The sequence below is a fragment of the Notechis scutatus genome, chromosome 3 (assembly GCF_049901735.1).
Source record: "Notechis scutatus isolate UNSWTSFEM ecotype Mainland chromosome 3, rNotScu1.2, whole genome shotgun sequence".
Lineage (NCBI taxonomy): Eukaryota > Metazoa > Chordata > Lepidosauria > Squamata > Elapidae > Notechis > Notechis scutatus.
The window spans coordinates 22,808,038-22,927,078 of NC_142011.1; the positions used below are offsets into that span (position 1 = coordinate 22,808,038).

Consider the following 119,041-nt stretch of genomic DNA (forward strand, 5'->3'; position numbering starts at 1 on the left):
AGGCCAGACCACAAAAGTTGGGGGCAATACTAATTAAAGGTGTTTGTTCAGTGGAAGAAGGGCTGTTTTTCAGACCTACAACATCATTTCAATGTCTCACTTCCCCAGGAAGTACGTGGCAAAACTCTTCTCTGAAATTTGGAAAGTGTCAGGGTTCCAGCAAGTCTGCCACCAATAATGTCACTGAGGACATACAGGAATAAATGAACTAACAGGCTGGTGCATTGTGGGACAGGTTCCTGTGTCCCAAACTATACTAAATTAGTGATCCTTGTATTAAAAGGACAGGTTTTGATTAGTTATAAATAAGCCAATTCTGGAATTTCAAACATTTTAACTTGCTTCTCTCATTCCAACAAATGCAAGCTAAGTAGAAAGTGGCAATAACAATAAAGTCCAGATGTATAAGTGATAATAAAGACCCCTAGAAATTGCAGTTCTCTGCAATCAGATGGCAATTGTGGAGCGAGCATGTTGGCTCTCATTCACAGAAGTGAAAGCCTCATTTGCAAGTAAACATCCAGTGATTATAGATGCAAATGGAGCAATTTAAAACCTTGCTGGTGCAAACAGATCTATATGGCATCAAACAGCCTATATCAGCTTAGCCCGCCATCCCTGCATTTTTGCTTCTATTAACTTGAGTTTAAACTGAAATGTAGTTTTTCACCCATATGTGTTGTTTGGATTAAGAGCTTGAATAATTTGCTGAGTGCACAACAGGCAAGGATGGAATTTTAAACTCTGCTTCAGAGTCGAAATGTTTGGATTCCGACAGTGTTAATAATTTAAACTGAAGGTTGGGAGAAAACAATCAGCAAGATGCTATCTCCTTGCTGTTGCTGATGGATGCAATTCCAATCTTTAATAGGACAGGCCTGCAGGAAAAATAAGTCTGAGTGAGAGTGGCCTGATATGAAGAAAGACAGCTAGGCTCCCTTCTGAAGTTGAGGGAATTATGATCAGTGCAGTTGGTCATACACAGGTGAAACAGGTTTCCCCACCTGAAGATTTCTTTGCATAATGATTAGTTGGACAGGAGTCCACTTATGCATTGCTAAAAGAAGAAGGCAATGACAAAGTGGGGCATAGATTTGTGAATGATTTTTTTTATATATAAATAGGCAGAGAAGTAAAAAATAGAATTGAAATAGAAATACAGTATATCTCATCACAGAGGAAAAATTAGATCATCAATGTCTGTCTGATATGTAGCTGTATGATTTTTATAGGTATCAAAATGACTTGATGGCACATAATCAATAAGAGCAATTTGATGGGCTTCTCCTTTATCATCTTTTATTTTAGTAAGGTTATGGCCCTTTCTCCCTAGAACATCTTAGGTAAGATAAAGGAGGCATATTCAGGAAAAAAAACATGGGTTAAAAAGCACACAGTTGCCTAGTCTTATTCAAAATCATACGCACTTTTGTGTGAGTCTCCCTGAAGAAGGAAAAGAGAATTTCTGCCACTACTGAAGCCTTGCCTGCTTACTGTCGAAGTGCATAAAATCCAGGGCAAATGCCTATTCCATGCTATTTACAGTTGACATCAGAGGTGGTATTCAGCAGGTTCTGACCAGTTCTGCAGAACCAGTAGCAGAAATTTTGAATAGTTCAGAGAACTGGCAAATACCACCTCTGACTAGCCCTGCCCCCATCTATTCTCTGCCTCTTAAGTACGAGCTGATCGTCTGGGTCTTCTTTTGTTTCCCTGCACAGGAGAATGGAGCTGGAAAGCAGGTTAGTGGGGTGGGAAGAGAATGGAGATTTTGCAGTATCCTTCCCCTGGAATGGGGTGGAAATGGAGATTTTCCAGTATCCTTCCCCTGCCACACCCACCAAGCCACACCCACCAAGCCACATCACGCCCACCAAGCCATATCATGCCCACCAAGTCATGCCCACAGAACTGGTAGTAAAAATTTTTGAATCCCACCACTGGTTGACATGTGTGTGAGAGAGGGGGGAGGGAGGGAGGGAGAGGGAGAGAGAATCAGTCTATTGAGATTCTCAATCATCCAGGTCATAGTGCATTTCCAAAAGGCAACCAGACTGTCTTGGTTTTGGGTTTTTTTCTTGAAAACACTTCGCTGCTCATCCAAGGCTCTTCTTGAATTCTTCAGTTCAGATGGGATGAGCAGCTAAACGTTTTCAAGGGGGAAAAAAAACCAGGAAAAGCACCTTTGGGATGAGAAAGCGAGAGAGAAGGGGGGAGGGAGGGAGATTAGCTGTGTTTTGGTGATGAAATTTCCATGAGTCTTCTCTGAAAGTATCTATGGTACTTGAGTTTATGGCCCACACAGGTTCCTTACCCAGAAATGCCATCCTCTGCATGGTATCGTGGTACTGAATTAGGAGAGACCGCTTTTATCTTCAGCTGATCTTCTCACAAACTTTCACTCTTTTATCCTGAAGTAAAACACAGCAGAACACTGTGAAAACCTGGTGTTCTGAAGCTGACTCCTGAAGTGTTCTTTTACCCTCCTGGAATACACTGATTCTGCTATTAGTAAATCTTCCCAAAGAGAGAACATCATCCAGATGTACTCAGACAACCCCAAACCTTGTTGCAGTCCCTATTCATCTGGAAAAAAAGAACAAATTGAGAAGACTGTTCTACAAGCTTTAGTCAGTAGCTACTGGGTTTGCATCCTGGTTAAAAATAGACAATGGCAAGCAATTTCCTTCAATAATAGTCCTGAACATCAAGAGTTTTAGACCTGTGGTTACCTGCTAAATTGAGCAACTGATGCTTGACCATTATCTATCAAAACATCTCAGTTCCAGAGAAATTCACAGAATCTATTTGCACAAAAATGGCACATGCAGAATGTGTATGAGTCTGCTTTACAACCCAGTTAGCATGATGTGCAAGCATTTGGGCATGAAGGCAGGACAATCTCTCAGATCATTTAATAAGAGTCAAACACAATCAAGGCATTATTGCTGAGAGCATGACAGGGAATGTGGAAATGGGGATCCATTTTCAGAGACCAGTTGCCAGGAACAAGCTTCTGAAAACAGATAAAATTAGCCAAAAAGAATAATGTTTTCAGATGTTGCTGGATTCTGCATCCATACCAAACAACTAGGCCAGTCTCACACCACTAGAATTTGCCTATGGAGGTGCATCTGTTGGCTTAAGGAAGACAAATTGTGATCACCCTTATCAACCCCCCAAGATTATGACTGCTGAAAATGGATTATTCTTCTATAATTTGGAAGTAGAAAGAAGATGAAATTGTAGAATAAGCCTTAGTATAGATTTAAATTCGATTTAACAATAATACACTTTGAAACTTCTCCCAAAGCCAGGGTAAGCAAGAACAAAACACTCTGTTTTGCTTCTTTGTAGGTTCACTTTGGGTACTTCTGCAATCTCAGCCTCTAAAAGGTTGTCCATCCCCAGAGTCTCAAGTCACACCAAAGATATTTTACCATCTTTAAAACATTCCCCCCTCCAAGAAATCCCTCCTGGCTTCTCTACTCCATAGCTTGAGGGCACGTGAGATAGACGATTGAAACAGTGATCATTCAAGGCTAACATATGATTAGAGATGTTTTGCAGAGTAAGATAGGTGGCATGACATTTTAATAAATAAATATATCTGTTTATGTGTTTAAGGTAAACATCTTTTGGGGGGCGGAATTGCAGTTGATCTGAAGTTGATCTGCAGATCTCTGAGTCTCCTTCTGAATGGTTTTTCAGATGGCTTGCTTCAAGTGTTCTTTGCAGATTTCTCAAAGTACATGTTTCCCTTGTCCCATTTATCTGCTGAAAGGGGGAAGGAGGAAGAGGAGGAGAGAACAGGCTAGGACAGAGAGAAAAAAAAGGATAAATGTGCCCATTTTAAAGTCTCACCCTGCTTAGGTCCAGCATGGTCTTCTCCTAAACTTAACATCCTGAGAGATACAACCCTTTGCTAAAACAATATTCCCCATGTCTGGACAATATTTTGCAGAGAGACCTCATGGCACTAAAATGCCTGCAACACTGGATGCTGTCATCATATGGAACATTCAGTGTCTATTCAAAGAAGTATAATATACCCAACAATTATGGCTAGGTGTATAATCGGGTTATCTCTCTGCTAGTCCAGGTAAGTAAATTTAAGGACAACCCAAATTCAAATATGAAGTTTGCCTTTTTCATAACTGGATGAGCAATTGTTTGGGCAAAAGCACAGTGATAAACAGGGTAATGTAAGCCATTTTACATTACTAGCAATAAACTGTCACAATAGCACTTAGACTTATATACCACTTCATAGTACTTTACAGCCTTCTCTAAGCAGTTTACAAATGTCAGCATGTTGTCCCCAATAATCTGGGTCCTCATTTTACCAACCTCGGAACGGAAGGATGGAAGGCTGAGTCAGCCTTGAGCCGGACAGAATCAAACTCCTGGCAGTTGGCAGAATTAGCTTGCAATGCTACATTCTAACCACTGCGCCATGACAGCTCAATGCCCATAGATTATTACTATTATGAATTTCAGCAATTAAATGGATAAAACAATCTGTATCATTTTACTTTGTGGCTGCAGGGGAGAAGGGGCAGGTAGAGAGAGAACATTTACTTTTTACAGATTTTGTCTGCAGGCATGTCTTATATGTTAGAACACTAAAAGGCAAAGTGAACTATCTCACTTCAATATTCTCTTGTGCAAAGGCTAAGGTGGATAGTGATTGTATGTTAAAATCCAACCTAATCAAATCTTGAAAGAGAGGAGGCCATTGAATGAAGAAAAGTGATTGTGGGGGGGAGAAGGCAGGGGCTGAGGGGACCCCTAGTGGCATTTGAGGTTTAGTTAACAGTTGATCAAGAAAAGGCGGAATAACAACAGAAGGGAATGAGGGAGAAATCCTGCCACCCCTGCTTTGAAGCTTGGAATGGTGTGATCTTTACATATGCAGTGCTTAATGCAACTGGAAATAGATTCTCTGCTTATTCTCCGTCAATCCTGCAGTGACCTCAAGTGCATTTGTTTCTGAAGTAGAGCAAGTTTCATTTTGAGGACTATTTAAAAACTTAGACAGCACCTACTGGGTTATAGGTTTTTTATTGTGAAAGGAACGGTATAGATTATTAATACTTAATTTTATAACATGATACAAACGTATGTCTAGCACTGGCTATTGCTTGGAATACACTCTGCATCTTCTGAATATGCTCTGTATCTCCCCCCCACTTATTGGTGTGTTTTCTTTTACATGTTTAAAAAGAAAAAGAAAAACTTCCCAGGAATCACATTCCCAACCATCTAATTTAATCGGCCATCACTGTTTTCTTACACAACTTGTCACATCCACTGACTTATTACTATATTGGGCTCATTTTTTAAAATCACTGTGAAATTTCCTCTTGCTGTTTGACTGCAGCTGTGGGTATTTTAAGACCTGCTATTGTTGTGCCTGGGTCAATTCTTGGTTTTCTCTTTAAATAAAAATTGGGGAAGGGAAGTCTTAAGAAGAAGTCTTAAGGTTTGTTCTTCTTTTGAAAAGTTGCCAGAAAGCATCATTCTTCATAGGCTCCCTGCTCTTCAGCGTATTATCAAGGGCAACTTCACCTCCAAAGAAGATGAATGGCTACACATATAGCAGCAAGTTTTCAGAAGAGCCTTAAGCCTAAAATGACCAATGGGAGCTGCTCTGGTTTTGTTAACTAATCGACTGGAACCTCTTGAGCAATGGTAGTCATTAGGAAAAAAAAGTGCCACAGCACAGCCCGAATAGCAAGGCTGCTCTTTGAAAGGAAATGACAAGTGCTATATCCTAGTGCTACCTGAAAGGCTTTGTCGCAGTGGAACGCCCTGCCATATGGTTTTTCTGCCCGTCTCTGGCCAGTAGGCACCACTTGTAAGGAATGATCAGCATCTGGGAAAGGAAATCAGAAACCTGCATAATGACCACCAAATGGAGTTCTGGTTCTAAAGACAAGACGAGAAGTGAGAGTAGAGCAGCTTTAATTGCCCTTTTCATATGCCTTTTTCTCACTGTCCCCTCCGTGGTTTTTCCCTTCCTCCCCTTTCACTGGAAAACTTACTCTAAGTATAAACTCTAAATATCAGCATTCAGCATCTGTAAACAGTTTCCAGCTCTTCAACTAACTATGAAGCCCCTCTGTTATCCATATCCCTTCTTTAAATTATTATTTCTTGACCTAGAAAAGCAAAAGCAGTCCAAAAGCAAAAAGTAGGTGGCTAGCTCTATGAGCAATTCATTTCCTGAGTATTCTGGAATATATATAAACTTGAAGTGTTTGCTTTTGAGTCATGTCACAAGCTGCATCTGGACATCTTTTCAAGATGGCTGCGCACATGGATGCTGTGGCTAACCACTCCTCCTCTCAGTGTATGTATACCAGGAAAGGATCTTTTCTCAAAGCTTCTTAAGCATCAAAGTAGTCCTCTCACCTGTATCCTTCACCACAGCTACAGCACTCACATCCCAGGCAACCTTTACATCTCCAAAGGAGAAAACAAATAATGGAAAGGCACCTAAAGTTCTTCATCATATCTCTTTGCTTCTTGACCATGATGGTGGGGGACAGCTCTAGCTAACACATTTTGAGGTCAAGAGATTGGGAAATACCACAGTGGGATAAGGGATATTGGATTCAGGAATCTTTGTGAGCCACAGAGTGACAATGAGCCAGTAGTGCGGTGTGGCTGCTCAAAAAGCAAATGCATTCACAAAATCATAATGACCAGATCATGGCATGCTGTAGTTGGAATTCAGTATCCATTTCTGATCACCACATGTTGAGCAAGAAACTGGATTCACAAAAGTTTAATGATGAAAACAAATCAAGAGCCCAAGGAGTCCTCGTTTGCCATCTGAAGAAATCAATCTTAAACCAAGAAAAGTTACATCCATGATACATTTGTTAGTCCTTAAGATGCGACAAAAGTATACATGGTTTTAAACTGTAATGGTGTTTTTTTGAGTTGGAAGGGACCTTGGAGACCTTGGTCTTATAGTCCAACCCTCTGCTCAAGTAGGAGACCCTATACCATTTTAGACAAATGACTGTCCAGTCTCTTCTTAGAGCATCCACAACTTGAAGCCAAGACATTCCACTGATTAATTGCTCTGTCAGAAAAATTTTCCTTAAGTTCTAGATTGCTTTGCATTGTCAGCATGCTTTTTGAGACATACTGCTTCAGGCTAAGAATGAGGACTTTTCAAGGTAAGAACTTGATGTCCCTTTAATGTTTTGGTTACTTAATTATGGTTGATGCAACATCTTTTTAAAAACCTGGCTGAACTCTTTCCCCACAAAATCACCACTAGGGGGCGGGAAATGACTAATCTCCATGTGATTTCTTGAATTAAGAGTGTGTGTATGTACACAAGTATGTGTGTGTGTATGTGTACAAGTATGTACACAAGTATGCATTGTTCATTAATGCAAAAAACTGAAAAGCATATAAATGAATCATACTTCTGCTTATGTGTAACAGTATTACAAATATGTGAAGGACAAATTCACAGTGAATTTCCACTTATACTTCAGCTTAAAAAAGGAAAGTTCCGTAAAAAATAATTCCTAAAGTTAATATTGCTATGTATAATGCCAAAATGCATGTGTGTTTTCTTATGATTCAAAGAAATGAGAATGACATTTTTTGATATTAACTTATGCTTCCATGAGAATGTTTGTACTAGCCAAATCAAATGATACTTGGGGGTTAATTTTTATACATGACACCTTTAGAAAAAAGAATAATAGGAGATGGAAATTTTTATAAATAGTAATCTTAATGACTTAACATATAATGTTATTATTCCCAAACATTAGACTTTAAATCCAAGATTTAAAAATGCATGTCAAAACCTTTCAAAGACATCTGATGTGTGCTTTCTTATAGTATGTCTCTTTCTAGAAATAGGAGTAAGTTATAATAGGGTTTTATTGTAACTTACAGCCTTGTGTAAATCCTACTAATTATGGCTTGTAAAGTATGGTTTAAGGTTTAGTATAATGCATGAACATATCCCATTCTTGTTTAATCAACTAACCATGGTCTTCTCCGAGCCTGGGAAGGAGGAAACTTTGTCAAAAAAACAAATTACATCATCGGTATGTCTGTAGATGGTTGGCTACAGGTTCTGCTCAACCAGGAATAGTTACCATAAGAACAATAAAGGCTCTGCCCTAAGGATAAATGGGACCCTAAAAGAGAATTTATTTCATTGCTGATATTTGTGTGACATGATCCACCTTTTTTTCCCTTTCAATAAAATGGCTGAATAAGCCATTGTGAGAATCTTGTGATGGAATATAATCAACTGTCAAAAGTTTGATTGCATTCTTTAATTTGATTTATATAGATGTCTATCCTGCAACTGAGTTACTGGCAGTAAATGCAAGATTAACCAACAACAAAGAACAAAAACAAATCATAAATAATAAACAATAGAAGTAACAATAATAAGCATAATGACACCCAAAGCCAACTTTTTTCACACTTGACTACTTTTAGAATGTAGATTTCAATTCTCAGAATTCCCCAGCCACCATTTCATAACCACCATGCTAGCTGAGGAATTCTGGGAGTTGAAGTCCAGACATCTTAAGGTTGCCAAGTTTGAAAAACAATGCTCTAAATCAAACTTGGCAACTTTAAGACTTTAAGCATAGCTAGCTGGAGAATTCTGGAAGTTGAAGTCCACAAGTCTTAAAGTTGCCAAGTTTGGGGACCCCTGCTCTAAATCAAACCACACAACCACAAATAAATTGGTGGGCTTATCCAACCTGTCACATGACATGTGAACCCTTTTTGCTGTTATTAGCCTGGTTTCTCCAGGCTATTTAAGCAACCATTCTTGTTGTGGAAGCGACTGTTTCAAAGTGAGGCACAAGGTTGTTTGTCTTTCTGCTATTCTCACCAAATCTAATACAAACTCACATTTCAGTATGTGACATACAGCTTATTCCCAAAGGTGAGGAGTTTAGAGACAGCATCATGAATTTTGGTGAGCCACCATATTTTTCAAAGCACTCTCTTCTACCAAAACCTTACCTGGAATATCTTGGAAAAACATCCTGGAAAAAAACAAAGTTCCAATAGTTAAAAGTAACAAACCTGGAAGAATCTGTTGCTGTTCCTCCCAAAATCCCCACCCCTCCTGCTAAAGGTGCTTTTTCAGAAATGTTTATTTCATGCCTATTTTAACAGGGAATCTTTCTCTTTCTGATGGAGAAGGATTTTTCACCAGCAATTAAAGGCAAGGCATCCAGATCAGTGATGGGATTCAAAAACATTTTTATTACCGGTTCTGTGGGCGTGGCTTGGTGGGCGTGACAGGGGAAGAATACTGCAAAATCTCCATTCCCTCCCCACACCTGGGGGAAGGTTACTGCAAAATCCTATTCCCTCCCCACCCCACTAACCTGCTTTCCAGCTCCATTCTCCTGTGCAGGGCAACCAAAGAAGACCCAGCCAATCAGCTGGGACTCGGGAGGCAGAGAATAGATAGGGGCGGGGCCAGTCAGAGGTGGCATTTGCCGGTTCTCCGAACTACTCAAAATTTCCGCTACCAGTTCTCCAGAACTGGTCAGAACCTGTTGAATACCACCTCTGATCCAGATTATTGTCAATTAAATAATAACAAGCAGTTATTCTGCCTCCCATCTACATTTTAGGATAGCTATTTTGTAGGTATCCCAACCTCAGGTATACATTAGATATATAACAGGAGAGATATTTGTCTTTTTTCATATGGAGCTGCAGAATTTTGCATTCAATCCACGTTTGCCACACTGAACTCATTGAAACAGAACGCAAATTAGACTGCACAATCAAAAGAGAAAATTTTTGAAGCATTCTATCAAAAAGTGCTCCTGTAGATTTTATATCAACTAGCAAAAATAGAGGGGGAGAATGCTGGAAGAATCTGCATCTGTGTTGTTTGTGGCTGCAGTTTTATTCCCTTTTATACAGGAGAGGGGCTTCACTGAATCTAGTCAGATTCACTTCAAAGTAGGCAGATAAAGAGATTACCTAATTTTTTAAAAAAGGACAGGGATTTGATCATACAGACAATCATACAGACATGGTTGCAATCTTTTTTTTTAATCTTTCCCTTATAAACACACCTGCAAAGAAGCAGCTTTGTTGACTGACGCCTTTATTTGTCTATCAGTAGGCAAGTACTCTTGTTTATGATGGAAACATCTTTCTTAGGTTTGGCCCACTTCATCTTTGGTCCCACTTAATATTGGAATCTGGCCCTTGAATCTTTTCCCTAGTTTTCAAACATTCTTATTCACTGCTGTAAACATAACAAAAGAAGTTGAAAGAAATTACTGGCTTGTTGGGTTGGGCATATACAAACCCTATTCTGTAGGCCTTGGGAGACAGAATATTTTCCCAGCCAGGGGGAGGGGGGAGAGAAGGCAAACATTTTGTGCTTTGCAAGGTACATTGAAGACCATACCTCTATTTCTGACGATGAAATACTGACTTGCATGCACAGACATCATAATCTGCCAAAATGTTTCATGTAGGGACATAATCTGAAGCTGAAATCTTATTCATTCTATTGTCTTGATAGCCTCCATATGATAAAACTTCAGAAATGTTCTTATATTCCTAACCAAAAATACTGCTTTCTAAGCCGGTTTGATATAAAATGATAAGGTATAGGAAAAAAAAAACTGATGCTATTCCTGATAAATAACTTATAGAAACAATAGCCATTGTAGAGATTGCAGTTAATTGTACAAGTACTAACATTTGTTTAAAATTCTTTCTGGCACACAGTAATAATGTCAAGTTCAAAGAAAATCTCAACTTGTTGCTTACTCTATGACTGAGGTGCCACAGACTACACTCCATAAAGTAGGCAAGGCAAGGGTAAAATGACTTTAATTGAGTTTACATCTGAATAGAAATAAATACAGTTGATATGGATTTTTCACCAAACAAATTAAAAATAATAATTTGATGGTCCTTGATGATAATTCCCATTATCTTGAAGTTACTGATTCATCTAGAAGACACTACAAAATATTGTCGCCTAAAAAACTTTGGCTATTTGCAAGGCTGTCTTTCTATAATTGTTTCTGTCTGTCTCATATAGCCCAATAAAGTTGACACGCATTGGGTCCCATCTAATCAACAGCATTATCTGGCCTGCCCTCTCGAACAGCATGAGCCTACCCACTCCATATGGTCCCACCCAACCCTGCTGTGCCTTAAGGAAGCAGCCCCCAACCGGTTCCCTGGGGACAGGTTTTTTTGCGGACTAGAAGGGGCATGGTTTTGTGTGCTACCTGCATTCCATGGATGGGGCTTCACTTGTTTGCATGGACCTGTTTCTGGCATGCCGTGGCCCAGCCCAAGGACTGGCGGTTGGGAACCCCTGCTTTAAGGGAGTCTTAAAGACTTGACACTTCCCACAGATGTAGTCCAGGAAGTTGCGAGATTCTATCACTTGAGATTGTATAGTTTAATTGTTATGGTTTTTTTCCATGCCCCCCCCCCCCTTCATTGCCCATCAGCATGGCCGTTTTAAAAATTATTCTTTTATTAATAATATTATTCACTTCAACCCTTTGTAAACTGCCCAGAATCATAGGCAGTTTGGCAACCTTAGAGACTGGATGAATAAAATTTTGGGCTATTAAAGTCTTCCAAAAGCCTTTTGCAGCTTTACCACTTTGATTTTGTAAAGAAATGGTGCAGGGAGCTATTTTACAATGTATTTTTTTAAAATAAAGATGATAAAGCCAGGTAAGCAGAGAGCTTGGAGGGCACCAGGGAGATGTCTCCAGGGACACTGGTGCCAATAAACATTGAGGGGGGGGGGGTCTGTCTGACATATGCTACCATAAAAATATTGATGTGATAACCTCTTGCTTTAATAAACCTTATAGTTTTAACACTGTAAATCATAACACTGAAATGTGTACCTCTGCAGAATAATATACTTGCACAGGAAAAATGCTTAATGGAAAGAGTGTATTGTTACTCTTTGCAGTAATTTCAATCCATTATGTGCACTGGTAATAAAATTATGTATGCCTACAGATGCGCTATCTTGATGTTACAGACCATATCTCTCTCTACAATAGGATAGAATCACAATTGAAATAAATGTACAAATGATAATGTACAAATTAAATGAACAACTATTAGCTGAACTTAATGAAAGACTAAAATAGTATCTTCCATAGACACTGCACTATAGAGATCAGCAACTAAAAATCCCAAGGCTGAAAATAGTCTTAGTTGATCCTGCAAACTGGCAATTGAAATGTAACAGATATGAGAAGAGAAAGTGTAGTCAGGATACGTCACCTGCCAGCACTCCTTCTGCGATGGACCTAGGAGCTCTCCTCACCTCAAACCTACCATCTCCAGACACCTGGATGGTGTCTGTTTTCATTTTTCCAACTGAGTAGGTTGGATAGATTCAGGAGTATAATGATTACCCTAAACCTTGAAGAAACTTTCAGCATGATTTTATTCCTTAAAATACTTGAGTTATCAAAGAACAGACTTTGGCATTATCCAGTAATTGAATGCTTCATATGGGCCCCAAGGTTTTATAAGATGTACTTTTCTCCATTAGATACAGAACAATTTATTTTATAATCAATAGTTAGAATTGCCTTCACCAAACTGAAGTACCCCAGATACATTGGAATGACAACTTCCCAAAGTCCCAGAATCAACACTTCTGGGAAACTTTGAAAGTTGTAGCCATACACATATGAAAACATGCTTAGGGAAAGCTTGGCCAGGATATTACACCATCTTCATCTTCATCATGAAGCTAACACACAAACCTATTTTATAACCGTGATTTGTCCTAAAACATGAGTTGAGTAGTTTGGGAATACCTGATATTGTAATCAATATAAATTTCCTCGAGTCCATTCCTAGAATATTATGCCCAGTTCCAGCTCAGCAGTTCAAAATGAACATTAATGAACTTGAATGTGCCACAGGAAAATAACCAAGGGGATAAGAGGAAGAGGAAGGGGAAGGAAAAAATTCTGAGAAATTATTGGAATTGTTGAGTATATTGTGGAAAAACATGACAGATGTCTTCAGTATCTGATGGTCTGTCGTGTACATTATGATCAGTACTGTTCAAGAATACAGAACAAGAAATCATGGATTGGAAATCAGAATGTTTTTCTAATATTAACTGTTCAATAAAAGAACCACTTGCCTCAGAAGACAATGGACTGTCCTTCAGTGGAAGTGTTTCAATAGAAGGTAGATGGCCATCTGCTGAGAGTGCTTATTGGTGTTCAGGTGGTTGGACCAAATGATGTTCAAGTCCCTTCCAACCCTTATATTCTACAACTGTATTGGTTATGCTGATTGGGGATTATGAGAGCTTTAATCCAATATTTTTTGCTAGAGGACTGGCTAGGAGTTCTAAATAAGCTTCTTTAATAGAATGCAGATTCTTCTGTTACTACTACCAGAGAAGTCTACATGTGCCTAAATAGTTGGGTAAGCTAAACTGCATTTCTACTATATTTATATTCCAGTATTTTTTTAAGAAATTCAGAAGTCTATTTACATGAAATCGAGTATTTAGTGTATTTTGACCTTGTCATTTAAGATAGTTGTCCGAAATACAGCATAAACCTCAAAAGAGATGGGTGAACTATGCTTGCACGCTGGTAATTGAGCAAGCATTCTGCCACAGTTGGATGATAAAGCACCATCTGCAATCTTCAGGGCTAATTTCACTCTAAATTTGTGAAAGTGTAATCAAGCTTGGGGATCTAGATGCAAAGCCAAGCCCATGCAGTGGTTGTATTCATTACTGATAGTAGTTTTGCTTTTGTTTTGTTTTTTTAACCTCAGCTACTGCTTTTATTTATGCAAGTTTTTTTATACTGCTTTATGTTTTTCTATAGCTTTTAATTCCCACATGCTCAGAGTCATGAATTTATATGGGGAATCATATAAACTGAAATAATGCATTTAACTTAATGCCAAACTTGCCTAATGTTATTTAATACATTTATTTAATGCCAAACTTGCCTACTGTTATTGAATACATTTATTTAATGCCAAACTTAGCTAATGTTTCACAATGTGAAGTAATAATATATCCCTACTCTGCAGGGAAAAAAATAAGAGACATCCTCATTCACTTGGCTTCAGAACAGTCCTGGCATGTATCCCCAGCAGAATCTGGCATCAAGAATAGTGTCCCTTTGGCTCCTATAGAATGACTCAGTTTTATTTCCTTTCCTCACACCTTTTGAATTAATTGATCTGAAGTGCACCTACTGCAGCATTCCTGCTCTCAATATTGCACAATGTTACTGAGAACATGTTCGTAAAAGAACATTTGTGCAAGCTTTATCAGTCTGCCATGACAGCATGGCAAAAGAAACAAGGTTAGGATTAGTTACATGAGGAATATTTAGTTATGTTTGTTTTATAGGGGTGATGGGCCACGCCTATTACAAGCAACTGAGGATAAGGGACTGTCTAGGGACTCCGTACTCCTTTCTATATGCAGTGAATCTTGAGACAGTTTTGTGTATGAGGAAAAATCATGTGGAATAAGCTTTCTAAGGCTGTACCAGTTTGGAATACAAATGGGAATTTATGTGGTTTGCAAAAATATCTCCATTTTCCTCAGGTGGAAAAGAAATGCATCGTTTTCCCCTCACTTTTAGTGTAATAATAATCCATCGACCAATGTTTTTTACTCATAGCAAAGTTCCAGTAATATTCCCCACCCAGCTTTTTAAAAAGGTACAGTCATTGTATGATTTTTTTGTTTTGCATGAGTACACATGGTTCTGCAAGCAAAAAAATTAGACAGTATGTAAAGGCCAATCTGTGACTAATAAAAAAGCAGCTGAATTGTTTCCAGTCTTAGGGTTTTCCCAGAAAAAGGAACTCCTTCTTTATTTGCTTCTTCTATGCTCTGGCTTCAAACCACCCATCCAAACTTGTGCTATGGAGCTGTTCTCAAAGGAAGGGAATGAGAAGGGTGGAAATTAAGCTTGATAGATTTCAAATAAAGCTTTATTCTGGAACCAAATGATCTGAAGTTATAGTATGGAATTATGTGTCAAGTTGTTTCAAACTCAGAAATAACAAATTGGAACAAACATTTCTAGAAATCCCAAAGGCCAAGGGGCTTTCATTAGCTGTTTCTGTCTTTTGTCATTCTGTACCCTGAGTTCCTTAAATATTTAAAGAGCAATGTAGAGATAGGCCTTAAATATTCACTTACTTGCTCATTGTCAATACAAATTCACAGCATTGTCCTTCCAGTTCAGGGCTAGTATATTGGCAAAAGTACAGTAAAGTGCACTAAACTTTTTTTAAAGCTCTTCTACAGAATTTTCTTTAACGTACATTTACAGCAGAAACTCACAGACAGTGCCACCCATGTTTCCAATTACCCTATTATCCATTAACTATCCTAATGTGTTTGGGATAATTGCTGCCTGAACAGGTGCCATAATTTCAAAAGAGTAAAAAAAAATTGGCATTAGAGATGATCTTGCATTCAGCACATGACACAACTTTATACTAGACAAAGAGTCACTTGAAAACAACCATACCAAGTTGTGCATGGTATGTGTGTATAAGAGTGTCGGCCTTAAAATTAAAGTTGGAGATGTCAGCAGAAGCGTGCACACCAACAGCCTGTTACAGCAACTCCTGCTCATCATCTTCTGATCCAGAAGGTCCTTGTCGTACCTCCTCATACCATTTGTTCGTGAGGCTTTTCATCTGTATGCGTCCGTGATGTAGGTCCTGTGGCAAAGGGAAGGGGCAGCCCCTTTAGAAAATTACAATTGCACTTCTCCATCTGCCTGTGCATAAGGCAGTACAACTTCAATTCTGCAGTACGTACGAAATTCAATCGACCTGATATGCTAGGTTTAAAGGAAGAAGGAAAAATGCTACAAGACAGTACTACGATCACATTAACATGGATAGAGGATGAAGAGTTCCACTGAAAAATCTCAGGTCCTTCTCTCTCCATGTATATTTTGAAAGCGGGAAGCCACCGAGACAAAAAAAAAAAAAAACCATTTGAAAATGGCAGATGATAAGACAAGTCCTTTAATAAAGATGTGACTCTTCACATGGCTTACCTGGTTCCCTAGAATGCATGAATAACGTTTTGTCCTTTTGTTACAGCAATGTTACTTGCATACACTTCCTGCAAGGTAGCTTAATGGGATAGGAACAAAGCCCATGGTATCCTTCATGCATATATACACATTGTGGCTCAGAAGTTTGGTCTGAGTGTTTGTTCCAAGTGGATCAGGATCAGGGGTGGTATGCTACTGGTTCAGACCGCTTCAACTGAACTGGTAGTGAAAAATAAGCCTCCTACAGTCAGCCGAGAGGAGAAAGAAGAACAAAGCCCAGGATCGGCCCTCCCACTCACCCCTGCGCTTTCCTGTATCCTCTCAGCTGACTGGCACTGCAGGTCTCAGCTGGTGTGGGGAAAGCTGCGTGCAGGCATTAGGCAAAGCATGCCCACCAAGCCACGCCCACCAAACTGGTAATAAAACAATTTGAATCCCACCATTGGTCAGGATACAACTGAAGAAAAAACATTTAGACCAGGGGTGTCCAACCTTGGCAACTTTAAGACTTGTGGACTTCAACTCCCAGAATTCCTCAGCCAGCTTTGCTGGCTGAGGAATTCTGGGAGTTAAAGTCCACAAGTCTTAAAGTTGCCAAGGTTGGACACCCCTGATTTAGACTATTCCAGATTTCAGCTAAAAAGAATCCAGAGAAGTCACAATGACAAGCAAGACAAGGCTGATTCACCTCTCTCCCCTCCTTCCTATGCCCTGGCCATCAATCTTCCCAGCCTTGACCCCAGCCCTCTGAGCCACCACCACACTTGAATTCAAGTGTATGAGGACCACGACAGCAATTCAAGATCAGTTCAACCTGGACAATCTAATTTTCCCCTCATCTTCCTTGTTTACTACTGCTCTCTATCACCATGAAATTGCTAACTGCTGACACATCCACCTAGTACACCTGACTCACTCACCCTACCTCTCCTGTCAATGCTTGCCTTTCTTCCCTGCTGCCACTCTACACCCACCTGCCAAACATCCATGTAACCAAATGCTTTTTTTTAATCTGTTGTCTCCTATTCCAATCTATTTCTGTTGAAGTTGTGTGCTCTAGGTCTGTGCACGGATGAAACATGCAGTCAAGTACCAATTTTGATTGTAAAGGGAAACTTTCATACATTTCAATGGCTTTAAGATACCTAACTCAGACTCAGAGTGAAATGTCTCCTTTAATAAGGCATTGTATGGCCACACATAGTGTTTCAATCATTTCTGTGCACATGCCAGAAAAAAGCATGAATAGAATCTACAAGGAACCACAGTGGCCTTTGTAACAGAAAACTATGGTCAAACGTTTCAACCCAATCCTAGATATTAAATGGCTATCTATTCTGGTGGGTTTGGAAATAATTCACTATAATTCTTGAGTTTCATGAACAAGAAACTTATAGTTGCATGGATTTGCATTGTGCTAAACTGCAATGAGGTTGTTCTTGGTTTAATGTGAATGGGGTGAGGTCCGTGGATTATTTCAGCCTATTTTTAGTTTAGCTGATTTTAGTCTATTTTTGGTTTAGATTGCAACTGTTGTTTAAGATGACATGTAAACAGATATGCATTCTGTTATTCCTGTTGGGTTTTTGTTGTTCTTGTTTTGTTTTTTGCTCCCTTATTGAGTCTTCCAATCAATTAAAAGGCATAAAGCAAGAAGAACTCAAGGGAAGGAATATAAGCCAGAAATCTGTCAACAGGCTATGATTACTCGAAGCTATGCTTAGAACAACTCACGGCAGAGGTTGCCTGAACTCTAGCCAAATGAGGTTTCTATAAAGAGGAAGTCAAAATATTAGTGTAGGAAGCTTGGGTTATTTTAATATTTTAATAGCAGTCATTGTATTTTTGGATATCAAACTAGACTGAAGGTCAATCTACTACAGGATTTGTTTAGGCTGAACCTACCTCTTGGGTGAGCCGTCTGGTAAAGAAAGGATTCAAATATTTGACATCAAGCCACATAAAGCCTTTGAGATCCTGCCGCTTTATATAATGAGCTTCATATTCTTCCTCTGTCAGTTCAGATAAGTGTTCAGATTCAATGGTGTTTCCCTAAGAGGAGATGATTATAAGAATTTAAAAAAAAAACAGTTTTCTTTGATGTTCCTTAACCCTACCATTTTATTCACTGTGTTTACATGCAATTCAATAAAAGTGTCAATAACTTGATAGTTATAATGGAAAAATTAAGAAATTTCACTACAGACAAGTAATATTTAAAAATTAAGGATCATAAAAGAAGAAAGAAACCTTGACTTGCATTCAACCATTTCAAGAGCCAAATTCTGACTGCCACAGACTTTAAATTTGTGCTGGTTGATGACTTTGGCAGTTCGCATTGCACCAAATGTAATAAAAGAGGAAGCAGCAAAGAACCTGCTAGGAACCAGTATTTCATTAGTCAGGTCATTATCACAAAAATGGCTTGTCTGTTTTGTGACTTTACCTTCCAGCTGCCTTTTGCCTGATCTGAATTTATACCAGCCACCTCAAAACAAAGGGTGGTTGAGGAAAACGCTAGCAGAAAATGTCCACATTGCAAAATGACCAACGCTGTACATTCTACAACTGCATTGCAGCACAAAATAAAAAAGCAGAAATGAGCACAGAGCCTAGCAAATACATTTGTTCCAAAATGATCCTAACCTTCTTCTGACAAACACATGTGAGATCCTAAGTGATGGGGATTTAAATATTTAAAGGGCCTGGGTGGAATTACATCTGAGGATTTCGGCACAAATACACATTTAATATGTAGAAACACTTTCAGTGAGCCTTATACAGACTGACATGCTTTCATGTTACAGTTTCAGAGCAATCCATGATTAATTTAACTGGGATTTATTGAAAGACAATACCTCACTAAGTGTGACAAACTCTACTTTTGGTATGGCCTGACAGAGCTCCATTTGATCCCCTACTAAGAGGACTGAAGAGATAGAACTCGGCTCTTTATTTTTCCAGTCTCTACTATGCTAGCTATTCCATATATAAAACTAATTCCATCTAGAACAGGGATGTCAAATTCAAGGCCCAATGGGCTGGATCCGGCCCATAGGCGCTTAGATCTGGCCCACTGGGCTGCCCTGGAAATAGTAAAGGAGCGGCCCACACTGCCTCTGCCAGAGAAAATGGAGCATGCCCCCCAGAACCTGTTTTCAGCCACAATGGCCTCCTGCAGACCTTTGCCAGTGAAAATGCCCCCCCCCACCCACCACAAGCCAGGCTGTATTTTTGATGGTAGAGGGCTGCAAGAGGCCATTGGAGCAAAAAAATGGGTCTGCAGGCTGATTCTACTCCTTACTTCATTCAGTATAACTGCAGAATTAGAAGCTCTTGTTCTGGTTTTCAATTAACTGTCATTATGCATTTGGCCCATCACAAAATAATGATTACAGATAGTCCTCAACTTACAACTGTTCATTTATCAATGGTTTGAACTTACGGCAGCCTTGGAAAAAAGGACTTACAAGTCATCCTTGAAGTTACAATCAGCATGCAACCTCCACAATCACAAGATCACAATTCAGGTGCTTGGCGACCATTTGTATTTTCACTGGCTGCAGAGTCACTGGATCACAATTTGCAATATTCCCAGCTGGCTTCCAATATATAAAGTCAATTGTGGAAATCAATTTGACGATCAATTTGACTAACTCGAGTCAAATCAATGACTGCTTGACTCATTTAAATACATGATTTGCTTAACAACCACAGTAAACGGTTGCAAAATTGGATCCGGTCACACAAAGACTTGCTTAATGACTGCATTATTTAGCAATCAAAATCCCAATCCTAATTGCACTCATAAATCAAGGACTACTTGTAGCATTAGTTATGGATTAGTAATTTAAGTATGCTAATTAACCAAAGCTCAAAGATCTGGGTTAACTTTAACCATGATTTATCTAGGTTCAAACATCATGAAGAATGTTGATACGTATAATATTTCTATTATAACATGCATCTTTGGAGTACAGGCAGAGAATCGATTTATGAACAGCAAGCATTTGGGCTGCATAAAACATGGATTTAGTGTAAATGCATTTTCAATTCAAAGTCATTTTCCCAGAATGCTAGCTGACTCTGAAAATCTTGAGCACTTGGTAAAAAGCAAGACAGTGTCATAGGTAAGGCTGATGGTTTCACAGAGTTTCTGCTATGCCAAGATAAATATGCATATTTTTTTCTTCTTTTTGACCTGCTTGGCAGTAATTTACATCTGTAGCTTATCAGTGAAGTACACCCTGTCGTCCTTTTGAAAGATGTGTGACTCACCACCTGTATGTTTTCATCATCCACTTAGATGTGGCTCAGTCCAAATGGTAGCTTTGTGTCTGAATTTCAACGGGAAGGTTATTTTACTTAAAGGTAGCAGACTGATCATTACACTGGGCTACGTTCATGACCTGCCTACTGAACTGGTGCTGTGTGTTAAAAAAACAAGGGAAGCTTCCTGTGCAATAATATTCCAAAGACTCTCGCAGTTCTGTCTCCCTTGCCTCTCTTCTGCCTCAATCTACGGAAAGCAGACTTACCCAAATTGCAGTGCTTCAGAGGTACTATGGCTACAATCAGAATCCTCAGCCAATAAGAAGAGTTCTGGTAGCTACAGGTAGTCCTCGGCATACGACCGTAATGGAGCCTGCCCATTACAGTTGCAAGTTGTGACACTTGTAAAATGGGTCGGTCACAGACCCGATTTTACAACCTTTTTTTGCAATGGTCATGAAATAAATGCAGCAGTCATAAAGCAGCTAATATGATTGGTAAGCAAACGCTGTGTTAGTTAAACAAACCCATGGTTCACTATTGGCACAGTTTTGCCGAAAACTAGATGTGCCAGTTTTTGGCAAAATCATTGTAAAACATTCTCATGTGACCATGGATGCTGCAAACAGCCATAAATGAGGCTATGTTGCCAAGTTCCCAAAGTTTGGTCATGTGACCATAGAAGGGGCCCATTGGCATTTCAGAACCAGGTCATAGGTAGCCCCATGGCAAGTCCATCTTAACTTCAAATAGTCACTAAGTTGATAGGTTGTAAGTCAAGGATTATCTATATAGATCCTAACAAATTTTGAGAATGCCAAATCAAGGAAAGCCAATATACGGGCATGAAGAAAGGCAAAGAGGTTTATGCAAGACTCACATATAAAAGCATCTATCTCATTTAAATATGGAACATGTGAAGCTCACCATTTTCTCTGTTTTGCTGAGATTGATATCCTTCTTGTTCTTCCGCCGGGCTTTAGAGTCTTCAATGTCAATCAGCCTGATTAAAGGCATTGTTCCTCCACCGAGCAATAAGATTGTGAACAGCACAATGATGATTGTAGTAGTGCCAATCAACTGCCGCTTCTCAATTGGTTCCAGGCCCAAGTGGAGGCTCAAGGCATACGGAATTGCCCCACGTAATCCTAGTTAATGGGGAGGAACACAGGGAAGCATATAAGCATTCCTCAGTCCCACTAGAAATAATATTCTTCAAAGCTATCAATGGTTTCTTTGTTTGCTGTTTCAAGATTAAGGGACAAGCATCCTGGTTTAGGAAAGCCTACAAGGAATTGCCTGCAATGAAGTATTTATTGGCACAAAACTATGTCACTTCTGCTGTACCTTTGTAACCATTCCTCCACTCTGTCTCATCGTCACTGAAATCTGAAGTTGCCTTATTCTGCTTTAGACTTTTGTTCCTTCTATACCCAAGATCTATCTTCTCCAGAGATGGGCAGTCTTTTTGCCCTAATGGCTCTATGTGGCATTCAGCAATGGACTGGAAATAAACTTATAGGCAAATATACTAATACAGAGCTATCTGCCTCCCAGGCAGCACTTTCTCCATTTAAACTGAGTTACTAACTGCTGGCCAAGATGTGTATAAGGTGTCTGTGTGCTGGGGAAAGCCTGCAAGGAAATGTATCCTTACACATGCTATCAATGCTTAAGGAGGTACAGGAGAAGAACGATGGTGGGCTTGAGAAAAAGACTTTAAAGACAACATGTGGCTTTAAAGATAATATCTCATTAGCTTTTTCCCTCCTTGAAACTCCATATTCTTGGGCTCGAAATTCTGAATTCCTAGCCATTTTTGCAAAGTTGCTAGGACAATATAGAAATTGTTTTCACAATGCATCTAGATAAGACCATGTGGGGGAAAGCTGAACTACTTCCTATTTTATGCAAAGAATTTATGTATTTATTCAATACAGAATTAGAAATGTGCAGTGAAAGATTTATCTCTATCCCAAATATTTTTTTTCTCCTGAGCAGTTGGAGACAATTCCTTTGTATAGTGGGAAATAGCAAGCAATCAGTCAGTCAAAAATAGAGAAAATGAAAGTTTCTATGCAGAAACTCAGCACATAGTTTTAACATGATCCAGTTACAATTATGATGCTATATAGAACAATACCCAAGAATGAAAATGGCAATAACTTACCACTAAACCACATGATGAACATCATTTTGGGAGTGATCTTGTGATCACGGAAGAAATTGAGCAAATAAGAGAGGGGGAAAATATTGACCGCTCTACCAAAAAGGACAAGCACCTGTCAAAAAAAGAAGCAAAATTTAGCTTTTAATAAGAGACGTAACAATGGGAAAATTAGAATTGGGATTCATAACCTCTTTATGGGTCACCTCTATATCTAGGTAATATAGAAAAGGAGTTCAGGTAGCCCTTAGGTCAAATTCAACAGGATTTTGTGGGTTGAGTTTAGTAACAAACCCATTTTTCTTTTCTCAGATATGTTGCATCGTTTATATACCTATGCTTATCTTTATTTTATTCTTATTTGAAAAGGGAGGGTCAAACCCTTAATTTGCTATCCCAAAAGTACTTTTTCAAGAGGCAACTGGACTTTCTGGTTTTTCTTTGAAGGCGTTTTGCTTCTCATCCAAGAAGCTTCTTCTGCTCTGAAGAAGCAGAAAAACCGGAAAGTCCAGTTGCCTCTTGAAAAAGCATCTTTGGGACAACCGTGTCCTGGTTGACTGAGAATCTTCATAGACCACAATGTGCTACTTAGGAGCCCTAAGCTAAGGCTCTAGTCTACTGTATATTCGCTTAACAGCAAATGAAAACAGAAGGTCTTAACCCTCAAACAAACAAGTATGAGAGCATACTATATAAGAGAGGGAAGAAAAGGAGCGAATGAATAGGAATCTGGTTGTATTCAACTCAAAGAGTACAAGCAATATTTCTTTAATTCTGGGTGTTTTATACAGATAGTCATCTTATGACCAAACGGAGCGCAATTTCTGTATGTTGCTAAGCAAGATAGTTAAGTAAGTTTTGCCCCATTTTATGACCTTTCTTGCCACAGTTGTTCAAGTGAATCACTGCAGTTGTTAGGAGTAACAGGGTTGTTAAGTGAACCTGGCTTCCCACAAAGTTAAGTGAACTTTGCTTGTCAGAAGGTCACATGACCACATGACCCTGGACACTGCAACCATCATAAATATAAGTCTGTTGCCAAACATCTGAAGTTTTACTGCTCCCCCATTACCATGGGGATGCTGCAACAATCTTAAGTATGAAAAATGTCATGTTATTTTTTTTTCAGTCCTTGTAACTTCGAAAGATCACTAAACAAAATGTTGTAAGTCAAGATCCTGTATTGTGTTTTAAATGCTGCGAGTTGCTTAGCATGATGCCTTTGAGATGGATTACTATAAAAATTGAAATAGATAAAATAGATAAATAGAATATGTAGGGTAAATAAATGCAACATCACTTTTACACATTACTAACTGGGAAGTCCTAGAAGTAAAATGCTAATATTAGCCTGATTCTATGAGGTAGTGTATGCACTGCCCTAGCAATTTAGCCTCCTCTTAACCAAGGGTTTTCTTTCTAGTCTTGGCTGCCTCAGAATGAATAAATTAACTGGAAATACAAAGCTGTCTTTAGCATGAGTTCGCTGCATACTAACATGTCAGGAGAAGAGCTATGCTAGTCTACATTAACCAAAAGTTTAAAAAGAATTTAACTTTTAAAATTATCAAATGTTGTTGTAACGATGTATGCAGTTCAGTGACAGAGTTACAAGGATAACCCCTCCTCTTAGGTTTTAAGACTGCTATGACAATCAATGAACATTCTGGGTAATCTCAAAACCAACCACAGTTCACCCTGAAGACAGTGACCAATGGCAAAACAATGTCCTATGCACCTATTGGCTCTTCCAGAAGAACCTAATTCAACTTTTAAGAGTCATTTTCATAGATCCTTTAGAAAGCTATTGTCTACAGTGAAGGAAGAGATAGTTTAATTTGTGTTATTATACATTCACGTTGCATTGTTTTTAATATTGTAATCCAGCTAGACTCCAATAAGCAGGCAACATGCAAATTGTTGCAATAAATAATAAATTGGAGTTCTCTATGACACATTATATAGCCCTTCTTGCCAGACTGGGGTCAGGCGAAACAAACGCTACTATAATTTGATACCTACTATGCACCAGATGACAAAGGACATTTCAAACTTGTGAGGAAAGCTAAAAATTGACAGGCCCAGAAATGCAAAAACACATGTTTCTGAAAGAGAAAAATCAGAAATAAGTATTCACAAAATACCACACTGATCATTCAAGTCCCTATGTTTAATTTTTTAAAACTTCAGGTTTTCAAAAGAAATGTTTGAAGCAGATATAGTCTCTTCCATTCCTAGATGACATAACAAAGAAAAATAAGAAAGAGAACTGTTCAAAATGTCCAGATACATAACCCGCTTCTTCCAAAAGGAAAAGGACAGATTAGGAGATTCATCTCTCACTGAGTTATTGTTTTCAGAGGGTCTGGGCCGAGTCCAACAGAAACTTAGCTTCTTCAACAGGGTTCTATTAAAACCTAGCATTTGCTGCATACAGTTTAGCAATGGAGCACAGACTGAAAAGATACACAATATGTAGGTTTACAGTAACTGGGTAACAGTGATGACTGGGGCCTGCAGTATGATTTGTCTTGCCAGCAAAGTATTTTTTTTTTCACAATCTCCTGTTTCCCCCAGCTATTTCCTCTTTTCCTCTCCTAACAGATGTTCAACCTTCTGTGCCCCTGCATCAGAAAGCAACATTCAGATCTGATATTAATTTAGCTTTAACAGCTCAGTGAAATGCCCATGTTCAAAGAGCACACTTAATGATGGAACAAACCACAAGTCTGTTTCCCACATGTTCTGGTCATGTGGTAGTATCTAGCTGGCTATTGTGAAAGAACACATGCAAAGGAGCAGTGAAAATGTGATTTAGTCTAGCAATGCAGGTTTTGTGTGTGTGTGTGTGTGTGTGTGTGTGTGTGTGTGTGTGTGTGTGTAGCGCTGCCTCAGATTCCTGCATCCATGAAATTGTAAGGTTTTTTTTCCACCTCTGGCCCATTAATACTGTGTTTAGTTTAATATCTTCTAAATAATAAATACATTTAAAAACAAATGTCAGCTAAGAAAGGACAAAGTACAGAGAACTACAGCAATGTATTTCCTATATTTTCCCCTTTTCAAATAGTTTCCTGGTACTGTATCCATAATCTTTTAATGGAAATGAATGCATGTTGCCTCTCTATCATCTAAAAGTACCCTGGAGGCGAGAAAAAAAGTCAAAGAAATCCATTTTGTTATTAATCTTGTGGCAAGACTTAGCCAGAGCTTGGAGGAGAAGAGAGGAAAAGATTTACAGCACATTTTATCCTCCTTGTCAGTAAAGGTGACTTTTCTGCTTGGCAGACTCCATATTAGTAGGTCTGTTTTGAGAATTGTGGTGAAGAAATGCTCCTACAGTTAAAGAAACAGCTCTGCTTCCTCTTACCCATAATTCACATTCTTTGAAATCACACACACACACACACACACACACACACACACACACACACACACGATCAACCAATGACTACAAATTTTACAATTTAAGGCTGCAATGGTATGCATGCTTAGTTGGGAGTCCTATTGGGTCAAACGAGGCCTACCGAATGTCTGAGGAGTTATACAAAAGTCGTAATGTAAAAATCTCCTTCTGAACCAATGCAAGGACAGCAAGGTGCTGCCATCTGCTGAGATATAGAGAAGCCATATGCTGCAACCTTCAAAACTATTTTTAAAATACATTTATCTGGCCAGGAGCATCTTCTGAGAGATTAGACTAGATGAGGGAGGAGGAACTCGAGAATGAATCAGTCTGACAGGAAAAAGACACCAGGAACGGATAGGCATCTTCCAGACTGATACTCCCCAGTCCGCAGGTGTTGTGGACACATTTCCAAATTATTTCAGTATTGATTGGGGTGAGTGCAGGTTTACCATACTTCAGCCACACCTGCAGAATTGCAAGTTTCCCTCAACCATGGACCAGGAAGAAAAATATTTTGATTTTATCCATCAGCTCATGTTAACCTATTGCCATTCCTGTGCCTTAACATTGTAATAAAAAGAAAACATATTATATTATATGCAATTTATTACCATGTACATTGTTTGATGACAATGGGCCAGCTTTTCCTATCAAGTATAGGTGGAATGGAATCCAATCAACATGATCAATAACAATTTACTGATTGCAATAAAAGGAGGCTTCGGCTTATAATCACAATAGGGGCCGAAATTTCTATTGCTAAGCAAGGCAGTTGTTAAGTGAGTTGTGTTTGATTTCACAACTTTTGCCACAGTTATTAAGTGAATCACTCCGGTTGTTAAATAAATCACGGATTGTTAAGCAAACCCAGTTTCTCCCATTGATGTTGCTTGCAGGAACCAGCTGGGAAAGTCACAAATGGCAATCAATGACCCCAAGACGTTGTAGTATGTATGCCATACATACATGTATGCCATTTGCCAGGGGGGGTCAATTTATTTTCTCAAGCACCTGAAAGCAGGACACAAAACAATGGATGGAAACTAATCAAGGAGAGAAGCAACTTGGAATTAAGGAGAAACTTCCTAACAGTGAGGACAATTAACCAGCTCGCCTTCAGAAGCTGTGGGTGCTTCATTACTGGAGGTTTTTAAGAAGAGACTCGATGGCCACTTGTCTGAAATGGTATAGAGTCTCCTGCTTGAGCAGGGGGGGGGGGCAGACTAGAAGTCCTCCAAGGTCCCTTGCAGCTCTCTTCTGATTGAAGTGCCCAAATTTTGATTACAGGATTGTGGGGATGCTGCAACGGTACAAAGACCAGTCATAAGTCCATTTTCTCAGAGCTGTTGAAACTCTGAATGGTCACTAAATGAATGGTAGTTAAGGAACACCTGTAGAGAGAACTCTCAACTCCATTGACCATAGCTCCTGGACAACTGGCAGGACAAAAATGTGTAATCATAACTGAAACATATTTGATGTTTAAATTAAAGTAGATTGCCATTGCAAAAACTGGTAGGATAATCAGGAAGCATTTAGAAAAGTCTGCTTTGATAGTAAGAGTCCAAGCAACAGACAGCACCTACCACACATGAATGCAACAGTTCTCAGAGTCTGCTGCATTAGGATCTGTGTAACCGGAGAAAGATTATGATGGGTATAGTGAGACATTACGATGCCGGAAAACAAGATAGCCATGATACCTGGAAGAAAAATTTCACCATTAGATATACCTATGTATAAAGTCATATTTTTCTTTAAACTGTTATTAATTGCAAGCCAATAAATAATCAAAACTGTTGTGCAGCACAAGAATGGGAAAGGTAGTGATTCAAGTTGGAAGCTCAGGTCTAGCAGTTGCACAATTCAACAACATGAGCAGTGATTCAAGTTGGAAGCTCAGGTCTAGTAGTTGCACAATTCAACAACATGAGTTGGGTCAGCTGCCCGGAGTGACGCAACACTTTGGCTCAACTGCTGAAGGAACAAAAGCACCTAAATATGCATATGCACTTGTACTTCAAAATTGGGGGCAGCTAAGACCTTGGAAGGACTTGGGCTGCTTACACAGGAGTTTTCTATTTGCACTGGGAGTAAGTACTTTCACTTAAGACTGATGAATATCGCTACTCTACATGAAATATCAAATCCATATTTTCTACTGTAAATAAAGACCCAACCCTAGAAATTACAAAAAAATTGCCCTCCTAATTATGTAATTCCAATTATCAGAAAAGCAACATAGCACATATAAAGGACTCAAAATATCACCACACTGAGAGTTGTTTCCACTAGGCCAACAACAGGCAAACAAGTACTAGTTAATAGACTCAAGGAGAATAGCCAAACTAAGATTTAACCATAGATTATAGATATCGGTTTCATCATAAACAATATTCTCACTCTTTCACTATGAAGAATGTGGTAAAGTTTGCAGGAAAATAATGCTAGGATTGAAAAGGCCTCTTTGCGACCAACCTTCCCCTCAAATCTATTGAATTTCAGCTCCCGAAGACTATATTCTCCTGTTCCAAATTATACCCACACTCCCATATGACTGAGGGCTACAATTACATACTATAACTCTAATATACTGAATAATTGGATCTTTCTGATACAGCAGAGCTTAATAGTTCATGAAACCTTAAGAATTTTCAATATTTCTGCATAAATATGCAGGAGACCTGATGATGCACTGGTTAGAATGCAGTATTGCAGGCTAATTCTGCCCACAATCTGGAATTCAATCCTGATGGGCTCCGGGTTGTCTTAGCCCTCCTTCTTTCTGAGGTTGGCAAAATTAAGACCCAGATTGTTGCGGGGAATATGCTGACACTGTAATCTGCCCAGAGTGTGGTAAAGCACTATGGGCGGTATATACAAGTCTAAGTGCTATTACTATAAAAATGTAACCTGAAAGATTATCTGTTCTCCACACAAGTCCTAAAACTAGATACAGAGCCCAATTAAACAAATAATTCAAAAACGTTCTATTTGATTTATTGAGGGAAATGATTCAGTTCACATGCTTTTCCTTTACATTCTGTTCACAGGCTAGAAGAAAGTGTTCAAGCTACTCCAAAGCTGTAGAGACTGAATGGAGTTTCCATGGAACCAGTATCATATGGATCATACTACCAGATCCCAACTGGATGTTATCTGACACTGCTGTTTGTTTATTCCCAGAGTACAAAAACAAGTTTTGTGCATAGAAAATGAAGAAGTCGTATTTGATATTATACCAAAAAAGAGAGAGATGGCAAAGCCGCTGCAAAATGAGAATACAACAGTGATCTGATAACAGCTGACAGATTCAGTGAACTTCAAACCCATCATAATCCTTTTAGTTGCTGCATTACATAACTCATTTTATCCAATGTAAATTTAATATTCTACTAAATGATTATGATCCTATTAGTGAAAGTGCTCCAGAATTTTAATTACTAGTTCCATTACAATTCCCAAGATGTTATTTGGAATGAAATGGCTATAAAAAAACAACAACCAAGTGTTGGCTCTCCAGAGGTTACTTCAGGACTAGAGAACAGCTGTAAAATCCACTCTGAATTGCATACACAAAGTTGGAAGTGCTATCCTAAATGGACAGAAGTTGTTATAGCTATCAAAACAGATGCTTTCTGGTAAAATCAGCATGCATACAAATATGCTTAGACTTCACAGTTGTTATTAAATGCCCATGGTGTTTCTTAACCAACGATACAGAAAAAAACCTAGAAAAGTAGGGGATAAACAGTTACTTGCAAGACCACATATATTTCACTCTGTGAGATGTTTGAGATTAATGAGAGGCAGAGTGCACTTAGGGAAAGGCATATTTGGGGCCAGGTTCTCCCACACCTGCAGATACATAATAATGCTTCAAATCATAAACATGAATACTTAATGGTAAAATCTTGCTCTCTACAAGATATCATAATAAATCTCTTTTGAGTGAGGCCAAAATCACAACATCCCTAAACCTTTGTAGATATATGGACTATTATCCCAGACTCTAAAACAATTTACAGTGTGTGTTACTAAAATAACCATACTAGATACTAAATTTAGCATTCTATGCAAAAGAGGTTGTTCAAAATTGTCGTGGTCTTCTTCCTTTTCTCCTCTTCCAGTCCAAGAAATTTGATATACTTTCCAGATCACTTTTCTTCTTTTCTAGTTCAAGCAATTTGATACACTGCTAGTGTATCCAATTAAAATTACTGCACATTTTTCTATCTGAGTACATTACTGAAGTAAACATTCCAACTGCAAAAATACAAAATACAAAAATCCCAACCAAATACAGTGCAGTGCAGAAGATATATGCACCTGGATTCTCACTAACCTCCAGGCTTCTTCTTCCTTTAATCTACGACTGAATGGTATCTTTAAATCCAAGCTTAGTACAATTTTATTTTAGCTCAGTTTCCAAGCTTTTATGCTGCTACAATTGAAAACTGGCTCTGAGCAGTTTACAAGCCTGAGTTCAATAGTATAATTAAAAACAACTTTTCTCTGCAGGAAGGACAAATTCAACACGTTAGATCCCAAGGCTGAAAAAGCCAAGTCTTAATTCTTTAGAGGGATGCAGTGGCTCAGTGGCTAAAACGCTGAGCTTGTTGATCAGAAAGGTCAGCAGTTCGGCAGTTCGAATCCCTAGCACGGCATAATGGAGTGAGCTCCTGTTACTTGTCCTAGCTTCTGCCAACCTAGCAGTTCAAAAACATGTAAAAATGCAAGTAGAAAAATAGGGACCACTTTGATGGGAAGGTAACAGCGTTCTGTGCTCCTTCGGCGTTTAGTCATGCCGGCCACATGACGACAGAGACGTCTTCGGAAAGCGCTGGCCCTTCGGCTTTGTAATGGAGATTAGCACCACCCCCAGAGCCAGAAACGACTAGCACGTATGTGCGAGGGGAACCTTTATCTTTACCTTGATTGTTTTACAGAAAGTGAAAAGATCAGTGTCAATTTAATCTCTAGGGGAACACTATTCCAGAGAAGACGACTAACGACCCAGGTGATCACAACACAAAATATCCTGTATGGGAGACCTGGAAAGAGCCTTCTTTGACAGTTCTTAAATAAATAAAACCCAATGTTGTCTGGAATTGGATGTAGTTTTCTGACCAATATACTACCTGGATTCAGGCTTCAAACTATTACTTAAAAAGCTGCTTGAAGTGGTTCTGCATTAACCCAAAGAAAAGTATGGATAAAGTCTCACCAGGATTATGTCTTCGGCCCAATGCCGGTTAACATCTTTATAACTGATGAAGGAAACAGAAGAACTGCTTCTCAAATTTTTAGATAATACCAAGCTAGGATAATTGGTTAGTATCGTATAAGTCAAAACTACAATTCAAATGACCTCTTTGAAAATAAAAACTGGATCATAATCAATGCAAAGATGCTCATCTGTGAGAAAAGCAAGATCCTCCATATGCATACAAAAAGTCAAACATCTATTGATTTGGTGGCAATGTGTGTCAGAAGGATCTAGGAATACTTTTAGACCATCAACTGAACATAGCACCTGCAAGGTGATCAAACCGGTCATTCCTAAAGGAGATCAATCCTGACTGCTCGCTCCTTAGAAGGCCAGATCCTGAAGATGAAACTCAAATACTTTGGCCACCTAATGAGAAGGAAGGACTCACTGGAGAAGAGCCTAATGCTGGGGAAGATTGAGGGCAATAGAAGAAGGGGATGACAGAGAATGAAGTGGCTGGATGGAGTCACTGAAGCAGTACATGTGAGCTTAAATGGACTCCAGAGGATGGTAGAGGACAGGAAGGTTCCTGGAGGAACGTTGTCCATGGGGTCGCAATGGGTTGGACACAACTTCACAACTAACAACCACAACAATTCTGAGCATCAGGTAGAACTAAGTCACTTAAGAGTATATTTTCCATGGTTCTATGAAAAACCATAATTATTTTTAAGCCGAAACCAATCTCATTATGATTTAGCACAGCCAATGAACTTCGCCAGGGAACATTACATCTTGATTTGAAAGAGTGATTTGCCAAACTCCAAATTGGTGAAATCTTTTTTTGAGTGTACAGTAAGGAGTTAATCTAAATGTGAGAAAATATAACAACTGGGAGGATAAATTATCTACTTCTCTGTCGTAATAGCCTTCATTGATTGTAGGGAGGAAATATACTCTGAGAGCTCTAGAGAAGTAAAAGCTTTTTCAATATTGTCAATAATTTCAAGGGAATTTGTTTTGCAACTTACCTGAGAGAGAAATTCCTTCTGCAAGTCCATAAGGAAGATATGCAAAGATAATCATCATTCCAAACTCCAGGGAAGGAGTTTTTCGTAAATCAATATGTTTTAGTACGTTAATTACAGTTAAGAAAAATAAGAAAGATGAAATAGGAAAGTCAGATAATTAGGAAGTTCTTATTTGTCATTAGAGCTCAACATTTCATGTTGAATCATACAGAGCAATTATTTTTCTTCATACTGTTTAGCTGATGGACTTTTTCAAGTGGAATAACAGAAATTACCAGGTGATGGTGCTCTGTGCAACAAGGAATTATTTTTAGAGGATTTTTAAAGGTTCTAACAAAGTGCACAGAAAAATGATTTTATTATAAGAGGACTTTTAACTTTATAATATTCTTAGCTTTACACCTAATCATTATATTTAAGAATTTACTTGAAAATAATGTTGTAGTTGTTAAGCTTCTTAAATTTTGCAGACTTCAACAAGGTTTAACTATTCTTACATACAACGGTAACTTTCAGTATATGAGATGCTGAACATATAATTATCAGTGATCATCTTCTAACAGACTAGCTCGATATCTGTGCTTTGCTATGAAACTATGTGGTTGGGCTTAGTTTTTGGGGAGGAAAATAAGGGGAGGGGGGAATTCTGCCTCTGCCTACCAGCATCCATCAGTATTCATCTGGCTAGAATTCTGTCAGTGTGAGAGAGTTGAGGGCTGTTTGGAAAGTGAAACAGTATTTGCTGTGTGAGCAAGGAGACAGCAAGGAGCCTGGGCGTGGCGTAGCTCAACTGTTCTGTACTTGGTGCTGTTTTGTGCTGTGAAATTGAAATGGACATGGATACTCCTCTCCTCTGCTTGTGTTTTTGCATTTGGAACAGATTACTTTTCAGGTGGGAGGGGGAGTAGAAGCATCAGAGTGTGTTAATAATAATATACAAAATACTAATGCTTTGATGGTCATTTTGAAAAATCCTTTCTTTGTGAGCACCTAGAAGCCAAGAGGAACATACATGCCAAATTTCAAGTTTGTGGGCTTTACAGTTCTGGAGATTTTGTGATGATGCATGAGTAGTATTTCGCTTTTATATATATAGATTAAGGTTCTGAGGGCAGATAGGTAAATATGTCTGTACTACATATAGAAACAATTCCACAGTGAGTTTCTTTGTATTCTAAATATGTGGTTTTAACTTATTTTAAAGCATTATCTGAACACTTCAATGGAATGAAAGCCAACTTACTTTCTCTGTGATAAACATAGATTTTTGTCTATAAAGAAGCCACTTAATAATTTTAGTGGTCAAAATATCTGCAAAAAGAATAAAGATAAAGAGATTGGGCACATTTATGCTTGTTGGCTTGGATAGTCAATCTGACTTTTCAATTATGATCCATTCTTATACTTCATATTCAAGGCTAAGAATGGATACGACAAACACACTACCTCTAGTAAACTGCTATCAAAACTCTTTTAAAGACTCCTTTAAATTTTTCAGATCTTTTGACTGAAAAAGTACCTCTGAAAAAATACCTACCTTTAAACAGCCATTTTGCCTAATGTGCTATTTCAGTCTGTTCAAATATCTGCTTTCAAGAATACTTGAATAAATACAGTTTCATAAAGTTGGAGAATCATCATATAGGAATCACTTGTTCCAATCCTGCTTCTAAAACGGTTAACCCTGCTTTGATGCTGTTGTAAATCTTCTTTGCAACTCTGAGCATTGCATGGTCTAATTTTCCAAGTTTCTCTATAAGCTAATTAATATTCAGTTTTAATAGTGGCTAACCCAATGTTGTTGAGCTCCCACTCCCTATAGCTCCAAGCGGTAGGACTCATCATCATCAGGGATGATGGGAAGCTAAATCTAATGATATTTCAAAAGCTACAGGCCCTTCATCCTAGGCTTGAAAAAAATCAAAAAGAATTATTTCAATCAATACATATAAAGAAAGAATTTTAAACATTTTATGAGCCTTTTATAAGCACATTTCAAATACTCCAGATTGCGATAGTATCCCTATCTAAATCAAGATGAATGTGATACCTTCAATTTTTCTTTTTAATAATGTGATTCAAACATTCCAAACAGCGTGTGCAATGATCTGGTATTGTGTAACTATGTGGTCTAAATATTAATTTAAACATCTAAAGACCACAGGCTGTCTGATCCTGATCTAAAATCTTGATAATGCACAAGTGTAATTTCTCGCACAAATTTCTAGTTACCCATTAAAGATAACACACAAAACCTTTTGTGTTTCAACAGAAAGTTAAAGTTATAATCTGAGGTAAAACACAAAACATGAATAGCTAGAACAAGCTATAATCTCAGAACACATAAAAATGCTGACAACCACCATCAAGATTACATCCTTAACAGAAGCTAGAAAAAGGAAAACAAAATTCCAAACCAAAATGCTCAAGCTGAACCCCAGAAGCAAAGACATACCTGAACAGGTTGTCAAAATGTCCGGTTGCTCACTATCTACCACAACAGACAAGACCCCACAGAAAGCCTCAACATTAACAAATATTATGCTTGTTGGTTAGAATCTGCAACATTAGAAGCACCATTTAAAACCACAGGCCTTGCCACAAATACCTGACAAAACATAAGGTAGACAATCAGACCACCATCAAACAAAGAATCAGAACCCATTCAAAGTAGAGGACAGAGCAGCCCTAAAAAAAAATCCAAAGGACCAAACCATCATCCCCTGAGCAATGAAAGTTGTTATGGTCAAATCACAATGCGTGCAAAAAGCCAAAGAATTACTGGACATCAGTAACCTACATACAAATAAACACCAATCCAGTACAGGCAGTAGACAACCTAATCAAGAGAACTCTAAACAATCCAACCAAGGTCAATCAGAAAAAAAGAACAGTGAATGTAAGGCTCTCATATTCCTACACTACTATGGACACCCCAAAATATCAAGCCTAAATACTTCTTTGTCCAATTGTATCATTTACCAGGGACTCCAAAATACAATATAGCTAAAGAGCTTACAAAAAACCTTGGAAAAAGCGAAGCGCACACTCACCGAATCCATTGTGAAACCAGTAGAAGCCCACCACTGCTCCTTATCACATAGCTAACCATATGACATCAACTAAAACCTTCCAAAACATTTTAAGTAACCCAAGAGTCAGTAACCCAAGAAGTAAAAACAGGAGCAACTACAGTGTAAGGACTGTAACAACCTATGTATGAAACAAGTAGAAAACTAGCAAAGCACATCCATGAACATTAACTAGCAGTCAGAAGACATGATGAAAACTCCATAATTTCACAACACGTAGGCAGACCTAATCATAGTTTCAACTCAAAAACTGTGAGCATCTTAGATCAACCTAAATCCAAAATAGCTAGGTCATTCCTAGAAAGAAGCTTGGCAGTCAGACAAATCAACCATGAACAGGTTCATAAAGATAAACAAAGTTTGCATGCTATTAAGAAGAAACAATAAAAAAGCTAAACAACAATCAAAAGAACCAAACATCTCACCAGTAATCACTACCCAGATAAGACAGGATTAATAGGATTAACACTAGACAAACAATGAATCAATAATCAATACCCTAAATCAAGGAACTATAACTCAGACAAACAATCAAGCAGTAAACAAATCAAGTTACCACCAAGGAAAAAAACAACATCCCCACAAACTCTGGAAGGGAAAGCTATTGTATATAGCAATAGCACTTTGACTTATATACCTCTTCACAGTGCTTTACATCCTCTATAAGCAGTTTACAGAGTCATCATATTGCCCCCAACAATCTGGGTTTTACCGACCTCGGAAGGATGAAAGGCTGAGTTAACTTTGAGCCTGTTGAGATTTGAACTGCCAAATTGCAGTTAGTCAGGAGTCAGCAGAAGTAGCCTGCAGTACTGCATTTTAACCACTGTGCCACCCAAACTCATATAAACAGAGCAAACCCCATTTCTTTCTAGCACTAAAAATGGCACCTAACTCGGTAATGAAATGTCTGCAACAAAACAACCAAGTTCAGAGAACACCAAAGATTCCACAGTTCAACCCTGAGCATTAACATTCCTTAGATAACAAGGTAATGTGATCTATTGAATCCACAGAAATAAAAATGTTTTTTTTACCATCTTATCATGAAAAAAAAAAAAACCTCACTCAATTGTCCTTTGCCTTCCAATGTGACATGCTCTGCTCTAAATGTTCCAGATGTCAACTATTATAATATTTGGCTCAGGGCAATAGTGATTAAAAGGGGAGCTGGACTGTAGTCAAACCATTTGGAACTGTCCAACTAATGTTTTCCTTTGTTAGACATAATGCAGACATAAAGCACTAAAAATGTCAAAGAATAAACATAGATTTCTAATAGGCACAGTCCAGCCATAACAAATAACTTTAGCTCTACCAATTGCTGGTCAGATGTGTAGAATTTGGACTTACAGAAGGCTTTCTTTAAACAATGTAAAAACAACAAAGATAATTGAGAGTGTAATTAAATGGGAGGTGATGAAGCTGAAGTCTGCTTCAATCTTTGGCATTTACAAGAGAAATCCTGAGAAGTGGCATAAAAGTCATCTGTCTTCATGGCCTCAAGCATATCATAGCCTAATAGTTTTCAATTGCCAGTCAGAAAAAACAGAAAAGAATTCATTGCTTAAAAGGCTAAGAAGTAATAGGTTGAATCATCATGAGAAGATGTCCAATATCTTTAATATACTATGTAGCCAGATTGCGGCTCAACAGAGAAATATTAACATTAATCATTCACCAAATAATAAAAGACTGATACAAAGGCATGTTCGGTGACAAAAAAAATCTGACCAATGAGAACAGTTCAAGATGAAACCAATTGCCTAGAGCAGTAGAGGGTTCTTCACCACAAACCCTCTTTAAATACCTTTTGTGGCCACAGACCATGGCCACGGACACACACACACCTGCCAACATGAAAATAAAAAATTCAATCAATCAGATATCTAATGCATTTGAAAACTAAAACATGCACTAACATGTTATTAAAAATACAATGAATATACTAAAACTACAGCTGGAAAATTATATATTAATCTCACCCATAAGCATGGTGTTTCTCAACCTTGGCAACTAGAAGATGTGTGGACTTCAACTCCCAGAATTCCCCAGCCAGCAACACTGCATCAGCATGTATGATGAGTTATTATAGAGCAACTTGGGCCTTAATGAAAGTCTTGTACAAATAATATGAGTTTCATGCAAATCTGAAATTGTTACTCGCTAACTCTTGCTATTCAAAATGTTATGTTTTAAAAGAATAATCATCTTAGAAATGGGTTGTTATTAAAGAGCAAGTATTTGTTTTATCTAAAAGCAAAGGATATTAATGCAGAAATAAGACCAGTCAGAGTCCCCAGTGCTGCAGAACCAAAGAACATCTTCAAAAAGTAAGCCAGTGCTTGTAAAAAGGTTTGCCATCCACTTACATCAGATGTATGTTCTCTCGTCAAACCTTCTGCTGTACTGAGAATGATAATAATAAAAAAAATACAAGGACAACCAAGGGGATTACACATTAGAATCTTAAGTCTGGGATACAGAATGCAGTATCCATAAATGCTTTGTTGTTTTTGTTGTTATTGTTGAAAGTGCTCTTAAAATGCTTTCGCTGTAATATGTCTAGGGGAATGACAAAAGACATTCAATCAAGACAAGATGCACTATTTTTCAAAGGGAAACACAGCTGTTCTAAAGATCTGGAAGCCTACACTTGCTCTTTCTATATGTTATTAACAGTGGTACAAAATAAGCCAGGAGGGTACCTACTTACAACAAAAGAAATGAAATCCTTCTAACAGCTCTTTCACAGAGGAAGAAAAAAGGCAGAAGTTACAAATGTTACAGAATCAAAAATAAGATGCTTGCTCTTCTGATCCTCAAGCAAATGGGAAAATGGGAGGGAAAAAAGCTTATATTGGAAGGAAGGAAGGAAGGAAGGAAGGAAGGAAGGAAGGAAGGAAGGAAGGAAGGAAGGAAGGAAGGAAGGAAGGAAGGAAGGAAGGAAGGAAGGAAGGAAGTGAATATATTTCATGAAATGAATATATTTCATGAAAATATTTCCAGATCCTAATGTGACTAAGGTGGGAAGAATTAGATCCATGATAAATCAGATAATATTAATATGCATGTGTGGAAGCCATCCATAGAAAGCTTTTAAAAATAAAATATAATGATATCCTTAGGCATAGCATCCAATTAATCAAGAAAATTTACTTTCACCTGCATAATTTTCAAACCAAGCAATCAGAAAGTACTTATTTTGCCCAACATATCCTACTGATTTATTAAAAACTGAGCCTCGTAAACTTCTATAAAATAACTCTGTTTCTGGTCTCAAACTAGAAACTAATACAGCAACAAATATAAGTCATGAAAGCAGAATGAATTTACACACCAGCTTCTCATAGAATTTTAAAAACAAATTCATAAAGACTATAGTGCTGAAGAATGTTCCCAACACAAATTCCTGCCCTTATATGTAATTAAATATAGGTTGTACTTCGGTGGTTCCTAAGAGAAATAATAATTGGGGCTGTTTTATATGAGAGTGGGTGGCAAGCATCAATGTGACAATTAAGGAGGAGTGATAGTTAAAAAGCATGCTAACCAAAAGAGCATAAGTGCATATTATGCATATTTATTGCATTAAAATAAGTAGTGTTTAAAGGGGACTTCCGGTTTGTCGGCTTCGCTAGCGGCAGGGATTCGCGATTCTGTGCAGGGATTCGCGATAGCCGTTTTGGTGCCTCCGATCCAGACGGGTTTGGAGGCTAAGGCTGCCCTGCAGGGGCGGCTGAAGACAGGGGGGATCCGGAGAGGGGTTTGGGGGTGCTGCAGACCCCCTCCCCGGCCGGCAAAACCCCCTTTTCTCAAGACGGTGCAGCGGCGGTCCGTAATGGCCGCCACAAAGAAGCCGGCAGCTGGGTAAAAATGTGCAGGAGGAAGAGGAGAAAGTTTTTTTAAAGTGAAAGTTTTTCTTGGCTGACCCAGGACTTTAAGACATATTTAACATCCTGAAAATTATGGCTTTCTGAATGATACTTTCCAGAAGAGAACTATAAGCGGCAATTTTGAGGTGCTGAAAGGAAAGTTTACTCTCCTTCCCTATGGAATCAACAAATGGATATTGAGAAACTTGTCTTTTTATAGAAAGTTAAAACTTGCTTTCTGTGATAAGTGGGAAGGGAGAGGACAATATATATATATATATATATATATATATATATATATATATATATATATATATATATATATATATATATATATATATATATATATGGTGTTCGGCTTGGTTCGGGTATTTTCCCACGTCATTGTAGTTGTTCTTTTAAAGTTGTAGCAACGTTTCAGCAGAATCTCATCTGCCATCATCAGGCTTCTGTATTGTGTCCGTCTGTGAGTCAGACTTTTACAGTAGTTTCAGATTTGAATTTGGGGCAGCCTATTGCTGTGCCAGAATGGTTTTTTCTTCATCCTGATTGGTTGGGAGTCTTGGTCTGTGTTTATTGGTCTCGGAGTTTGCTGTGTTCTGCTTGATTGGTGTCTCTAATATCTTCTGTCTGTTTTTGGCTCTTTTTGTATCTTGATTGGCTGGCAGCATTGTGTTGCTTTAATGGAGGCCTTTAGTGCAGCTTGGCTTCGGGTAAATGGATGGCTATCATTAGTTAGGAAGCTGGGTTTCATCTGGGTGCCTGGTTGGGATGTGTTTGAGCTGGAGGTATCAGGGGGGATCTGTTTGTGCCCAGGTGTTTGCCTGGCTTGTGGTGTGGAGATTTTTTTGTTTGTGAGTGCAGGCTTCCAAATGATTGACAGCCTGGTGGAATCATCTCTTCTATTCATGCTTTCTGGTCTTTTTTCAATCTCTATGGCTTCTCTGATGATTCTGTGATTAGGGTTTTCTATAGTGGCCAGGGTTTTGGTGCCATTGAAGTTGATGCTATGACCTGTGGCTTCCATGTGTTGGACTAGTGAGGAAGTGTGTTCCAGCTTTTTGACTGCATTTTTGTGTTCATCCAGGCGGGTGCTTATTCTTCTATTGGTCTGTCCAATGTATGTGGCCGGGCATGATGCACAGGGGACTTCGTATATGCCTTGGTTTTCCAGGTCAATTTTATCTTTGGGGTTGCTAAGGATGGCTGCTATTTTTCTGTCTGTTTTGAAGGCAGTCCTGATGTGATGTCTGTGTAGTACCTTACTAATTTTGTCTGTAGTACCTCTTATGTAGGGCAGGACAGCTGTTCCATAGGTCTGTTCATCTTCTGGGTCTCTATTATGTTTCAGTGTGTTTTTGTGGATCAAGCTGGTGATTTTGCTTTTGTGGAAGCCGTTGGCTGTCAGTACTTTAGTCAGGGTGCATAGTTCATGAAACCCAGCTTCCTAACTAATGATAGCCATCCATTTACCCGAAGCCAAGCTGCACTAAAGGCCTCCATTAAAGCAACACAATGCTGCCAGCCAATCAAGATACAAAAAGAGCCAAAAAACAGACAGAAGATATTAGAGACACCAATCAAGCAGAACACAGCAAACTCCGAGACCAATAAACACAGACCAAGACTCCCAACCAATCAGGATGAAGAAAAAACCATTCTGGCACAGCAATAGGCTGCCCCAAATTCAAATCTGAAACTACTGTAAAAGTCTGACTCACAGACGGACACAATACAGAAGCCTGATGATGGCAGATGAGATTCTGCTGAAACGTTGCTACAACTTTAAAAGAACAACTACAATGACGTGGGAAAATACCCGAACCAAGCCGAACACCATACATGTAAGTACCCGCGAAAACTTAAGAAAACAAATATCAAACCTCTACGGGGAGGAAATAAACAGCCAGATCAAAACCTACGAGAAACTGGAAATTAAAAGAGCAGGAATACTATGTGACCTCCAATTCCTACGCAGCTGCAGAGACAACAATACTACACCAACCTGCTTCAAATTAACATTTCATCAAAGCACAGCAGCCACTAAACGTATCCTGAAAAGAACTGAAATGGCTTTACTAAGGAACGAGCTCCACAATAAGAGATTCCGATTAGATCAGTTAAACAAAGATTTGCTAGCACTACACCTGGAACTGAGCAGCAAAATCCACCCTCTACTTTGGGACAAGATAAAACAACTTACAACTTGGAGAGCTGATTCTGAAGGCATTTACAAACAAGAAAAATTATTGAAAAAACTAAAGAAATTAGAACATGACAAGAAAACCCCAACAACTCACAACAACACCTGAAACAATTAGTGCACAACGTTTCCAACAGAGAACTCACCAAAACAGAAACAGATGTCCTAACCAAAGGATTCAATTATGCTATAGCACCCCAAAAATCCCCACAGAATCCATCATATGTGCAGTAGAATCCAGCCTAACTAAATTAAATACAGATGAAGCTGATAAAATAAGACACCAAGTTACCAACATCTTATGCACAAGCAAACCACCAAAAAGCAACTTACAGAAAAATGAAATCAAAGCACTACAAACCCTGAAAAGAGATAGCAGCATAATCATCCTCCCAGCAGACAAAGGGAATGCCACTGTAGTAATGGACAGAAAAGACTACGAAACAAAATTGACAGACCTACTCCAAGACTCCACATACAAACCCATAAACACAGACCCAACCACATATCTGGAAAAATTAACCAAGAAGAAAATTATAACCAGCCACATAAGCAAAGAGATCCAACACGCGATCATACCCAGAGAGAAATCTTCCAGATGCCCCAAACTATACGGCCTCCCAAAAATACACAAAGAAGGCATACCTCTCAGACCCATAGTCAGCTCCAGAGGAGCACCACTACAAAACCTAGCTAAACACCTAGCAAAAGAGCTACAGCCCCATGCTGAAACAGCAGCTTCTCATGTAAAAACTCATACCACTTCTTGGAAATGATCAAAGATCTACACGTGGAGCAAGAAGATCTGCTTGTAAGTTTTGACGTGGTTTCACTATTCACTCAAGTCCCGATAAAAGAGACCCTTGAAATCATCAAAAATAAATACCAACCAGCTAAACACCTCATGGAACTAACAGAACACTGCTTAACCAACACATATTTCATATACAAAGGACAAAGATACAAACAAATAGAAGGAGCTCCCATGGGATCACCACTGTCACCTGTCATTGCAAACCTGTTCATGGAAGAATTCGAATCCAGAGCCCTGGCCAATGCCATCCTCAAACCCAAACTATGGTTAAGATACATCGATGACACATTCGTGATTTGGCCCCATGGACAAGAAAACCTAAACAATTTCCTAACACACCTAAACAGCGCACACCCCAAAATCAAGTTCACCATGGAAACAGAAACAAACAAACAACTACCATTCCTAGATGTACTAATCTACAAAAAAACAGATGGCACACTAGGACACACCATATACCAGAAGAAAACCCACACCAACCGCTACCTCAACGCCCAATCCCACCACCACCCAGCACAGATAAACTCCGTGGCTAAAACACTAATTACCAGAACCAAACGCCTGGCAGACAAGACACACATTAAGACTGAACTATGCACCCTGACTAAAGTACTGACAGCCAACGGCTTCCACAAAAGCAAAATCACCAGCTTGATCCACAAAAACACACTGAAACATAATAGAGACCCAGAAGATGAACAGACCTATGGAACAGCTGTCCTGCCCTACATAAGAGGTACTACAGACAAAATTAGTAAGGTACTACACAGACATCACATCAGGACTGCCTTCAAAACAGACAGAAAAATAGCAGCCATCCTTAGCAACCCCAAAGATAAAATTGACCTGGAAAACCAAGGCATATACGAAGTCCCCTGTGCATCATGCCCGGCCACATACATTGGACAGACCAATAGAAGAATAAGCACCCGCCTGGATGAACACAAAAATGCAGTCAAAAAGCTGGAACACACTTCCTCACTAGTCCAACACATGGAAGCCACAGGTCATAGCATCAACTTCAATGGCACCAAAACCCTGGCCACTATAGAAAACCCTAATCACAGAATCATCAGAGAAGCCATAGAGATTGAAAAAGACCAGAAAGCATGAATAGAAGAGATGATTCCACCAGGCTGTCAATCATTTGGAAGCCTGCACTCACAAACAAAAAATCTCCACACCACAAGCCAGGCAAACACCTGGGCACAAACAGATCCCCCTGATACCTCCAGCTCAAACACATCCCAACCAGGCACCCAGATGAAACCCAGCTTCCTAACTAATGATAGCCATCCATTTACCCAAGCCAAGCTGCACTAAAGGCCTCCATTAAAGCAACACAATGCTGCCAGCCAATCAAGATACAAAAAGAGCCAAAAACAGACAGAAGATATTAGAGACACCAATCAAGCAGAACACAGCAAACTCCGAGACCAATAAACACAGACCAAGACTCCCAACCAATCAGGATGAAGAAAAACCATTCTGGCACAGCAATAGGCTGCCCCAAATTCAAATCTGAAACTACTGTAAAAGTCTGACTCACAGACGGACACAATACAGAAGCCTGATGATGGCAGATGAGATTCTGCTGAAACGTTGCTACAACTTTAAAAGAACAACTACAATGACGTGGGAAAATACCCGAACCAAGCCGAACACCATACATGTAAGTACCCAAAACTTAAGAAAACATATATATATATATATATATATATATATATATATATATATATATATATATATATATATATATATATATATATATATATATATATATATATATATATATATATATATATATATATAAAGATCTTGTTGGAGGAGATGCCTTAAGGATTTGAAGACTGAAATTTATTGTAATAAGGCTTTAAAATACAGATTTGGTCGTTTTTTTTGATTGATATTACCCCAGGAAGAGAAAGTGAGAACTTTGTTTTGGCTTGGACTGAGTGGTGACTTTGGGATTTTGGGACTGTTCTAACTTTTGAAACATCTTGGTTGTTGTAAGAAGAAAGAGGAAAAAAAGAAAAGATTTATAATGGCTTTCTCCGTTGAGGAACTGAGAAAAGAATATGAACAAACAAAAAGAGAGGGCAAGGACGCTGTAAAGGAAGCTTTTCTCTTTTTAGAAATGGCGCTTGCTATTTATCAACAAACACAACAACAGATGGAGGAGGAGGAGGAGGAGGAGGAGGAGGAGGAGGAGGAGGAGGAAGAAGAAGAAGAAGAAGAAGAAGAAGAAGAAGAAGAAGAAGAAGAAGAAGAAGAAGAAGAAGAAGAAGAAGAAGAAGAAGAAGAAGAAGAAGAAGAAGAAGAAGAAGAAGAAGAAGAAGAAGAAGAAGAAGAAGAAGACATCTTTGATGAATCTCAAAATTTAATTAAGAAAGAGAGGAGAAAAAGAGGAAGGAAAATGAAGGACTTAAGATTTAAAAAAACACCCAAGAAAGAGAAAAATAAGATGCAAAATCAATATAATGCTAGAAAACAAAAGAAAAAAGGAACACAACAGAGAAGGGAAGCTAACAAGGCAGAGGCTAGGAGAAGGGGGGGTAGAAAGGCCTGGTGGGAGAAGAAAGAAAGGGAAAAGGTGGAGAAAAGCCACAAAGCTTTGAAACCAGATGGGAAAAGAGGAATTTTTTTTAGGGACAAAGGGTAATGTATAATTTGTTTAAAAAAAAGATTCTGCAAGGTACATAAGATGGTACTGTAGCATGTGTATTAGAAATAGAAAATTAGAATGGTTTAAGAGTTAATAAGAGATTAAAATATTGAAATGTTTAGTAATGTATTTAATCATTTTGGATTTATTATTTTTCTTTTTTAAAAATTAGTAGATAGAATGTACCAAGCAGAATCAGATTGGGTATTAGGTGTTATTTTAAATGTTAATTTAGGGGGATGATAGAAAGGCATCATACTCTGATTAGTGATTTCAGGAGAAACTCTTTTTTCTTTTTACTATAGGGAATGAGACAAATGGATAATAAAGAATGGACAAAAGATACAAATATAATGACTTAAATTAAAATGAATTAAATAAGACAGAATTAAGAAGAGTGAAATGTGTGGAGAAGCTAATTTAGAAGATATAGAATGGTAAATAAAATAGGTAATGGCATGTAAGATGAGCATGAATATAATTGAAGTCCATGTAGAGAGAGGTTTCTGGGGCCAAGTTACTTTCCTAAAATATCTTTTATATTTTTGTGTTTTGTGTGTTTATGTATGTGGGAGAATTAATAAAACCTTGCAGAAATATAGAATGAGAATAATGGTAACCAAGTCAGAGAGAAATAGATGATAATTATAAATTGGATAAATATAGAGAAAAATAATAATAGTGAAATTGGATAAGAGTAAAGAGTAATAAAGAGAAATTGGATAAGAGATATTTGTATGCTCATATGGAAATGGTCTAAAATAGAATTATATTGTATAAAATAATGTTTTATTTGACTTGTAAAATTTATAATGGAAAGAGTTTCATGTATTAATGGTTAATGATGGTTTGTTTGTCTTTAAAATTAATAAAATTTGTTTTAAAAAAAAGAAGAAGAAGCACATTGCTCTTTGTCTAAATGAGCATTAATTTTAAAATATATTTTTTTCTTCCATGTACATAAATGTACTTACTTTGTCAGGACAATTGAAACTGCATCATTGAGCATGCTTTCTCCAAAGACCAGCATGTTAAGCACAGGGTCCACATTAAGAGCATTAAAGATAGCAATAGTAGCTACTGGATCAACAGCAGAGATCAAGGAACCAAAGGCAAAACTGTTAGGAAATACAATTAATATATAAACATAATGTCTGAATTATTAAATGCGATTGAGGTTTGAGGCTTACTCAAGCCTGAAATGCATCAGTGGATTTAAATCATCATTAGCCTGGAATGCATGAATGTTTCTTCTCATTCTAAAAGAAGATGAATCTGAGCCCATGTAGACTAACAATTATCAACAAAAATATAAAAATAGCATATTTTTTCAAATATTTAAAAGCAACCTGCTCAACGGCAGATATTCATTATATCATAATTAATCTAAATTTTTAATTTCATATTTATTATTAACTGGTTGAACTTAATTTCTTTTCTGGTTTAACAGGACAGCCCCAACACCTTTCGAGAACTTTTATCATCACATGTATTCCTTCGATTTAAAGATAGCATTTTAACAAACAATACACAACATAATATATAATTACAATGGTATCTGTCTAATCATTGCTGTTAGTTCATCAAATCCTTAAGATATAGGTAACCTAAGATATAGGTAACTGTTCTCTTCCAGTAATCTTTCAGCCATTTTCTAGGATTTTTCAAAACTAATAAAGATTTAGCCAAACCATGTGATGCAAGTCATCTGGTGCTGTATATTAAAATCAAGAAGCAATGACCTCTTCTTTACAGTTAAAGGGCTATACCATGTTAATATCCTCTTTTATTCACATTTCCACTTACCTACCTAAACCCTATTTAAGCATTATATCATCACTGAACTCAACATTGGCTACTTACTCTTACAAACACACAAAGATTTCTCTCAAAACTTACCTGTCAGTCATATTCAGTTTGTAAATTACATCAGCCTAGAAAAATTGAGAAAAACAGAAATATCTTATAAAAGTTAACTCTCCTCTTTTCTCCTCTTAAGGAACTAGCATATTTGCTCAAGAATCACAAAGTGAGTTTGCTTGTTTGAGCTTACAGATGGATTCTCTGTTTTCAAAAATGAGGAAACTGCCAGATTTACTTTCCATGAAGATTTCTTCAAACAATAAATCTTCCATTCTCACCAAGGTATTGCCTTGATGTGGATTTTTGTATGTTTCAAGAAAAGCTGCCTTTTGGTCTCCCTCAAGAGCCTGGCATTCAATAAAGCTGTGATGAACATTCCTATGACCTAACTAATATGTTGCAATCAAGAAGGGTTGAATTTCTCCTAAAATACTGAAGACACTCGTGCATTCAGAATGAAATGCAAAAAAAAAAAATCCTAAAGTTATTAATTTATAGTTCAATGAAGCATAGAACTGCTCACTGCAGCAATTTCATTTTTATAAGATCATGGAATTAAAGATTACTAATCAATGTCATTTATGCCCAGACTAACAAACAGTGCTTTCAGCACATCATATCAATCATTCAATCAGAACTGAAGAAGCTTCTTGAATGAGAAGTGATACATCTTCAAGAAAAAACGAAGTCCACTTGCCTTTTGAAAAAGCACCTTTGAGTCAAGGTCTGCATATCGGAATTGAAAGATTATGGAATTAACCAGTTATGGTGGTCCCAGTAGTTATTGACACACTGGGTGCCATTCCCAAAAAACTTAAGACTATAGTTAGAATTTCCATCAGTCAATTACAAAAGGCCACACTGCTTGTATCTGCAAATATATTACATCAATACATTACAATAGCTTAGGTCAAGAGTGTGTCAAACTCAATTTTATTGAGGGCCAGATCAGCAGTTATGACTGTCCCCCACGAGCCCGAGGGATGTAGTCAGGGAAAGGGGTGTGGCCAGAGTGGTCATGACCGACTGGATGTGGTCAGGGTCATGGCCCGCTTGATGTAGCTTGCATGGGTGGTGCCTGTGGGTTTGGGCAGGATTGGGGAGGGAATCCAGGGGTCTCCGATGGGTGAGGTGGTGGGTGGGAGGCTCGTCCCACAGGATGAGGTGAGACAAGGCAGGGGGAGGGGCAGTTTGCCATCCTTTGTGTGTGGGGGGGGAGGAATGGTTTCCAGCTGTAGACACAGCCTGCCAGCCCCCCAGCTGGCATACACTGTTGCTCCAGAACCCGCTGCCAGCACCGGGCTGGCCACCCAAGCAGCAGGCGGATGCCGTGGGAAGGAACGTGATGTGGACCACTGGACACGCTTACTCTGTCCCATTGCCCTTTTGGCTTGTGGTTGGAGAGCAGGTTGTCACTGGTCATCTTTTCCTCAGCCTCCTCTTGCCCTTGGCCTGTGAGTGGAGCATGTTCCCTTCGCGCACCCGACTGCAGCAGTGGCTCCCCCAGCAGTCCCTGAAGGAAGCAAGGGAAGGCACGGCATTTCCCTGTCTAACAGACCCAACATGCGGCGTCCGGCTGGGCTTCACTGAAGTGAGGTGCAGGGCAGGATAGGAAGCGGCGGCCATCCCAAGGCTGGACTTGTGCCCCATGCACTGGTTCAGGCAGTGCCCTGCCAACTCGCCTGCTTGCTATCTCCAAAGCCATGCCTTTCGGGAATGACGGCCCAGCAGGGAATTTGGCTGCAATCCTCAGCTCGGAACAGAGATGTAGCTGGGGGGCGTGCAAGACAGAAGGCTGCCTTCAGTTCAGGGAAGGGACTGTAGCCTTGGGGGCTCTGTCTGAAGGTGCTTTGTCAGTCGGGTAGCACCCTGAAAGTGCTCTGGAGCTGCTGCTTGCATGGCAGAGTGGGGCTCGGCTCTCCTTGACGAGCAGCCCCAGTGAAGGAGATGCATCACCGGGGGTCTCTACTCCTGGCAGCTCCTGGGTGGCAACTCCACCACCGTTCAGCAGATCCACCCAGCCTGAAGGAGGCAAAATGGTCAGTTAAAAACCAAGTAGAAATGGTAAAAGCAGGCAAAAGGTGGCCACTGTGAGCAAGGAAAGCCCGATCCGAATCAGCGCTATGGCCGCCCAAGCCCAGCTAGGATCGCATGCCTTTCCCCCATCTCTGCTTGGTCTGGGTAACCAGGACTCCAATGAGAATCTGGCTTTCCCCACTCGTGGTGGCCTTTTTTTTTTTTGACTGCTGGGCCTGGGCCGCAGCTACTGGCGGCCAAGGTGCCGAGGTGGATCGGGTGTATGAGGGAAACACATTGTTCTAGCTGGCCGCTTTGCCTCCTTTGGGCTGGGTGGGTTTGCTGAGCAGCGACAACAGCCTAATGGACCTGTGCAAGCTGCTGGCGGCCTCGGTGGTGCCAAAGTGCATTGGATGCGGGAGGGGAACATGCTCCACCCAGCGGGTCAAGGGCAAGACCTGCAAGGGGGCCAAGGAGATGACCAGTAGCGACCTGCTCTCCAACCACACGCCAAAGGGATGGGACAGAGTAGGCAGCAGCCGCCCCACACTCTCCTAACCTTGTCTTCGCCCGCAGTGGCAGCAGTAGCTGAAGTCAGAGGCACAAGGGAGAGAAAAGCGGCCTGGCCTGTTGGATCCGCATTTAATTAATTTCCCCAAATATGCAGTAAAAAATAAATTTAGCTTTTGTTCTAATCTTGTCCCCTTTCTTGTCCTGGCTCTTTTCACTTTTTAAGAATGTAGCACTTGCCTCTGAAAAGCTTTACCCCTCTGGACTAGATTATTTTGCAGGTCCCTTCCAACTTTACCTTTCCAAAATATTACATGGACTCTCAGCACAGACAGTCCTATCCAGTGGTGGGATTCAAATTTTTTTACTACCGGTTCTGTGGGCATGGCTTGTTTGGTGGGCGTGGCTTGGCGGTCATGTGACTGGATGGGCATGTCCAACTCAGCAAGGTGGTGCGGCACCTTGTTGCGAGTGACATCGAGTTGGCCGCACCCACTCAGTCACATGACTGATGCTGCAGAGACAGGGTGATTTCCTACCTTCCCACCCTCCTCCATCCTTGGGCTGACAAAAAAGAAGCCAAACTAAAGATCACAACTGCCTGCCCAGTCTGCCTGCCAAATGGGTTTTGTTTTGGGGTGGTTTTTGTTTTGTTTTTTGCCAAAAGCCTGTCGGAGATAAATTTGCACCACCAAATCTTACTGTACCTCGTTGTTGCAGTGCTGCCTGTTGCTGCTGTGGGTGCTGCTGCGGGCATCTAGCTGCCCAAGTAAAGAACTGCACCGGCTCAGGGTGACTGTGAGGAGCAAGAGGGGAAGCCAAGGCACTCGCTTCATAGCAGTCAACTTCATTCTCTCGTGCTCCGGTTAGGCGTTCCCGGCGTGTACAAGGAGCGTGAAGGGAGGCAGACACCGCGTTTTAAAAGTCAGAGAACTTTGCCCAAGACTTCTCATGTATTCAGGGGCTACATCTCTCCCAACGATGAGTTGGCGGCGATCTAACGAAACGTCTTCCAGCTCTTAAAGATCGACTTTAAGAGCACCCCAATGGAAGAAGCCGAGAACGAGAGCAAAAGTAGCGGGGGCGAGAGGAGCGTGTGATGGGTCCCTCCACAGTCCCCTCCCGGGTGACAGCCAGGGCTTTGGCACCTCCTCTTTTCTTCAGAGGCACGGTATCTGTCTCCCTTCACACTCCTTGTGGAGAGACACATGCCCGTCACCCCCGCCGCCACTACTCCTGCTCTCAGTTCTCAACTTCTTCCATGGGGGAGCTCTTAAAGTGGACCTTTAAGTGGTCTCAGGACATCCACCCACCTGCCCGGCGCCCACCCTCCCGGAGCACGCTTTCTTCCTTCTCCTGATGGATGCACCTCTTCTAGCCCGGCCAGCCAGCAGGTGGCCACATGTTCAGAGGCTTCTCGCCCCCCTTGTCGCGAGATGCCTGCAGCTTCTGTGTGCTTTTTTCGGTGCGGCTTCTGGACTGCATCCACACAGAAAAAAGCACGCCCCATCCTATGTGCTGGGCCCAGCAAGTCCGAGCAGCTGGTGCATAGAACAAGGCGGCGCCAGACCGTTGGAGAAGTGGAGCGAAGCCTGAGATCAGTAGCTGCCTCTTTCAGTGCAAGAAGCCTCCCCCAACCGGCCAGCTGCTCTCCTCTTTCTCTGCCTGTTTGTTCTGTATGGCCGAGAAGGAGATGACCAGCCGGCCAAAGGGGTGGTTGCTGGAGGTGACACTTTTTCGGTCTCCAGATGCCTCTTTCGGCGCAGAAAGCCTCCCCCAACCAGCCATCTGGTCTCCTCCTCCTCAGCCATACAGAACAACCAGGCAGAGAAGGAGGAGAGTAGTTGGCCGGTTGGGGAAGGCTTCTTGCACTGCGAAAGAGGCGGCTAATGATTGCTGGCTTCACTCTGCTTCTCCAATGGTCCGACACCATCCTGTTCTATGCGCCAGCTGCTCAGACTTGCCAGGCCTGGCACACAGAACAGAGCATGCTTTTTTTGGTGCAGCTGCTGGACTGCAGCCACACCGAAAAAAGCACTCAGCAGCTGCAGGCATCTCATGACAAGGGGGGTGAGAAGTCCCGGGACATCCACCCACTCACCTGCTGGCTGGCCGGGCCGGGCTGGAAGTGGGGCATCCCTGGGAGAAGGAAAAAAGCATGCTCCAGGAGGGCAGGCAGGCGGACGGATGTCCCGGGGCTGCTGCACAAGCGCACTGCATGTGTAGCAGCTGCACACACAGTGCGCATGTGCAGCAGCCCTGGGACATCCGCCCAAGCTGCACCACAGCTGCCATGTAGTAGGGAAAGCTAGGAGAGCAACTGGGTGGGTGACCGGGTTGAGGGCATGGCCAGCCAGGGGTTGCCATCGGTTCAGCGACTCACGCCAAATCACCGCTACCGGTTTGCCCGAACTAGTGCGAACCAGTTGAATACCACCTCTGGTCCTATCTTAAATTTAAGCACCTTCTGATTTACTGCAAGTATTAAAGTATTGGCCTTTGCGCAACTGCGGGTTGTGCAGCAGTTATGCCCTTTCCTGGATCAGCGGTCCCTACTCACAGTCACTCATGCCCTGGTCACTTCCCGTCTTGATTATTGCAACGCGCTCTACATGGGGCTGCCTTTGAAGAGCATCCGGAAGCTCCAGTTGGTGCAAAATGCAGTGGCCCGCATGGTTTTATGCAAACCCCGGTGTGCACATATGTCACCTCTCCTGCAGGAGCCACATTGGTTGCCGATTTGTTTCCGGGTGCAATTCAAGGTGCTGGTTATCACCTTTAAAGCCCTTCATGGCTTGGGTCCGGGTTATCTAAGGAAACATCTCTTGTCAATAACATCCACTTGACTTATTAGAGCAAGGAAGCAGAGAATGTTGCGAGTCCCACCTCTGAGGGAGATACACCTGGTGGGATCCAGAAGAAGGGCCTTCTCTGTGGTGGCTCCATCTCTCTAGAACATCATTCCCCCAGATATTAGAATGGCCCCCACTCTATCTCTCTTCCAAAAGGCACTGAAGACCTGGTTTTGCCAGCAGGCCTGGGGAACCCAGAGAGGGATGGAGCCCATCAGGTAGCTAATGTGATCTGCTATCATCAGGGAGGGAAATGGGAGTTGGTTTTTGATTTTCTGTTTTTGTTTTTTTGTTTTTTCCCCAAATTTTGTTCTATTGTACTTTACTAATTTATTTGATTCTTTTTGTTAGGTTTTTATTGTTTTTATATTTATTTTTTGTTTTAAATATGGTTTTACATTGTGTAAGCCGCCTCGAGTCGCCATGGGCGAATAGGTGGCAATATAAACTAGACAGACAGACAGACAGACAGACAGACAGACAAGACAGACAGACAGACAGACAGACAGACAGACAGACAGACAGACAGATAGATGCTGGTGCTATCACCTTGCTTTGCATTATGTTTAATAAAGATACAGTCTCTGCTGTGGCAATAATTAATTACCTGGGAATTCCCCAGTGGAGATACTCTGCCTTTCCTCTGCTGCTCTGGGATTTAATTAAAATCATCTGAAAGTCAGACTACAGTTCCTGTTTTAGCTAGGGAAACAATTACTATTGTTTCCTTATGTAAAATGCCAGCAACTTGAAAAGTAAAATGATGTCTATGACGAAGAAGATCCAAGGGACAGGATAGTAAATAACTCTGGGAAATCAATTTCAGATTTTGAATAGCCAAAGGATAATATGTCATTGAAAGATTCTGAAATGCAGTAATTCCAGGAAACTGTAAAAAGCAAATATCATTTTGTCTTGTAAAGCACTACTTCATTGATTGATTGATTGATTGAGCCTCCTGATCTAGATTATGAAGTTTTCTTGGCAAGATTTTGGAAGTTGTTTGCCATGGCCTTCTTCCTAGGATGTAGAGAAAAAGGCTGGCCCCAAGGTCAACCAGCTGGCTTCATCCATAAAGCATGAGTAGAACTCCCAATATTTTGTTTCCTCTCCTGGTGCCTTAACTACTACACCGAACTGGCTCTCAAACATTGGTTTAATTTATTATTAGCTTTTGCATATGTTTAAGCCCTTATGAAGCGATTCTCCAATAAAAATACCATTACAAAAGTGTATATTAGAAGAAAGTATGCAAAAAATTGAGATTGTCATAAGGGTAATATTAAAAATGTATTAGGTATAGTTGCTTGCAAAGAATATGTGTGCTAGAAAATCTGTATACAAAATCCGTACAGGAAATTTTCAGTTCCAACACTATGAATAAACTTCCTATCCATACAAAAGTGTTTCACTTTCTTCTCCTGATTCCATGTTGCCTAATCTGCTCTAGTTAGAGAAGGAAGGCAGTAGGCTAAGAGGAATTCCTTTTGCAAATGAGGAGTTCACTCCTCTGTTAGGAGAAATGCATGGAAAAATGCATTCAATTATTATTATTATTAAAATAATGCAACTATGAAAAAATTGGAAAGGGGAAAAGTATTGAGAGAAATCAAAATGGATATATTCATTCACCTTTACCAATTATTCCAGCTATTCTCTATCATTTCTGTCATTGGTTAAACTCCATTCTACATCCTTAATTTCTGGAGAGCGTTCCACACCACAACAAAGTCCATGCATGCAAAGTTCTCCATGCACAGTCTCACCTGACCAAGAAAATAAATTCCTCCGCCAACTATGAAAGCTGAAATAGCTGTCCCAATCACAGAAAACAAGGTGATGGAGCCTATGTTCTGGAAGAAGTTCCCCTAAAATAAGAAAGTACAAGAGAAATATAACAAAAGAGAGTTTTGAAAATGCTATAAACCAAAATTCACCTGCAATAAGTATCAGGATCAGAATCCAAACAAATGTAAACATTAATGATATATACCACATAATTAGGCTAAAAAATAAATTCAATAAATAAATACACGGGTTGGAGAAGCACAGGATTCTTTTCCTCATCTATCTGTAAATATTGGTAAATCATATATATCCAGCATGAACAAACTGGACTTTCAGGTTACTATTTGTGCAGGTTGAGGCTCATCTTTGCTTTCTTCTTTCTTGTTTGTTTAATAAAGTTGCCCTACTCAATGACAAAACTGGGCAGAATAAACCAATAATAAAAACCATATAATTAAGCAGAAAAGAAGGGACTGGTCCTCTGCCTCTCCAGAGAAGAAAACCATCCAGAAAAAAAACAACTGTAAGAGTTTCACCACCCATTCAAACCCAAGACCTGGGGGGGAAAACCATATATTGAATGGCCTTTAAAACTAAGGCACTGGAAAAATGAGGAAACACCTACAGAAGAAGATGTAATTTTAAAAAATAGTTTGTACAGAAATTGACAGATTGACACTAAAAATAAAAGAAAAAGAAGACATATTTTCGAACATGGGACTTGTTTTACAAATGGTTGGATAGTAGAGATCGAAATTAGAAGTGGGAAAAGTATTAGAAGAAGACAGTTCAGCATGCCAATTGGGCCTTTCCATAACTGGCTATCTCTGATAATTTCTTTCCGTTACTGAATGGACCCAGCCATGGCACCCTATGTGTGACCTTCAGCAGCTAGGGAAAATGAGGATGTAATAAAAAGTTGCCTGGTTTGTAATTTCAATATTCCTTTCCACTTCTTCAGGAATGACACATTCAAACTCATTCTGGCTAACCACAGAGAGCAAATATAAAGGGCAGGCCTGGCATTTATTGGTCCCTCAATGATGTGGGCGATGTCAATGAGTTCCATAAATTCCTGAGCTTTTAGAGGGTTTTAAATGTTTGTAATCTTAATAAAATGTAATATTGCTTGTGGTTGGTGGATTTTGCAATATTACTTTGTGCTTGTTCTACTATTATAAATGACCTTGAGTAGGCTGTATACAAACAATTGTAACAAACAACCAAAAAAAACTCACTTTGTGCAATGAATACCCAGATTCAAATATAATTGGCGGAAGTAAAAGAAGAAAAAACATATTAGGACGAAACATTTCTTCTTCCTGCAAAATACCACAAACAAAAAGATTAAGGAATTATGAGAAAGGGAATAATACCATATTGGAACAAAGATAAATCCAGCATCTCTAATACTTTTATTACAGTATGTACCACCAAGTGAGTGTTGATTCCTAGTCATCATACAGATAGATTTTCTCCAGGATGATCTGTTCTTAACCTAGTCATTTAAGTCTTCCATTGCCATTTTAATTCAGCCCATCCATCTTGTTGTTGGTCGTTTTCTTCTTCACTAGTCCCACCTTAGACATGATAGTCAGCTGAGTGAACAACCCACCTCACAGGGTTGCACTTGAGGAGAAAATAGGAGGAGGAAGAACTGAGAAACCTCAAAGAATGTACTACCCTAATATCTGAATTGTCAAAATAGGTAACGTGATAACAAGGATAATATAGTGAAGTAATGTGTTGTTATTAAGTATCACCCATTGGCATGAAGAATCTAAAATTCTATATTTAAAATTAGGGATACTTGAATTTAAATATATAACAGAGCATGTCTTTTGATTGTTCAGAATGCAGTTTTTAATTGAATGTGACTAAGGTGAATTTTGGGTTTTTTTTAACCTGTTGCTGGGCTTTAAAGGACTAAATTTACTTACTTTCCCCCTTAACCTACCACAAGTAAAACAAACCTTAATCCTTCACTTCTTAATTCCCCTAAATTAGACTGAAAATGCTGTCCTTGTTCATTCCATGAGATTGCAAAAGGAGTATAGTTGACTGCAGGTCAACTATAGTGGGCTGCTGCCGGTTCGGATCGGATCGCCTGTACTGGTAATTCCGCCCACCGGTTGGGCCCGCCCACCTGCCCCAGTGTTATCTCTTCCTATATATCTGGCTCGCTCGCCCCACCCACACAGTCCAGCTGCTTTCCGCACCTTGCCCACCCTACTCATCGCAGCTGCCACGGGCAGGAAATCCCTGTCTTTTTGCAGCCGCACATGAAGGGGGTGTGCGTGCATGCGCTCACATTTTCGGTTCTGCATTGGGCGAACTGGTTGTTACAGATGTGCAGCCCACCTCTGAGGTAGCCCATTGGTCGCTTAGGAAATCTCAGTTTTATAAAAGTACAAAAACATTTTAAGATTAACAAAAAGTGCAAAGGAAAAGAGGTTCCCTGTTTCCCTCCAAAATGCTCAATAAAAACTGAGTGGTGAGTGGGAAAGGAGTTTATGGAATACAAAATAGGCAGAAGACATTTTGCAATGTTTATTATGCATCCTGTTTTCATGGCACAATAATGAGCTCAATTGCTGTGTGATTATTATGCCAGTTATCTCTGATGTGACCTATGTGTTGGATTATAACTCCTAGAATTACCAGCTAGCTGTTTGTACACCTTATTGAACTGAGATGACCAATAAAAAATTATTCCTCTTTTAGCAATGAAGAAAAGAATATTAATTGGGAGTTGGGCAATTCAAGCTGAATTATTGAAAATAAGTATGACATCAATTATATGATAAATGTATGGTAAAAATTGCTGATATACCTTCCAGTTGGCCAGCTTTTGAGATTCTATAATTTTTATAACAGCACCCATCAAGATACCTAAAAAGAAAGAGAAGACGAAGAACAATTCATCTGTTCATGTGATCATTGAAAGTTGTAAGCCATTGCATATGAGTCATCTAAAGGTAAGTATCGTCTCAAACAGTGGTCCTGTATTTCTTCCTCCTCATCTTCATTATGCCTTGAAATTTTCTCATAAAGCTCTGACTTCTGGGCTTATCCTGTCTTGAAGTTATTAATAACAGAACCAATCTGCTGAGATACCAGAACAGGAAACTGAAAACAGCTTTACAGCTGCTATTATCTGCTCTGATATCAAAGAACAATTTCACAATTCCTCGAGTTAGACAACTAAAGAACTTAGCATGTATTTATTTATTTGTTGCATATACACAACAGTTGTCATGTAACTTTAGGCAATTGACAGCAAAACAATTCAGTAATATGAAAAGTAAATAGGGAAATAAGTAAATAAAGGAGGGAGGGAGGAAATCACATACAAATACCTATAGTTGCTAGGTCAAAATTCACCTCAACCCATATAAACACATATTGATGACTCATGCCTTAGCGACTGAGGGAACACTCTTATTTTCAGGGCATTTCCTAAGGCCAGCAAGCTCTAGTTATCTGGACTTCTGTCCAGCAACAGAGAAAGCATTTCTCTGTTGCTCATATCTGTTCTCATATTTGTTATCTAATACATGCTCGACAAATAAATAAAAATTTCAGAATTTTAATTTTGAGTTTTTGTTGTTGATTACAAAAACTAAGTGAAGCAGCTACCTTCAGTTATGCCATTTCCAATTAAAAGGAAAACTGTTATGACACAATCATGACCATGTTCATGTAAGTGATTCCCTTTCTTCTTATTAAATCTGTCCTCAAAACAATTACAATTTTTATAGCAAGTCTTGAGAGAACTGGATTTATGTAAAGAGGAAGAAAAGGCACATATATCAATGACACAATAATGATGTTGATGGTAACCACTATTTCTATGTATTCAACAAACTATGGGACAAGCAGGTGATGCATCGTGATCATGTGGAACTGCTTATTTTGCTCTTCCCTGAAACAAAACTGCTAATATTATCTTTTAACTCATTTGCATTCCCACCTTTTGACAATGCTCTATAGAATGTTCTTTGAAGGGCTCTGGAGTAGCACAAGAGTACCACTACAACATTTCAAGGAGGTGGTAAAGTATTCAGACTGTAGATTACAAAATGTAAATGTGAATTACATTTAAACCAGCTTTTATGGTTTGTAATACTGGCCCATTTCTCTCTGTCAGAAGACAGCAATGGCAAATAATTTCTATACTGCTGCCAAGAAAAAAAAGTATCCATGGAGTCCCCATGAGACAAGATTGATTCATAGTCATCTTTAGTTCCAGCAAGCAGTAACACCTAGCTATTCTGTCCATGCTTATAAACTAAGAGTTTAAATGTACTTGGATGGGAAACTGAAATTCCAGACTATAAACTAGCCTGGAAAGTCCCAAAAATATCCAGCCAGACATTAGGAGTTGTGCTCAACTTAAACGAATGAATATATTTACCTAATCACAAATGAGGGAGAGAAAGGATCATAAGTTTATCTCATCATAAATTCTTTAGTTCTGTTCATAAGAACTCTGTCTGCCTCCCTCTAAATGAGAGCACTCCAGAGGTGGTATTCAAACGGTTTGCACCGGTTCTGGCAACCCGGTAGCAACAATTTGGTGTGGGTGACAGAACCGGTAGCAACTTCTGGCTGGCCATGCCCCAAACTGGTACGGTCGCCCAACGGTCTCTCGCCCCTTCCGGCTGCTCGACACTCGAGTCGCTCATCTTTTCCGGCTGCTCGAAGCTCTCCCCGCCCACCCCCGCCCTATATATGTTGCTTTCGCCATGTGGCCCAGCTAATCACCTCCCAGTTGCCTTGTTGATACCCAGTCAGCTCACCAAAGGTAAGCAATGCATGCCGCCCACTGACCCTTCGCCTTGGCTCAGGGGCCGGGGCCCCAGAGACCCGCACTATTCCGAGTCCCTGGAACCACCAGCTGCCTCAGCTGGGTCAGGGAACTCGTGATTCCCCAGCTCCAGCCTTGCCCCAGAGCCACTGCCCACTCACTACCTGCTCTCCCTTAAACGCGATGCATCACCCATTTTACCCTCCTTCAGAGGCCCAGGGCTGGTCCAGGGCTGAGAGCCGCTGGGCTCCCCGCCAGCCCACATCTCGCCCCCCTCGCCATGGCAGAAAGTTCACCCGATAAGTTCTTCCCAGACCAGGTGTGTGTGTGTGTGTTTGTGTGTCATGAGAGAGAATTTGGTGTGTGTGTGTAAGATAGAGACAAGGGAGGGAGGGAGGGGGGGGCAAGAAAAAGGAGAGAAAGAAGTAAAGAGGAAAAGAGAAAAAAAAGAAAAGTAGGAAGGAAGGAAGAGCAAGAAAGAAAGGAAAGGGGGAGAGAGAGAAAGAAAGAGAGAAAGAGAAAGAAAAAATGAAAAAATGAAAGAAAGAAAGAAAGAAAGAAAGAAAGAAAGAAAGAAAGAAAGAAAGAAAGAAAGAAAGAAAGAAAGAAAGAAAGAAAGAAAGAAAGAGGGAGGGAGGGAGGGAGGGAGGGAGGGAGGGAGGGAGGGAGGGAAGGAAGGAAGGAAGGAAGGAAGGAAGGAAGGAAGGAAGGAAGAAAGAAAGAAAGAAAGAAAGAAAGAAAGAAAGAAAGAAAGAAAGAAAGAAAGAAAGAAAGAAAGAAAGAAAGAAAGAAAGAGGAAGGAAGGGGGGAGAGAGACAGAGAAAACTCTGTGCTATTATTTTTAATTGTTCCATTATTTATCATATATTAATATTTTACACTGTCCCTACACCTAGAGTGATTTTACTGCCTTTCTTTTGCCCAGGTACTTTTCAGGGTTTACATATCAATAGTCTAGACTCTAGGTCTCATTCATGCAGAGGTCTCATTCTTGCGGCCCGCGGGCCAATTGCGGCCCACAGGACGATATCCTGTGGCCCCCACCATGATATGAAAGTATAATATCCCTTATGTGGCCCAGCCTCACCCAGACTCTCATAATATCCCTTATGCGGCCCAGCCTCACCCAGCCTCTGCCTCCAGCGGCCCCCAGGTAAATTGAGATTGAGACCCCTGGTCTAGAGCATAAATACATGTGTGTTTAACAGAGTTGAAAGGGACTATGGAAGTCTTCTAGTCCAATCCCCTGCTCAGGCATGAAAAACTGAGGTCCTGGGAACAGTGTAAGAATAACACTTAGAAGGGACCTTGGGGGGAACCCTAAGCCATTTCAGAGAAATGGCCGTCCAGTCTTTTCTTAAAAACCTCCAGCGTTGAAGCACCCAGAACTTCTGGAGACAAGAAGGTCCATTGGTTAATTGTTTTCACTGTCTGGAAGTTTCTCCCTATTCTTAGTTTGCTTCTCTCTCTGTTCAGTTTCCATCCATTGCTTCTTGTTTGCCTTCTGGTGCTTTAGAAAATACATTGCCCCCCACCCTCTTTCTGGCAGCCTCTTAAAAGCCTATTGCCTATCACACTCTTGGGCAAAGCATGTGAGTCATTTCCTCCTTTCAGTGGTCCATGAAAGTACACCTATAGTACAGAGATAATAAAGTCAAAAAAATGGTGAACAACATTTTTACGGAACTATAGATATGTTGAGGCTGGGTGTGACAAGGAATGGCTGGGAGGGGAGGGGCCAAGTGAGGCACCCCTTGATGTGAGTGACATTGAGTTTGCCACACCCACCCAGTCGCATGCCCACCCAGTCACATGACCACCAAACGCCCGCCTGGTCACATGTCCACCAAGCCACACCCACCAAATAAGCCACACCCACAGAACTGGTAGTAAAAAATTTGAATCCCACCACTGGAGCACACATACTGTTTATGATGCAAGTTATCAGATTTTATACTTTTTCCTGCTGATGCCCTAGAAATGTAGCACAGCTGTTAATATATTTATAGGAACAATCTGCACAATGGCTGAAACAACAACCATAATCCAGAAAGAGTTTGCTACTAATGTTAGGGTTCTCAAAATCCAGCTAAGACCAATCCAATTACCTTCATATCTGTTGGTCAATACCATCCATCATGTGCAATTAGTTTAGCTAATCATCACATTGGTAGATGACAATGAGAATTACAATCCAGAATATCTGGATTTCAAAAAAAAGTAAAGCATACAGGATGAGGAGAAATAACACTCAGACTCAGCTGGGGAAGTGCTCTTCTATCCCAACTCTATTCTAAAATTGCAAAACCAAATGCTCCCACGATAATTTTCAGAGTATCAATCACTTATTAGACAAGGTAAAAATGAGTCCCAGAATGCTCAAGATTATATCTTTCACAGCTCTGATCGATCTCAAGCAGAGAAGATGTTGAAACTGCCAACAGCAGTGCCAGATCTACAGAGAGGGTTTTGGATATTGCCATTCCTCCTTGCACAATAATAACCTGCATCCTTCACTCTCTTAAAACAAATATGTATAATCATCATGATTAAAGAACCTTCAAATCTGAGGGCTGTAGGTCAATACCCTTGTTCAGGCATGATAATCAGTGACTGCCCTTCTCACAGTCTCCCATGTCCTGGCCATATAAATCTGTCTAATAAATTGTTTAATAAATTGACTTGGAATCAATCATATTATTTCTCCCCTTCACACTAGTGAACTTCACAGGATTTTTCTGTGGAAGGGGGGGAGCAGAGAAAACTACTTACGCTGTGTTGAATCTTACGAAGAAAATGTTATACAGGCAAATGACAAAAAAAGCAAACATTGAATTAAATTACAATCTGGACTTTGAAAATATTAGTGACCGTCATTTATTCAAACGGAACAGAATAAATTTTCCTTCTACTATCAGTACTCACCTAGAGAAACAACAGCAACACTCTCTGGCAAGAAATGCAGTCTGTATCTTATCAATAAATGCACCAATATGATGCAAATAGCTGAAGAGAAAGCAGACAATATTTAGAGTTATTTAACAACAAAATTCTTGATCAAACAAATTCTGCCATTATCCTTTGAATTTAAAATATGAAGCCTGAAAAAAGTTGAACATTCCTAAAAGAGAGCCAGTTAGTTAAATGCTATATAATAACTTTTTAATATTTTATATGGGCTTACGGGCACATATTTTTGTGAGTTCTGATCAAAAGCAATGTAACATAGTCATTATCATGTCATTATCATAGTCATGTCAGTTTTGGATAGAAGAAACATTGATGGCTTTGATCCAAACAATTCTTTTACATGACATATTGTATTTGGAAAAAGTCACTTCTAGGGATTAGTCTAGAACAGTTCACAATGAGATGTGGAGAAAAGAGCAAATACCTATTGGGGGAGGGGCAGTTAGCTGCTAGGAGGAAGAACCCTAACTTCTCTCATTTATGCAAGAAATCCTAGAATCCAAAGCTACGTATCCAATTATAAAAACTGTAAGTTCTTGCAATCTGTTATATTTTTAACTAACAATTCAGGACAACAGATTTTCTTCCATGTAAACATGGAAGAAAGTAGCATCACTAAAAATGAGATAGTTGGGTCAGAGGCAGCCAATATTTTTAGATCAGCAGGCATATTTTTTATTATGAGAATCTGTTGGAGCTCCTGTAGCAAAATACTTGCCATAATGGACATGGGGAACCATAAAAACACCTGTTTCCAGATGATCTCTTCCAGTATGGTCTCTGTTGTGGGCTCTTGATGCTTTCTGAACTTGGATGCTTTCTTGCAGATATTGCATTACCAAACTAGATAACAACATCAGTGCTAGAAGGGAGCAGGAGTTGTATTTGTCTGTATTTATAAAGCACATTTTTTTTTAAATTTGGCAAAATTTAACTGTTTTACCAACTGTCCCATCTTTCATATTAAGAAACATAAGTAAATTAATTGTCAGATCAGTTGTATGGTCATCCGCTACCTGGTCTATTTACTTTTCTATAAATAATTGAATTAACATTTTAAAAACTTAATGCTTTAACCTTAAGCTTCACCTTATTGCTTCTGAGAATTTTCCCACTGAATTAATATCATTGAACATTGTGAAAGGCCTCTAGCCAATATTTCTTAATATTTTGTGAGCACATAACAATATGAATATTACTCACTCATTTTCCTAGAAGCATGTGGCAATAAATCTAACAAAACTATACAATAACATCAACACAAGTAACATAGGCAAGCATCTACCCAGTTGTGAAATGTAATTATTCTTATGCATGTGGCATTGTGTTTTTTATTATTACAAAAGACTCTACAAAATTTAATGTTGCAAGGATTTCACTACTCATGATAAAGGCTGCTACAATTACAGTATACACCTAAATGGCATAATTTGTTTTACATATTAAACCTGGAAAACCAAGTCCCCATTCCTGTTGTTATTTGCATCTCACAATTGTGGAGTATTATTGACCACTTTTTCCTACTTATAACAATTCCTTGAAATAGAAACAATAGGTAAAATTCAAAAAAAGTGACTTATGATCGTTTTTCACACTTAAGACCGTTACGGCAACCCCATGGTCGTGTGATCAAAATTCAGATGTTTGGCAACTGACTCATATTTATGACGGTTGCAGTATCCCAAGGTCACGCGATCACCTTTTGCAACTTTCTAACAAGCAAAGTCAATGGAGAAGCCAGATTCATGTAATAACCAGGTTACCAACTTATCAACTGCAGAGATTCACGTAACAAGTTTGGCAAAAAAAAAAAAAAAAAAAGGCCTAAAATGGAACAACGTTCACAAATGTTTCACTTAGCAACAGAAATTTTGGGCTCAACTGTGGTCATAAGCCGAGGACTGCCTGTACATCTAATGAGAACACGAAAAAGGGCCTTCTCAGTGGTAACCCATTCTTTATGGGACATCATTCCCCCAAGGTACAATTGTCCTCCCAACTTCTTGTTTTTTTGCTAAAAGCCCTAAAGCCGTGGTTTCTTAAGCAGGCCTGGAGACCACAAATGGGAAATGGGACCGATCAAGTGGCTGATTTCACTACCAGGAGGTGTGGGGATGTTTTTTTTTAATGGGTTTTTATTATAGGATGGATTTTTTTAAATGTTGCAAACGGCCCAGAGTCACCTATTTGAGTTGGGTGGCTATATAAATTTGTTAAAATAAATGAATAAAATTCTCAGAAAACAATTTTACTTAGCAAAATGTAGCAATTTTACTTGCAAATGTTACCCTGCACTACAGGTAGTCCTGGACTTACGACCACAAAAAAAATATGTTGTTAAGTGAGATATTTGTTCAGTGAGTTTTGCCCCATTTTGCAACCTTCCTTGCCACAAATGTTAAGTGACTGACTGCTTCCCCATTGACTTTGCTTGCCAGTAGGTTGCAAAAGGTGACCTTGGGACGCAGCAATGGTTGTAACTATGAACAATTTGCCCAGCGGCTGAATTTTGATCACATGATCATAAGGATGCTTCAAATGTCATGTGGAAAATGGTCGTAGGTCACTTTTTTTCAGTACTGTTGCAACTTTGAATGGTCACTAAATGAACTGTTGTCAGTTGAGGACTACTTGTACATTTCAGGCGTTTATTTTCATGGCATTTTTGTGATATAATTCATTCTGATATACATGGATACAGTTGTTACTTCTATCCAATTGATTCAAATCTGATGTGGTACACAAGTGAGAAAAATGAATCCAGATTTAAAAGGTTTTAAATCAACTTTCAGAAAAGCATTTTATGAGAAGATAAAACAACAACCATGCAAATTTGCCTGTCAAAAACTTTTATATTTTGCACAGCATATCAGGTAACCACAGCCATAACCCAATCAAAGAAGAAGTCACTTTTTTTCCCAATGAACTGGAAAAAAAATGCCCAACGCATGAAGTTATTTTATCCAGAGAGCATCCTAGTATGGAAAACACCAACCATGCACTGGATTTTACCTAAATAAATTACATTCTATCCAATCAATATATCAGAAGGTAAATACTAGTTTATTTTGGAGGAAGTTAACTTCTAGGAAATAGGCTCTCCTATTGAGATTTGAGAACAAATTGTCCTCTTGGTTTTAGCTTCTTTTATTTAGTAAACAAGCCCATCCCACAAAGAAATTGACACTTGCTAAAAGATAAACCTCTTATCAAACAAAAACAAACAAACAAATCTTTTTATTTATCTTCAGGAAATATAAATTAGTTGTTTTTTTTTTCTACTTCTGCTCTGTCAACGTTTTTAACTAACAAATAATTTCATCTTTAAGCAGCACATTTACACAATGGATCTATTTCATAAGTAGCAGTAGAAACAGTAAATATTTGTTTTAATCAAAAAATGTTTTGGAATTCAAAACTTGCAGGGCATCCAAACTAACAGCAGCCTCATACTAGTAACAATAAACCAAGGAGAAGCAGCCAACATTCACCAAAAAGGTGGTGGGGGAGGAAGGGGGTTGTAAGAAAGTCTGCAAAACTCCGCAAATGTCCCAGAAAAAAAAGAGAAAGCAGGGAATATTCTAATGAGTACGTTTAGCAAAGTTAGATAAATATGCAAGATATTAAAATATTTGATGAATTCATCAAACTAGGCCATTCCAGCCAGGCTTCTTCAAAAAGGTCTTATCCAGAATTGTTAACAGCATGAAAAAAAACACCAAATCCAGTGGAGATATAACTTCTTCTGACATGTCTATAATGGCCAGAACCACTCTTGCATAGAACAAGATGATGCATGGCATAAAATCACACGCTAAGACCATTTGGGGGAAATTGGACGTGGACAGAATCTGGACAACTCTGAACAAGAAAAATCTAACAGCAATTCAGCAATCAAATAACAACATCCTGTCTCAGGAGAAATGCAACTCAGGTCTCATGTGATAATGGGACTGCGTTTAGTACAGTAGAAGATATTATTGGACACAGCATGTGATATTACTGTGACAAGTGACACAACAGTCAAGTGAGAAAGACTCATTCAACAAGGGAAAAAAAGTTGCAAAGGAGAGAAAGAGATTACCCAAGTAGCCATGTTTGTCCATAACCAATTTTTTAGAGGTTATTTTGCTGTTTATTTCTCCATATCAATATTTTTTTTTAGAAAATTGTCTAGGGCATTTTTAGTAAGTCATTTGGCAATGGGGGAAGCCATACAAGGTCATATGCTTCCAAATAAATAAATATAGGCCTTCCATGCCCTGAGTGCTTTCCCACAAACACTGGACCTCAAGTATAATAATGTACCATCAAGAATAAGGTTTCCTAGCCTTTGGGGGGGGGGCATTGTTTCAAAAGCAGCATATTCAGCTTTAATTTGGACTGAATTTACCAGGTGTATTAGCTGGTTTAAGTAAGTTTCCAGGAAATACACTCATCATGAATTAAAAGGCTAATACAACTCCCTCTATATTGTCTGCATTGTCTGTCAATGGCTCCCAAGGTTTCATATAAGACATTTTTTTCCTGCCCAACCCAGTGCTGTCATGGATTGAATTGGAAAGGTATGTGCTCTATTGATGCTTTCTTAGTCACAGCTTTTTTTTTACTATTTGACCCTTCACCACACATAGTAAAAGGTCATTGCTGGGACGCACTCTGCAATCAACATCTACCAACCCATTTGCAAGCTGTCAATTACATTCAACCCTGGAGCTTGAATAATAACAAACCTTTTTGAGTAGTAGCATAACATTTTGCTGCACCTTATTTTCTCCGCCATATTTCAATATAGCCACTCCTACAAGCTCACAGTGCTTCTGCAAAGAATATCCTTTGGAATTTTCCTTGGGTTGAAGTGACACATAAATTGTAGGAAGGGAGAGAAGGAGTTGGTGATAATCATAGATAATGTCAGTTTGGTGTAATGATGATGGCATCAGTAGAACCAGGGAGATCAGGAGTTTTAGTCCTGCCTTAGCCACAAAGCCAGATATGGAGCCTTGAGTCTCTCTCTCTCTCAGCCCTAGGAAGAAAACAATGGCAGACTACTTCCATAGCTTTTGCCCAGAAAACTGCCCGGACTCATCTAAGTAGTTGCCAAGGGTCAACACTGACCCAAAGGCATTCTTCTCCAAAACCCTCCCCATCGAACTAGCATCTGTAGACCCTCCCACAAGAAACTTATTTTGTTGTGCCATATTTTATGAGCTTGTTATTACAGGTAGTCCTCGACTTATGACATTGTGTTTAGTGACCGTTCAAAGTTACACTGAATAAAGTGACATGACCATTTTTCACACTTGATTATTACAGCATCCCCATGGTCCTATGAACAAAATTCAGGTGTTTGGCAACTGACTTGTATTTATGATGGTTGCAGTATCCCAAGGTCACACAATCACCTTTTGCAAATTTCTGATAGGGAAAGTCAGTGGGGAAGCTGACTTATGTAACAACAGTGTTACTAACAACTGCAGTGATTCACTTAACAATTGTGGCAAGAAAGCTTGTAAAATGGAGCAAAACTCACTTAACAACTGTCTTTTGGACTCAATTGTGGTCATAAGTTGAGCACTACCTGTATAGAGGTAACACATGGGTACAAAACCACTGTCAGGAGGATAGTAGAACTGGCTGTTTTCAAAATAATTTTACCGTACTCGGGAATAGTTCATGATGCCAACTGTGAAAAGGAAAAATCTTTCTGCCATACAGTATATAGAGAGAGCACTTTCTTTCACAAGATTATCTTCTTTTTTTTCTTTAGCTTTATATATCACATTTAATGCTTTTCAAATATTAAGTTGGTCTTGTTGGCCAGACATTAATTCTCTCTAAAGGCAAAGGATAAAGCACTGTTTAAAAAAGATATGGACTATATTTATTCAATCCTTTTTTTCTTATACAGCAGGGGTGTCAGACTCAAGGCCCACAGGCAACATCCGGCCTGCAAAGTGCTTAAATTTGGCCCATGGGGCCAGCCTGGAAATAGCAAAGGATTGGTCTATGGTGTATGGCAGCCAAAATGGGGCACAGGGGTTGGGAATGACGGGCAGCCCCCCGCATCCCATTTTGGCTGGCAGGATGCTGGAGGTGTCTGTCCCATCTCCCATGCTCCCCAGCCGGCTGGCCTGCAGAGGAGAAGTACAATGCTGATCAGGCCTTGAAGAAATCCAGTTTGACACCCCGGTATTGTTTCACATGATACCTCATGAGATATCATCATAGATTTTTTCCCCAGAATAATTCCCACACTTACAAAAAATCAACATTATTAAAATAGAAACTGTAATTCAATTCAACCAAAATGCACTAGGCTATGATGGTATAAACAATCATTCAAACTGACAACCAGATTTTCAGGATAAACAAAGCTTACAAACTGTTTTGGGAAAATACAACCAGAAACAGTAATGGAAAGCTAAATAATATATACAGACTGTATAAATATATCTTTCATATAGAATTACCCAGTTCACATAAAGGTAAATTGAATCAAGAAAAAATATCAAAGAAAAGGAAATAAATAACTCTATGATGCTATGAAAATCTAGTGAAAGAAAGGGCTAAAATATTCTCTCTCATTATTAGATAAATATTTTCTCTATTATATTGTTAGTAATATGTATCATTATTTTTACACTTGGGGCTCTCAAAAACTCAGAACCAAAATTTAATGGATTTGCTTTAATGGATCCCAATCCTGGGAACAATTTTTTCTAGGTCAGCTATGTCTAGATTACACAATTTCATATTATGAAGAGGCTCATTCTATAATTCTAGACTATTTACTCAAAAAGATGTCACCTTCAGTTCACGAAGAAGTAGGAACAGAAGTAAAATATGATAGTCCCTTCTGCAAAATAAAGTTCAAGGAAAAATAACAGAAACATGCCCTTTACATTCCAAGTGCAATTAAGGTACAACACCCTGTAATTTTATGTCTGGAATTGAGAAAGCAATTGCAGGATTTAATTAAGTAGAATATAGCTATGTACTCAGGTTACACACTGTCATGGTTGAATAAAAGATGACGCAATTTTCTTTCAAAATTAATTCAATAAGCTACATGGGTTTAGAACATTGATCTGCTCCATTCAGGCTACACACAATTCTCTGTAATGGAATTTTTATAAGTGATTAATTTATACAGGGAATTCCTGTGTATTTTGTTTTCTAGAAGCTACCATAAACATACAGAGCATCAATGTAAACATACACACAAATAACCTTCTTTCTGGAAAGATCATTAATTTTAGGACACTCACATAGTTCAAATTGGCAGTGATCCCATTCTAATCTTGTTCAACTAATTCTCTTAACAATAACATTTCTAAAGGATGATATAAATTTTTCGTACACATTGAGAGATGCACAAAAAAAGCAATTACATGAAAACTAAAAAGTAGGTTTGTATTGCATGTATATTCTTATAGGGATCTTTCTTGTTAGAACACTTAAGCTGTGATTTTAGTCAAACCTAGGAAAAAGGGCTGAAGACACTTATTGAAACTCATATTCTTTATACCAAGAACCTGAAATAGAAGCCCCAACAAAAAGTCAGAAATTCTTAGTGACCTAAATTTGCCTTACAAAAAGCAAGTGAGCATTGTACTCAAAATTCACCTGAACACCCACTTCTTTGGTGTTGGCTTTATGGAGCCGTGGGGTGAGACCTGGGCTGATGTGTGACAGCAGCGCCTTTAGCTGCACTCACCTGTAAGTGTCAAAATAATCCAGCGAAGACACCAGAGGAGTTGCTCAGGTAAACCACCCCCCTACGCAGTCCTCCTCCTGCAGAAAACAGCCGCTCCCTGAGCTAAGAAGGCAAGGAGTTGCGACTCGACTCACTCAATTCCTAGGACTACCCTAAATGGCCCCAATTCGGTGAGGAGAGGGCGGCTCCCCCTGGCAATCCCCCTTTCTCTCAGTGCTCTGACTTCCTGTGGCCCACCGGTCTGAATGCCGGGTCAGACCACTAGAAGGACACTTACCCGCTTCTCAGCGGTGCTCCCCCCACCTCCTTCCCCAACTTCTCCCTCAACTTCAAAATGATGACGCCTGTTGCCAACATGGGTGCGACTGGGCGGGCATGGTGGAGCCAACCAGGGGCAATTGTTCCGGGTCCAACAAAGGGGCTGCGGGTAGGAGAGGGAAGGGATGGCAGGCAAAGGGGCCATGGGGGCGGCAAAGAGTTATGCTCCCTAGTCACCCACCCACCTGCAGTCCAGCAGCCGCACCGAAAAAAGCACGCAGCAGCTGCAGGCATCTCGCAACAAAGGGTGTGAGAAGTCCTGGGACATCCGCCCACCCACCTGCTGGCTGGCCGGGCCGGGCTGGAAGAGGCGCGTCTGCTGGGAGAAGGAAGAAAATGTGCTCCAGGAGGGCGGGCAGGCAGGCGGATGTCCCAGGGCTGCTGCACATGCGCACTGCATGTGTAGCAGCTGCACACACAGTGCGCATGTGCAGCAGGCCTGGGATATCTGCCAAGCTGCAGTATGGCCGCCACATGGTAGGGAAAGCTAGGAGAGTGACCAGGACAAGTGGGCAACCGGGCGACCGGGTCGGGGGCGTGGCCAGCCAGGGGTCGCCACCGGTTTGACAACCCATGCCAAATCACCGGTACCAGTTCACCCGAGCCGGTGCGAACTGGTTGAATACCTCTGCTACATATTATATTAAATCATAATTAATGATTTACAAATTTTACACAACATGGCTGAACCAAAAGGAAGAATGCAGCCTTTAATTGCAGTTACACATTATACGACTTAAAATATTTACATTTTCATGATTTCTATGCAGCCATCAGCTCCTTTCATGTGCAACCATAGTAGTTTGCTAAATAGTTAGAGTAGCCAATGTGGCACAGGTTACATTTAGCTAAATGTGCTATTTAACACATAGGATGATGCTATTTCCAGAAGATTTAAGCTTCACATAATGCACTAAGACCCATGGGCACACAAAATGGTTTGTGACAGATGAGATCATCAAGAATCTGTAAATATTTAGCAAACCACAGATAACATTTGCCAAAATCTCCTGCATGGGGAATTAAACAAGATACAGATCACCCATGAGCCACATGGGATTTTTGAATTGCTGATTTCATATCTCATTTGGTTACTCATATCCCATTCTGACAACACAAATGAACACTGACAGTACAGTTTTCCATCATAAGAGGGAAATCAAAACTCTTAGAAAAAGTTGCAACTCTCTAACCGCCCACACCCTGAGAAAAAGCTTTCTGGAAACTTATGGGTATACTTATTCATATAGCAAAATCTTTTCAAATTCAATTTATCCGAATGAGTAACAAAATGGAAAAAAAATCCCTCATTCCTAAAGTGTGGCTTTTGATAAATGAAATATTTTCTGTTCCTGCTCTAACCATGTGAAATTTGATATTCCTGCTACTTACTTATATGCAAAAGCAAAAAAATAAAGAGCTAAAGGAGTCCCTGTGGATTTTTTTCTGCTGGTCACTGCCAACTATAAGGGGTGGTGCTCTTATCCGTTTTAAGGCCATTAAGCCAATGCTGTCTGACGACATTTCCATGATCATATGGCCAGCACGACATCACAGAGCGCTAGTACCTTCCCACTGAAGTGGTACTTATTTATCTACTCTAATTTGCACACTTTTGAATTGCTAGGTTGGCAGGAACTGGGGCAACAATAGGAGCTCACCCTGTCATATGGTGCTCAGATCTTGAACCTGGGCTGTCAGCTTTCCAGCCAACCAGCCAACAAGTGTCTTAACCACTGAGTTACTGCACAACCCTTCATGAATAAAAGCGTATGAAAATTTTATTTCAGAAATGTTCACACCTGCTTCCTTCTACCTTGGAAATTAAAAAACTCTTCCATTCCACTTTTTCTTCATACTGGCATTACAGATCAGAAAGCATAACTGGAATTGTGTTTCACAACCTTCATTTTTCCATGACTATCAAAAGTAATTAATAAGAGATTACCTAGTACAAGGAGACTAAAGAATATAGTCATGCCACTTGACTGTTCTTCTTGTTGAGCCTGGACGCCAGTTTGTACTGGAAGGATTGGTTTGGCAGGTGTAGGAAGCACTAGTTTTGTGGTGAGGGCCAGGGTGGTATGAAGGGTGAAATTGAATACATCATGGGTCACATTTGGGAAGCTGTAAGAGAACGCAAACCCATGTCAGACTGCGTAGAAACAGAACTAAAAATAAAAACAATGTCTAAAACACAGAAAACTTGGAAAAACTATTATTTAAGAAACAACTGCCTAACATTAACCCGTCTGAAAAGAATTGTGCTTTATTATAGGTCTTAGATAATTGCAGCATAAATACCATGACTCCAAAACCTCTTGGGAAACTATTGCAGTGAAATGATTAAAATAACTGCGTGTGAAGAGTACAGTACCTGAAGGAACATTTACTGCTTTAAAGAGTAAAGGCATCAAAGCAAAATAGAAATAAAGATAAAGATACCTACAAGTACATAACTAGATTCTAGAAAAAAACAGAGTGCCTAAGAGACTGAACTTCTTCAGGAGGACTGAAGAGTGCATATTATATTTCAAAATTATCAGTAATAGCTATGGGATAGTTATTATAGTGTATACTGTACAGCTCTTATGGCTCTCCAAGGAACAGACAGTACACTCAGATGTCCTAAAATTTAGTACAAAACCAAGCATACCTCAAAATCCAAAATCACGAGAAAACAGTCAAAATTGGACAATTTAAAGATGAGTTCTTTAAAGCCTTTATTTTGATTCAGATTTTCTTCACAGCTACAGTTCTACATTCTCATTACCCCTTTGCTTACATGCTGACAAAAAGGGTTAGGGTTAGGATTTCTGAGTTTTGCATTCCATATGCGATGCAAAAAAATATTGCTAATTCACAGTATACTCATGCTAATATGCTGAATAATGCAGGAAAGAATAACTGAGTTAGATATGCCCTTGACTGTTTGTCTTGCATAATATGATAACATGCAGTGAAATTATATAACTAAGGTCATTATCATACAGCCTCAACAATAAGATATGTGGATTTGTATTGAGCATCCAGTAACACTTGTCTAATTCTGGGTGAGGCAGGGGCAATGTAATGACTTTTGCCTCAGATTTCAGCAAGGTACTTAGAGAATTATTGATTTCTCTTACAGAACCAAGAGTTTTTCTCTAAAAGAAAGAACATTAGTGATCTTGTATCACATCTAAAACAACTAGTCCTTAAATGAAGGAGTGTGTGGTCCAAGGAGGCTTGATGCATGTGTGGTACTGTTTGATTTCAATTCCTATCAACTCTGGCAACCTTGATGGAGTTTGCAGCAATGTAGTTCAGAAATATCTGATAAACAGTACAAACAAGAAACAAGAATCATGGCACATCTAATTGCAGGAAGATCATATGAAAAATGTTTTTAATTGTTTTCTGTGACATACAATAGGGATGGAATTAGATGATTTTGCCACATCAGTAAAAGAATAAGCAATAGAGATAAATATGTCTTGGTACTTCTATTCATGCACCATGATACAACTATTAATTTAAAAGATAAATTTTAAAAAAAAACTGGCAGTCCAGGTTGAAATATTGAAAATTTACTTCTTCATACACAACAAAAATAAAAATGCATGAAAACCCAAAACAGTGAAGTTCGAGAGCAAAGAGCTTTCACAATGTACTAGATCAAGAGTAAAGGTAAAAAATGTTTGTGATCAATTATCCCAGAGAGGAGAAAGACTAACTGTACATATTAATCTACATCCCCCTCTAAACATGGATAATTATTTTTTATTTTGTATCCTCTTCTAACGCAGAGGATAGTATGATTTTTAGCATTAGCACTGAATGTCTATGGAGATTCTCAGTCATCCAGATCATGGTTGTCCCAAAGGTACTTTTTTCAAGAGGCAACTGGACTTCCTTGGTTTTTTCTGAAGACATTTTGCTTCTCATCCAAGAAACTTCCCCATCATCCAGTCAGAACTGAAGAAGCTTCTTGCATGAGAAGCTAAACATCGTCAAAAAAAACAAAAAAAAACAAGGAAGTCCAATTGCCTCTTGAAAAAGCACCTTTGGGACATTAGCACAGAAGTAAATAAAAGAATGACATATTCTTGAACCTTAAACACTTCTCTGCATTGAAAGTCTGCTTCTTTTATCATGGCTTGAATAAAAAGCAATTGGCATGCAAGCAAATCACATTTCTGATACAGTACATGAGGTCAACTGGGGACAATCCATGGATGAACAAAGTGTTGATTTGGGCTCAAGGCACTAAGGTCAAAATTATCTTCTCTTATTCATGATAATTAATGTATGAACTATTTCATTTTATTCATTCAATGTTGAGAACAGTTTGTGGAAGGATAGACAACCTAGCATCTTCTACCGTAGATATTTTGGAGAAAAATTCCCCAAATCAAGCAAATATTTTTTCAACTAAAAGATATAGAGGACTCCAGATTAGCTACCCTTATTTTATTGATCTTTGTTTTATGTCTCCACAAACTGACTCTTGGCAATTGCCTGGACAGGTCCTTGTAGTTTTTTGCATAGTGGTTTTCCTTTTTAGGGCTAAGGGACAATATCTGGCCCAATGTTACCCCAGATAGCTTTGTGCCTAATGCAAAAGTAGAATACACAATATTCCAATTTCTAGCCTGGTACCTTAATCATTACACCAAAGTAACTTTTTTTATTTAGGTCCATAGACTAATAAGTATATTATTCTCTGTGCTGGTAGTTATATTTATATATAAAGTTTTGTTTGGCAAATTTCAATTTTCAATTCTATGATACCTTCGATATCCCAAACATATCCATATATCCACATTCAATATAAAAATACCAAGTATTTTTAACAATAAAAAATGCAGGAAACATTTCATATAAGACCAATTGTGTTTGTTCATATTTTTCCACTAATGCAAAGTCTGAAGTAATGCTATAATTCTTGCGCTAATATCCAATAAGCAAAACAGGATTCTATTTTTTTAATTATCATTGTAACCTGTAAGTTTCATTGCAACTTTCTTTTCATAACCTGGCAATATATCTTTCCTCTTCCACTTAGGTTGCTCTGCTTACAAATCATTATCATATCATGGTCAATATTTATTTATTCGTATCCCACCTTTATTATTTTTACAAATAACTCAGTAACTCCTATTTCCCCCACAACCACCCCATGAGAAAGTGTGTGACTGGCTCAAGGTCACCCAGCTGGCTTTCACAGATAGCTAAGGCAGGACCTGAATTCAGAGTCTCCTACTTTCTAGCTTGCTGGTAAAACCACAAGGCCAAAACTGGCTCTCCTATATCAATAGCTTAACCCAAAGATGTTTTTTCAAGAGGCAGCTGGACTTCAGGGCTGAAGAAGCTTCTTGAATGAGAAGCGAAACATCTTCAAAGAAAAAAAAAACCAAAACCAAAAAGTCCAGTTGCCCCTTGAAAAAAAAGCAGCACAACCTGGATGATTGAGAATCTCCATAGGAATCAATAGATTAACTTTTACATTTCCTGAAACTTGCCTGAGAAATGACGCAGCCTTCCACGCCTCCAACACTGAAGACCCCTTTCAACTTCTTCTCCCAAAGATGCTTTTTTGCACCTTTGGAACAACTATGACCTGAGAATGACTGAGAATCTCTACAGACTTTTAGCTTAACAATTTGGAATGAACACCCCTTGAATGGTGTGGGAGTAGGAATGGATTTCCAGAGGGAAAAATTGCAGATTACAGGAACTAGGAGCACTACTCAGGTGACTCTGAGGACACAGATAGCAATAACAATAGCACTTAGATTTATCTACAGCTTCACAGTGCTTTACAGCCCTCTCTAAGTTGTTTACAGAGTCAGCCTATTGCCCCCAACAATCTGGGTCCTCATTTTACCCACCTGGGAAGGATGAAAGGCTGAGTCAACCTTGAGCCTGGTGAGATTCGAACTGCCAAATTGCAGTCAGCAGAAGTAGCCTGCAGTACTGCACTCTAACCACTGTGCCATCAAGGCTCATAAGATAAACCTCCAAGTGCTTCAACAACCCTCTAAAACAGGGGCCTCCAACCTTGGCAACTTTAAGACTTGTGGACTTCAACTCCCAGAATTCCTCCTCCAGTCATGTTAGCTCAGGAATTCTGGGAGTTGAAGTCCACAAGTCTTAAAGTCGCCAAGTTCAAAGACCCTTGCTCAAAAAGGATGCAGATTACCAGCTGTCTGTAAGTAATATAAATCCTTCCATTCCCCATTATCCTGACAGAGCTGAAGAAGCTTCTTGGACAAAAGGTCTTCAAAAGAAAAAACAAGGAAGTCCAGTTACCTCCTGGGGAAAAAAACACACACACACCTTTGGGATAACTATGACCAATTTCTTGTTTACATCTGCAGGGGACGGGACAGCATCACCCTTCCCCCAGCCTTCCCCAATCAGGGCTTCTTCAGACGAGCTCGATTCCGTCTCCCCACCAGCAATGACAGCCAAGGTGTCAGGAGAGTCGTACGTGTGTCACCCAAAGAAGAAACCTGCTTGGAAAGGCCAGGATGGCAGGTGGGATCGTAACCTCCCATATCTGGAAAGGCCCGGGGGAGGGAAGGAAATGACACGAGATAAGAACGACTGCTCTGTGGGGGATTCCGTTAAGGACGGGCCGGCGTGGATTTCCCCTCACGTCATTTTAGGCTAATGATGGGGTGGAAGCCTCGCGGCCTTTCACCCAGCGCAAACCACCACTACCACCACCTCCTCGGGAATTCCCCACCTCCACGCCTAGAGCCCTTAAAGAGAAACCACTCACTCCGTTTGCGCCATTCTTCAGCTCTTTAACGGTGAGGGGGTGGAAAAGAATTATCTTATTTCTTTCCGCCCTCCCCCACCCCCTCCGCAACCTAGAGCGTTAGAACTCCACTATCCGAGGCCGACTTCCGGGGTTCTTGTTTGCGACGCTCTGGAACTGGCATGGCGCATCTCTATGGCAAGCAAGACTCCGTGTAGGAGCGGAGTGGGGGGAGTTGGGGTACAGCGCCAGCTCTTTCTCGGTAATTACATCATCGGCGCGTTACATCATGACCCGGATTTGCATATCCGGCCGCGTCATTTCTCCAGCTGTTCAGGAGGCTTCCGAGCAGAGGCACCTCGCCTGCTGCTCAGGTGTGGCCGTTAAGTGGGAAGGAAGGACTCTTGGTGTGGAAAGCGAGAAACTTTTTGACGAATCAATCAAACAGGATTACTTAAGAGTAACCTGACCAGGGCGTAGTCAATCCAATTTTCAGGATTAATCTGAAACGACAAACCATGTTATGTTTGAATTACCATTCATATTCATATTGAATTACTCTTCATACTCTACATAAACGACCTCTGTGATCATATTAAGAGCAATTACGTTCTCTTCGCTGATGATGTAAAGCTGTTCAATACCACAGACAATACTGCTACCCTACAAAAAGATCTTGACTATGTATCAGAGTGGTCAAACAAATGGCAACTTCAAATCTCAACAAATAAATGCTCTGTCTTACATATTGGCAAAAAAAATCAGAAAATAAAATACAAGCTGAATAGTCAAGATCTTGTTGATGACCCAAGCTCTGTAAAGGACCTTGGAATACTCACCTCTAATGATCTAAGTGCTAGAGCCCACTGCAACTACATAGCCAAAAAGGCATTAAGAGTTGTTAACCTAATCCTACGTAGCTTTTTCTCTGGTAATATCACACTACTAACCAGAGCATACAAAACATTTGCTAGACCAATACTCGAATACAGTTCATCAGTCTGGAACCCACACTACGTATCTGATATTAGCACAATTGAGAAAGTCCAGAAATATTTCACAAGAAGAGTTCTCCACTCCTCTACTCGTTGTAGAATACCTTATGCCACCAGACTTGAAATTCTAGAACTTGAAAACCTTGAATTACGCCGTCTTCGGTCTGACTTAAGCATGGTATATAAAATCATACATTGCAATGTCCTACCTGTCAATGAATACTTCAGCTTCAACCATAACAACACAAGAGCACGCAATAGATACAAACTCAAAGTAAACCGCACCAAACTTGATTGCAGGAAATACGACTTCAGCAATAGAGTGGTCAATGTCTGGAATACTCTACCCGACTCTGTAGTTTCTTCCCCAAACCCCAAAAACTTTAACCTTAGACTGTCTACTATTGACCTCACCCCTTTCCTAAGAGGCCTGTAGGGGGCGTGCATAAGCGCACCAACGTGCCTACCGTCCCTGTCCTATTGTTTCTCTTATTCTTTTATTTTTCTTATATGTACCCATTTCATGTATTCACAACTATGTATACATTTATACTTATTATCTTGTAAACAATTGGCAAATCAAATAAATAAATAAATAAATAAATAAATAAAATAAATATTAGATAAATCCAACCACTGACTGGATTCTCACAACCTACTGTGGTTGTTTAAATTGTGCTCTGTGTAGAATTCCGGCTTAGTTCTTTTTCTGCCTTTTAGACAGCTTTTGATTCCTGGGGAACTACACAAAAAATGTCCCTGGAGTTTTCTCAGCAAGGTTTTTTGAAAGCGCCATTGGTTTTAACATTTATAGGATAGTGTTTTAAAACCAAGTACAGGTAGTCCACAACTTACAACAGTTAATTTTGTGACAATTCAAAGTTACAATGGCCCTGAAAAAAGTGACTTGTGACCATTTTTCAGACCATTGGAGGATCCCCATGGTCATGTGATTTACATTCAGATCCTTGATAACTGGTTCACATTTATAACCATTGCAGCAGGGGTGGGATGCTACTGGTTCTGTCTGGCTTTATAGAACTGGTAGCTCTGAAGTGCAACAGACTGGTTCTGTGTTCGCTGCTGTTTGACCCACCCGCCCACCTGGGCTCTTACCTGTCCTGTATTTCCCTCTTTTTCAACCTCAGCTGCTTTGTGCAGCACAGCTGAGGTTGAAAAAGCAGTAAAAAAGTGCTTTTTCAAGTGCTGTGCATCTGCGTGCAGTGCTTATCAACTGTCCGGCCGCCACAGCTTTAGGTGTATTACACGCATGTGTGCAAAGTGCGCATGCAAATGCAAAACATAATCACTGAACTGGTGGTAACACCGGTTGAATCCCACCTCTGGATTGCAGTGTCCAGGGCCATGTGATCATCTTTTGTGATCTTCTGACAAGCAAAGTCAATGGGAAAACCAGGTTTATTTAACAATGGTGTAACTAATTTCAGAATCAGAATACAGCTGGAAGGAACCTTGGAGGTCTAGTCCAGCCCCCTGCTTAAGCAGGAGATCCTATACCATTTCAAACAACTGACTGTTCAGTCTCTTCTAAAAAACATCTGTTGATGTAGTACCCACACCGTCTGAATTTAACAATTGCAATGATTCACTTAACAAATGTGGCAGGAAAAGTCATAAAATGGGGCAAAACTCAACAAATTTCTCACTTATGACCACTATTGAGCCCAAATTTTTGCTCCTAAGTCGATAACTATCTGTACTACCCATAAGAAGTATGTGGCAATTTGCATCATTGCATTTTCCATGGTAAGAATGAAAAGAAACCATGTTTGCACTACATGTTCACACAACATGGAAGTCATAAATGGACAAATCACAATATGGGTTAATATATGTGAACTGTTTAATTATTTTATGGTAATCTGAATTATAATTTAAAACCCTGGTCTAAATACATTGTTGGAGATATTTCACTCTGAGAAAGATAAATCATTAGAACATTTTAAGTGAAATGGAAAGCAAACTAAGATTGAAAATGATGTATAGGAAATTTAGAGCAGTCAAAGGTAAGTTCTTTTCATAGGTAAGTATGGAAAGATTTGATAGCTATGTATAAGTTTTTAAAAGATTATTTTAGACCAAATGAGCAAAAGAATAGAAGTGTTCCATCACCTGAACTGCATGGGTGGTAGACTTATAGGCAAGAGACTTAAACAAGAGGAGGCTGCTATTTATTCTTTTTTTAAAACAAAAACAAAAACCCTTTTTATTACTTTATAAGTAACTGGAAGCAGTGAGTTGGCAAAACTTTTGAAGGTGAAAGGAAACAAACCATTACAAAGCAACACAATTACAAAATTAAAATAAAAGCCTACAGTATAATAAAAAGTTGGATTAAATTGAGAGAGAAGATATTATAGACAAGGGAACTTGATGTTTCTGATTCAATAATATTGCATTAATTGCTCTTAACTGGTCCAGTAACTTAGCAGCAACAGGAGGAATATGCAAAAGTACTGAACTTTTCAAAGAGACTGGATTCATGCATAGTATTCATAGGTTGTTTTAACTATTAATTAATTTGCAATTGGCTAAATCTGCACAACATGCTAAACTATAGACCATGGTTTAAAACTATACTGACAGAGTACATACAATTTGTCAAGTCAAAATCAATCAAATCATATTATGGCTTAGCACAATATTTGAATTCTGTTGTTTTAATTCTTCTTTGTACATCATGCCACATTATTGAAACAGATATGCATTTTTGGCTTACTTACCTAAGAATAGAAAATGAATAAAACCACAGACAAACAACAGGTTTACCCCAGCTCTGGGATTTTCTCCAAATTTATCACAGCAATGCATAAAAGTAATCATTTTTGCAGAAGAGTTTCTATATAGAGCTTTCATTTGTGGTTGTCTGCTATGCAGTTAATAAGCATTTATTAAACATGCTAGCCAGGGGTGGGATTCAATTTTTTTAACAAGCAGTTCTGTGGGCATGGCTTAGTTGGTGGGCGTGGCCAACTCAATATCAATCACTCACATCGAGGCACGCATCTCGCCTGGCCTCTCATGACTGTGGGGATGCTGCAACAGTCATAAGTGTGAAAAATGGTCATGTCACTTTTTTCAGTGCCATTGTAACTTTGAACGGTCACTCCACACAAGCAAAGTACCAGCAAAGGAGGGGGGAAAACTCCGGAAATGTTCCTGAGAGAGGAAGCCTAGTCCTGCCAAGAATGTAATAAGGGTTAATAGAGAGGCAGTTTCTGTAAGCAACACCAGAATGTTTCCTTCCTGCCTTCCTTCCAGGATTAGGCCAGTCATTTCTTCTAACAACTGGTTCTCCGAACTGCTTAGAATGTTAACAACCAGTTCTAGAGAATAGGTGCAAACTGGTAGAATCCCACCCCTGATGCTAGCTGAATTATTTTTCTTAAATACAGTCAAGAATTTCCTCCTCCAGTGCTAAGATGTGGTAGTAAATTAGTTGTGTTTGATCTAGGTAGTCTAAACAGATTCCCCTGATAGAATATACAGAATTCTGAGTAAATAATGTAGACCAGAGATGTCAAACTCAATTTCATTGAGGGCCACATCAGGGTTGTGTTTGATTTTGGGGGGATCAGGAGGGTGTGGCTAGTGGGTATGGCCAGCTTGAGGTCAGAAGCACCTCGTGTCAGAAGCACCTGTGATGGCCCGAGTGCTCTGCCAACGAAAATGGGCTCCTGAGCTCTGTTTTCGGCTGCGACAGCCTCCTACAACCCTCTGCCAGCAAAAATGGAGCGTGGGGGGACCGCGTGCAACCCACGCCCCAAGCCCCATTTTTGGCCACAACAGTCTCCTGAAGCCTTACCCAAGCTCCATTTTTGCTGGCAGAGACACCGTGGGCCATTCCTTCGCTGTTTCGAGGGCAGCCCCATGAGCTAGATCTATGCATCTCGATCCAGCCCGTGGGCCTTGAGTTTGACACCCCTGACATAGACAGTCAAACAAACAAAAAATTATCTGCATTGACATTTTTAATCTTGCAGGAAAATGCTAGGAATAAGAAAACCCAGGCATAGAATATAGAAAATAATTAATCCTTCTTTAATACACATTGCAGAATATTTGGTATTGTCAGCTATTTAAATGAAGTTATTTGTCAGCCCCTTTCCTCATATAGTTTATCTAAAATTTGGGAGACAGGAAGTGTTCTGATTTTCTGTTCTTTCTGATACTTCTGATCTTTCAAAGATGTAAAATACTCAAAATTTGGACTTTCCACAAACAAAATACTTGGGCTTGCAAAGCAAATGGAAGACGGATTCATTTAATGTTAAACTGTGCCTGGAGGAAGGGAAATGAAATTAAGATTCACATTTAAATCTTCCTTTGTGTCAGTCATTTTGCAACAACCTTCAGGCTGTCTACAGAGGGTAAATAAACAGGAAAATCATACTGAACAATGCAAGAAGTGCCCTACTTGAATTTAGAACAGAACATATCCAAACAGTTTATTAAAAAGTAAGCATTTAGTAGGAATTCCATTCCCTGACCATTTGTTTTTCTTCATATAAGTCGTGTTAATGTGGCTTATTAATGAAGGTACATTATGTTCTAGTCTAGTGCATTTTTTAAACAATTTTTTGTGTTATCACTATGTATGTATGTATGTATGTATGTATGTATGTATGTATGTATGTATGTATGTATAAAAATAGTCCTTGACTTATAACCACAGTTGGGATGGGATCTTCTGTTACTAAGTGTTGTTAAGGTTGTTAAGTTGCATACAATTTTACCATCTTTTTTACCACATATGTTCAGTTAATTACACGGTAATTAAGTGAATCCAGCTTCTCCTATTTGCTTGTTGGAAGCCTTCTGGGAAGGTCACAAATGGCAAACACATGACCCCGGGATGCTGCTCATAAATACATGCTGGTTGATCACGTGACCATGGGGACATTACCATGGTTGTAAGTGTGATGACCAGTTGCAAGTCACTTTCTTCAGTGCTATTGAATAGCAATAGCCCTTAGACTTATATACAGCCCCATCATAATTTACAGTCCTCTCTGGGTTATTTACAGTGTTGGCATGCTGCCACAAACAATCTAGGTCCTCTAGGAAGGCTGAGTCAACCTCGAGCCCCTTCGAGATCAAACTCCAGGCTGCAAGCAGAGTTTTCCCTGCAATACAGGTAGTCCTCGACTTCGTTTAGTGACCGTTCAAAGTTACAACAGCACTGGGAAAAGTGACTTATGACTACTTTTCACGCTTATGACCATTGCAGCATCCCCATGGTCACATAATTTACATTCGGATGCTTAGCAATTGATTCATATTTATGACGGTTGCAGTGTCCTTGGGTCACAGGGTCCCTTTTGCGACCTTCTGGCAAGCAAAGTCAATGGGAAAGCCAGGTTGACTTAACTGTGTTACTAATTCAGCAACTGTAATCATTCACTTAGCAAGTGTGGCAAGAAAAGTCGTAAAATGGGGCAAAACTCATTTAACAAATTTCTCACTTAACAACATAAATGTTGGGCTCAATTATGGTCATAAGTCAAAGATTACCCGTACTGCATTCTAACCATTGCATGCCAGGGCTTCTTGAAATTTTGAGTGGGTCACTAATTAAATGATTGTAAATAAAAGACTACCTATGTTTATCATACTATAATAGCCTGTGATATATTATATAACATAATATAAGATATGCAGGTCCATTTGTATTATTTCCATCTCTTCAAGTTAATGTATCTAATAATACTAGTACCCGTGGAGGAAAGTGATACAAAAGACAGAGTTGCATCCCTCACAAACTTTGAGGTGAGAAAAATCATTGGTTGCCTACTTTGTCTCTAGTAAGAAAGAGCTTAACATTTGTGTGTGTGTGTGTGTGTGTCCTTCCTTCCTTTCCAGTGGTGGTAGATCGGGATATATATTGATGGCAGGCCACAGAAGTTGGTCTTGGATGCAGGTTGAAAAGGCTATGCAGATGTTATGGAGGGACCAGAGAAAGTATAGAGCATGAGTCACACTCAATCACGTCATGGGCCAGATCGTGACGTATCGTGACACTTTTTGCCTTTGCGGAGCCAGGCTGGGCGTGGCCTGTGCTTTATGTATCTGACACACAAGGCCGCCAGTTTGACAGGCCTGGTATAGATCATATAGCTGGGGTAGAAAGTGTTTGCTGTAGCTGTCAGGAACCCTTAGTGAGAAGGTGGTTCCTCCTCAATCAGTAAACAAGGAGGAGCCAGTCAAGATGATGCTGTGGGAAATTAGGTTGGGCAATGAGCGAACAGTAGAGTAGCAGCAGTGTCAAAACCATCTAACTTGATTCTGATCCATTTGCATATCTGTCATCAAATAATCCCTTTCAAGCAAATCCTAGACACTGGTCATTTAGTGATGAGTTGAAGTTACAATGGATCTCCCCAGAGCTACTTGCAATCTATTTTTGAAGTTCTGACAGCTGCAAACCTCCCCTTCCCTCAGTCATGTGGTTGCATTTTGGGAACTTGGCAACCAACCTGAAGCTGACCACATTTTCAGTATTTTTTACCTGTTTCCAGGATTTGCTTGTGGTTTCTGGAGGGAAAAAACCAACCCCCTTGTTGGGGAACATGGATTCACTTAACAACTGCTGCAAAAATGGTCAAAATTGGGCATGGACACATGGTGACCTGCTTAACAGCCACTATAACTTATGACTATAATTCCAGACTCAGTTGTGTTTGTAAATCAAGGACACCTTACTTACCCACTAAAACAATTTAAGAATGTCCTCACACTAGATATATTGTTATGGTTAGTCAAAAGTACAGCTTTTTATTCTAAGGCAGGGCAGGACTTCAGATTCAAAGGCAAAAAAAAACCATCAGGGAGACGTAGAATTGTGACATGGATGTAGGGCTAGTCTGCAGACCCTGAATACCTTTATTTTTCTTGGAATTTACATCTGCTCCCCAAAGCTGCAGCATAATCTCAGGAAAATCTGTCTGCTGTAAGCGTTGTGAAGGGGTGCTGCACAAATGCTGATGCACATAATCTGAAGCAAATTTTCTCTTCCGATCCTGAGAACTTCACAGTAATTGGGATAAGGAGAGAATATACATGAAGCAGAAAACACATGCAAGTGTTTTGTACTCTGTGTACTTATGAACAAGAATCTGGAGCAACTCCAAGCACATGATTTAAAATGTAATCTATATAGAACAAATTGTGAGGGTGGAGAACAACTTTGCTGTTGGGAAAAAACTCCTACTTTGCAGAATGGTAGTTGAATAAACATTTAGAAGGGTGATAAAACCCACATTGAAACATTCTGTTTTGGTAATATAATGATGGGTAAATAATTTAATTTCAGCACCTGCTGGTTTTGAAGAATTTGGATTGTCTTTTTATTTCTATACTGGTTATAAAGAAATGCATATTGGTAAATGCAAAAGAAGTGTGTGGGAAGATAAGTCCGTTTCACCACAGAAACTCAGCCCTTGTTTGTTGATTTTGTATCATCAAAGGCTTCGGCATTGTTCTTTGTGTGTAGTGTTTCCCACAGTTATTTCCTCAGTTCACTGTTCAATTTACACCAGGGCTGTCAAACTCGCGGCCCACGGGCCAGATGCGTCATGCACTGGCCACGCCCATGCCTGGTTTAGCAAAGGGGGGGAAGTCGTGATACGTCACATGACACCATCGTGATGACGCAAGTTTGACACCCCTGGTCTACATCAATGATTTTGCTGACGGAAGTTGCATTCATTCAATGCACAGAACACATGTCACAGCCATGTATTTCTTCAAACTTCTTTATCAAAAATTTTGATTTTTCTCATCGTGCAAGGAAAAAGAGTGACATCTAACCTTTAGAGTCAAGAGAGAAAGGGACAATACTAGATTTAAAGGGTATTCAGAGAAATCCTAATCAATAGTGTTGCCCTTCTATCAGCGAGAATCATTTGAGGAAATAAATAATGAGTACACACCATAAGCTATATGGAATTCCTCTTTCAGTTAAGAGTGTTGCATAACTTCAATAGGGAGATGTGATTAGCAACTGTAAACCATGCTTTTGGTTCTAACATGCTTCTAACTTGAATAGCCCTGTATCCTCCATATACAATGACTCCCAAAATATCTGGCTAGCATGCCAAAATTTCCTGAGTAGGAATTCTGGGGATAGTCATCTCAACACATCTGGACAGTGCAAACCTGTAAAGATTAATCCAAGTACAGTATAGCTCAAGCCAGTCTTGAGTCAATCGTAGTAAATCTTAATTTTTACATGTACTTTGGGAGTTGCAATACAGTGCCCATCTAACTCTCTCCTGGTAAGTCTCCAAACTCCTGTGAACTTGTTCATCACTATTCTCCTTGACTTTCTTGCTTTCCACCTAACACTATAGTAGAGCTGCTACTGGGATGAAAAGAAGGCTGGATGATATTTCTCCTCTCCAGTATCTCTGCTAAGTGTGCTAAAAACTACTTTCCCTAAAATCCTGACATAGCGAGATTAGGAAAAGAGTGGTGGCTTCTCTACCCACCTTTGCAGTATCAGGTGCACTGACTTCTGTGGGTAGATGGTGAGTAGGAAGGGTATGGCAGGTTAGAAATTTGAGTCAGTTGGCAGGTACTGCCTGTGCCTATCATTCTGCCTCCTTTTTCTTATGAGATTGCTTATCTCAGGTCTCTCTTGTCCTTGTTTACAGACATATCTGCCCACTGCCCACATAGCTGCTTTTTAGCTCTCCTGCTTCTGGTATCCAGTTATGTAGATGTTAAGCTTCCCTATCATAGCTTAAGCTATCCCTATCATTTACTTAATGATTAACTATATGTTAGATATGGGCTAGATTGAAGAGGCAGGACAACATGGAGAGGTAAAAAAAAAATAATCTCTTTTTTCTGCTCTGTGTAAAAGACTGCCGCCAGGTGTGCCTGCTGTTCTTTTTACAGGCTGCTGTCCAAACTTCAGCCACTAATGGCTGTTCATTTTCCCGCCTGGAAAATGACATCACTGACTTTTCCCCACTGAATATCTAACAGTATATGTCCTTTTTCTTCTATAAATAAAACCTGCTCTTCAGATCCAAAGATCTTCACATAAATAAAGTAAACATTGCTTGGGTTATATTCCTCCTCTCCAGAATGCTGATAGATCCATATGCAAATGCTTTTCTTCCAGCAGACAGAAAGCTTGGCAACATTGTGGGGCATTGCCTTCTGATCTGAATTGCAAGTGATTGGCAACCTATGACCCCCACTTGTGTGTTTGTTTGTTTGTTTGTTTTTATGGACCCAGGCTGGAGTCATGATTAGCAAAAGTTGGCAGCATCATTCCCAGCTATTTTGAGGCAGGAAACATTTCAGGTGGATTCATACATAAAAATAGTTTGTATTTGGATCGAGTAATGGATTAATACAGATCTCATATTTTGCAAATCATAGTTAATTTCTTACTGCAGTGGTAAATTGGCTGAGGCCCTCCAGATATTTTCTGTTTTAAAATTAGCAGAATTCCCAGAAAGCAATGTTTGTACTTCAACAATATGTGAAGCTAGAGTGCCAAAGTTTGGCCTAATCTAGGCCTAGCATGTTGGTTGACTCCAGTTTATCATGGGCTATTTAACACCCCCCCCCCCTCATGAGTGAGACATGGATATCTTTAGTTTCTATCAACACTTCATCCACTGTGTCCCTCACTCCCCCTAATATTATGAACTTTCTAATTGTGAAATCCCTGGAACTAGCACTCTTTAGTGCCTTGTTTCTTTCAAACTAAAAAGCAAATTCAATTAGATTTTCAAAATGCAAGTGTGGGATGCCCATGAGCAAACTGCTTGTGAAAATTTGTACAATATGTTAGCTTTAGCATTTTAATTCTGTGCTTAGCTTAAATCTGGCTTAAAACTTGATCAACACTTTTAAAATCTTGAGATCAGTAGCAATCAGGCCAATAAATTTTTGATAGAACACTAGATACACACTTCTATAGGTCACATCCTGTTTCCCTATGTATGAAAGTGCCAGGACTTGCAGCAAGAGGCAAGAAATGGGGTGTTTTTTTTTAATTAATTCTGAAGCAGGTCTTTAGCTGTGTTTCTTACGTTCCTGGTAAGGTTTACATAATAAAGTGTCGCAAACTGGGTAACCACATCTTAGCTTAGTACCTTGTGAAATTCAGCCACTGTTTAATATCTATATTTTATTTTGATCTATAGGATAAGTTTACACATTAGGCTAAAATAATGCATTTCAGTCTAGGATCTTGTACAACACTAATCAATTTATTTAGTTGCGGATTCATTGCATCATGTGAATGCAGGCAATAGGGTTAACTGAGTAAATTATGGTTTAATTTATCATAAGTGGACATCTCATGAGAAAACAAATAAGCACATTGGCTCTTTGAACCAAAATAATGGGATTCGACTGAAGGACTCAGACATCCCTCCCCCAAAGAAATTATTCTGATGCACTCCACAATCAAACACAACCAAACCATACATTACAAATAAAAGGAAGACTTTATTAAATGCACAACTGAAAAGTAAGCATATTAATTATATATTTAATTTTAATTAAATGCAAATACAGAAGTATTTGGATATACATCCCAATGGAACATAATTTAAAATATTACAAATAAAAGGGAATTATTAATTGTACAAATAAAATAGTAAACAATTATATATTTAATTTTAATTAAATGTAAATATGCAATTAAGTTACATTTAGATTTTGGAATGCCACTGTGGATCATCAATTAAAGACAAATATAGCCATTCTGGAAAAGATTACATATCTTTTGATCAGCACATTGTCAAGTGGTTTTACTCTTGATTGCATGAAGATGGCTATGCTATTTTAAACTATCATTTGAAGAAATTTTATTTTAAATTGTCAGTTTCTTTCCTACTTCTCCTTGAATTTGTGTCTAATATTATCCAACCAAGGGATACATTTCCTAGCTGATGCATGTGGCCCAGGGACTGCTTTGATTGCTTCCGTTGAACTAAAACTATTATTTCTATTTTGCTTCTCCACAAATCTTACCTACAGTCATAATCCTCTCCTTCTGTACCATAATTATATACTTGAATTTAAAAACTTATTTCCACTGTTTATAGTATTATAAAGACAGCAAACCCAAATACATATGGTACTATATGTAGAATAGATCAATGTGTTCAGTGAGAGGCACCTCTAAATATGCATCCACAAAACTGTTCTGCCTTTACATTATATGGGTTGCAGATTATAACATTTTTATAGATGTCCATTAGAATGAAAATGAATCCTGGATATTCTCAATATTTTTGTTGTCCTGCATTCATGAGAAAAGCAGAAATAGAAACACTTAATTTAGAGCAGGTGTCAAACTCGCGGTGTCATGTTGTTGTCACATGACATATTGTGACTTCCCCGTTGCTAAACTGGGGTGGGCATGGCCAGTGTGTGACGCATCCAGCCCATGGGCCATGAGTTTGACACCCCTGATTTAGAGCTTCAAGTACAATTCTATTTTGTAACTCTCTTATTTGTCATAGAATCATTTGGTGGTTTAATAACTTGGGTTTATACATTGCATGAACCCATAATATAGAAGAAGACTTAATGTGATGTATAATCCAACGATATTTTTTTCAAGAAGAATTGACCAATTGATGCATAAATTACTCATAATTAATCATGGCTAATTCAACAGATGTTTTGAGGGTTCACATGATATACTGAACTATAAACCAAATGCACAAAGCTAAAATAGGATGGCCTATTAATGATTAATTATATTATATATGTACAGTAAAGTTTGTTATCATGTGTTTTAATATTGACCTTATCCAACATCATCCCCATTCCTCATAGGCATTGCACATAAATTGTCATATTTATTACTGCAGAGCCAAAGTACAGCTGATTGTAATATCCTTGAGAAATTGACAGTTTGGAATAATTACTATATGAACAGTAGGTCATCTGAAGTTCATTCCCATGATTATTCCATAGAAGGCAAAACAGTTTGAAGGCAATATAGTTAATTGCCTCCAATCTTGAAAAACATAGCAGATGGTTATGAAAGAATAAAGTCGTACAATATTACAAACTACAATTCCGTGGGTGGAGGCTTTTGCTTACCAAACAACTGCCCTTGATGTGAAAATAAGGATGAGTTGTTCTGAGATTTTTATGCTTATAATACATTTTACAACCAGAGTGTTGGAATCAATATCATTGGCAAATTCCAATCTCAGTCACAACATCTGTCTGTAAAAAAATTCACTGTATAAGCCAAGGCTGTCAAACTCCCAGCCCATGGGTTGAATGCATCATGTACTGGCCACGCCCATGCTAGGTTTAGGGAAGGGGGAAAAGGTCCTGATATGTCACATAATGCTGCCGTGACAATGTGAGTTTGACACCCCTGATATAAGCCCATGAAAGGAATCCCCAAAGCAAAATAAGGCATCGTAATGCAAAGTAAGACAGTACAATGAAAGACAATAGCCACTCAGAAGGAACATATGCTGAGCAGGGAGATAAGTATCCTGTGTGATGGTCATTTATGGACTGGTCAAATTCTGGGAATTGAAATCTGGCAAATCTGAGGACACCTGGTTAATAATTCTTGGCAGGATATAAGAGTATAAGTCTATAAGTCAAGTTGACAGTTTCAATGATATGATCAAAGTTCCATTTGTTTTTATGTGCAACATGAAAAACAGATGATGTTTTGATCACACCATTGCAGTTGCCATCTTGACTTTTTTGACCATAGCTTGAGAATATAGTGGTAGGACAGCGGGCTCATGTATGACCACTTATTGTAAAGAAAGTTAGAGATTATGCAGTTCAGTGAAAGGTCAAGATGATGCTCCTCCATCATTTCACATACAAATACCAGTCATTGGGGCAGATAAGTGGGGGGGGGGGTTTCAGTGTAGATCTCCATTCAACCCAAGAGAAGAAATATGTTTAAGGGGTAAAGAACAGAACAGAACAGAATAACAAAGTTGGAAGGGACCTTGGAGGTCTTCTAGTCCAACCTCCTGCTCAGGCAAAAAACCCAATACCATTTCAGACAAATGATTTTCCAATGTCTTCAATAGGTTTCATTCCACATCTCTCAGCATGTGCTGGTTGATGAACTACTTCATCATTCTGCCGGCTATAATGTTACTGTGGAAAAAGGGGGAAATGTTGGCTTGCTGCTGAAGTGCAAAAATGTTTCACTTGAGTTTGTTAGAATTTGGATTAAATTAAGTTGAAATGGGCTAGGCTGTTCCCAACTATGCCTCTCTAACACAATTTTTTAAACAAACGTAGAACTAGGAAAGCAACTAGATACGGTAGAGATTATGACAAATGTATGGGCCAATCATAACCCATTAAAAATAATTTGGAAAGGAACGAAAAGGAAGAGTAGAAGGTGGATACTTAATCCCCAAACCTTAAAGGAGAAAGATTTTGTAGAGAAAATTAAGAAATGGAACTTTTTTAAAAGGAAAATACAGTGGAGCAAACATCATTACAGAATTTATGGGATACAGCAAAGGCAGTCTTGAGGGGGCTGGTAATAGCATATACAGCGAAAATGAATAAGGAAAGATGGCAAAAATCAGAATAAATTACAGGAGGAGATTAAAGACCTAGAAAGTAGATTACAAAAAAAAACACCACAAGACGAAAAAATGAGGAGAGAGATGATTCTTAATAGGCATAAATTGAACATTATAAATCAGGAAGAAAGAGTTAAAGAGGTGAAAAGGGCAAAACAGAATTTTTTCGAACATGCAAATAAACCAGGGAGGTGGTTAGCCCATAAATTAAGATTAGAAAAAGAAAGAAGGTTGATACAAGAATTGGAGAATGATGATGGAAAATTAGGATATCGAATGACTGAGAAAAAGAAAATAGTACAAAAGTATTTTGAACAACTATATAGGGAGGATGGAATAAACTCTGAGAGGATAGAACAATATTTGAAAAGGAAAGGTCTCCCAGAAATTAGAGAGGAACAGAAAGAGATATTAAACAAAGAAATAACAGTAATGGAATTGAAAAAGGTGGTTGAAAGGCAGAAAAATAATAAGACACCAGGGCCAGATGGTCTTCCAATGGAACTGTATAAATGTATTTATGAATATCTTGAACCAGTGATGTTAGATGTACAATGAGGTATTAGACTTTGCCAAATTACCCAACTCATGGAGAGAAGCAAATATCTCACTAATTCCTAAAGAAGATTTAGATCACATACAGATTTAAAATTATAGACCAATCTCACTCCTGAACATAGACTATAAAATATTTGCAACAATAATGTCAGAAAGATTAAAAATTTTATTAAATGAACTTATTCATATTGACCAGAATGGCTTTCTACCTTCTAGACAGATAAGAAACAATACAAGGATAGTATTAAATGTATTAGAATACTATGAGGCCCACCTGGAAAAGCAGACAGCGTTGATTTTTGGGGATGCTCAGAAGACTCGACAATCTCAGCTGGCAGTTCTTGATCCAACAGGTCGAAAATATGGGATTTGGATCTAAATTCAAGAAAATGATAGGCACAATTTATTTGAATCAAAAAGCTAGGGTAATTATAAATGGGGAGATTACTGAAAACTTTAAGATTATGAAAGGTGTTAGGCAGGGATGCCCAATGTCGCCTCTGCTTTTTATCTTGACCATCAAAGTGCTTTTATATCAGATTAGACAAAGAAAGGAGATGAAGAGCAAAAAAGAAGAATATAAAGTACAGGCATTTGCGGACGACTTAGTGTTTTTTGTGGAAGATCCAATGGAGTCAGGGACCTATCTAATTCAAGAATTAGAAGAATATGGGGTGGTAGCAGGACTAAAAATTAATAAAGATAAAACAAAAGTAATAACAAAAAACTTGATAGAAAGTTAAAAAAAAGAATTGGAAAGGAAATAGGGATTACAAAGTGTCAAAAAACTTAAATATCTAGGAATTTGGTTAACAGAAAGATGCTCTTCCATAAAAGAGGATAATTATATGAAATTACTTTTACAGATAAAGAAAGACCTGGCCAATTGGGGAAAATTACCACTATTAGGCTGAATAGCGGCCATAAAAATGAACATACTACTGAAACTATTATACTATTTTCAAACAATACCTATAAAATTGGATAAGAATTTTTTTCAGGAATTAGATAGGACAGTAATGAAATTTATATGGATGGGGAGAAAAGCACGAATAAAATTGAAAATGTTACAAGATAGTAGAACCAGAGGCGGCCTTGGACTCCCAAAATGGGAAACATATTATCAAGCAGCAGTTTTACTATGGGTTAAGGAGTGGATAAATTTAAAAAATAAAAGAATTTTGGCGATAGAAGGTCATGACCTCCAAATTGGGTAGCATCCCTTTCTATGGGATAAAAAGAATAAGATCCACTCCTATTTCCATAGACATTTGATAAGGGACTAACTTTCACAAACATGGGAGAAAATTTAAAAAAGCATTATTTGAAAAGACCAAACTGGATCTCACCTATGGAAGCTATATTATATCCAAATACAAGGGACATTAAAAAATGATTAGATATAAAGAATTGGTAGATGAACAGGGTGAATTAAAAACACTGGATAAACTAAAAGAACAAGGGATAACATTAGACTGGTGGGTATATTTGCAAATTCAAACTAAATTTAAGAAAGATGTAAAGGAGCTAGGGATAGATAAAGATTTACAAAAATTGGACCAACTATCGACAGGCAAGGATATAAAATTTATAACATGAATTGTTGTAATGATGAGGCAGTCGAGGTGTTTGATCATGATCAAATGAATCATGATGACTTTATTGGAGTCTAGTCTTGTATTTATACACATTTTTAGTAATCCTCTAACATTGGTTAACTTTGGTTGTTGCTCAACCTTTGTTACTGTCTAGCATAGTAATTAACACAACTAATTATCTCTAGTTAAAGTCTAACATATGTTTACTTCCTCTCTCTAATCCTCCTTTACATTAGTGACTTTGTTTGCCTGAGTTTTAATTACTTGTAAACATTCTTAATCTGAGGTTTGCCATCCAAGATAAGAGCGTTCCTGCAATTACAACTCTACATATCTTCGTTTTTTATTTTAAATGGAGGATTCAAAGATTTATGAATGTATCTCAATTGTAGAGGATTAAGAGAGAGGAAAGCAGGACAAAACAATGCGAATAAATGTAGAATACATTGAATAAAACAACAGGTTACAATTAGTACAATAATAATAATTATAGCATAAAAGAAAAACTGTCTGAGTCAAGATCAATCAGGGAGCCAATTGGTTAGCCACTCAAAAGGTGAGTACTGAGCATGGATATTATTTTGAATGTATGATTGTAAATTGACAAGCTCATCCTCAATAGTTTTATTCAAAGAATGAAAAATTCTGAGGATGAACATTGATGGCATATTTATCAAAAAAGAACTACATTAAAAATAGGAAAATTGTCAGGATACATATCAGGAGCTATATTAAGTCCATACAAAGAAGAATTAAAGGTACCTGACAACCAATAGTAATTAGAACAATAACTATAATTCCCTAGTTTTTTTTAATATGTGCTGAGCAGCATCATAATCAGACCAATTATGAAGCCAAGTGTGTTTAGCGTGACAACAGAAACACAGACCCCTTGTAAATTGACTAATTTTCAAGTAACGCCAACGGACAGAATTCAATGGCATAGGGGGTTTAGAAAATAGCCAAGAGTGTGAAATAGATTGTAGTTGTGAGACAATAAATGTAGAAGACATGATCAAGTTAGGGGTAAAAGAAATTTGACCAAATGGCTCATAGTATAAAGTAATATTTGTGCTATGGGTCATAAACATGTATTGTGCATGACAAACCCACAAATTAGGGTTAAGACGAACCACAGAAGTGTCATTTTGAGCAGAAACACCATTAACCATAAACAAGAAAATACAAAGTAAAATTGTAACAGAATTAGCAGTAATAATAAAAACAGCAGCAACAAGATTTTCAGGAGTCTGAGGTAATGAGGCCTGTTGCAGTTGTTGTTGAGCTTGATATGTAGTAGATTTAACCTGGCCCCAAGTGATGGGTTGCGGGCACTTCAACTTTGGAAGCTGGACTTCTGTGTTCAGATGAAGATTGAAATCCAGAATCAGGTTGTGAAGGCCCTGATGCCATGCCATGATATGGACGAACACAGCGCGCTGGAACCCACACTGCTTGTCTAGTAGAAGGATCTTCCACAGCAGCGTAACCACAACCCCAGGTGATCAGTGGTGTAGGGCCTTTCCAGGTTGGATCTGGAGCTTGGCGATACTTTACCAAAGGCCTTGCTAAAGATTCAGTAGTTCGAAAATGTAAATTAACAGGTGAGTCTGCAAGAGAATCTAAAAAGGTTAAATAATTCCAAGTATATAATGCTACAGCAATGAGATTTTGAATCTTTCGCAGATGGTAAGGGCCAGACTCAGTTTGTAATTGTTTTTGAAGCAATGCCTTGAAAGTACGATGAGGTCGCTCAACTATAGCTTGACCCTGAGAGTTGTAAGGAATTCCGTGCACTAAAGTAATAGTCCATTTCTGACAAAAGGTTTGAAATTCCTTACTAATATAAGTGAGGCCCTTGTCAGTTTTCAACTGAGAAGGCCAAACCATTACAGCAAAATAGGATAGGCAATGAGAAATAACATATGAAGTACGTTCATGTTTTAAAATAGTAACCCAAAGGAAATGTGAATGAGTGTCAATAGACGTGTGAAGATAACAGTATGACTTAAAGGTTGAAAATTGAGTTACATCCATTTGCCAAATTTGATTAGCTTGGGTTCCTCGTGAGTTGACACCTACTGGAAAGGGAACTGCCAGTTGCTGACAAGCTGGACAAGCACGGACAATATCCCAAGCTTGAGATAATGAAATTTTAAATTGCTTTGCAAGCGATTTGGCCAAATGACTATCAACAGGATCAACAAACAAAGACACAACATCCTTTAAGGATTCATCTGCCTTCTGATTTCCTTCAGTCAAGGCATTAGTAAAGAGAGTATGACTCCGAATGTGTTCTACATACAAGGAATATAAGCGAGTTTCCAAACTATTCTTTAAAGATAAAAACAAGGATAACAAATTCTTATCCAAAGAGAGAGCACAATAAGAAAAAAGAAGAGATTGCATAGCTAAATACACATATTGAGTATCAACAATCAAGTTAATAGGTTGGTCATTGAACAATTGTAAAGCTGAAATCACAGCAGCCAGCTCAGCACGTTGAGCTGCTGCATGGCAGTAAATTTAGAATACCATTGTTGTTGAATCTGCCAGACGACCAAACCCCTTGTTGGTGAGCCATCAGTAAAAACTTTAAGAGCTTTAGAAATAGGATTTCTAAATGGAAGAAAAGGCCAGATTTAAAGTAGTAGTAACCACTATTCTAGGATCCTTGGGTAAAGAATATAATAAGTTTCCCACATATTGAGAAAAGGCTATCTGATATGATTCTGAAATCATCATCAAATGCTCATGTTCAACTTTTGTACGAGTGAAAGCTATATTAATGAGATCCTGTCCTGTAAGATGTAAGGCTCTTTTACGACCTTTGATAATCAAATCCTCTAATGTTAATGATTGATAAGGATAAATGTTTCTAGGCGGAGTAGCAGACAAATTAATCCATTCATGAATGTTGACTGCTTGTGGAGAGGCATTAGAATAAAGACATCCTGTGGGTAAGGGTGCAGTAGGAAGAATAGCTAAACAAAGTCCTATTGTTAAGGATGTTATCCTGTCCACATATCGATGCTTAAACTTATTCAATATTTCTTGAAGGCATGTTCTTTGAAGATCAGTTAATACAACTAGATCTCCTGGTGATTGTGCTCCCTTCAAAGACTGAAATAAGGGCAAGATATTACCAGTTGTAATGTAGAAGAATGAGCGTGCCCAATTAATAATGCCAAGTAAATTTTGCCATTGTACTAAAGTATATGATTTCTGTACTTGTAATTCAGGAAGAATTGGAATGGAGCAATTATGCAACATTCTATGTCCTAAGTAGGTATAAGGTTCTACCTTTTGAATTTTGTCTGAGGCTATGTACAATCCTTGTTGTGCCACAATATCCATTAACTCTTTTAACAATTTAGATTCATCAAAATCTGGGGCTGCTATCAATATATCATCCATATAATGATAGACTAAATAGGAAGGAAATTTATTCCTAAAGGGTTGAAGAGCATTATCCACGAAATATTGACAAAGTGTAGGGGAATTAAGCATTCCCTGAGGCAACACGCACCAATGATATCGTTTTGTGGGCGTGCTATTATTAAAAAACTTCTCTTAAATCATGAAGGAAATGCCATTCCCATTTTTCTTTTTTATAACAAAAACAGGAGTATTCCAAGGCTAGTAGAAAGTTCTATATGACCAGTAGCCAATTGTTCTTGAATCAATTGTTGTAAAACAGCAAGTTTTTCCCTTGATAATGGTCATTGTTTCACCCAAACCAGCATAGAACAGAGCCATTTAAGAGGAAAAGCCATCATCAAGAATCAAATCAGCATTAAGAAGAGAAAGGATATCACAGACCCAAATATTAGTATGAATATCTAAAATGTATGGTTGTAGGAAAAAAAAACTTACCAGCAGATGTTGTAACATTAATTCCTTGAACATTCTGCCAAGCAGCTGTAGAACCTCCTATTTCCCACAATGAAGAAACTGTTGTTTTTTTGCCACTGTACTGGCCAATGTAAAGAGATGACAGTAACATCTGCTCCAGTATCCAATAACCCTTGAAATGGTTGTTTATTTAGTAAGAGAGAGTTCAGCTGATGAAGTAAGCCTACAGATAAAAAAGTTGATCCAAATCCTGCATCCACACAATGACCTATACCAGGAGATGGATTTTCATATAGAACAAGAAACAATTGAACAACAGAAGAATTACAAGGAAGAACTTGAGGAAGATTCACCCAAATCTGAATCATGAGGATACCAGTGTAATCTGAATCTATTACACCAGGCACAACAAAACAGCCAACTAATCCTGAAGGAAGAAAACCTTTAAATTGAGATGGAACTATTTTAATTTCCAAAGGAATTTTAAACTCAATTACCTCTTGAGTGATTAGATCAATCCCAACACTACCAGCTGTGGCTGGGGGGGAGTGAGAAAGACTGCTGGAGCCGTCAAATAATATTTGCTTCCAATCTTCAGGAATCATTGTATAACCATTTTTTATTCCTTCTACAAGTCCTCTTGTAAAATTTCCACTAATCCCATAGTCTGTACCTACCTTTTTTAACTCTCCTAAGATCTGATAAGGCAGACCCTCCCATTCTGCTACTTGCAGTCCAAGCTGTGGCTCCTGACCAGGATGATATTGTACTGGACAAACAGACACTAATTCTGCAAGTCCTGTTCCTGAGACAGAGGCATCTTTTTTACAGTTCTCAACCATTTTCTGAAAAGAAGACTGTTGTGAATCAATAAAAGTGAATAACCTAAATGCAAATTAGGGGTTAAAAACCTGCACACTTGATTGGTCCTTATACAACAACTTGGGATTGGGCCAGAACCAGTCCCTGATTGGCCACTTTTGGGACTGTTCTTATTGGTTAATAGTTTGAACTGATTGCACATTTTCATTGGTTAATAAGGCAGCAGCTAACCCTATAAAAGGGTTACTGCTGCCCATAGCATTGCTCTGTTCCATCCTGATTCCTGTATTATTAAAGAGTTGAAGTCACTGGTCAGATGTCTGGTCTCCTTATTCTCCAAACTTAACACTGGCGACGAAGGTGGGATACGGAGACCGAAGAGCTGACTAATCTACAGAGCAACTAGCAGAGCACGTGGTCGAACACGCACCATCAACGGCAACATGGCCAGCGGTGCCGTACCACCCGCTCCATTCAATCCAGAGACCGAAGATTGGGAGGCCTACATGGATCGTTTCCAGATGTTTCTAGAAACCAACAATTTCAAAGATGCAACAACCGGCAAAAAAAGAGCTATCTTTCTAACTCACTGCAATCCAACCGTGTTTAAGATGGCAAAATCACTTGCCAAGCCAGCAGAGGTAAAAGAAATGGACTGGGACGTCCTCGAGCCGCTACTAAGGGCTCACTACGCGCCTTCCGTGCCAACCCTAGTAAGAAGACACGAATATTACCAGAGGGACCAACAGAAGGGCGAAAGCCTTGCCAATTACATAGCGGACCTCCAGAACCTAGGAGGCCTCTGCGGATTTGCAGACCTAGAAGAAGCCCTCCGGGACCGCCTCGTTCTGGGCCTAGAAGACGGCACGATCCAGAGTAAAATTATGGCTAAGGGGGACATCAGCCTCACCGATGCCCTTAAAGAAGCCTCGGCAGCAGAGGCGACAAAGAAATCGGCAGCCCAAATGTGCTGCACCAACGCACCGCAACGTAAACTCGCTACTGATACCTCACCTCGCTCAGAGAGACACCCGGTATCAACTCACCACGAAGACCTAGAGTCCCCGTCCGACAGCGATGAGGAAGAGGTCAACCGACTTCGAACGGAGAGAGACCAGTCCTCACAACACTCATTTCGACCGTGTGCCGGCTGTGGAGCAAATCACCCACGATCCGGCTGCAAATCCCTTGACGCACTTTGCCGCCATTGCGGGAGACGCGGTCACATCGCAAAGGTTTGCAGAAGCAAACAGAACTCCAAACCTCGACAGGCCGAATTCCAGTCTTCCGGATTCTTCGGCACACACCAAGAAAAAGTGAACCACTCCTACAGAAACAAACCGTCCACCACTTCCACCAGGCGTGAGGAAACCAGGCGGGAAGAGACCCACCAAACAATCACCATAGGCCACGCTACATCCCTTGATGCCGGGAAAATCCGAGTAAAGGTCACCATCGAAAACAAACCTTGCGTGATGGAGGTAGACTCGGGATCTTCCCTCTAGATGGTGTCGTGGAAAACGCTCCAACAGCTCCTTCCAACGATTCGCCGCCAAGACCTTAACCCTCAAAGGGTTATACTCAAAGACTATCAGGGCAACCGAATCCCCGTCCAGGTCTCATTCAAGGACCGCACCGTCGCACTACCACTGACTGTCGTGGATCGCGACAGGCCTAGTCTTCTAGGCCTCCAATGGTTCAGGCCGCTCGGAATCACTGTAGCCGGAATCCACAAGGCCGAAAGCGCCGATTGGGAGGAAGACCTCGTGCAAGAATTCAAAGACGTTTTCGCGAACGGACTAGGCAAGTATAAGGGGACCCCAATCTCGCTTAACTTGAACCCTGAAATAGCACCCATTCGCCTTAAGCCGCGTCGGGTGCCGTCGCCTTAAAGCCTAAAATCGACGAACAACTCGATAAGCTGATAGCGCAGGGCGTACTGGAACCCACCGACCACGCCCGTTGGGAAACCCCGATAGTGATGCCTATCAAGCCTGATGGGTCCCTAAGAATTTGCGGAGACTACCGGGCCACATTAAACCACGCACTGCAGCAAAGTGCTTATCCAGTACCGGTAGTGCAACACTTACTCCATTCTCTGGGCGGCGGGAAAGTTTTTGCCAAACTAGATTTAGCCCAGGCATATCAACAATTGCCTGTAGACCCAACCACAGCCGAGGCGCAAACGATCGTAACTCATAGGGGCGCCTTTAAATGCAACCGGCTCCAATTCGAGTAAGCGTCGCCCCTGGAATCTTCCAGAGTTTAATGGAAAGGTTGTTACAAGGGATAAAAGGCGTTGTCCCATATTTCGACGATGTACTCATCGCCGCACCTAACAAAGACACCCTAGAAAAACGACTCAGAGAGGTTTTACGAAGATTCCAAAATGCAGGCCTCAGAGTAAAAAAAGATAAATGCCACTTATGTACCGAAAAAGTAGAATTTTGGGATAACTCCTGGACAGCCAAGGAATTCATCCCACCGAAGACAAATTACGAGCAATTAAAAGGCACCCACTCCGAGGAACAAGGCAGACCTACAGGCGTTCCTTGGACTTATCAATTTCTATAATGTGTTTTACCCCACAAAGCAACAGTAGCTGAACCATTGCATAGACTATTAGACAAAAAAGCAACGTGGGTGTGGGGACAACAGGAACAGCATGCTTTCCAACAAGTAAAGAAATTGCTAACTTCTGATTCAGTACTTATGCAGTACAACGAGACTCTGCCGCTCACTATCATGTGTGATGCATCACCTTTTGGGGTTGGGGCAATTCTGGCCCACGTGTTACCAAACGGAGCGGAAGCCCCCATTGCGTTTTTTTCGCGAACCTTAGCTAAAGCTGAACGCAATTATAGTCAGCTGGACAAAGAAGCTTTAGCTATTGTTGCTGCAGTTAAAAGATTTCACGAATATGTTTATGGCCGTGCATTTACAATAATCACTGATCATAAACCGCTACTGGGTGTTAGGGTTTGGGGATTAACCCCTAGAAGAGTATTGCAGCAGTAGTCAAGCCAAGAAGCAAAACGAGAGCGGAAGGGCCCCAGAGTATACACACACTGAATACAAACACTGTTTGTAGTTTAAATAGTTTTTTAATCCAGTTAGAGTTTAAGCATTGTCATTCAGTCCATTAAGTCATTCACAGTATTTCCATCCAGTAAGACTCACTAGTATAGTCCAAGTTAAGAGTCCTTGCAATATCTTTATCAGCCGATAAAGATATCTTCTCCTCCTCCGGTTTCACTCTCCAGAGAAACAAACGCTGGATATTCAGTAGAATTACGCAGTAAATCAGCAAACAGTAGCAAACAATAACAGTTCAGTCACAGGCACTCACAGTCAGTAATCACAGTTAGTCGCAGCAACACACAGTAACAGTTACTCACAGTAAGCTTTCCAGCTTCTAATGCTTCCTTATATAGTAACTTCTAACCGCACCCTTAATCGGCTAATTGCCTGCTGCATTGTGCTTAAAGTGATAAGCACTTAAACCATGATATCTAAGTTTTATATATTTATTCACCCAAACCATATTTGGTATCAATGTTATACCTAACATACTCCCCTTTTGGGTGAAATAAATATATAATACCTTTACAATCTAATCCCATATTTTTCACAACTCTCCTGGTGCTTACTGGCACCTTGGGCTTTAGTAAAATTATCAGCTAAATTGTCCTCCGACATACAGTACTCTAGCTGAATCATCTTACTTCTTACAGATTGTCTCACGTTTAGGTATCTTAGATCTGTATGCTTGCTCCTTGTTTTACTCCAATATTTGTGGCCATTTGAATTGCTGCCTGATTATCTTCATGTATAATTATAGGATAATCCACAGTTATACCTATATCAATTAACATTTGTTTATACATTATTAATTCTGTACATAACAATGATAAACAGGAGAATTCTGCCTCCATAGTAGACAAACTTATATGCTGTTGTCTTATTGACTTCCAGCCTATTAATGTATTACCCAGCATTATGGCTGTTCCTGAAGTCGACTTTCTAGTGTCTCTTTCTGATGCAAAGCTAGCATCTGCATAAGCACTCAAAATTAAATCACCCTTTGGTTCTAAATACAATGAATAATTCATTGTCTTTTTAAGATATCTTAATATCCTCTTAGCTGCTATCCAGTGTCTTTCACATGGTGCAGAATTGAATCTAGCCAACTGATTCACACAGTACGATATATCTGGTCTAGACCAATTACTAATATAACTCAAACTACCAATTAAAGATTGATAAATCACCTTATCAAACTCAGGGCTTTGTTCATCAGTGTTGCTAAACTCCTGACTCATTGGAGTCTTAGCTGGCTTACAAAGCTCCATCTTGTAATCTTTTAGCAATTTGCTTATCTTATCTTCCTGAGATATCTTAAAACCTTTTCGTGTTTTCTTTATATTCAAACCGAGATACTTCTTTATCTCCCCTAATTGCTTGATCTTTATTCTCTTTCCTAATGATGCTATTATTTTATTTGCTTCATCATTAGTTTCAGTTATCAATGCAATGTCATCTGTGAATAGTAATAATAATGATACTTTCCCATTTGTCTCCCTCTTAAACAGACATGGATCGGCTAAACCAGCTTTAAATCCTATATTGTCTAGTTCCTTTACAATATACTGGTTCCATTCATAGCCTGATTGTTTAAGACCATAGAGGCTTTTCTTTAACAACCAACAATCATTATTATCCTTATTTTCACTTTTAATACCAACAGGTTTTTTCATATAAATAATATGTTTTAATGGGGCGTGCAAGTAAGCAGTTTCCACATCTAAATGGTTAACTATATAGTTTTTACTAGCTGCCCACACTAAAGCTGCCCTCAAGGTTGCTGCCTTAAGACTAGGTGCAAACACCTCATCATAGTCATTAGCATTCTGCCTAAAACCTTGGGCTACTAATCTTGCCTTATGGATTAAATTACCATCCTTATCTGTTTTTACCTTAAATATCCATTTGCAGCCAATGGATTTCTTTCCTACAGGTAATTTGGCATTTTCATACACCTTCATATCTCTTAATGAATTCAGTTCCTTATTCATTGCTGCATACCATTTTTCTTTTTCCTTATTAGGATACTTTTAATTTCTTCAACAGAATTAGGAACTTGATTAATCTGGCACACTGTGTTAGCCTGGTACCTATCAGGCGGTCTAGATATACGTGTAGTTCTTCTGGGAATTACAGGGCTTACAGGAGGACTTTGTTGAACTACTACCTGTTCATCTTCCTCATCCTGTTCAGCTATTGAATCTGTTTCTTCCTTTATGGGCACTATTTCATCCTGTATTTGTCTCTTTACTTTATTTTTAAAATTACAGGGATAACTAATGGGATTTCTATAGGATTCAATAATTACATCTTTATTGACATCCTGTTCTAATTTCTCCCATCCTTCATGTTCTAGAAATTGGGCACTAGCACTACATAACACTTTAGATGTGCCTTTCTCCCAAAATCTATATGCCCTATGGTTTGCCTGATAACCAACGAAGAAAAATCTTTTAGCTCTATGTTGCCCTTTTTTTCTGATTTGTGCAGGAATATGCACCCATGCTGGTGCACCAAATGTGTGCAGGTAACTTAGATCAGGTTTCCTGCCATGCCACCTGGTAAATGGAATTTCACCTGTTGTTGTATTAACAACGTTGTTCAATATGTTATTAGCACACATTGTAGCCTCCCCCCACAAAGAATCAGGTAACCCAGAATCATTTAACATTGTTCTAACCATTGCCTGTAGTGTTTGGCCTCTTCTTTCAATAAAAGCATTATGTTCTGGCCTGTATGGAGCAGACTTCTTATGCTCTATTCCAGCTACCTTAAGTCTGTTCTGGAATTTGTTATTAATAAATTCCGTGCCATTATCTGTCACCAGGGTTATCAGTTGTCGTTAGACTTTCTTTCAGCAAACCTAAGCCAATTGAAAAAATGTTGATATGTTTCAGTTTTGCTTTTCATTAAATAGCAAAACCCATATCTAGAATAATGGTCCATAATGCTCAGTATATATCTAGCACCCCCATACTGGGTTTCTTTGGACCTATTATGTCTGCAAATACTACTTCTAAAGGTTCTTTTGTTTTGAAACCATTTAGCCTATTTGCAGGCAATACCTTGCTCTTATCTTCACAGCAAACATTACAACGCAAATATTTATCACAAGATTTTAACCTTATTCCTTCAGATAACTCAACTGTACGTTTTAGCATTTTAAAATTTACATGCCCCAAACGCCTATGCAATAAATGGATACATTCATCATGAGGTTTTATATTATTAAATACAGTTTGTGCCTCCCTTTCTTACTATTATCTAAGACATATAATGTTCCATTTAAAGCTGCAGTTACCCTTTTGTTATCTTTTTCAATTATGCAATTATTATCCTTAAAAGTAATTACATAACCTAATTTATCTAATACCCTTACTGAAAGCAAATTAAACTTTAGTTGCGGTACATACAACATTTTTATATCCTGGTTTATGTACGGACAACGTGCAAAACCTTGACCTTTCGCTTTCAGGTTCCAGCCATTGGCAAGTGATATATGTTGAGAACTTGTAGACATTTTTATAAATTTTGTCTTATCTCTTGTGATGCAGTGGGATGCGCCACTATCAACCACCCATAAATTATTCTTCACATCAGAGTTGCTAAACGTGGCTAGTTCAAATGCTTTCTTTGGCTTTTTACATTCTGGCTTTTTCTCTTTTTGCAGAATCTTGCCAAATGTCCTCTGCCTCCACAATTAAAACACTTTTTAATTGTGTATGCTGTTGAAGATAAATTCTCTTCTTCCAGGTGCTTTACTTTGCTTTGCTGGTTTCTTTCAAGCTTTGAAGATAATTTCTTCTTTCTTATCTTCTCTCAGCTCGTCACGCTCACGCCTTCTTCTGGCTTCTTCTAGTAGCCTGCCTGTAATCTCGGTTAATGAGAGGCTTTCTTTTGGCAATACCTCTAACGAAGTCACATAGTCATCATAGCTTTGATCTAATGAAGATAATATTATGTAGACTTGTTGCAGTTCATTAAATATAAGCTCTTTTTCTTGCAATTCTTGAAAAATGCTCTTCATACAGTTTAAATGAACTAACATATCTCCATTCCTCTGAAGATGCGTTCGAAAAAGCTTCCGTGTAAGATTTATATGTGCTCCTACACTGTCCCGAACATAAATCTTCCTGAGGTTCTCCCAGCAGTTTGCAGCATTTTCTTCTCCACGAATATGGACAAGCTGCTGATCACAGAGAGTCAGTCCTATGATGCATAAAGCCTGCTCATTTTTCAGTTTAAAGTCTTGTAACTTTTCTTTATCATCATCATCAGCAGGATCCCATCTACTCACATCTGGTGGGTTTGCTATAATGTCCCACAATCCTTCTCTGCGTAGAAGTAAACTACATTTCATTGACCATGAAACATAGTTTGTTCCATCCAGCCTGGATATCATGGACAGTTGTGACAAATTTACTTGTGCCATTACTCTTCAGATATTTTGACTATTTTAAACTAATTAAAACAGTTTGTTTTTACAGTAATGTGCAACTCACACCAACTCTCTCTGCTATATCCTGGTTAGTTAGACTATGCTGCTGGGCCCATAACCAATGTTAGGGTTTGGGGATTAACCCCTAGAAGAGTATTGCAGCAGTAGTCAAGCCAAGAAGCAAAACGAGAGCGGAAGGGCCCCAGAGTATACACACACTGAATACAAACACTGTTTGTAGTTTAAATAGTTTTTTAATCCAGTTAGAGTTTAAGCATTGTCATTCAGTCCATTAAGTCATTCACAGTATTTCCATCCAGTAAGACTCACTAGTATAGTCCAAGTTAAGAGTCCTTGCAATATCTTTATCAGCCGATAAAGATATCTTCTCCTCCTCCGGTTTCACTCTCCAGAGAAACAAACGCTGGATATTCAGTAGAATTACGCAGTAAATCAGCAAACAGTAGCAAACAATAACAGTTCAGTCACAGGCACTCACAGTCAGTAATCACAGTTAGTCGCAGCAACACACAGTAACAGTTACTCACAGTAAGCTTTCCAGCTTCTAATGCTTCCTTATATAGTAACTTCTAACCGCACCCTTAATCGGCTAATTGCCTGCTGCATTGTGCTTAAAGTGATAAGCACTTAAACCATGATATCTAAGTTTTATATATTTATTCACCCAAACCATATTTGGTATCAATGTTATACCTAACACTGGGGATCATTGCGGGTAATAAACCAACCCCGTATATATTGTCCCCCAGAATGACCCGTTGGTCTGAATTCCTGGCGGCCTACAACTACACCTTGCAACACCGGCCGGGGAAATCGATTCTCCACGCCGATGCACTGAGCAGAACACCGCTCCCAGACGCTGTTGTGGATCCAGCCCCAACCCTCTCAACACTACAGATTGAAGCTCTACAGGCACCACCCTTGACGGCTAGAGACATTGCTTTTGAAACGAAACGTGACCCAGTTCTGCAACACATACTACGCTGGGTTGAACGGGGGTGGCCAACGGACAAAATTGCACCTGAATGGGCGCCCTTCAAAGCCCGCCAAACTGAGCTGTTTTCCCAAAAAGGCTGTATCTTGTGGGGCGATCGTGTCGTAATCCCTGCCAAATTGCAACAGACTGTGCTGGCGGTATTGCATGAGGGACATCCGGGCATTGTGCGGATGAAATCACTCGCACGCAGCTATGCTTGGTGGCCGGGAATCGACAAAAGAATCGAGGCTTGGGTCGCTACGTGCCAACGTTGCCAGGACGTCAACAACACCCCACCGAAAGCAAGCCCAACCGAATGGGAAACACCGAGGGGACCGTGGTCCCGTATTCATATTGACTTTGCAGGGCCTACCAAAGGTCACACTTTCCTGATTACTGTCGACGCCTATTCCAACTGGCTCGAAATTCATCGAATGCACACAACTACAACCGACTCAGTTATTAATAAATTAAACAGACTATTTGCCACACACGGATTTCCGGACGTGTTGGTCTCGGACAATGGCCCGCAGTTCACGGCATTGCCTTTTGAACAATATCTGGCTGATCGGGGCATCCGCCATGCGCTGACCTCGCCCGCGCACCCTGCGGCGAATGGACGTGCAGAACGCATGGTACAATTTGTGAAAAAGACCCTGCATAAAATGGAATTTGGCAACATCGACGGAGAAAATCAATCGAATCCTCTTATTGCAGCACATCACGCCCCACACCGTAACCAACAAAACACCCGCTGAACTTCTTATGGGGCGGAAAATACGATCGCACCTTGACCGGCTCCACCCCGCTTTCGCACCAGAAAAACCTGTCGGCTCCAGCAGCAAATGCCGGGAATTTAAGGTAGGCGATTTAATCTTTGCCAAAAACTTTTCCGGTGACCCGTTATGGATACCCGCAACCGTTACCCACCTCACCGGGCCTAGATCTTACCGCCTGCTAACAGACGATGGGAGGGTGTGGAAACGCCACATAGACCAGCTCCGATCGAGATTACCACCCAGCGGCCATGACTTCCCCGGTTCACCAACTCAAGGGGGAGGGAGTATCGAGGGAATTGACTTTGATACAACTAATAGCAGGTCAACGGGAGCCCTACAGCCCAGCGAAGCATCGGAACAAGAAGCGGGGAGGGAGTTGACGCCTTCAGGGAACCTTAATACGGGGGAAAACGAACTGTAAAACCCCGAAGAAACACACAGTAGCAGAGACAACCACAGTGAATGCAGCACGGAATCGCCGTGCAGCGAAATAGAATTTAACAAAGGTCATCCAAACGCTCCACCGGAACCGGACATTATACAAAACCCGGTGGAGCCTCGGAAATCATCCAGGCAGACCAAACGGCCTGCCTATCTTGAGGATTTTATTACAGCTCCCCTCAAACGGAACCCAAGGGGGAGGGGTGTTGTGAATCAATAAAAGTGAATAACCTAAATGCAAATTAGGGGTTGAAAACCTGCACACTTGATTGGTCCTTATACAACAACTTGGGATTGGGCCAGAACCAGTCCCTGATTGGCCACTTTTGGGACTGTTCTTATTGGTTAATAGTTTGAACTGATTGCACATTTTCATTGGTTAATAAGGCAGCAGCTAACCCTATAAAAGGGTTACTGCTGCCCATAGCATTGCTCTGTTCCATCCTGATTCCTGTATTATTAAAGAGTTGAAGTCACTGGTCAGATGTCTGGTCTCCTTATTCTCCAAACTTAACAAAGACTGAACAATAGAGTTAGGAGGCTTTTGCCCTGTATCTGCAAAAGCTGAGGGAATGGAAGACATATTCAGGTGAAAAAGGAGGACAAATGACAACATTAGTATAACATGAAGGTGGAGGTGTTAAAAGAGAAAGTTTATTGTGATCAAATTTTTCAATTGCATATCTACATAAATGCCACACCTGCAAAACTTCTATTTCTGCTCTAGGTTCAGAATGCAATGTATTCCCTATACGTTCCCAATCAGTTAATTTTAAAGACCCCTCTTCTGGATACCATAAGCACTGAGCTGCAATCTCCTGGACCAGCCTTAAGAGATTTTTCTCTGGTACCTGAGTATTATTTTTCTTCAACAAATAGCCTAATTCATCTACATGCTTCCTTTGTTCCTCAGAAAGCGAAGACCCCATACTTACAGAAACCAAAAAATGGTTGAGAAACCCCAAAGGGTTGAAGGTGCACCAAATCCTTGCCGGACGAAGTAAGAGGGTCCCTGTTCATGGGCCACTTGTTGTAATGATGAGGCAGTTGAGGTGTTTGATCATGATCAAATGAATCATGATGACTTTATTGGAGTCTAGTCTTGTATTTATACACATTTTTAGTAATCCTCTAACATTGGTTAACTTTGGTTGTTGCTCAACCTTTGTTACTGTCTAGCATAGTAATTAACACAACTAATTATCTCTAGTTAAAGTCTAACATATGCTTACTTCCTCTCTCTAATCCTCCTTTACATTAGTGACTTTGTTTGCCTGAGTTGTAATTACTTGTAAACATTCTTAATCTGAGGTTTGCCATCCAAGATAAGAGCGTTCCTGCAATTACAACTCTACAACGAATATATAATTACCTACTGGAGGTAGAATTAGAGGAGGAAATTGTTAAGGGACCAATGATTGCCTGGGCGAGAAATGTGGATCATAATATAAATTTGGATGAATGGGAAAAGACTTGGACCTAGAACTGGAAGCTGATTTTGTCGACAGCATTCAAAGAAAATCAATATAAAATGTTTTGTAGATGGTACTTAGCGCTGGCACAACTGGTGAAAATGTATCCAACCTTGAAACCAGAATGCTGGAAGTGCAAACAAAAGAAAGGAACATTTTTCCACATGTGGTGGCAGTGTATAGAAGTCAAAAAATACTGGAAGAAAATACAGAGATGGCTTTTTGAGATTACAAAATATAAATTGAAATTGGAACCCAAAACTTTTTTATTAGGCATGATTAAAGGGAATTTGAATAAAGATAAAAGATACCTTATTGTACACATCTTAACTGCAGCACAAATCATGTTAGCACAAAATTGGAAGAGTGAAAAAATACCACCAGATGAAGTTCTGATTCAAAAAATAATGGACTGTGCTGAACTAGATAAATTCACTATGGAACTGAAAAGCAAAGAGGATCGAGAATACTATGCGACATGGGAGAGGTGGTACGAATGGGTGAAGAATAAGGATAAAAATAATGTATAGTCACAAAACAAGAAACATGTATATACAATGACACAATAACTGTTAATGGAAATGAGATTTTTGTATTTTTTGTTTTTTACAGAATAAAAAAGAGAAAAAAGAAAATGAAATAGAAATAATAGAAATGAGCTTAGCAGCACCCTCATAGATTGAGTACTGCATTGGGGTTATGCTTAAACAACACAAGAGTGGGTGCTGGAAGGCATACCAGACTATGTCATGCTTAGGTTTTTAAATAGATTACATTTGGTTGGGTTCATGAATATAGGTAGAGCACTCTGGACCCCAACATAGTTGGGGCCCCCATATCTATAATAAGGTAAAGGTTCCCTTTGCACATAGATGCTAGTCGTTAGCACATAGACACTAGTGCTCATCTCTGTTACAAAGCTGAAGAGCCAGCGCTGTCTGAAGATGTCTCCATGGTCATGTGGCCAGCATGACTGTTTAAACACCAAAGGCGCACAGAACGCCTTCCCACCAAAATGGTCCCTATTTTTCTACTTGCATTTTTATATGGTTTCGAACTGTTAGGTTGGCAGAAGCTGGGACAAGTAACAGAAGCTCACTCGGTTATACGGTGCTAGGGATTCGGACTGCCGACCTTTCTGATCGACAAGCTCAGCGTCTTAGCCAAAGAGCCACCACATCCCTATATCTATAATAGTCATTGGTAAAATGCTTAGTGACCACATGCAAGGGGTCTGTAATAGTAGTGGAAATGACCTTGGGAGGCTTGAAAGGTGAGGGGAAGAAATGCTGCCTAGTGAACAATCAGCCAAAAGACGGAGAAGCTCATGGAAAGAAACTTAGGAAAGACCCATCCTAATTGATCAGGCTATAAAAAGAGACAGTGGGACATTTTTACTTGCAGACTTGAAAGATTCCGTTAAGGTAGCCATACAATAAAATAGAATTAGTGTATCTGGTCATGTTACCTGCCTGGTTTACCTGGGAAGGCTGACAGGGTTTAACCTGGTGTCTAGCTTCACTACGCTAGTGTATCATCCTTGCCCAAGGCTGAGTCTTGCCAAGTTGATGTTTATATAAGGTAAATAAGTAAGTGCAAGTACAGTATGGTTTGTGTAAGACATAAATACAGTTGTTTTAAGAAGTAATTGTTACAGTATAATAACATTATTTCTAAAAGATTAGGCATTAAATCAAACATGTTAGTTATAACTTGCTTTGTTTAAATAAACAACTGCCAATATTAATTATACCTGTTGCCAGTTGTTCTCAGGAATTGCCAAAGTACAAGATCAGCTAAGCCAGTTGTACTATAATTAGGCACTCATGGAAAATTTGTTTTCTTAAATGCTATCAGCACTAACATAATCAAAATCTATAGTGTTGTTTTAAGATACTTCAATTCTCCTTTTTTTTCTCATTAATTTATTCATTTAATATATAAAATACAAACAAAAATAGAAATAGAAATTAAGGGAAGTAAAAGAAGAGGGGAAAAGAAGGTGTGAGCTACAAGAGGTGGGGAGGCATTTACTTCAGACTTTATTTAGCACAGTACAAAATAAAAACACTCCAGCTTCTCCCAGGCAAAGTTATTTTGCTTTTGCTTTTACACATTAATATATAACTAGCCATTTCTATAATGACAAATCTATCTGATCGACAATACCAAAGATAGAGTTCCTTCTTTTCATCACAAGCACAAAATACAGAAGTGATATCCAAGTGAAAAACCTTCTTAAATATATTCTCCTTTTTGAATAAAATAATCAATTTAACTATTTCTGCATTATCTTCCTTGTTATGGAAATAGTATGTATTTTTATTTGCACTTAATAATCTTTGTGAACTATCGCCATCAATTCTTCTGATCTTTGATATGGTGGGCACAAAGGTTACATCCCAGTATCTGTACAAATCATTTTGAAAGTCTTCCTAACCATTTTAGCTCCTAATAAGCCATAGTACCTACTTTCATTGTTTTGCATACAGGTAATCCTCAACTTACAACCATAACTGGAAGTAGAATTTCTGTTGTTAAATAAATCATTCCTGATTTTACGAGCTTTTTTGTCTGTCTCTTTGATTTTGCTTGTTGGGAAGATCGCAAATGGAGATCACATGTCCCCCAGGACGCTGCCACTATTGGTAAATACACACTATTGGTAAATACACGCTATTGGTAAATACACAGTTGCCAAGCATCTGAATTTTGATTGTGTCTTTGGGGATGCTGCAATGGTTGTAAGTGTGAGGATCGGCCATAAGTCACTTCTTTACTGCCGTTGTAAGATTGAATGGTCACTAAACTAATGGTGGTGATTCAAAGACTTCCTGCATTTCTGCTTCTGTCCTTTGTACTTTCTGTTTCAATACAACCATTTCACAGTCTTCAGAAGACACTCTGACACCATGCTGAGGACACAGATGTGTTGTCGGGATATGTTGTTGGATGTGTTGTCAGGACTTTGCAACAGGTTTGCAAGATAATGCCCATTTTGTGTTATACTAACTGCCAGTAAACTTCCAGATTCAGCTCAAAATACATTAAGCAATTCCAGGTTATGTGGCTGAGATAGGATCATTCTCCAATTGGATTCTACTTCACCCATCCTGTGACAGAATCTAGAGAAAACCTGCTAAAGTTACATTTTGTATAACGTGGGAGATGTATGGACTAGAAGGGAGGCCTTTGTGCTTATTCCATGCTCTGGACTACACTTTTCCCATAGTGTTAGACCCCAGAAGGATGATTATTATTTCTTAGCACAGTATTTTGATTATCTAGAAATAACTGATAGATTCCGTGTGTGTCCGGCCATATACATATGTGCACAGGTTTGTGTGTCTGTGTCAGTGTGTTATCCAAGATTCGAGTTTAAAGCCACTTTAGCAGGCAGCTTTGAAACAGTCACACTCTCTTACCACAGTCCCCTCACCGGACTGTTTTTATGAGGGGAATATACTATGGTTTGTCACACAGTCAGCCAGATGTTTAGACTAGATTAGCTACCCAACTATCCAGTATTACTGAGAAGATGGAATACTGTGTTATATATATGCCTGTTTGAGCTCTGGAGCAAATGTAAATTATATATCTACCTGTAATAATTTAAATAACTGGACAGTAATTTAAGATAGAAAACTGACTTGCATCTATTCCCTCTTCAGTGAGGTGACTTTCTTGTTGCTCAGTTACATTAAGCCACTTTATGACTTCTCTTTGGCATCTGCTGGATTAATTTGATTAATTTGATTAAACCTGGTTAATGAGGCAGTAGAAATCAGTAATTATTTGTGAAGAGTCATGAGTAACAAGCCACTGCTATATTAATTTGCTTCCATTAAATGAAATATGGCTGTTAAAGAAGAATGCGACTAAGTTTGAAACAGGATAGTTCACTGTTTCTCAATCTTCTCAACTTTGACATATGGGTATCAACTCCCAGAATTTTCCAGCTAGCATGCTGACAGGAGATTTTTGGGAGTTGAACTTCACATATCTTAAAGTTGACAAGGTTGAGAAATACAGGAGATAATGTTTTACTGTTATGGGTTCACAGAGTGAGGCATCAAACTCTGTTATGCTGTTTCTCAAAGGTGTCAACTTCATGACATGTGGACTTCAACTTCCAGAATTCTGCTTGGGAATTCTGGGAGTTGAAATTCACATGTCTTAAAGTGGCTAAGGTCTACTATATTCTTAGAGAAGCTTCTCTGCTTTTTTCAACACATATAGCACAAAAGAATGCTGTCCTTTTCTCTGGAACACTTCCTTTAAAAAAATGTTGGGAACAGCATAATTATAGGTACCATATAAATATCACACACAGAAAGCCCAAAGCACACAGTGCTAAGTTCCCTGAGGATGGGCTCCAGCACGAGTCTGAAAGCTCGGAAGACTAAAACTCTGGTCCCTATGAGTGACCCAGATTGTATCCGGTAAGTATATGGCCTGTTGTGAGGAATGAATATCAAAAGGAAGCAAAGATAGTTGTGTATAACATCTGCTGTTGTTTGGAACTGAGAACTGAATATGTCAGGAAAATCCTAATAATTTGAACATGTTGGAAATAGATACATAAGAAACACAAAAAGATAAAGTCAGCAATGTACAGAGGCTGAGTGAATTTTGATATAGGAATAATTCATAAGAATAGAAAGGAATAAATTAGATTTTGCTGTAAAAATCTTCTCTTTTCCTTATTTAATGCCTTCGCTCCTTTGGCTCACTATTTCTTGCTCCTTTTCTTTACATGATGTTGCTAACTCCAAAATGAAATAGTATGAAGTAGACGTGTTTCCGTGTGTGAGATATATAAACTAAAAAAATATTTGTGTGTGAACCCATATTTTGTTCTACATGACAAGAAAAATAAAGGACTGACAATTTAACTACTATTATTAGTATTATTTTTATTCATGTTATTTTTGGTTAATAATTATAATTGGTTTATGGCTGTTGTAAGAATTATGTCTTGATAGCAAACGTAAAGTACTTTCATTAGAGGTATGTGAGCCAAGGAATGGATGAAGCAAATTCCCCTTCATAGTTTTCTGCAGACTTTGTATAACTATTATGAAGCCCAAAATGTGAAGTAGATAACCACTTTCTGTGATGGTTCTGCATGGATTTTTTGAGGATTGAGGATTACAGTTGTTTATAATTTTATTAAGTTAATATCTATGTGATAAAAGCTTGCTAAGCAAGATGCTGTCTTGAATAAGTAGTGAGACTATTCTTTTATTGATTTGGAATATTTATATGCAAACATTTATATTCTGTTCTTTAACAGTACAGTTTAGATAGCCAGAATCATGAAAAAACAGAATAGAAACAGTTAAATATATGCCTGACAAATGTTAATCATATCAGCAATGTCCTTAATAGAAAGTACAAACTGTTTTTTGCTCTTTTGTGCCCAAAGAGCTAATCACACTGGGATGAAATAGTTCCCCAGATAGCTTGGACTCATGGCATGAGTGACTTTAAAGATTATAATCAACACATTGAATTGAATCTGGAAGCAAACTAGCAACCATGCAGTTCATGCAACAGTGGTGTTACACTGGCCAACCTAGGAGCTCCTAGAACTGTCCACACTGCTGCATTCTATCCCAGCTATAGCTTCTGAAGAGTAGTCCAATATAGAGCATATTGAAGTAGTCCAAATGTGATATGACTAAGGCATGAGTGATTGCGCCCTGAGACTCCTGATCCAGGAAAGTGTGTGTAACTGGCACAGAACATGAAGTTGTGCAAAGACTCTTATAGCCACAACTGCCAGTTGCTGTTGAAACAGGAATCATGAGTCTAGGAGAAACCCCAGATTGCGAGGTTTCAGTGAAAACCTTTTGTCTCCCTTCCAAACCCCCACAGCCCCCAGGTACTACAAGAAAAAAGCAAAAGCAACTCTTGCATTACCCCAGAATGGAGATACAAAGTTGATCTCTGCTTTAGTTTCCCAATTGGGAGAGTACCAAATTCAGTGCTTCCATGCTGGTTTCTCATTCTTCTGACAGGGAAAACCATCAAATGAGGCTAGGGAATATGGGGTTGGCTTTACGGTCAGGAACACCCTATCAGGATTCATTATTCCACCTGCAGCAGGAATCCTGTCCTTGCAAGCTTCATTCATAAGCAGGGCTGGTTACTCTTATTAGCTCATATGCACCATTATCATCTTCAGTAGAACCTAAAGATGAATTCTACGACGATCTGGCTGCCACTATTAAGAAAATCCCTGAGAAAGAACCATTGTTTATCCTTGGAGATTTTAATGCCAGAGTTAGAGCTGACCATAGTTCTTGGCCCACTTGTTTAGGTCAGTTCGGCATTGGCAAGATGAACGAAAATGGACAACGCCTACTGGAGTTTTGCTGCTACTATGGTTTTTGCGTTAGCAATACATTCTTTAATACAAGGCCTCAACCCAGAGTCTCCTGGAAACATCCAAGATCAAAGCATTGGTACCAGCTCGACTTGATTCTCACCAGGCGCCCCAGCCTTCCCAGTATTACGATCACACGCAGCTATCAGGGCACTGATTGTGATACAAACCACTCCTTGGTGTGCAGCAGAATAAAACTCCAAGCAAAGAGATTGCACCACTTGAAGAAGGAAGGAAGACCATGAATAGACATTATCAAAACCCACAATCCGGACAGAGCAAAGGAACTTGCTCAAGCACTCAAGGAAACTCTCCCAGGCCCAGCTGAAATAAATGCATCTGAATGATAGGAACATTTCAAGAATGCTATTTATAACACCCCCTTGTTAATATTTGGTAAGGAGACCAGAAAGGCAGCAGATTGGTTTGAAGCCCACTTGGAGGAGATGACACCAGCCAACGAGGAAAAGAGGAGAGCTTTAATTGCATATAAAGCCTGTTCCAGTCAGTGTAACCTATAGGTTTTGTGTGGTACTCGTAGTAAAGCCTGACAAACCACCAGGAGATGTGCTAATGATTACTGGCTGCAGCTTTGCTCTCGGATCCAGATAGCAGCTGACACAGGCAACATCAAGGGGATGTATGATGACATCAAGCAGGCCTTTAAGGATCCAATGCAGAAGAAATCTGCCCCCCCTACAGGTGAGGTCTCTGGCAAGGCACCCAAGAAAGATAACATCCCTGCTGAAGTTCTGAATGCTGCACAGAGATCATCTCCACTGAACTGCATGAAATCTTCTGTCTTTGTTGGAGGGAAGATGGAGTACCACAGGACATGAAGGATGCAAATATCGCCACGCTGTATAAGAACAAAGGCGACAGGGGTGACTGTAACAACTACCACAGCGTCTCTCTTCTTAGTGATGTAGGGAAGCTGCTAGCCCGTGTCGTGCTGAAGAGGCTCCAAGTGCTTGCAGAGAGAATCTATCCAGAATCACAGTGCGGATTCCGAGCCAACAGGTCCACTACTGGCATGGTATTTTCCCTTAGAAAGTTGCAGAAGTACAGGGAACAAAGACAGCCACTTTTTGTAAGCTTCATAGATCTTACGAAAGCCTTTGACTTGGTTAGTAGGGATGGCTTTATAAAATCCTCCCCAAGACTGGATATCCATCTCAGCTCCTCAACATCATCAGGTCCTTTCATGAGGAAATGAAGGGCACGGTAGTTTTTGATGGTTTAACATCAGTTTCCTTTGACATCCGAAGTGGAGTGAAGCAGGGCTGTATCCTTGCGCCAACTTTATTTGGATCTTTTTTGCTGTCATGCTGAAATATGCTTTTGGAACTGCAACAGAGGGTATTTATCTCTGGACCAGATCAGACAGAAAACTCTTTAATCTCTCTAGATTGAGAGCAAAGTCCAAAGGATAGCTGACATGCTTGAGGGATTTCCTCTTCACTGACGATGCCGCTGACACTGCTCACTCTGCTGAAGACCTTCAACAACTTATGGATCATTTTAACAAGGCCTGCCAAGATTTTGGACTAACAATCAGCCTGAAAAAAAAACACAAGTCACAGGTCAGGATATGGATTCACCTCCCTGTATTAAAATCTCTGCACAAGAACTGGAGGTGGACCATGACTTTGTGTACCTAGACTCGACTATCTCCAACACTCTCTCTTTAGACACTGAGCTGAATAGACATATAGGTAAAGTGGTCACCACATTTTCCAGACTTACAAAGAGAATATGGCTTAATAAGAAGCTGAATTTATAAAATTCAGAGTTGTTCCTTCTTTATCAAGGAGAAACTACATGCCAACATTAGAAGGAAAAAAGGGTAAATTAAAGGAGACACAGGGCAGCATCAACTTTTAGAAGCACTTATAGAATAAAATATAAAATATATATAGAAATATGTAGAGCAAAACACAAATTCTATGGACTGCCCCAGATCAAATTCTATTTTCTCTCCTACAAGTACAAATGTACTTTGGAGTACATTTAGAGTTATGTCCCAAAAACATTTCATGGAAGAACTTGGGGAAATCAACTACCACATCAGCAACCTGTGTGAAACTAGAGCATCAACTGAAGCACACAAAAAATGGGGGGAAAAATAATAGTGATGAAATGCACATATTCACAGGTGAAAAACTCACATATTGGTCAGTCATCTTCATAGTTGCTAGCCAACACATTCTAAATGTATTCATTGCAAACAATCTTCCATATTTTGCAAACAACCTGAAAATAAAGGGGAGAAATAAACCTTAGCTCACTGCCCAATACTATGTTCCACACTACAGTCATTACAACAATGAATTGGGATACTTTTACAAAGAACTTGAATAATAAATAGCTCAGCTAGCCTACAAAAATACCATAAAAGATCTGTGCTTGAATAAGTTCAAGATGAATGTGTTAAAATTTTGTGGGCAAATAGTTAGATTAGATATTGAACAATTGGCAACCATTGTTGAATCATAAAAGATGTGATGAACATCTATTTTGGGAAACCAGCATTATATTGGCATCCTTCAATCTCAAAAGACTGGTATCATGCTCTGAAAAGAGGTCCTAAAACAGCTTCTAGTGTGGCTAGAAAGGCCAATTCGAGAGTGGCAATCACTTCTACACTGAGGACAGACACAATCTGTCCCCTGTCCAGCCCCCAGATTTCGCTGGTTCTGCTGTGCCTCTTTGTCTCAGCCTGCTGAACGAGTGTCTCTTCAAATTACAGAAGGCCATACTGCGTCTTTAGCCTCCAAGATGAATGACCAGAGGTCAAGGTTTCCTAGCTGTTAATGTCCATTCCATCTTTAGATCCCTCTTGCAGATATCCTTATATCGCAGCTGTGATCTCTAGGGCACTTTCCCTGCACTAATTCTCCATACAGGAGGTCTTTCGGAATCCGCCCATCAGCCATCCTCACGACATGCCCAAGCCAGCGTAGACATCGCTGTTTCAATAGTGTATATATGCTAGAAATTCCAGCATGTTCCAAGACTGCACTATGTGGAACTTTGTTGTGTCGGGTGATGCCAAGAATACGTCAGAGACAGCACATATGAAAGGTGTTCAACTTTCTCTCCTGCGTGTGTAAAGGGTCCAAGACTCATTGCAGCACAAGAGTGTGCTCAAGACACAGGCTCTATAGACCTGAATCTTTGTATTGTGTGTTAGACTCTACAATCACATCATCTTTGCAAGCATGGCTGGAGTATGTATTAATTTTAGAAGTGTATGAGGGTTCCCAATTGTGTAACTTTAGTCATTATAGACCATGCTGATTAGGAAAATGATGGAAATGCATAGGGAGAGGATACAGAACTAATAAAGGCTATTCTAAAGGACTTTTCACACAACAAACTGATTTGCCTACAATTGTATAAATTGTATGGCATGTTATTAACCGAGATCATTTTGCTATTCACTATTTTAACGCTGTTCACTGTTTTAAAATAGTGACTTAGCTGTGTGGACATAATCTATATTTGACAGACATTCCTAATGCATGGTTCAGATAATTAAGTTAAGTCATTGTTAGTCCGCGGCAAGCAAAAGACACTCC

At 39.3% G+C, this 119,041-nt stretch overlaps 1 protein-coding gene across 1 annotated transcript; it reads right to left on the minus strand.

The window, feature by feature from the left end:
* Positions 1-15,006: 15,006 nt before the first annotated feature.
* On the minus strand, positions 15,007-76,795 carry SLC9A8 (solute carrier family 9 member A8). Its single transcript, XM_026664986.2, has 16 exons — positions 76,466-76,795; positions 71,645-71,823; positions 61,614-61,694; positions 56,712-56,770; positions 55,117-55,200; positions 53,857-53,958; positions 46,749-46,783; positions 45,824-45,967; positions 37,563-37,701; positions 32,201-32,306; positions 27,544-27,660; positions 24,571-24,653; positions 22,552-22,663; positions 21,309-21,529; positions 18,015-18,161; positions 15,007-15,765 (listed from the first exon to the last, which is right to left on the minus strand). Exons 1-16 carry the CDS (start codon positions 76,477-76,479, stop codon positions 15,658-15,660), a joined length of 1,731 nt encoding a protein of 576 aa, XP_026520771.1. The 5' UTR covers positions 76,480-76,795; the 3' UTR covers positions 15,007-15,657.
* Between the last annotated feature and the right edge of the window lie 42,246 nt (positions 76,796-119,041).

Bases quoted from the DNA above. Each gene is read 5' to 3' on its own strand.
- SLC9A8 (XM_026664986.2), bottom strand. The intron at 37,702-45,823 runs GTAAGTACATTT...TATCATTCTCAG, and splicing joins GTTTCAATTGTCCTGACAAA to TACAGCAGAAGGTTTGACGA. The intron at 15,766-18,014 runs GTAGGTTCAGCC...CCTTTGCCACAG, and splicing joins CCAGACGGCTCACCCAAGAG to GACCTACATCACGGACGCAT.